Raw genomic sequence first — 103,554 nt, forward strand, 5'->3', positions numbered from 1 at the left:
GATAGGAGGACCACATCATCTGCGTAAAGCAAGGCGGAAATAAATCTGCCTGCCAACTTGAGGGTGTGTGAATTCACCACCACAAGATGATTGAATAGGAAGTTGATGTAAAAGTTAAAGAGGGAAGGGGCAAGTATACATCCCTGCTTAACTCCGTTGAACATTGGAATTGGGGCGGACAAGTGGCCAGCACGGTTACAACTTACCCTCAGATGCGTTTTATCATATAGACTCCTGATTAAAATTAATAACCGCCTGTCAATATTAGTTTCTTCAAGTTTTTTCCAGAGTCTATCCCTTGGGATCAAATCAAATGCAGACGTAAAGTCTATGAAGGCCGCATAAAGAGCACCACCAGGGGATGACATGTACTTTTCCAACAAATGGATTAAATACAGAAGCCCTTTTAGCAGCAATGCAGTATCTGTGGTCCTCCAGGCCACAGCTCCCATCATCCCTGATGCTTTATGCTGATTGAGGCTGATGGGAGGCTGAGTCCAAAAACATCTAGAAGGTGATAAGTTCCACATCCCTACCTTTTAGTCTGGTCCAGGTAAACCTAACTTCTCATGTACAGCTAGACTCCCTTGCTGACTGGGGCTGATGGGAGTTGTAGTCCAAAAAACATCTGGAGTGCACCATGTTGGCTATCCCTGGCTTTATGATTTGGCTGAGAGCAGGCCCTTTTCTCCACCAGCTGCCTAGATGAGCTGACTGATCCCTGCCCTCACTATATCACACACTTGTGGAGTACAGGTATCCTCCCCAGCCTCAGGGAAGCCCCCTCTCCCATCCTTGTATTAAATTGTTCGGACAAGTGGTAACTTTCCATTTACTGTCCCACCAGCCATAGGAAGGGGTCACCTCTGCTTAGAGTCAGCTTTGCTACAATCTTTCCTCTTATTTGCCCTGCTTGCTGTCTGTGGTACACTAGGACATTTGTGCTGATATGTGAGGGAGTTGTTGGGTGGAAGACTGTACTTTGTGGCAAGAAGTCCAGTGAAAAAGCTTAGATTTCTTCTAGCTCTTACACATTTTACAAGCAGCAATATTTCCAGGAATAGTGATCCGTTGGCTTCCTTATTTAACTACCTAGACCAGGATGATTCTTCCTTCTCACTGGATAGGATGGGTGCTCCTGAATTCATCTTGTCACTAGAGGCCCAAGTGACCTCAGTGGCTAGGAATGCCTTTTACCAGCTTAAGCTGGTAAGACAGTTATAGCCATTTCTGGACCAGGACAGTCTGACTGCTGTTGTCCAGGCACTGGTAATCTCCTGGCTGAATGACTCTAAAATGCTCTATGGCTCTCCTAGAGGTTGGTCCAAAGGCTGAAGCTAGTGCAAATCACGGTGGTTGAACTGCTCACTGGGGCAGAATATCACCAACATGTTATCCTGCTGCTGAAAGAATTGCACTGGCTGCCAGTTACCTACCGGGCTAAGTTCAAGGTGCTGGTTTGGGGATATATACAGGTTGGGACCAGGATACCTGAAAGATTGTCTCACCCATTACATACCCAGTCAATCACTGTGCTCTGCAGGTACCATCTTATCAGGAGGTCCATACTGCATAACATAGGAAGTGGACCTTTAGTGTTATGGCACCTACCCTTTGGAATTCTCTCTCCTTAAATATTAGACAGGTGCTGCCTCTCTTGTCTTTGTGGTGCCTACCGAAGTCCTTTCTCTTCCAACAAGCCAAGTAGAGCTCTTTTCCAGTCTGCATCTGTATTGGAATTGTTTTTAAGATTTTTTATTTTTTATCACCTGTTGTTTGCTGCCCTGGGCTCCTTTGGGAGGAAGGGTGGGGTATACATTTAATTCACTAATAGGCAAAAAGCTTGCAGTTTAAGAATGTACCTATTGCCAACAGATATTTCTATCAAACTTTAAAAGCAGGGAAATTGGGCAGCTATAGTGAATGCACCAGGGAAGCAGGGGACCTGACCTCCTCTCTGAGATATTGTACTGCCCTACACATTTGAAAAAATGCAAACACAATTTGGATTGGTCTTTCACAGTCTAATCTACTTTCTGTGTAGCTTGAAAGAATTTGAAAAAGTGCCTTGAATGGGTTTTTGCCTATTAGTGAATTTCTCTGCTTTTTAATTTCGGGGGTAAGAAATGGGATCCTGTGCAAGTTGCTGAGAATGGATTGATCATTTACATGCTTATTAAGTTCAATGGGATTTACTCCTCTGCAGTCATGTTTAGGACAGGTAAAACTGACCACAGGAGAAAAAGGAGGAGGGAGGGAAGAGGGAAGGGGGAGGGAGGGAAGGAGACAGGGCAGAGGGGAGATGGGGGATGGCAGCAGGCAGGAAGGGGAGGAGGGGACAGGTTTGATCATTTGCATGCTTATTGAGTTCAATGGGATTTACTCCCGTGCAATCATGCTTAGGATAGGAAACTAATCTGAGAGAGGGGTAGGGAGGTGAGGAAATTGGGTGGGTTGGCACTGGGGAGATGGTATGCCCCTTTCCTTTCCAAAAGGAAAACATTGTTAACAGTATCATTATTTCTGGGGGTTTCCTCCACCTTTTTATTCTACAGCAGGCACGTGTAGCCTCCCATAGCCACACTCACACCAGATATTCCACTTTAAACAGTCATGGCTTCCCCCAGTTTGTGAAGAGTGTTGAGAGCTGTTAGGAGATGCCCTGTTCCCCTTGTAGAACCACAATCACCAGAATTCTCTGTTATCACCATGCCCCACCTCTTGAGTCTCAGGCTTTGGTAGCCTGGAGACCTGGCTGACAAGCTTATCAGTGGCAGAGTCCCCAAAATGCTGAGTCACTGCAGCTGGCTTCTGTCATCCACTCTGCCTGTTCTAAATTGCTACATCATGTCTCACTTGTGCTACTGCTACCACCCACCAGTTTATAACTACAAGTCTATTTGTTCTGGTATTTTCTCAGCTGACTTGCCACCTCCAGGTCGTGCTGCTGCAGGCAGAGTTTTTCAGCCAACAAGCTACCCACTTCACCTCACTCACACTCCCTTTCACATAAGTTCTTATTTTCTAAAATAAAATGTTTAGGGTATCAGGCCTGTCTGGAAATGAATATTAGATTGGTCAGGGATGTTTGAGATTTCTTGGGGTGAGAGGCACTCTACACATGCTTAAAAGTAGCCTCTCCCTGTTACTTCTTCGCATTCTTCAGAGCCAAATTCTTCCACTGAAAATAGGCTCTGTGGTTCAACTCTGATGAGCCGCAGCTCTTGGCAGATCCTAACATGGCAGGGGATGCACTGCTATGTCTCAAGTGCAAAGATTTCTACTCTTCAGCACTGAAGCATTCTGCCAAGCTCCCTTCGTCAGTGCATGAACCAACAATTTCCAGTCAACAGATTCCAGTGTCAGCCCTAAATACTGTAATGGAATTGTACATTTTAAAAAAAGTATCAAAAAGTAATACAAAAAGTAAAGATAGCCATGTTGCCCCATAAGGGAAAAAAACCAAAATTACAGCAATACCTTTATTTGGACAACCAAAATATCACAAAATAGTGTGCAGGCTTCCAAGTTCTCCAGAATTCTTCATCGGGCTAAATGGTAAACTGGTTATTTGAATGTCTGCTACCTCCTCCCCATTCTGCCTTAAGACAGTGACCGGCTGCAGACAATATGAGTTCAACATCAGCCCAAACAAGGTTTTTTTTTGTTTTGTTTTTTTTTAAACGTGCCGCCTCTGTTTACAATCTAGCCTGCTGAAGAGTTCTGGAGAAACTTGAAAGCTTGCACACTATTTCGTATTAAATGGTACTTCTTTAGTCTAATTGGCTAGTTTTTAATCAGTCAAGAGATTCAATATACATTTTAGATGTATTTGCAGCTCCAAATATGCACATTAAAAACCGTTGTTTCCCATCCGTCTCGGCACATAGGGTATGTGGCAACAGTACGGTGGATCTTTAAAAAGTAATGGAATGAAGTGCAGACAGATGAGGCACTCGGCAGCAGGTCCAGAGAGAAAAGCTACAATCCGAGACGCAAGATAGTGCAGTCCTGTACTTGTCTACCCAGAAGTAAGCCCCACTGAGGTCAATGGGCCTCACTCCCCAGTAACTGTACGTATTGCAGCCTGAATTCAGAGATTTTCGGTCAGCATCGAATACACCAAAATCTGCAGAAAGTTTAAAGGGGTTTTGTCTAGACATCGGCAACATACGTGCGTGAATTCCTGCGTGTGTTTCGGTATACGAGTGTCTGTGGATTTCTGCTTGGGATCCGGAGTAGGCTCCGCGCGCATAAGCCCAAGCCCACTCCAGAGAGTTCCACCGGAGTTTCAACCAGCTGTTGTCTGTGGTTGCTTTTCCTTACCTCATCAGTTCAAAGTGCAAAGCTCTCTCATCACAATGGAGTCGCGCGTTCCATTGGCCGATGCCCCTGCCAATCCTCAGGGCTGAACTGGTTTTGCTAGCTAGTCGGAGCCTGCCGCCTTCTTCTTTGACAGCCGCAGGAGGGAGACTGGAGCGGCTGAAAGCATTGTGTCCAAAGCGAGCGGGGCTATACCAGTGGCCATGGTGCAATCCGGACGGAGCCTCCTCCAGTAGTGAGGTATGTCCTGCCTTTGGTGGGCCCTGCATGATGGGTGGGGAAGAGTAGTGGAACGTGCGGTTGTTTGTTTGTGTTTTGGAGCATCGTGTGTCTTTGCATAAAACAAAAGCCAGGAAGATTGGTCTTACGGTAGTAAAAGGGGGGGGGGGAGCCCGGCTCGGCTCGGCTCGGCTCGGCTCGGCTCGGCTCGGCTCCTCAAAGCCCCTGGCAGTATGAGGTGGTCCAGAAATACAGATCTCTTCCATTATCCTCGGGTACATTTATGGAATCTGGAACAGCCCTGAGATCCCTGGGCGAGGCAGAGACCGCCTTGCCAATCCATCAGCTGACATTGTAAATAGGCAGAAGTGTTTCGAAGTTGCTCTTGCTCTCCGCGCTACTGGTAATGTGATTTAAAATATAATTTCTTTACACTCACCCTGGCTTACCCCCATTAAAGCGTGGTGATGACACGCCTTTCCCCGCGTTCAAACCGTGCTTTTGTGTCAAGTGGCCCGCGGGGATTGTGCTTGTGTAGGTATGGACAAGAAGAAAGCGGGTGATTGCCACGCCGCATTAACTAACGCGGAGTACAAAAGATTATTTGGTGTGCACAGGGTTAAAGAAGCATCGGGGGAAGGAAGGAGGCTGTGGGTAGTGGCCCAACAGAGTCGCGGTCTCGTTTTAGGAATGTTTCTTCCTCCCACCTCACTCCGCTAGCCAGTCATTCCGAAGTGCCACCAGGAAAGGGGCGTTTGCAACCCGTTCGGTGCTGCTTGTACAGAATGCGTGTTCGCTGTTTTTTTCTTGCGGGCAGGAAAATTGGTGTTTCGTTCCTGGCCTAGATAGACTGGGGACAGGCGCTATTAGAACAGTCGAGAAGCTGAAACGCGATCGGTCCCCAGCGCCGGATGTTGTGTACGTTAATCCGATGGGACAACGCAAAACAAAAGGGAGATACGAGAGTCCAGTGCCCCGCTAGGGCGGAATAGGCATTTTCATCAGGAAACAACAATAAAAACTCCCATGCTTTTTAGGAGAGCTTGGAGAACGCGGCTGTTGTCGTCCGAACGCAGCAGGCTAGTACAAACAAATTGTAGGATTTTGCCAGTAGAATGGGATAAATAGAAGGGTGGAATGGAAGCTCCATAAAGTTTTTTAAAAACCGATCCCTATGATGAGTAAGGGCTAATTTACTAGGCCTGTCCTCTGCAGGGAATTAGCGATAGTTTTATCTGGTATGCCATAGTTACAACATAAATGTGAGTTTGGAGGGGCGGCGGGGAGGAAGAGAAGATTCCATTTTGTGCAACCTTCGAAGAAGTGACGAGATCTGGGGTGATAAACCATGCAAAATGGATTGAAAGGGGTTAGAAGATGGTCTTCCTTATGAGGGGAAAACGGCGCTGTATTAAAAACATGGTAGGCTGCTGAAGACTCCCCGATGTCACATACTTGGGCCTAGAAGCCTATTCCCCTGATCTCAGATCTGGGCGGGTGAGCACTCCATCCTTAGTATTGCATATTTCAGCGTGTTGGAAGTCGATTCTTGGCAGAGGGTGACCTCAAATTACGCCCATAACCAGCCAAAAAGTTCAGAGGGGCACTAAAAAAGTAGGGGGGATTTTTTTTTCTGTAATAAATGTAAATATTATTTGTAAAAAAAAATTGGGAGGGTGGAGAAAAAAATGGGGGGGGCAGGGGGCCTCAAATGGAATCACTCTACAAAACATTTTTTTGAGGGAGAGAGAATTAATGTGGAAATGAGGCTAGTGCATCAGTGTTAACAAGGGCATCTCTCTGCTTCTTTCCCAGAGGAGGAAAAACCTCTCCCTACTACAGAAGCCTTCTCTGCCTCTACTACTCCAGCAAAGCAGAGGTAAGGAATGGGCCCTAAAGAAAAGAGTTTGGCTAGCACCCTGCAGTGAAGGGACAGTCTGATATTTGGTTTGGGGGTTCCAATAAGGGGGCATCTCTCTCTCTCCCCCCCCCTCCAATCTCCACTTCAAATTTTGTTTGTGTTTCGGAGAAGCTGTTGACGGAAAAGTGGGTAACCGTAAAGCACATGGAGGTAGATATATTAACACACAAGACTGAAGAGCTAAAAGGAGTTGGTGCTAATGAGTATCCGCATTAAACAAAAAAGATGGAGAGAACGTTTTTGCATCCTAACTGCAAAGAGTGTGGAATTGTGTGTCCAGGATCAAGGGGTTGTGAATCCATTTCTTACATTTAATCACAGGAAGTAGTCCGCAAACTTCCCATTGTGCGTTAAATGCTGAAGCACAAGAGTCCCAACTGGCAAGTGTGGATCTGCAAGTCAGCAGGCAAGCTGGCTTTCGGAACTGGGCTGTAACAACACTGTTAGTTCGATAACCCACCTCAGTGGCTTTCCTGCCTTCCTGTTCTCACAGCAGCTATTTTTGCGCCTCTTGTAGCCTCCTAGTCTCTTAAAAATGTAATGGCTGCTAAACCGCTTAGTGCATAAAGAGACTTAATGAGGAAGGCCCAGGCCAGCAGTGTTCTTTTTGGTGCAGTGGGGCTGGGATCAGCTGAAGTGCTTGCTCAGTGCTATCTTTGCTTAGGAATGGTTCCCACTGGGCCCCCTGACTCCTAGGCTCCAAGGCAAGGATGGGGAACCTGCAAACTTCCAGATGTTGGACTCGACCAGCATGGCGAATGGGCAGGGATAATGGGAACTGGGAATCCAGCAGTATCTGGAGGGCCACAGATTACCCACCTCTGCTTGAAAGCCCTATTCCATATTGTGAACAGTGTGGTGCTGCTGCTTTGAAATGCAGCTTTGTGGGTGCATTGCCACATCCTGAGCCTTTTTGTTGTGAAGCAGCTCTTTACTTACTTAAGTCAGTTTCAACAACAGTAGGCCTTAGCTAGTTGTGGTTGGCATAACCCAAGCAGCTTCTTATATGCACATGGGCCCACATTTATTGTATTCTAAGCAGCACTCTTAACTGTGCACGTATGAATTTGGCCTTAGGTTCCAACCAACAGACAGAAAGGCCACTTGGAACTGTAGCTTGTTTGGGCCCCAGGCGGGCCAGGATTCCTGCACACTTGTAGTTTAGTAGGAGTTGTTTTAGAATTAGAGCAACACCCCTAGAACCTGATACAACCAAACAGGAGCCATTCAAAAGCCTTCTATTGTATGCTACCCTTTTCCATTGGTAGGGGTGGATGGATTTAGCAATAAAACTGTTTCAGAGGCTCCTGTAAAACTAGATGTCTCTGTGTGCATCCCCACTCGAAGGAAAGGTTTCCTAAGGAGAGACCGAGTGTCATCCAGTGCATAATCTGCTGCAAAGGTGTTTTTGTTGTTGGTTTCCATTTCAAAAGTAGCAGCACCATGCCATGGCAGTTATAGATCAGAGCTGGGAAATATGTGGACTGTTGTCTGCGGAAGTTGGGCTTCTGCGGTCAGAGAATAGGAGGGCCTTCCCTGCCACTGCATTATTCTCTGCACCTTCATAAGGCAATCAGTCCCTTTTAGCAACAACTTGGGACACTGTGATAGCTGTAAAGCTGAAGCTGTGCTACCCTATTGCTCATACCCAAGCAGACAGCAGTAGGAAGACACAACATGAGACTGGGACCTACCCGATTTATCCTTGTGTTAGCTTGGGCCCCATTTACAGATGAATGAGGAGTTCGGATTTTTGGATGGTAGTTTCACAAGATATGCTGAACATGTCCTTTACAGCAGAATCCTACAGCATGTTTACTTGGGAGTAACACAGTGGGTCTTACTTCTAGGTGACTGTATGTATAGGATTGTAGCTGCAGTCAATTTATTTGGAAGAGAGCCCCAGCGGGGCTTGCTCTGGATAGACTTGCATACGACTTTATTGTTACAGAGCAATCCTGTTTCTCAGGACTGTCACTGTGTTCAAAAGGGCTTACTCCCAGGAAGTGTGTCCGTAAGGTTGCAGATGTAATCACTTAACCTGGCACTTCTGAACGTTGCTGTGTTGAAGATGGTTGTTATAATGGCCCATAATGGTTATTTAAATTTAGATAATTTAAATTTCTTTGATTTAAAGAACTTTATTTTTTTTAAATAGAATTGCTTATGAAACACTACTTAGAGGGGGAAAAGCTACTCTTCATTTAAATGTATGCATAGCTAAATTTGTTTGGAGCAACTTTAGAAGGATAGTAAAAAAAATTGGTAGGGTGGTTAAAAAAAAGCAGTTTAGGCTACAACCCTAAAAGAAGTTACTAGGGGATAACTGTTATTGAACACAGTGGGACTTACTCCTGAGTTTGCACTTCATTTAAAACTGGCCAGCTTGCAAATGAAGCCCACAAAGAGCCTTTCAAATCAAATGCAAGGCTTAATTCACCGCTGAGCTTCTCTCAGGCTACTTTTCTTGTAAATGTGAAGAGGAAGATAAGAGGGGCATTTGGTATAAGGGTATGTATTCCGGGCAGTGTAGCTTTTACTTTTACTTTTCAAAGCAATTGAAGCAAGAACTGTTTTAATAAAAGCTTCCTGTAAAAATGCTCCCCATATATCAGCCTTTTCTTCCCACTGCATGAACTTAAATACCAGACTCTGCCCTACATGCTGACTCCTGGGGAATGAGCAAGGGGAACTGTTCCTGGGGGAATGGCTCTTACTTAAAGTGCAAAATGGGTGATGCTGAATTGTTCTCTCTTAAAAAACAAAAACAAGTTTGGTGGCCAGAAAATTAAAATTTAGTGAGTGATATATATGCCAATTAGGAATTGGCATAATTTAAATTAGTGGACTATGGCCATACTACCCTGAACACACCCGATCTCGTCTGATCTCGGAAGCTAAGCAGGGTCAGGCCTGGTTAGTACTTGGATGGGAGACTGTGTGGGAATACTGGGTGCCGTAGGCTTAGAGGAAGTCAATGGTAAACCACCTCTGAATGAAAACCCTATGAATATATATATAAAAAGATATATTGTAACTTTTGTAATTGACTTGAAGGCATATAACAACAACAACAAAATTAGCGGACATTTCTGTCTACAGCATCTTGTTGTAAGTACTATTGAAGGCAGTACATTTACATTTTTACTTGGGTTTTTAAATTTCTTTATAGCTAGGAGCTGAGTAAGTAGTTTGATAAAGGGGAAGAAAAGTTAAAGCAAATAATATTCTATTGAGAAAGGGCTGAGGACCATAGAGAAGAGGTTGGAGGGTTGGTATGGGAGTCTAGCCTTTAAACCACCTGAAATCCCACTCTGCTGACTTCAGTTTTCTAAGCTTTTATTGATATCTCTGTATGCTTGATCTCTTCATGCATGCAGAAAGACTTCAAGGTAGAAATCTGAAGAAAACACATTTTCCATGTTTTTTAAAAAATAATCCACAAAAACAAACAAGCTTTTTAAGTTGAGACCTTATCGCAGTCTGTGTCTGTGTTGGAATTGCTTTTTAATATGTTTTTAAACCTTTTTTCCTTTTTTTAAACAATATGTTTTTAACCTTTTTTTAAGGTGTCTTGAAAGCTTTTTAAAAAAATGTTTTTAAAGAAGTTTTGTTTTAATGTATTTTAAAGTCTGTTTTTATGATGTTTTAAAATGTTTTTAGTGTTTTTGTTTGCCACTCTGGGCTCCTGCTGGAAGGAAGGGCGGGATATAAATCAAATCAAATATAAATAAATAAATAAATAAATAATCAGACTTATGACAAATAGTATGGATCTGTTAATGGAACAACTGCAGTTCTTATGAGAGATGTAAAATTTCTGAAAATTTTGAAAATGGGAAGAAAAACCCATTTTTCACTTCAGGAAAAAAAGAACTGGCATTTTGGGGGAAATAAGCAACACTTAGGATTGCAGCCTCAAACGTGTATCTGCAGTATTTTGCACTCCTATACACATTTACCTGGGAGTAAGTCTCATTGAAACAATGGTTCTTATGTCTGAGTAGATATATGTAGGTTTGTGCTGTTAGTTTTGTAGCAGGATGCTCTGGTATAGTTAAAAGATTGGGGCTAGGTCAAAAGGACAGCCAGCCTAGGATAGTTGCTTCTTGTGCCTCCAAACTAGATCAAAAGTCACCAAAAGAAGACAAGCATAAGCAAAGAAGGCTCTGTGTGCTCTTATAGAAGATGGCAGCACCCTGCAGGTGCAGAAATGCGTCTTGGGTTGCATGCAACACTTGGAATTACATCACAGGAATTATCATTCTCTGTAGATTGTTTTACTTAAAAATCTTCACAGTACACAGTTTGAGTGTGTAAAACCTTAGGCATTCCACTCATTCCAAAGGAGAATATATTTTATGAGTTCCCACCACCCATATTCCAATATTTCCATGTTTTGTTGTTGGAAAAATTGAAAAAATCACAAGTGATTGAGGGAGGCAGGGAGGGGGGAAGTCATCCCCTAATTAATTTTTTACTCCTCCATACCCAGTGTTCTATAGCTATGCTATTAAACTTCCCCTCCCCCTCCCTCCCTCCCTCCCTCCCTCCCTTGAAATGATTGAATGTTACTTTGCATTGCAAGTACAACAGGCATATATCAGGATTTTTCATTTACCATGGCTTTCTCTATAATGTGTGAAAGCCATACCCTTCTCTTTTTTAATCATTGGCTATGCTATGGTATGATAGACCCTAATTTCTCACAGTGTGTGCAGACACTACAAGAAGAAAGTATTGTTTTCATGTGTCATGGGGAGCATCATGATATACATGATAAAAAATAGCTGTGAAACACCCAACTGCTGTAACATGTGAAGCCAATGTTGGAATGTGCCATTTTCAGGCCATTCCCAGAATTCCCATTTCCTGGCTTCCCAGTCTTCTACTGGACCAGCTGATGGCCACTCATGGGGTGGGGGTGAGAGTGTTGGCTTCATTGATCGTTCCTGTTTTCTAATACTTGAGTTACACACCCTTTCCTGCTACATTTGTACCAGTTGTTTCAAAAGACCCAGCAACTGCAGAGATCTTGGTTTGAGTGTATCAGTGGGTCCTTTTGGTGTGTTTCAGCAGGGCTCAGATTGATGCAGTAGGCCATTCTGTTTTGGTTTTGTACTGGCAATAAAAGGTAGATGGGAAGGCTGTTATGATTTGGATGGTGCTAGCTTGGGACTAACCATAAGAGGTGTGTGGTGCTAACCTTTATCTCCTACTCTAGCTTCCCAGCGTAGCACGATTGGGCACCATGGTGGATTACTATCAAGCGCTGGGGGTGCCTCGCAACGCCTCACCAGATGACATCAAAAAAGCGTAAGTTATGTTCCATCCATTGCTGACCGAGGCTGCCGGTAATGATTTCTTGAAGATTTTTATGTAACCTTATGCCTGATACGGTGGTTGAGTGGGTGTTGATGTGGACTTGGTGATATCTGGAAGCAATGGCATGGTGTACCTACCTATAGAATAGTGGGCAAAAGGGGGGGCATCTTGATTGAGATTGTGCCTCAAAAGAGTGCAGGGAATGCTGTGTTTCTTGGGGATGTAGGGTGGTTATGCAGGAGTTCAGTTGTATGGCCAACTTTGTCTTAGACTTGGATGTTGTATCTTGCCTGTATTTGTTCCTTGGTTACTTTCCTTTCTCCTTTCATCTTTCTCCTTCCATCACTCGAGCTCTTAGTTTTCTTGTGGAGAACCTGGTAGTTATTAGTTTGAATGCTAGTGCAAATGATCTGAGCTTCACTTGTAGCTCTTGGGACTGTTGTAATGCTGGTAATCAGTTGCAAAATACCCAGAATTCACTTTCCCTGCAACCTCTCAGTTGAGATCGGATTAAGATTATGTTTGTCTCTTGTAGTTTTTTCCCTGTTCACTTAAATGTTCACAAGCTCTCTGCTTGCAGGAGTATTTTAACATGTGTTGTTTGTTATGTGCCTTCAAGTCTATTACGACTCATGGTGACCCTATGAATCAGTGACCTCCAAGAGCATCAGTTGTGAACCACCCTGTTCAGATCTTGTAGGTTCAGGTCTGTGGCTTCCTTTATGGAATCAATCCATCCTTTGTTTGGCCTTCCTCTTTTTCTACTCCCTTCCGTTTTTCCAAGCATTATTATGTTTTCTAATGAATCAGGTCTTCTCATGATGTGTCCAAAGTATGATAACCTCAGTTTCATCATTTTAGCTTCTAGTGATAGTTCTGGTTTAATTTGTTCTAACACCCAGTTATTTGTCTTTTTTGCAGTCCATGGTATCCACAAAGCTCTCCTCCAACACCACATTTCAAATGAGTTTATTTTTCTCTTATCTGCTTTTTTCATTGTCCAACTTTCACATCCATATATAGAGATTGGGAATACCATGGTCTGAATGATCCTGACTTCAGTGTTCAGTGATACATCTTTGCATTTGAGGACCTTTTCTAGTTCTCTCATAGCTGCCCTCGCCAGTCCTAGCCTTCTTCTGACTTCTTGACTGTGCCAACGTATTGATAATCCTTGACAAGTTCAATGTCCTCATTGTCAACGTTAAAGTTACATAAATCTTCTGTTGTCATTACTTCAGTCTTTTTGACGTTCAGCTGTAGTCCTGCTTTTGTGCTTTCCTCTTTAACTTTCAACAGCATTCGTTTCAAATCATTATTGGTTTCTGCTAGTAGTATGGTATCATCTGCATATCTTAAATTATTGATATTTCTCCCTCCAATTTTCACACCTCCTTCATCTTGGTCCAATCCCGCTTTCCGTATGATATGTTCTGCGTACAGATTAAACAAATAGGGTGATAAGATACACCCCTGTCTCACACCTTTTCTGATTGGGAACCAATCAGTTTCTCCATATTCTGTCTTTACAGTAGCCTCTTGTCCAGAGTATAGGTTGCTCATCAGGACAATCAAATGCTGTGGCACCCCCAGGACAGGGTAAAAATCTATAAAATAAAAGGTGGCTTTAAATTCCTAAGGAAAAAGACTAACGTAAATAATTGATTTAAATCCAGTTTCCAAACTGTATTTTGGATAGTTTTCAAACCAGACCAAAGTGCATAGTGATTGGTTGGCATAACCATTAAAACATGCTCACACACTATTAAATAATGCCTTTATACTATCTTAGCGGTTGATCCAAAACCTTTGCTCATGCAGTTTGCATGCCTTTTGCACTGTGGTATTCAGATGGTGTGTGACAGTTGTGAACATTCAGATTTGATTTGATTCTTAAATAAGAGACTTACTAGAAATAACACTTCTTTTTTTTTTTTTCAATAATTTTTATTCAAATTTTCATAAAACATACAAGACAAAATCATAAAACATTCAAAGACAAAAAACAAAATCAAAAATAGTTAAACAAAAAAAAAAAATAAATAAAAATAAAAATAAAAATAAAAAATAAAGAGTAAAATATTGACTTCCCATTTGTCAAAGATCAGATCAGTTATAAGTCTATAATATATAACAATCCTGTCTCTTAAGTCATATTATAAAATCACTTTCCTCCAATAGTTATCTTACTTAATCATCAAATCTCATAAACATTACTTTATTCTTTCCACAAAAAGTCAAAGAGAGGTTTCAATTCTTTAAGAAATATATCTATCAATTTTTTTTTTCCAGATAAGCATATCGATTAACCCATCTCATTACTAATTATGATAATCTTATTGTCATAACCATAGTCAAAATAAACATTTCAATTAATCCATCACATCAGAATCTGTTAGGTTCAGTAATTTCAGTAGCCATTGTTCTATTATCCCTATTAGTTCCATTTTCCATCTTCCATCTTCAGTAGTCTTGTTAAGTCCAGTAATTTCAGTATCCAATCTTCCATTATCAGTATTCCATAATAATCTTGCTGTCAAAGCCATAGTCATATAGTAAGAGTCTGATGGGAATTACCTCTATCCCAAATATTTTCTTGCCATCCATTCTGAATAGGTTGCTGAAATACTGCTGTAAAATCATATCTCTGTTCTTTTTTTCAAAATACACTGGGTCATCTCTTGAAAGTTTTTCCATTGTCACATGGCTGCAGTTAATTCCATAGATTTCCTCTATATTGGGCTCCATCACATCATTCCAGTCCAGAAGATTATCCATGCCATTGATAACTTTATCTCTAGAATCTTCATTAATTTCTTCAGAGATAACATTGAGTTCCAAACAATAGATTTTATTTCTAAAGTCCATAGACTCCAAATCTTTTTCCTGTTCCACGTTTGTTCCAATCTCCGGGGTCTCCTCTCTCACAGGGACCCCTATTCCAGTCTCCAGGGTCTCCTCTCTCACAGGGACCCCTGTTCCAGTCTCCAGGGTCTCCTCTCTCACAAGGACCCCTATGTCTTTAATCTCCTGTGTCTCCAAACAATAGATTTTATTTCTAAAGTCCATAGACTCCAAATCTTTTTCCTGTTCCACGTTTGTTCCAATCTCCGGGGTCTCCTCTCTCACAGGGACCCCTTCCAGGGTCACCTCTCTCACAGGGACCCCTATATCTTTAATCTCCTGCGTCATTTTACTCAATTCAATTTTCAGCTCCTTACAACCCTGTCGCAGGTTTTGTTTCGTTATCTCAATCTCATCCATTATTTTCTGAAACATAGTTATTTCCAGATTCTCAGCCACTTTCTTAATTGCCATTTTAAAAGAAAAATATAGGAAAACCACTTCTTATTTCAGCAACAATTGGGTTAATACTCCAAACTTGGTGACATCACAGTATAAACAGAGCAGACAGCCTTATCTCTCCATAGTTAAGTAAACAAAATGCAGTTCCCAGGATCGAAACAATTAATGGCAGTCGTCAGAAAACAGATTCGTCAAAATAAAATAAAATAAAATAGACCAAAAAGAGAGTAGTCTCAAACAATATAATATTCTTCAAAATAAAAATCTGGAATAGAAATCCCTCTTCTGTGTATATCTTTAGAATGCAAATCCAGGACAGCTTTTTGCAACAAAAACAGAGATAAGCTATTAATTAGTGCGTAGCAGAGAGAAGTTATGGCTCTCCAGTGAGATGTCAAAAACCGATCAATCTGGCAAATCTCTTTTAAACAGCAACAATTTAAGTCAAGTAAAAGAAAAATATAGAAAGAAGGGTGCTTGCCTGTTAGTGCGTTCTCTCTTAGAAGATAAGGTGAACGTTCGCTTTATCAGATAGAGCTTGCTGTTGAAAATCCGTCCCACCTTCGTCGGCTGGACCTCGTCCCATAAATTAATGAGATCTGGTCGTCCCAACAAAAATAGGCTTTGAGGTTAATCTCTTCGTTTCTCCCTACCCGGGAGAAGTTTAATCAGTCAAAAAAAAAGAAAAAACTGACTGATATATCTGAATAAGCTTCTTTTGAGGCAGGAGCCCGTCTCAAAAGCAGGCACAGGCTAAGTCACCCTTCCCGGAAGTCTAGAAATAACACTTCTTAAAGAATTAAAACCTGATAGTTTGTGCAAAGTTATTTTTTATCCATTTTGCAAGAAGATAACCTAATGGTAAAGGGATAGGCTGTGTGCAGAACTACTTTTGTTTTTGAGAAGGGCGTGGAGTGATGTGCACTCCAGAGCTGGACAACTGAAGTGTAGAGGGCCAGCAAGGGTGGTGCCCTATTGCACAAGAATGAACAGAAGGGGGCTGTGCCATCCACTTAGTGCCATGCCTGGAGGTCTTTGTCACATTGCAGGATAATGAAAGCTATAGGATCAAAGAGCTTGTTAGCCAAAAATTCCCAATTAGTGCAGGTCGGATGTGCCCCAGGATAGCAGGTGCAGCACATCTGTAACAGGATAGGAGCATTTTAGAAACTCTTGTTACTCAACCTCCCCTGAACCAAGTTATCAGATGAGCAAATATCCAGACTTGCTGCCTACAAGAAACCCATAGAAGAATTTTTGTGAATCCTCTGTTTTGGAAGTGAAACAGTCTACTTGATTTTGAAAAGGTAAACGCTACATTAGGTTTGGCTTTTTCATATTTTTGTTTTCTTTTGTTCTCTGGTGGGAGTGAAATGCCCTCTGGTGGACAAGTGGTGGTAGAATAATGGTGGAGGACCACTTTCTGTTGAGCTGGAGCTTCCAGTATTGTGGCCATTGGCCACTATCGACTCCTGGGGGAAGAAGAAGAGTCTAATTTTATATAGAAGCGAATGAGGATCATGTACTTCCACATAAGTTAAAGCTCTCTCTTCCCACAGAATCAGAATTTCCTGTGGCTGCTAGAAAAAGTCCAAATGGAGAAGAGGCGTGCCTGGGGTGATGCACAGGCCAAAGTGAGAGAGAAAAGAGCTCTCTGCGAGTTTGGATCTCAGCAGGGCCTATAAAAATGTGCACCAGCCAAGCTGATGGTTATTGTGTCTTTAATGCTGTAACACAGGTACAGGAAGAAAGCCTTGCAGTGGCATCCGGATAAAAACCCAGATAACAAGGAGTGTGCTGAGCAGAAGTTCAAGGAGATAGCAGAAGCCTATGAAGTGCTGTCAGACAGTAAGTGTGTGGCCTTTTTACTCTCCTACCCACCTCCCTCAGTCTTTCTGGCCATTTTGGTTCATCCAGGGTCCTGGCCCTGTATGTGGGTCATTTCTGCAACCTGAGGAAATCTATTCCTTAAAAAAAGGAAGAAAGTGGCATCTTAGAGGTTGTTCACAGGTTTGTTTTAGGGCGGGAAGTGGAATCTCTGGCCCTCCAGATGTTGTTGAACTACAATTCCCATCATTCCTGATCACTGTCCATGCTGGCTATGGTTGATCGGACTTGGAGTCCAACAGCAGGATCCTCAGCCCTGGCTTAAGGGCTCAGTTATATGTTTTGGGAAGTGGAAATATCCACATATTATATAGGAACTCGCAGCTGGGAGCTAAAGTTGAAAATGCTCACTTAAGCCATTGGGAACAGTTGATTATTGGGACAAGTAAACTCAGGAAGATTGGGCTTCCTTTGAAATGAGAGCCTTTTAAGAGACTAAATGTCACCTGTGTTTGACTAACTATTATCTCAGCCCCTGTCTGTAACATGGTCCAAATGATACTAGCTGACTTCTCAGGGTTGTTGCATGTTTTACTGAAATAATGTGAGGATTTGTGGGCATGGACTTGGTAATGACTGGAGAGAATTTCCTAGCTTTGGCTAGACAAGATGAAGGGTCAGACTAGTTGATCTCAGTGGTATTCTCTGCCCCACAGTCCATGTGTATGGCAAATGTTCCTTCTATGCCAATCACAGACACTCTTGTCTGAGTCACACCTCTGCCACTAGGCAACTGTCTAACCCAGATGCTCTCTGTTTTCAGAGAGCAAGCGTGAAGTCTATGATCGATATGGCAAAGATGGGCTCATGGGTGCAGGTAAGCAGCTTGGTCAGGATTTGGGTTACTCCAGCAAATTTTATCTGGATGTTTCAAAAACTAGGATCAACTTAAAAGCAGAAATCTGCACTGCCCGGGAGCAAAGGAGAGTAGCAATAACATAGATGGCAACAGTGAGGTTCTGTGTCTTTCAGAAAGTGTGTAGGCCTTCTTCATCAGCTGCTTTTGCATTATTGTAGCAATGCAATGAACGACCTTCACAGAGCTGTTTCCAGGAGAAATTTGCAGGGCTGGGTGGATTCTTTGGAAGCAGAATGTTACTTTTTTTTTTTTTAATTAATTTTTATTCAAATTTTCAAAAACAAAAAACAACACAAAACAAAAACAATTATACAAAAAAAATAAAATGTTGACTTCCGATTTGTCGCAGATCAACCATAGGTCTACAATATATAACAATCCTGTCTCTAAAATTATATTACAAAATCACTTTCCTCCAGTAGTTATCTTAATTAATCATCAAATCTCATAAACATTACTTTATTCTTTCCACAAAAAGTCCAAAAGAGATTTCAATTCCTTGAGAGAGATATCTTTCAATTTTTCTCCAAATAAACATGTCGCTTAATCCATCTAATTCAAATCTGTTAGGTCCAGTAATTTCAATAGCCATTCCTCCATTATCTATATTAATTCCATCTTCAATAATCCTGTTAAATCCAGTAATTTCAGTAGCCATTCTTCCATTATCAGTATCCCATAATAATCTTGTTGTCATAGCCATAATCCAAATAAACATATCGATTAACCCATCTCGTCAAATCTATTAGGTCCAATAATTTCCATAACCATTCTTCCATTATCAATATTAATTCCATCTTCCATCTTCAATAGTCCTGTTAAATCCAGTGGTTTCAGTATCCACTCATCCATTATCAGTATCTCATGATGATCTTGCTGTCATAGCCATAGTCATATAACAAGAGTCTGATGGGAATTTCCCCCTTCACAAATATGTCCTTGCCATCAATTCTAAATATGTTGCTGAAATATTGTTGTAAAGTCACTTTTCTGCTCTTCTTTTTTACAAAATGCACTGGCTCATCTCTTAAGATTTTTTCTGTTGTCACATATTTGTAATTAATTCCATAGATTTTTTCTATGACAAGCTCCATCACATCATTCCAGTCAAGAAAATTATCCAAGACATTGATAACTTTATCACTAATATCTTCATTAGTTTCTTCAGAGACAACGTTGAATTCCAAACAGTAAACTTTATTTCTAGCATCCGTAAACTCCAGATCTTTTTCCAATTCCTCATTTGTTCCAGTCTCCATGGCTTGTATCTTCCCTTTAATTTTTCTTTTCTCATCTCTAATCCCATCAAAATCCTCTTTCACAGAATCCCCTATTTTTTTAAACTCCTGCATCATTTTGCTAAGTTCAATTTTCATCTCCTGTCTGCCCTGTCTCAGGGTTTGTTTCATTATCTCAATCTCACTCATTATTTTCTGAAACATAATTTCTTCCATGGTCTCAGTCACTTTCCTGGTTGTCATTCTTAAAACCACAAAAACAAAAAATTATTTCAGCCACAATTGGGTTAATGTTTCAGGCTTGCAGACATCAATACAGCCTGTCTTATCTCTTATATATTCAGGAAAACAAAACAAGTTTAGTTCCCAGCTTCAAACAGTTAGTGGCGTCGTGAGTAAGCAGATTCGTCAAAATGAAATAGACCAAAAAAAAAAAAATAGTTCCAGACATAATACTCCAAAGTTCATAAATCAAATTTGTTTATTTTTTTCCCTCCTCGAAATAAAAATCCCTCTTCCGTTAATATCTTTAGAATACACTTCCAGGCCCGCTTTTTGCAATAAAAACAAAGATAAGCTTTTTTCGATTTCTTTCCTCCTTAGTTTCGTGAGTGAAAGAGAAATTTTTTTAACTCACCCAGTTCTTTATAGCTGATTCATTGACAAATCTCTTTTTGGTGCAACAATTTAAACCAAGTAAAAAAAAAATGGAAAGAAGGATGCTTGCCTGTTAGTTCGTTTTTCTTTGAAGAAAAGATAAACGTGTCGCTTAATCAGCAAGACCTTTGATGGAAGTCCGTCCGGCATTCGCTGGCTGAACTTTCTCTCAAATTAATGAAATCCAGTCCCCCCAACAAAAACAGGCTTTTGTGGTTAATCTCACGTTTCTCCCTGACCGGGAGAAAATCTTAACCAGTCAAAAAAAAAAAAACATTCTGACTGATTAAAGCTGAAAATGCTTCTTCTGAGGCAAGAGCTTGTCTCAGAGGCAGCACAGGCGAATCACCCTTCCCGGAAGTCCGGAAGCAGAATATTACTGAAGCCATGGCTAGCTGGTCAGCTCAAAAATCAAAGTGGCTGTGGTGCAGCTAGTCCTTATATGGGCCAAAGAAAGGAGGATTCTGTGTTGTGCCCAAGAGCATGCTGGGTTCTGTGGGCCTTACCTTGCATGGCTTTTGGCCCATGAGCATGTGCTTGATTAAGCTATTGGCATAATCCTGCAGAAGCACTAAGGCCCAGCTGGCAGGCTGTGGGTTTGACAGGTCTTGACAGAAATGGTTTTGGTTATCCAAAACCTTAGCCTTGGGAAACAGTGAGTCTCTTTCTTATTCCTTCTGCGAGGAGGGTAAAAACGTTTACATCTGATCTCTGCTTTTTTTCCCCCACCCCAGGTGGGCCCAGTGGGTCAAGAGCACATCCAGGACCTGAATTCACCTTCACTTTCCGCAGTGCCCACGATGTCTTCCGGGATTTCTTTGGGGGTCGTGATCCTTTTGCTGACTTTTTTGGTACGTTGGCTTCAATTCTCACACAGGTTCCCTTTTATTTTGTAAACGGGGTGGCCTGTGGAGGGAGTGAAGGGGCTGTTCCAAGTCTCTTGACTTCATTACTGTGAGGACAGTCATTGACTCCCATCACTTCCCCCCTTTGACCGTTGGCCATGCTGGCTGGCTGGGTCTGATGGGAGGTGGAATCCAACATCATTTGGAGGAGCACAGAGCTTCCCAACCCCTAGTGTAACATCATCAGATGCCTCCCCCCTGCTCACAAACCATTCTCTGGGACTGCTGAATTCTGTCACATGCTGAAGTTGATCATTTGGGGTTTCAGGAGGGATGGGACCTGTTCAGCTGAGGACAGTAAAAGCTAAAAAGTTCAGTGGGAGGGGGTGGGGTTTTGGACAGTGAACAGTCTCTCCTTCTTAGATCAGTCCTGGATTACAAGAGACCAGATCCTTTCCAGGAGACAGGTTAGTCATGGGCAAAATGTTGCCACTGGCTTTAATACCGACCATGTGCTTATCCAGGGCCTCTGTGTGAGGGACGCGAATGCTCCCCTTTGCATGATGGAATTGGATCAACTTACTGGCTGCACTTCACGCCCACTGCTGGCAATAGGTGCTTTTTTGTAGCTCAGGAAATAGAGGCTCTGATGAGGCAATAAAATGTTGTCTTGCGTGGAAGGAAGCAGCAGCAATGTAGTGCAGATGGCTGAAAGTCCCTGATGGTAGCTGCAGCCCATGCATAACCTCCAACCCTGTTGCCAGTATCTCCTGCCCCTTTGTGGGGGCAAGGCACATGAACCAGAACTATGGACAGATAGTATGCCAGAAAACAAAGGGGTGACTATCTGCACGCTTTTGAGCACTCTTCAAGTACTTGAAAGGTTCTCACACAGAGAGGGCCGGGATCTCTTCTCGATCATCCCAAAGCGGAGGACATGGAATAAAGGGCTCAAGTTACAGGAAGCCAGATTTCGGCTGAACATCAGGAAAAACTTCCTAACTGTTAGAGCGGTACGACAATGGAATCAATTACATAGGGAGGCGGTGGACTCTCCAGCACTGGAGGCATTCAAGAGGCAGCTGGACAGCCACCTGTCGGGTATATTTTAATTTGGATTCCTGCATTTAGCAGGGGGTTGGACTCGATGGCCTTATAGGCCCCTTCCAACTCTACTATTCTATGAGGAGGAGTCTCTCTGCACAGAAAGATAGATGTTGATGATCTCTTCTCTTGATCTCTTTCTAGATGATCCATTTGCAGACCTTCGTGGACCTGCACCCCGACATCCTGGAGCAGGGCCATTCTTCTCACCCTTCCCAGCGTCACCGGGTAAGGAAAAACAGCTGGAAGGGTTTCCTTCCCACCCCAAGTCACTGTGGCCTCCACTCACCCTCCTTCATTCCAGTTCATATTGACACTGTTTCCTGCCATATGCAGTTGAGATTAGCAGCTCCAGTGTCAGTGGAGTAATGAATCTGCTCTGGGTTTTACTCCAAATGTTCAAGGAAAAGCACATGAAACCACCTCAAAAGTTCTGACTAAAACCCAGACTGGATTCACTGTCCCACTAACATCAGAGCCGCCAATTTCCACTGGCCATATGGTGGAATCTTCCTTTTGACAATGTGTTTTTCACAACGTGGCCTGGTGGTCCTTTTTACAGTGACTTCACAGTCTTTCTCCGTTTGTCCACCCTTGGAATCTGAAGGGAAGGTTTTGCTGTCCAGGGCCTCCTTTCCTTTTCTGGGTCATTCCATATATTTTTTTGTCATCTCAGTGCCAGGTGCACCCTTCCTTGCAAGTTATTCTGGTGCTCTCCCTGTTGCAGACTTCTTCTCCTCTTCGCTTGGTCCTGGTATGAATGCAGGAATGGGCTTCCGCTCTGTCTCCACCTCCACCAGGTTCATTAATGGCAGGCGCATAACTACCAAGAGGTAAGCATAGCTCAGCCTTTTAATCTGTTTGTTTTGTAGACCAACTGCCTTCTGGTCTTGTAGCACAGATTTTGGGCCCCCTTGGACAGCAATCAAGCCCATTATTCCCATGATCTCCTGGCCTTCTCCTGCTCATCTCTGCTGTTTTGTGTCTGTATAAGGCATGGATGGTGTGATAGCTGGTTCTCAACAACTCTGTGAAGCAAACTCAGGGATGCTCAAGCCTCCCATATGGCAAACAGGTTTATTCATTACCATTAGTCCAAAAACAAGCAAGTATAATCACAGGCATCTATAGGAAGAATTAGACCAAAGCACTTGTCTGATGAAATACTGTTCACCTGTGCTGACAAGCTGTTCATGCATCTTAAAGGGTTATTACACCACAGATGGGGACCTCTGGTCCATAGTCTGACCATGGACCATTTGGCCTTGGCATCTGGACTCCTAACACACTCTCTCTCCCCCCCCCCTCCCTCTCTCTCTCTCCCCCCCCTCCCTCTCTCTCCCCCCCCCCCCTCTCTCTCTCCCTCTCTCTCTCTCTCTGGAGACATGCCTTTATATTGATTCAGATCATTGGCCTATCTAGCCTAGTAATATCTGATGCTCTGCCTAGCTGTGCCTTTCAAGGGTTCAGGAGAGAAGTTTTTCCTGACCCTGACACCCAGTGTACTTTAATTGGGGGTGCCAGGCATTGACCCTGCGAGACTTCATACATGCAGAACTTGACTGGATCCTAAGCTATAGTCCTTCTCTAAAGATAGTGAGTGCCACTTGCCAGCTTCCAGGACCTTTGATCGAGGGCTGTACTGCCAACTTGCTGCTCTTTGTCTGCTCCTATGGCCTGTGTTCAGATGTTTGAATATTTGGAAGTCAGGGCCTCAGCACACAGGAGTGGGACAAGGGAAGGAAGAAGCAACACAGTCTGTCCCAGATTGGGCGTGCTTTCCTTCATGTGTGTGTGTGAGAGAGAGTTCTAGTTCCTGCTTGTTACTGGTTATCACCTCCAGCAGCAAACTGGGGAAATCTCATAGCTCCTAGTATTTGAGACTCTTCATCTGCTTGATCAAATGTTGCTGTTCAAGAGGGTTAGAAGTTTACTTGCGTTGTTACCCAAACCACAGGCCCTACGGTGATGAAGTGTTTTTAGAAATCTACCCAGTCACATGCACAGCAGTGCACATGGATTGCACAGGATGGTATCTCTCCCTGTTTCCCATTGCCCTACAGCCTAACTGAACAGGCTAGTGTGTGTAGAAGATGGATTTGTGAATCAGTGCTCCCTACTCTTCACTCCCCCCCCATCTAATGGAATGGTACCACCGTCACATGGCATTCTGGTGATATGGAAAGGTTTGCAGGCCCAGCGTGGTTGAACATTGCTTGGGCAGGTTGGGTATGAGTTTATGTGTATTCTCAGCCTTCATTAATTCAGTTCACTTTTTCTCTGTCCCCTGTTCTCCAGGATCATCGAAAATGGGCAGGAGAGGGTAGAAGTAGAAGAAAATGGGGAGCTGAAATCCATCCAGATTAATGGTGAGGGGCTACAGGGAGAGGGGTGTCCTGGGTTTCTTGATCAACATTTTCTCCATAGTCAGCAGTGCACAGCTTTCTCCAGCCAAGACCAGAAATTTGAGCTTTCCTGGCTGCCTTCTGCATGATCTCAACCTGTCTCCTGGGAGACAGGAGAGAGTAATAGACTCTTGTCCCCATGGAGTTGTTCTTGGAGTGCCTGTGACATTTAATCTGCAACTTGTGAAATGCTTTGTGAGAATGTGCCCTCCCCCATAAAGTGGTAGTAGGATGCCTGGCATACCAGCTTCCAAGACAAGATGTTCAAGGGATTGAAAAGGATCTCCCCAGTGGCGTCTTTCCAAACGGTGGCTGGGAGAAGGGGAGGCATTTTCAGACTTGTGGTGGAGCAGCCTAGAGGCGCAGAATAAGAGAGGAAGATGAAATCATATACACGGCTGGGAACTGAGGAATGTGGAAGAGTTGTGGGCGATTTTTACATGGGACTTGGTCTGTGGCTACACTCAAGATACCCATTTCCCCAGCCAAGTATGGTACCTGTTGGTGACAGGAAGCTGTCTAGGGCAGTCATCAGACCCAGGGCCCACTGTTCAGCCTAACAATACATTTGCAGATACTTTATTATTATTATAAAACTTTACCATATATTTCTGGGATGATAGTGTTACTGTTGCAACTCACTTCTAGGTCAAGCAGTAAACCAATAATAAGCTCTTACCAACTGAAGACTAGTAGTCCCAAGGCAGGAATCCCCAACCTTTTGGGGCCCAGGGACACTTTTGGAAATCTAAGAAACTGTTGTAGGTGCCACAGAGCATCCACTTCACAGAAGAAAATGTTCAACCAAAATAGTAGTCCCTTCAAAAAACCCACCCTGTGGTTTCAAAAACAAACAAAAAAAAAGCAGGCAATCCCCAATAATTGGAATCCTTATTCCAATAATGGAAAGGCAGGGAGCCTTGGTTGGGGCCTCAAGGGTGTGAGTGCGGTGTGGTGTGGTGCCCAAGGGCTCCATGTTGGAGGCTGCAGGTCTGGGGCGCTTGGCCTTTCTGGGTGGGGCCATAACTATAGGGGAATCTTCATGGAATTAAACGGGGGTACTGCAGGCAGGGCTTCCCAATTGTCTGTTCACCCCCTCCTCTTTCAGGTATTCCTGACGACATGGCCTTAGGCTTGGAGCTGAGCCGGCGGGAGCAGCAGGCCCTACAGAACCGCAAGCCAGCGCCTTCTCCCCCAGCGACAACCCCCCAGCGCCCACCTCCGAAGCGCCCATCCCCCAGCTCGTCCCCTGTGATCTTGTACACGGACAGTGACGAGGACGACGAGGACCTGCAGCTGGCGATGGCCTACAGCCTATCTGAGATGGAGGCCAAGGGCCAGCACAGAGCAGGTGCGAGAAGCCCCATGAAAAAACAGTCCCATGGAAAGACTCCACTGCCACAAGGGAGCCCTGCCGCAGACAGCCAGGCGGGTGGGCCGTCAAAAAGCCCCTCGGGGGCCATGGGGGGTAGCAGGCGGGTAAAGGGCAAAGGCAGGGACCCTTCCCCCAAGAAGAAGGATACACAATGCAACCTCCTGTGAGCCAGCCCAAGACTGGGTGTTTCATTGGTTGGTGCACTTGGGACCCTGGCCAATGGAGGAAGGATGGGTTGTTCCTTGAGGACTTCCTGCTGTGATGCATCACTAACAGAATGGCCCAAAGGCCCGCTCAGGCGAAAGAGTTGAGGCTGTGTCAAGTAAAGGGCAGGAGCACATTCTGTAACCGCGTGTGTGTAATTTTGGCATGGGAGAGGCATTTGCCCAGGCTGCTCCTGCACAACAGAGCCCCGGTACCTTAAGCTCGTTCAGGCTGTACTGCCTGCCTTGCTGTTTTATTGCATGGCTTGGCTGCATGTCCCTGCCGTTCCCCTGTACTGGCCAGATAGATTCACCATGGTGGGGTACGGGGCTGTGCTATTGGCTACTGCTGCTGGCTTGCTGTCACAGTTGAGCTCTGGGCACTGACGGAAGATAATGTGCTGCTTTTGCCCCAGGGTTTTGTATCAAGCTTGGTATCTTGGCAGAATTGGCCTCTTTTTATTGATTTATTTATTCTGTCCCAAATGATAGAATTTTATGTGCAGTTGAAGGCCATCCTGGACCTGCATCCTCTAAATTCACCCGGGATCAGACCTTAGATGGGTACCTTTTCTGCATGATCATTCTCGCCTGTCAGTTTTCTTCCCTGTTTGGCCCCAATATTGTGCCTTCATTCCCTAACTGCTACTGGCCGGGGGGGACAGGGACAAAACCTCCTTATGTGAAGGGCTGATGAGAACTTGAAACTGAAGTTCTGGACTGAAGATGGTGTCCATACTGTATACAATGGCTAGAAGCAGAGCTGGGTATTCATGGGACAAGATGTGAAAGAACACACAGCTCTGCGAGAGACTCTCTCTTTTGTTTACTTGGCAATACTGTCAGTTTTCAGCTTTTGTGGGGCATCCTAGGCATAAGGACTCACAAAGGCTCTATCTTAGGCCCCAACGGTCGGTTGCCTACCTTCCTGTGCAGAGCAAGGCAGGGAGGTACAGACCCAGGGAGTTCTTAACCCTGACCAACTCACATCTAGTGGTGTTGACCACAAAGGGTTCCAGTCCCGGCAACGTAATTAAAAGGCACTTTCTGTTGAGTGTGGGACTGGTGTAACTTCCCTATCTGCATCGAGTCCCTCCTGGGCCTGTTAGATAGGCCCAGGGACTGAGTGTGTGTGATACATACGTACAGAGCCAATGCCAGGCAGGCCGGGGCCCTTGGGCACCAGCCTGCCCCAGCACATGCACCACCTGCCTCTCCCTGAAGGGCCCCTCCTTAGGGTGGGTAGATAGCGCTCCTTTCCACGATGCATGGTGTGGATCATGGGAGGGAGCTCCCAGGCATTTCCCCCCACTGCCATGCAGGCCTGCAATGGCTGCCTACAACATGCTTCGCCTGCCTCTCTCTTGAGGTAAATGCTGGTCGCCTGGACTGGTGCCAGGCATGTTGGGGCCTGTTGCACTGTGGGTGCAAGCCTGCCATCAACCAAGATGGCAGCCAAGGTTTCCCTAAGGGCCTGATGCCTCTGCCACCATCTTGGTTGATGGGACACATGCATGCTACGTGCACACATGACCATGCCTGCCATCAACCAAGTTGGCGGTAGGGGCATCAGCCCCTTAAAGAAGCCTCCACTGCCATCTTGGTTGATGGTAGTCCTCCGTGCACAGTGCATGCTGCAGCAGGAGACAGGAGAGAGAGGTAGGTGGAGCAAGCTACCGGGCGGCCTGGAAGCTCTCTCCCTGCAATCTGTGGCAGGGGAGTGCTACTCTCCCGCCTTAACAAGGGCCCCTTCACGGGCCCCTGTGGGACGCGGGGGCCTCAGCCACGGCTCGACCTGGCTGCCCTTTGGCACCGGCCCTGCATGCATACAAACCTGTTTCTTTACCCCTGTGGCAGGCTCCTCCAGATGGTGCTGGACCACCACTCCCATTATCTCTGGCTGTTGGCCATGCTGGCTGGGGATGATGGAGGGCCACAGAGTTCCCCCTGCCTGTTCTACAGTGTACAAGGGCACGTCCTCTTTCCCTGGCCTAAATCCTGCTTGTTGGTGTCTTGCATCACTTGCTGGTACTGTAACCTCCTCATTTCCTCCTCACTCCTCCATCCCTTGGTAGGTTTTGCAGTCCTCTTATCTTCCTGTTCCCCTTGCCTAATCCCTGGTGGCAGGTCCTGGAAAAGGGTTTGTTGGATGCTCGATGTAGGAATGTAACTTGTTGGTGCCCTTTCTTTCTTTCTTTCTTTCTTTCTTTCTTTCTTTGCTGTTGCTGCCGCTGCCGCCGCCACTGCTTGTGTCCTCACCTGCCCATCCCTCCCTTCTGTGCTTCCCATGCCACAGACCCCGATGGACAGGCATATTCTGTCTGATGCCCCTCCATGCTGCCTCTCTGCAGGTAACCCTCAAGCATTCATTTTACCTGATCAGCAAAAAAAAAAATCACCGGGGTTGTCTTTTCATAGCAGGGCTGTGTATATTTCCTACGTTTCCTGCATTGTGCCCTACAAGGGTGCCCATTCTCTAAGGTGAGTTTCTGGCTGTTGGGGGTGGAGTCACATCCATGTGCCTTCACTCCATCCATTCTCTTTTGCTACCCTTTCCTGGGTCCCAAAATATCCAATTTATATGACAGATTGTCTTGTAGAGCCAGGATAAAAGTATTTTTGAGATACACTTAAATTCTTCTGAATATACTTAAACTGCAGTGTTAAGGGCTGAGGTTTGTTGGTTGTAGTATTTTAATTTGGGTTTGGCGGTACAGGATCCAGACAGCCCTGGCAATTTTGATTGTGGGGCTGGACCTGCCCCTTCCCTTCCTTTGTGTGCACATGCTGTCCTGAAGGCTTGCACTCCTCCATCCTGATAAACACCTGCACTGGGTACCTTTTGCAAGAGGGAGATGGGAGACAGACATAGTAATGCCCGGAGAGATCCACTCACAGCTGTATTGGCCAGGGGTATCCGATAATGTCTTGGGGTGATTCAGTGGGCAGGGTGAGGACATGGCTGCAGCATGCAATTGTGGCAAAGTGGAGCCCAGAAGCTGCTTCATCCTGAGTTCAAATTGCAGGGCTCTCCTTAATCCATAACATCGCTGAATTTCACCTGCAGTGTTTCAGGAAAGTCTGAAGGGTCATGACAACCACTGTGCTGGTTACACGGAATTGCATGCTGAGTGATGCCCAGATGGGAGGCCACTTGGAAAATGCGTTTAAGCCACTCTGACTTCCTTTTGGAGGATGAGTTGGTTATAAATAAATACATATGACTAGATGGGTGGGTTGCTTTGCCTCTGTGCACAACATGGGGCTCCACTTCTCCATAAGCACAACTCTGAACCAGTGTGTTTTAACCTTGGGTCCCTAGGTGGTGTTGGACTACAACTCCCATCATGCCTGGGCATTGACTCAGCTGGCTGGGAGTGATGGGAGTTGTAGTTCAGTATGTGAGGTCCCAGGGTTGAAGAACCCTGCTTCTAAAACCCATGTTCTCACTGTGCCTACTTTGTTGGATGAATCATTCACCACTTGTCTCTACGACACTACTTGCTGAAAGCAAATTACAGTAGTTAGGGGCCCTGTAGTTTTGTGTGTTTAACTCCCTAGATATATACAGTTTCTGGACATTTTGAAGCCGGGGTGGGGTGGGGGAGATGGAACGTGGGAGGAAATGGAAATAATGTAATACTTTTCTTATCAAACATAAACTTCTTACTCTCACAGTGTAAAATGCATCATTTATAACATAGTACATTTTATATGCTGTGTGGCATATTTATGGAATGTGCAGAACAATCCAGTGTATGCTTACTCAGAAGTAAGACCTACTCTGTTTAGTGGCACTTACTCCCAGGAGAGTACACATAGGATTGCAGCCTCAAAAGTAAAAATACCTTGGGCCTGACATCCTTATACACCATGAGTGCAAGTCCCACTAAACCCAACGGAATTATGTCTGAGTAATGCATAGAATTGTGATGTTTTGTAGTAATTTTGTGGTGAAGTTGTGTGAGGGGAGAGGTGAGGGGAGATGCACAATACTTGTTTCTAATGTTTCCAAACTAGATGACAGATTACCAGAAGAAGACGAGGAATAATTCACACACTCCTAGCAGCATCCACTAGATTAGGAATGACTGACCTTTGACCCTTTAGATGTTGCTGAACTGCAGCTACTATCATCCCTGTGACCATTGGCCATGCTGCCTAAGGCTGATGGGAATTGGGAGTCCAGCAACATCTGGAGGGCCTCAAGTTAGCTACTCCCTGCTCTGGGCCCAGAAATGCATCTTGGATCTGAGTGTTGTGTATGTCTATAGCAAGTGTGTGAACCTTTGGTTCTCCAGATGTTGGATTACACTTTCCATCATCCCTGGCCATTAGCCATCTTTCTTGGGGCTGATGGGAATTGCAAGTGTTCCATGCCTGGTCTACAGTACACATAGGAAGCTATGTGCTGTAGATTGTTTTACATTAAAAAATCTTCATACTGCAAATTTTGAGTAAAAATGTTTCTAGGAGGTTTTCTATCTTTGACAGTGCCCCAAATTTCTTTTTTTCTTTTGCCCGTTGGAAAAATGTTATTGGGAAAAACCTGCTTCTCCCCAGGCCTTCACGTCTGTTCCTTTTCCCTTTCCTTAGAGCAGCTTGCACCCGAGCCTTTGTGGAACACGTTTTCATATGATGTTTAATCCTGTTACTGGCTGGGGATGCTGGGTGGGTGGGAAGGCTGTTGTCCCTCCAGAGCAACTTGCTAGCAATGGCTCTACATGGCTATTCCTTATGTTGCATGCCGTGATGCACCCTTTCCTCAGCAAAGTTACTTCAATGAGAGTCGCTCTTTCCTGACCTTATTAGCCCTGAGTTTACAGTAGCTGTGCCTTGATGCTAAAGCCCCTCAACACCACTACCACCACTCCCTTTCAGTGTTGCAAGCAGAAACCAGAGGAGGGGATGCTCTTGGGTAGGGGAGCCAGTCCTCTGGGGAATGATGTAGCACACAGCTCAGGCTCTGCTTGTTGTCACACACTTTTCACTGCTGTCTGATTCACTTGGTGTCTGTTTTTCTCCCCTCCCTCCTGTTCTGTCTCCTTGCTTGTTTCCCCAGGTGTGTTCTGAGTCTGGAAGAGGGGAATTGCCTTTCTAGCATTCGGGCTTACAAGGCTACTCAAGCCTGGACTTCGCTTTCTGTTCCCTCCCTGAACCCTGCCTGGGGGGAAGTGATTAGCAGGCTCCGAGTGTGTTTTCTCCCTTATAGTTCTCTCTGCTGTGTGGCCTGTAGCACTCAGTAGCTCGTGAGGGCTGGGCTCAGTGCAGCCTGTTTTTTTTTAAAAAAAATGTACTAGTTGCTATGCTGTTGCTCTTGAGTTAACAAACACCTATTGGGGGAGTGAGTATCCTCCTCTTGCTGCTCAAAAGAGCCAAGGCTTCCCCTGCCTTTTGCTGGTGCCCTCTTCCATTGCAAGAGAGGAGCCTTGCTAAAAAAAAATGAGATGACCCTTTTTGCTGTGAGGCTGAGGAAGTTGTGAAAGACAGTGGTGCCATATGAGCTGTGATGGGTATGGAAAGTGAGAAGCCTCCCCTAACCATGGCTGTGTGCATGGTGGCCTTCAGATCCTCCTCAGCTTTGACAGGGACTCTTTGGGATACAGCACAGCAGCACTGTTCTTGTTTCTAAAGATGCCTGAGGGTGCCTGTGTTAAGGGGCAGAGACCAGGGAAGAACGGCTTCCAGTTCCATCTCCAGGGAAGTTCCATCTTTCTGTGCATAGAGGGCCTTATGCTGTATGGCAGCCTTTCTCAGCCTTTTAGTTGGGGGATCCCACTCCCCTTATACCTGACCATTGGCTATGCTGCCTGCGGGGGTGATGGGAATTGAAACGCAATGCCACTTCCAGAGCCAAGGTGGGGGAAGGCTGCTCTAGAGCCAAGGGCTATAAACCAAATTTCCCCCTCAGAGCAGCAGGGATGCCGCTCTTCTGGACCAGGCCTTGCAGAGAGAGAATGTGTGGGTGTGGTATCAACCTCTCAGGACAGAAGGGGCTGTTTCTCTCTCCACTTCCTCCTCCCAAGAAAATCCTCTTTCAGAAGGTAGCAGGGCTGGAGTTAACCAAAAAGAATAAAGCCTGCTCATTGTATCTTAAACTTGGGAGGGGGAGTGACCTCTTCTGTAATTCAAAGTGTTGGCCTGGCATAGAATGGGTGACATTGACAATAAACCTCTTTGCAATTAATGCTGTGTCAGACATTTCTTGGAAAGGGACAAGTTTGGAATGGTGTCACTGTTAATCGAGGACTTCAGCTTAGCTACCAACACTGGCATGAGCAACCTAAGAAGGGGAATAAATGGGTCCCCTCTCTTCTCCATCCCTTGCCAGTCTATGCTCTTCTGCTTCTTCATAGGAAGGAAGCTGTATTTCTCCATTAGCCACTGCTGAACACTCTCAGCATAGGGGCGGAAAGTGGGCCTGTGATTCCCCCCCCCAAGTAGTTTAAGACTGCAGTCTTCTGCGCACTTAGCTAGAAGTATGCCTCACTTGACTTGTATCTAGATAAACAAGGATAGGCTTGTGCTACACCACTATTTCTCCCTAAACTGATATCTGGGTGGAACCACCTTTTATGTATACTTTAAAAATAGTGTGAATAGCACGAATTAGACTCCATTTACGTTGTCTGCACTGCTTGGGAAAAGACTTGTCAAGTCAAGCCCTCTGTCCACCCCCTTCCACAGCAATTTCCAAGGTGTAGTAAGGTGACAATTACATTTTGACTATTGGAGTGAGTGTGAATCCAGCAGAAGCTGTCAGTTCCTCTACCAGCTGTAGAGTTGGTTAGAGAACATGGGACGAGGTCTTGAAAGGTCCCTACACGTAGGTTATGATACTGGTCTCCATGATCCAAGCAAACTTCTGCCATTGAGCCTGGACTCGCAAGGGCAAAAGCGTGCCGAGGAATGGGGTAATGCTGCCACATGCAGAAGCATGTTCAGGCAAGCAACACTTAAAAGGCCCCTACGGACCACTACCTTAAACATGAGGGAGTAGGGGCAGAGCTGACTCGTGCACTCCCATCTCTTTAAGCACACAGGAAGCTGCCTTATACAGAGTCGGCCCATCTAGCTCAGTATTGTTACACTGACTGGCAGTATTTCAGACCAGGGTGTCTGCCTCTCCTAGCTGGACATGGCAGGGATCAAACCTGGGACCTTCTGCATGCAAAGCAGCTGCTCTAACCCTGAGCTACAGCCCTTCCCGTCTACACACTTGCCAAACCTGTGAAAAAAGCAAGACATCTTGTTAGTATAGCTACCCCTTCAAAGAAAAAGCTCAGGGCAGATAATGGTATGTGCCCATAGGTTGGACAGTGCCTGGCACGACTTAAGACGCTTGGTCATAGCTTTCAGGGATCATAGTTCGAATAGCTAACCCCCCCTCACCCCACTTGGTTATATACCAGATGAGTAGGCTGGGCTGCAGCTGCACAAACGCGACACAAAAACTTTATTCACATCAAATACAAAATTAGATTCTCTAGAAATGTCTCTTGGTGCAAGTAACATATCATGGACAGAAAGGGGAAATAACAGTGGGGAGGAACAGGTGTAGGTCCATCTCCCCCAGAGGGGCACCCTTCCTCCCTTTTGGAAAGGGAGGGCAATACTGTGGCTAAGCTTGGCTGTAAATAAGAAGAGGGAGCAGTGATTTGGGTAGAAGCATTACTATGTTCTTTCTCCCCAAATGTGGCACAGATTCCGGCACCCTTTGAGACTATTTAGAAGAGAGGGGTGGTGAGATGGTTAAAGGAGACCAAAAATGGAAGGGAGATTAGAACTACACGGCTTCATAAGATGGACTTCAAAGTACTGCCTTGATGTGAATATTGCCCCTAGTTACGGCACAGGGATGAAGCAGCATTCTTTGCAGTTAAAGAGCACGCATGGACCCACAGGTGTCAAAAGTCCACACCCCTCATCTTTGTAGAAGCAGACCCATCTACAACAGTCATACAAAGCAGGTGCTCTGAAGGCAAGGGTTTTCCAATGAGCCTAAAAAGGTCCCTAGCTCTGTATTCAATTACAGCACCCATATTGCTCTTCGGCCCATCCAGCCATGTTTACTAGGCCACAGACTAGCCTCCAGGAGATGCTGAAGTAGAAAAGGACCCACTTCTCCTTAACAAAGGGCCAATGCCAGAGCAAAGGCAGTTAATACACCTTCCAGCTGTTGCTGGACTACAACTGACAATGCTAGCTGGGGCTCAAGGGAGGTGCAGTCCAGCAACACCTAATGGGCACAACTTTACCCCTGCTCTAGAAGAACACGGGCTGGATAAAACTAAACAGCATCATGAGGATAAAGAGGGCTGGGCAGGAATGTCAGGGACCGGTATTTCCACAGATAGCTTAAATGCAGCCACGCCCAGCAACATGGAAATGGACTTTGTGAAGGAAGAACATCTCAGGCAAGGACACGGTACAGCAGAGGGTCAAGTTGAGGAGTCACAAAGCTAGGGTATGCTGAGTAGGGGCATCATTGTGGCAGCGCCTTCAGGATGGCATTCACTTCCTCCGCCACAGCTGTCAGTGCAAACTCAAACTGGTCCTGGGGACATAGAGGCAGTTTCTTAAAAGTGGTATAGACACATAAATCAGGGTACCTGCATCCCTTACCTCATGATCCCAACCCCTGTCCCCTCCAACTTTGAAAGGGGAAGTAAATCTCCCTTTACTGCAGGTGTGGGGAACCTATGGCCCTTCAGGTGTTGCTGAACTCTAATTCACATCATCCTAGCCCTTGGTCATGCTTGCTGGGCTGATGGGAGGTGTGGATCAGCAACATCTGGGAGGGCCAAAGCTTTTTCCACCCCTGCTCTACAGCAAGAATAGGGAACATTTGGCCCACCAGCTGTTGGACTCCCACTCTGCAGGAGTGGAGAACCTCAGGGACAAGGGGCCCAAAGTGGCCCTCTGGGCCACACTCCCTCACTGGCCTTGCTTCACATCAAGTGTTTTTGTCTGGCTGGAATGTGTCCTTCCTCTGATAATGCTTCTTGTTTGCCTAGCTGGAGGGCAGAGAGAGGGGTGTGTGTATATACTGTACAAAGATACATTTTACATCCATTACTCCAGCTGCTTTTGCCACTGGCCCCTCCCACTACTGGCATTGGGCCAAAAAAAGGATTCCCCACTCCTGCTCTACAGCAATGTGGTTAAGGTTAGAAAACATGAGAGGCCTTCGTTTCAGCTCTCCCTTCCCCCTCCCTTCAGTCCTCACCCTGGTTCTAGATCTGAAGACCAAACCTAAGCAGCAACCCATCTGTTACTATGCTCTAAAGCACAATATCCAACCCTCAAAATAGGCAGGAAAAGAGAGGACTGTGATTGCTGGATTCAGCCTACATCTCTCTTCCTGCCTCTCCCCCTCCCCTCCTGGTAACCCAAAGCATTCTTATCCCATTCCTAAACCTGCCCTATAGTACTCAGGTTCTACCGCAAGTGTCTACCCACAGTAGATGCTTCAGGTTTGTCCACAAGGGGTGCACAGGGCAGGGGAAGCCAAGGTGGTGCCTCCCATCATCCCAGGCTATTGGCCCCATGGGCTGGGGCTGATGGGAGCTGGGAGTCAAGCAACATCTGCAGAGCATCACGTTGGCTCCCTCTGACATAAGAGTTATATCTCCCTGAGAAAGTATCAAAGTATACCTTCGTCTGCACCATGCCAGGCCGCTGATCTCTCACATGCTCCAGGGTGGCTGCAATATCGATCTCCTTCACACCTAGCATGGAGGAGGCAAGGTAAAATCAGAATTGACTGAAGGGAAAGATGTAGTGAACAGGAGAGACCCACACACCCCTAAGAAAATGGTGGTTGTGGAATGTGATGACTGTCAGGGTAAATGCTGAGGAGACGGGAGGGCGTAGTAGACAGAACGGTTGGAGGGGCAGGTCTCATGCACCTGTAGATGTGGGTCTCCTAAGAGGGCAGGCTGTGAGCATGGGATGGCCCTGCAGATGTGCCTTCCTCCCATGCCCTCTCACCTTTGGCCATTCGGTTCAGAACCATGTCGATGAGGATATACGTCCCAGTCCTTCCAGCACCATCACTGAAAAAGATAAAGAGCTGTTTGGCTCTTCCACTGAGAACACCACAGGGGCAACTCATTCATTCACTAAGATGGAAGAGAGTAGACCCCGAACCCCATGACCCCCTCAGAAGGGCCTATTGATCCAACAGTCTAACAACAGTTCTGTAAGCAAGAGAGATGTGGGATACTTTAGCTGGGTAAATCCCCCACCCAGCCCAGCAAAAGACATCATGCCTTCCTGTCTGTGCTGAAGGCAACCATTGTCTGTATCTCAGCAGGGTGGCATTTCCATGGCAATATCACAACCAATTAGATTCAGTCTCCCATCACACACACACACCTGTGCCAGGGCATTACCTGCAGTGTACAACGATTGGGCATGAGCGGCCCCGGTAGCACTTGTTCACCTTCCTGCTGGGACAAGGAGAGGTTGGGATCAGAGAACAGCCTTGCTTTGGGTCTCAAACTGATCTCTTAAGAGCTAGGGGGCAGCCCCACAGATTAAGGTCACTCTCTCATCCTACCTACACCCACCCACTCCATCCTACCTACCTGCACAGCCAAGGAGAATTAGGAATGGGCAAGAGGGTGACCCTCTGCAAGCTCTTGGCAGCATATTGCAGCAGCTCAGCACCAAGTAGGGCCAAAATATTTCACTTTCAGCCATCAGCTGCATATAGGCAGGAGGACATTGTGCGCATATGGAAGTTTGCAAGTCAGCTGGCAGACTTTCTCCTGTATGGCCCAGATGGAGCACATGGAATGTTTTCCAAAATGACCAAAGAATGTAAGAGTGCAGAAGTTCCTGGGAGGGATGGAGCCTAAAATGCTGCTTTGCAGGACAAATGCCCCCACTTTCAGCCCCTCTCCAAGTGTCTCCCAATAATCCCCAATGTGGATTTTTCAGATTTAATTTATCACATTGAATTCTCAATCCTCTTTAGATACCGAAAATGCTAAAAAAGTCAAACCACATACTAAATGATCCACTGTAGAGCAAAATATCATTCTCTTTAATTCCCCCCACCCCCAAGCCACCATCAAATAACCTGAGTATTACCTTCATGAGTGCATTGAACCAATCTGATTACTATAGGACAACATGGTAAAATGCAGTGAACATATGAGTGAGATTGCTTGCATTAACCTACATTATTTCTAACAAAACAATTTATTTCACATGTACACATCCATCACAAAACACGTGTCTTTTAAGTGAACTATTTTCTACTTCAGCAACATCAGAGTCTGCTATTTTGTTTTCAACTTATTTGGGGCCCTTTTTCACAGGATGCCAGAAGCTGCACATCTGATTCCACAATGGAAGTTATGCTGTCATAATCATTTCACGTCTATTGCTCTTTCATAGGTGAAGAAGCCTTGCTTTCCTGTTAACAGAATTAGATTCTTTGCTGGCAGGGAGAAAAATTATTTAGTTTTGACAAAGAGGAATTTCTTGCTCCCACAACATGGAATCACAGATCAGCCTATCAAATCATGTGAACAATGAGAAGGAATCTCTCAAATGAACCTAATATATGAAGATTATATTTTGGTTATTTGACAGCTGGACGTTTTGAGGGGACTGGATTAAAAAGGTAAGGAGGACATATATACTCTACAATGCATCGGTCAGGTAGTCTGACATTCTGGAGTGCACTGATATATATAGTTCCAAAAATCATGTATGGTATGCCAGGTTTTTTTGGGGGGAGGGGGAGACATCATATTGGAGATGTCTGCATGGCAATTTGCAAAACTTTCACCTGCAACATGCAGCTGATAGGTGGAAAAGAAATATTTTTGCAGTCGGTTCTTAGAGCAGGGACAGGAAACCTGTAAGCCTCCAGATGTTGCTGGACTCCAACTCCCATCAGCCCCAGCCATCATGGCCAATGATCAGGAATGATGGGAACTGTAGTCCAACAACATGAGCCATGGGTTCCCCATCCCTGCCTTACACTAACAGGGACAGAGCACTGTATGCCCCGCCTGCAAACTTATGGCAGTTTAACTGGCAGGCTATGGGCAAGAGACCCGCTCTGCATCACAGCGACACCACTTGCCCTTTATAGCCACATATGTTCATGGTGGCAGAGAGTCACGGGATCTTCATCACCCACAGGGAACAAGACCTAGAAGTCCAGGGCACCCCCTCTTGCTGTAAGGCACAGGCCCTCACAACTCCACTCACAACAGCCATGCATGGCTTCCTTGTTCTCCAGTGGAAATCTGTGTGTAAGAGACAGGAGCTAGTTTCAGGTCTCTCTTGCCCGGGTGGACGAGGGAGCGGGAAGGGAGGACAGAAGGTGGGGCACAACAGCAGCTGGGGCCCTGTCTTGTTCCATGCAGCTGGCACAGCGGCCAATGATCACTTTTGTGACTATGCAACTGGGCCAGGATTACTAGCTGCAAATCACAAAAATGACACTGGCGGCTGTGAAAGAAAAAAGAGAGAAGAAAGGAAGGAGGAGTGGTGGTGAAGGAGAGAGAAAGAGCATGGTGTAATGCCAGCAGAGAGGAAAGAGCTAAGCAAGCTCTGCAGTGCACTCCCCACAGAGCCTCACAGAGAAAGCAGCACCAACAGGACATAAGAACAGGGGCGAAAGGTAGAGCAGAGGGCAAACTAGGATCATTTCGTATTTTACCTTGCTTGGGTACACGTGTGCATTCCGCTCCAAAAGGCCACCAATTGGTGGGGAAAGCTCAGAAGGCAACTGGAACCATTGCATCCCAGGCCATAGGCATCAGGATCCTCCCCTCCCTACCATCTTCCAAGCCTGAAGCCACCACACAGCCCCACATCCACCACCAGCTAGATGTCAAGTCAGCAGGAGTCCCCTCGCCCAGGGAAGGTGAGTGAATGGAAAGGTGGGGGGAGGCTTTTTGGAGCACATGGGAGGGGCAAGACAGAGGGGCTAAAACAGGTTAGAAATAAATTTTGAAAGCAGGTTGTGTAAGATGCCAACAACTAGGCCAATCACTCCACAGATTCACTGTAAGAAAAAAAGGCTCCAATTTCTCAGCCTCCCTCTACTTGTTTACAAGATTTTCTCCTCTTTTTGCCCCATGTAATGTCTTTGTCCATTGGGCCTCATTTGAGCATGGAGGGGTGACCAGAAAACACCAACCACAGCTGAATTTGGGACCCTCACAAATGTTGCTGCCAGAAAACATGCAGAGTAATGATACATATTTGCATATTTAGCTTCATCTGCATGTCAGACCACATAAGAGTTTCTGATTGTGGAAACTGGATTGGGGGGCAGGGGTGCCATTTTCAGATCTCTGTAGGAGTTTGGGGGTCAAGATCCCCAGCAAAGTTAAAAGGCCCCATTCCCAGGACAGTGCAGAGAGGCAGCACATCTGTTGCAAGAAAATACTACTACATTTGTGATCTTGCAGGGACTTCCTCTTGTGCATTGCGTAAACACACACACCTCTAGTCACCAATTCCTTCTGCCACCCAAGCACTGAACATTGTATACCAAATCAAAAATATATTTCCCCACATCAGTACCTTCTGAAGTTACCTTTCTCCAAGGCTGATACTAGGACTGAACTAGGCTCGTAGCCAGCCTAAAAGTTTTTTTTTGGGGGGGGGGGCACCAAAAAAATCAGGCAGAAAAATTCTGCAATAAATGATTTATGTTTTGTAAAAAAAATTGGGGGGCATAAAAAAAATTAGGAGGTGCCCCTACCCCCCCAGCTATGGGTCTGAACTGAACAGCAAGGAGTTCTTCATCTGTGTTAACCATCAGCACCAGCCCACACACTTCACTCTGACCCACACACATAATGCAGTACAGTACAAAACTGTGGGGTTTGCTTCCAGGGAACCCCTCAGCATTGCTGCCTCTGCAGCCAGAACCGGATGAGCTACAGAGCAAAATCCCAAGGGCACTCTGTTTTCCAACCATTACGGGGACTCCCAGCATGATGGCTGTCCCAGAACATTCTTTACGGCATGAAGTTAACACCATCACTCTAGCTGCTGGCAGCGAAGAGAAAGCCATGCCATGGGTTTCAGTGCAGTACACTTTTGGGTGAGACCTCTGACTTGCAAGACTGGAATGATGCTGTTAATTGGCTTTGGAAGCATAAACAGCTGCTAAAGAGGCCTTTGATGTTCGCTTTACATCCTCTGAGATGCAAGGAAAATACGGTGCTTTGAAACAAAATGAGCATTGCCAACTGTATTGCAAGAAGTGGGGAGGGAGAGAAAAAGAGTCATTGCACATTATGAAGTTCCAAAATTATCACTGACTATATTTCCACTGATCTAAATTGGGTCCTGCCTGTGGTACTCATTCTGAGGGGATGACAGGTTAATCCCCTCTTTTTCCTTCTAAAAAGACATAGCTTCTCCACCTAGGTGCTCCCTCCATTATAGAGGCTGCTTCAAATGGCTGCATGATGTGCATGTCATGGATCCTCTCTTTCCATGTTATCTGATTCTTCTTCCCTTTTCTCTGAAGGGCTCATAACACCGACCCTGGGGACCTTCCTCTCTGGCCATATTTTGTCATAGGGTGGAATAGCCAGGAAGGGTTGGAAGCCCTTTACTCAAGTTCTGCCACAGATACCATGTGCCAGAGCTCACCCCTCCCCCTGCCCACACATCTCATCCTAGCTGAACACCGGGGAGGGAGGGGGGCAAAATCCCACACCTGCGGAAGTCAAGGAGAGGTCGTGTGGTGGTGGGGATGCCCTCTGCAGGCCAGCTCAGGAAGTGAAACTGTGTCAGAGTTCGTGTCTCCTGAGACTGGACATTCTTCAGGTAGAAGCTGCGCACCAGGAAATCCTCACACCAGATGTGTTCAGAGACAAGGTTCACCTGTATGAAGATAACATGGAGGGTGGTTGGGGGGGGGAGAAATAGGACATTCACTGCCAGCCTCCATCCTTCACATAGCAAAGCCCATGCCATCTACAGATAACACCAACCAGGCCCCAGCACCCTTTGCCATTCCCCCCAGATTGAACCAGGAACCTTCTGCATGCAGAGCAGATGCTCTTCCACTGAGCTACAGTCCTTTCCTAGCTCCCGCTTGACCAGATCTGGCTCACAAGGGGACAGTGATGCCCTTTTCATGCAGCCCTACCCCCAAGCTGTGTGACTGGGTTGATCACAGCCACGTTGGGAAGCACTTTATGGAAAAAGATGTTGACTCTGTGGGAAAGTCTTATGAGATCTGCCCTGCCCACATGGATGCCCCATTCACATGCAACTCCCCCCCCCCGATCTAACTGGGAGCACATCACAGAAAACCATCTTCCATGGGGCCATTTCCTCCTCCTACAGCAAACCCTTCCCTGAGCCTAGATAACGAACAGAAACCAGCTCCTTGAATTGCTGCTTTGCAGAGTTAAGGCACTGGCCAGCCCTGATCAAATTCTGAACTGTTTTGCACAATTTTGCAACTCCAAGTGATGTGATCGCCCCAAAATAGTTCTGCAAGGGCTGTCTGGTTGAAACACTCTCTGGGCCAGCAGCCCTGAGAGGAACAGCCTGTAAATCCTGATAAGACCCAAAGGAGCTGGTTGTGAAGACCATATGCATGGGGAATGAGCAGGACAAGCCAGGGTGAACATAACTACTACAGGGTCAAACAGAGTCCCGCTAGCCCAACAATGCAGTGTCCTCCAGGTGTTCCTGGACTCTCCCCCATCATCCTTAACCAATGGCCACACTGGCTGGGAATGATGAGAGTCGGAGTCCGACAACATCTAAAAGTCATCACATGGGCTACTCTTGTTCTAGCCACTTGCAAAATGGCAGCAGATTTGCTGTAGTTGACTGAGCAGAAAAAAAGCATCCTGGTTCAATCCCCAGCATCTCCAGGTAGGGCTGGGACAGAACTCTGTCTGAGGCCCGGAAGAGCCACCGCTACTCAGTGTAGGCAGTACTGTACTAAAGGGACCAACGGTCTGACTCTGTATAAGGCAGCTTCCTATCTTCCTAGCTGTCCATCCCCATCTTTAAATAAAACGAGTGGCAAATCAGGATTCCCTTTTCTTGTATGTATCACATAAACAGGAAATCGCAGCAAGTTCAGGGATGGTTATCACAAAGCAACTGTGTATGAGGCCCGTGGGCAATTGCTTGCCAGGCTCACCTCATAGATGTGGTAGAGTGAAGAGCCCTCATCGGGCCAGTAGCGGTCACACTGCTTGACTCCATCCTCCACTAGAGGGCTCAGCATTACAATGACTGTGCAGCCATTCTCCCACACCATCTATGCACAAATAACAGACATTAAACCACAGTTCCCAGCACTTTCTTCTCTAGACTGGAAAAAAGGCAGAGTCCATATCAAGTAGTAAGGGACAGGTATAGGGAGAGAGAATGTGCCCAGGTTTTATGTTCTTATATTCTTATAAGACTAGAAAAAAGCCATGGAGAATAAGGCTATCAATGGCCACTAGCCACAATGGCTATGCTCTACCTCCACTGTCAGAGGCAGTATACCTCTGAATACCAGTCACTGGGAATCACAAGCGAGAAGAGCCCTGTTGCGCTCAGTTTCTCCTTGCAGGCTTCCCATAAGCATCTAGTTGGCCACTGTGAGAACAGGAGACTGCGCTAGACGGCCCATTGGCCTGATCCAACAAGACTCTTCTTACGCTCTTATAGGGCAAGTCAGAGATCAAAACAATCTAGCACACTGGAGGCAACAGGTTGTCCCTCTCTTTCCGCTCCAGACTGGGCCCTACTTCTACGCGTTCCAGGCAGGATGTAAACCAATTTGGCCTGAAAGCTTCCTCAGGGCTATGTGTATTCCATGCCACTTCATAAAACCTGATACCTCCTCAGGCACAGAATTTAGCAGGCTGGAAATCTCAGTTTCAGTTTAAAAGCAAAGGAAAAGGAGAAGTTTCATTCCCTCATGACAGCAGAGGTAAATTTGGAAACCAACAGATCACAGTCTGGCAAAATTCAGAATTTGGAGAGGACCTAAGGAGGACATTTAGCAACTGTGCTTTAGTGGTGTACACATCTTTCCCACCCATTGCTAGCAAAAGTAAAATAAAGTTACCCAAACGGCAAAATTAATTGTGCAAGAATAAGCCAGTATTCAGGAGCTTTGCCAATTCATGTAATTGCCATATCTCAGTAGAGTATGCACAGTTTCATCCGTGTCCAGAACTGAAGGTTTCTTTACAGCAGGGATGAGCAATCTGGGAGCCCTTAGAGGACGTGGAGGCAATTAATAGCCAGTAGGGCAAGGATGGATAACATGTGGCCTTACAGATGTTGTAGGACTACAGCTGGCTGGGGCTGTTAGGAGCTTGGGTCTTTTCTTCTATTTTCTTTGTTATGGTTTATCCTGCTCAGTTAATAGCTCTGTTTGAATTTTCTTTGTTGCATTCATGTGCACCCAGATTAAGTTCCTGAACGTTTGTTAGGGTTCATTTTTCATTATGTTCATTTTGGCTGTCCTTTCCTTATTAATTTTAGCATTTGGCCAGCATCGTGCAGAGTGTTGTTTTGTTTACTTTGAGCAGATATATGTATGTAATTCTTTTCATGTTTTTGAATTTACTTTGTAATTGATTTTAATGGTGTTTATATATATATATACTTTTGCAGATTGCTCTTGACAAAGGGTTGTGCCAACACCTGAAATGCGTTGGACTGCAATAAACATTTCTCATTTTTTTACTCTCTGCTGTCTGCTGGTTCGGCACCTTGAGGGTCTCCCTCTGGCTGGCGTGTCCAACATCTAAAAGGCTACAGGTTCCCCCTACAGGCTATTCATTGCCTCCACTTTCTCCAAGGGCTCTGTATAGATTGCTATTGCTGTCAAGGCCAAAGCTTGCAGAACTAGGGTCAGCTTTCTCACGTAGTGCAGGAGTAGGGCCCTCGCATGCTACATGCCTCTCTGCTGCCACGCCACCCTTCGGCAAGCTCTTCCCTGATTAGGCTACCATATGCCATGGGTGCCTCACCTGCCAGAAGTCAGCGATGGTGTGAGACAGTGGCCCCTGCGTGGCAATGTATGCTGGCATCCGTGGATCATGGTCAATCTGCAAAGGAAAGAGTCTGTCATATGCTTCTTGGAGGCAGGAGGCAAGGCAGAGCTAGGGGTAAAAGGCAGTAAGGGCAAGGGGCAGGACTCCACGCAAGTGCCTGCTGAGGATCTGCTATGTTGGTTACAGTCTGCCTTAACTTTGCTCACTGAGATCATCTTGGCTACAGATCTTCTTGCAGGACTGTCATGAAGCTTAGTGATACCCCGGATAATTAGAAATATGATCTACTCCTATAAATTGTTGTTGCCTAGGCTTATGAATCCGCAAACAGCAAAACAGGCGGATCAACCCACTCGCCCAAATATTTATCCTCCAGATTGGAGTCACTGGGGGAGGGGGCTTGGGGAGAGAAGAGAACCATTAAAACCAGTCATTCTCAAGGATACACTATTGCACTGTCTTGTTGTAGTTCAATCATACACACTGCTATTCTTTTAAGTATCTCTGATTGAAGGTAGAAAAAGAGAGGCACAAGACTTTCTCTAGAGGGATTCCACACAGTCTGAAAGGGGAGAATTTAGGTTAGTGGAAGAATAGTTGTCCAATTCCAACACTGGGAAGTGCAGGACTGGATGCCAAGAAAGTGAAAAAGTGTACCTGATTCTGGAAGGCACCCAGTTTGGCAGCATTGGGAAGGCACATCCAGAAAAACAAGCCTCTTGAACTCAACGGAAGAGCCCATGGCTAGGGTAGGGTGGCCTGTTTTTTCATTTATGATTTGTCTATTCCATTTTAGTGAAGGACCCCAGAGTGGGGGTGGAGGTTGAGAGTGTCACTTACAACTGAGCTATGGTTGACAGGGCTGGGAGGGAGGTAGAGCAAAACGTCTCTCACAATGGGGCAGAGAGACGGATTCAGCGGGCTCAAGGATGCAGTGAAGTGTGCGAATCTGTCTGTCACTCACGATAGGGCTGGCATTGATGAAGTCACTTCGGGATGGATTACTCTCTGCTTTCAGCTTGATGCAGGCATGATCATCTGGTAACAGCATAAAAGAGCAAGGAGTCAATGTAACAGGACCCAATGGAACAGGCGGAAACCCTGGAAGTACTCTGGGCCTCAGCCCTGTTGAGACTGGAGTTCTCAGAAACATGAGCCATTGCTAAGGATGGGTGAATCCATCAAATTTCGTTTTCTCATTTTTCCAGTCTTAAGTTCAGTTCTCCACATCAATTTGCTTATTTTTTAAGTCCTCATGAAAATTCATTAGCATTTTCATGTGAATTTCTCCTAATAAGTACACATTTTTGTATACAATTTTCCCTAACATAATGCATTCTGGTGTGTTATTTTCAGCAATGTGTATTTTTTATGCACCCTTTATCCTAATATATGCATTTTTGCACACATTGCTTGCAAAATTTGGGAAAGTATGAATTTGAAAGGATGGTTGTGTCTTGGTTTACCTCTTTGCAGGGGTGGGGAACCTTTGGTCCTCCAGATGCTGCTGAAGTACATCTCCCATCTACCCCAGCCAGCATGGCCAATAGTCAAGGGTGATGGAAGCTGTAGTCCAACAACATCTGGAGGGCCAAAGGTTCCCCACCCTGATGTATTGTTTCAGAAAGTGCAGGTAAACTTGCCTTTAAATGGGAACAGGAATACTAGGAAGAAACCATTATGTGCTGACCATGCACAGGGTTGTTATGTACTCACAGGGCACATAATCCGGGTTGCGGTTTTTCTTGACGTTTGCTTCACGCTGGGCAACATCACAGGTATTAGGCTCTGCCTGGTATGCACACAGTGCTTGCCACTCCTTGGCTAACCTATCGCGGTTGCGCAGGTGGTCCTCCATGTATGTCTATAGAGGGGAACAGTGCAGTTATCACCTCTTGAACAGGCCCATTCCCAAGAGCATATCTGCACATACTTACCCAATACCTACAAGCTTACTCAGACATGTAACTTTAAACATGCAATTTTATTATATGTAATTGTTTCAAGTTAGTGATTTTATTTATATTACGATAATTTGTTTTAAATGTTTGATTTTATTGGAATTTTAAATTAATATTAAACCACTTAACAGGTTTTTGATGATTAAAGTGGTATATAAATCTTGTCAAATACATAAATAAATAGACCAGCAGTAGTCAAAGTGGTGCCTTCTGGATGTTTTGGACTCCAACTCCCATCAGCCCCACTCAGCGTGGCCAATGGCCAGGGATGCTGGGGGTTGAACACATCTGGAGGGCACCAAATTGGCTATCACTGGAAAAAAAGAGACTGCCAATATCGGTATGTCAAGATCGGTGGGGAGTAAAAGACAGCAGGGGACACTGCTGCTGCCGACTGGCACAGGTCCCGTGAGGCTTGATTAGCGCACCCTCATCGCTTTACCTCCCATCATTTTGCCCACACGGAACAACTGTAGGTCTAACACAGGGATGGGGACCATGTGCCCCTCCTGATATTGTTGAACTCTAACTCCCATCAGCCCCAGCCAGCATGGCCAATGGCCAGGGATGGTGAGAGTCATCACCCAACATCATCTTGGATTCTCTGTCACTAGTCTATAGCGTCTCTGGTTGTTGAAAAGCCATTATCTGGCAAGCTTACACCTGTACCTCAACACACACACACACATACACAGGGTGCAGCCAAGCCTCACCAGAATCATGTGCCCGGTAGAGATGTCCATGTTGGATTGCACAGGCTCCTCACACCAGGATGGTGTGCTGCTATGAGAGCTGGGGCTGGCCTGGGGTGCATCGCTGAACTGTGAGGAGACACTGCTGACCCGGGAGTTCTCAGCAGGAGCCGGGGGTGGGGGAGCTTCTGCACGGCCAAACAGCGACTTGGCAGCCATGTGCTGCCGACAGAGCTCCTGTGGGAAAGACACAGCTGCAGCAGCTACTGCACACCAGCCTCTAAAGGTTTGCCAGAGGAAGGGCAGCCCTCACAGGGCAAACATCAGGGCTGAGCTTGCCAGAAGCAGCCCCCCCCTGAAAAAACCCAAACCCGTGCACTCAAAAGCTGCTATAAATAACTACATACATAGAGCAACAAAAAACATGGAGTGACTCATTCTAGCCAGCCAGAAGCTATCACCCAGTTCTCCAAGGAAGCAACTGGAAGCTAGAAACCAGCATTTGGAAGTTTTCTGGAGGGCAATGGGACTGAAACAGAGGTAGCCAATATGGTGCCCTCCAGACGTTGCTGGACTCAGTGGTGATTGATACCCACTGGTACTGGCGGGGCAGAAGGTGGGGGGCCAACAGCAGGCAGAGCCAATGGCTAATGGTAGTCTTGCCCCTGTCCTCCTCCCTGCTACAAGGGCAACCCTGAGACAAAAGAGGAGGGAGCCGACAGCCGGGAACACCCCTGGGCTGGTTGCAAGTAAGAAGACAGACAGGCGGGGGCTGACTGAGAGGAGACTGAGGTTGGTGAAGCACTGCCCCATTTCCCTGAATGGACCAGCCTCCAATGGTTGGGCTACAACTCCCATCAGCCCCAGCCAGCAAGGCCATGCAAGTTGTAGCCCAACAACAGCTGGAGCGCAACATGTTAGTACTCCTGGACTAGAGTAAAGAGAGGCAGATAGCTAGAAGAGGAACACGGAGACAATCAGTCACAACAGGGAAAATCTGAGGCAGCAGAGCAGAGCCCTTGCTGCAAAGCCTCTCGAAGGCCAGAACTGTGAAGCCTTGTGGCTCCCTGAAGTTTGGTAAACTGGCCCAAATCCACATCTCCTTGCTGTGCATGTATGTTCCTGGCATACATAGCAGTAGCAGAAGATTGCCTCGCTCCCCACCCCCCAGTACCTGGTATTCAAAGCTGCTGTCAGCTGCTCCCTCAGGCCCCAGCCCAGCCAGCCGCTCCTTCTCGCGTTGCTTGGCATGCTGGCGCAGGCAGAAGACCACCGCAGCAGCAATCACAATGCCAGCCACGCAGGCCAGTAAGACAAAGGTGAGGAGCACGGAGCGGAAGGTATCGCCAAAGTGTGTCGGGTGTGGGTATGTCGCAGCCTCATTGCGCTGTGGGGGAAGACAGGAATCAGAACAACAGAGCTTTGAGGGGGAAAGGAAGGGGCTCCTGGGATGCGCGTAAGCTGATGAGAAAGTCAAAATCAGTACACATATTAGCTTCTGCTCCCATCATCTTTGTATCATGGAAACCAATAAAAATTGCTGCTGCCCCCTTGAGGAAAACAAGTTCTAATTTCCTTGTGCTTTGCCCTGCTCCATTGCTAAAACCCCAACAGTCCCCACTGAACTCTCATTCCCTACATTATATAACCTGCAGCCAGAACATTTCCTCCCACCCTGACAGGGGCTGCGCACTGGAAGCAGAGCAAATTGTTGTGCAGTCTCTCCAGGTCTCCAGGTGCCAGCACATTCCCTGCCCCAGGGCTGGGGAACCTGGGGACCCGCAAGATGCTACTGGATTACAGCTCCTTGCATCCCCAACTACTGCCCATGCTGGGTGGGGCTGATGGGAGTTGAAGTCCAACAACGTCTGGAAGGCCACACCTCTGCATTACCCATATGCATACGTTTGCAACTGGCTAGGAGGTGATACCTGACTAGTGATTCAGGATCCTCCAAGCCCCCCTTCTCGACCTATGCCCAGCTCTATTCAGGCTTTCAATCTCCTCGCCTATAAACAAACATGCAAGGGAAAGTGGGGTCATGGTGCCAGGCTCCACCCCATCATCTCCACAGTTTACAGCAAAGTCTGAAAGCTAAGATCTAAAGCAGGGAGCCTCTTCGACTCGCACAGACCCCCTGTAAGGATTTAGAGCCCTGCACACAGTAGTGTAGTGGCAAATTCAGAAGTGCAGGGTCCCTTCCTGTTAGTCACAGCCATGCCCCCCCCTTTTGCTACTGGGTTAAAAATAAGATCCTTGTTAATGCCTTCTCCCACAACAACAGATGTCTCTAGGAGCCAATCAGGAAGCTTCACAAGTAGGAGGAGCCTCCCCAACTTAGACCTTACATGCGTGAAGGGCTCTGAATTGTGTAGATGTGATGTGCCAGAGACGCTTGGCAGCTCAACCCCGCTTCTCCTCACACAGAAACACAGGAAGCTGCTTTATACCAAGTCAGACCATTGGTCCATCTAGCTCAGTACAGTCCACACTGACTGGCAGCAGCCCTCCAGGGTTTCAGGCAGGAGCCTCTCCCAGCGCTACCTGGAGATTGACCCTGGGACCTTCAGCATGCAAGGCAGACACTCTGCCACAGAGTGATGGCCCTTCCCCCCATGCTTGCTTGCAGGCAAGAGCAAATGCCCAAAGAAGGCAATGCCATAAAACCCTGAGCCAATCCCATCCAGCTTTACCTGTCCCACACCTGTCTGTAGGATCTTCACTCCCACTTCCGTCTCCAGCTGTGGTTTCATCAGTGCTAGATGGGAAAAGGGGATCAAAAAAGGAGAGAGGAATCTACATGGGACACGCAGAGCAACAACTGTCAAAGGGTGAAAGCAGATGACTGAGTGACCGCAAAGGTTTTTGACTGGCCAGGGGAGAGTGTGCTAATCCACTATTTCTGGATCAGTGAAGTGCTGTATGATTGACTTCTTTACTTGGTTTACAAAAGGCGAGTGACTTCACTTATATGTGCCTATTGTACCTCAGGAAGGAAACTGACAGGGAAGTCTGCTCATGGAGATTAACTGGGCAGAGGGATGGATGGATGGTCGAACAAGAGAGCTTTCATCAAGTTAGGAGGGAGGGCAATGCTGTAGGGTAGGTGTGGGGAACCTGTGGTCCTCCTGATGTGGCTGGACTACATCATCTCTGACTATTGACCATGCTGACTGGGGACAGTGGGATTTGGGGTCCAGCAACATCCGGAGCATTACTCACCCCTATTGCAGGGCATCGCATTTCTAGCTGATAAGAACTACTAGAGCCCTGCTTGATCCAGGATGGGGAAATGGGTCTGTAACCAGATGCATTCTCATACAACGCAATTGCCAACTCAGTCAACTTACCAGCCCTGTTGGCCACATCACCCAGTGACAGGTTTTGGTGGTTTTGACGGATGCGGAAGGTGAGAGCTGGGCCCACAACACTGCAGGGTAAGAGGCTTGAGGTTACAAGGGCCCTGCTTTTACTCTAGTGAGATATATAACCAACAAGTGTGCCCTTCTCTGCCCATTCATGCTGGTTGCCTCTGTTGTTCTGAGTATTACCAAGTGTGACAATGTTGTTTAACCCTCTGATCTCATGATATCCCCATTCATTTACTAATCAGACGTTGATTACAAAACAAAGAGCACCTGTGCTTTGTCTCAGGGCAAGAAGCAATACCACAGTCATGATGCTGGCTACACAGAAGGCTCGGGCCTAGTTCCAAATTCAGTTCAAGCACACAACAACTGGAGAAAGCAAAGGAAAGACAGTGTGGCCAAGATGCCCTCCAGTACCTTGCACATGTAAATAAAGGTTGTTTATTCAGGATAAGAGATATGAACCAAGAGCTTCCAAGGCTAACTTGGACAACTCTATCTACACCATCAGGCACTTTGTGACCGTCATACAGCTGTGGGAACTTGCCAGGACAGGATACATCCACTACTTAAAAGGCATTGTGGAGATCCCTAAAGACCCCTCCAAACTTGGGAAATGAATCTTCCTGGGGATAAGCCCTTAGAAATCCCTCCATCGTGTCTCACCAGGCTTCTCCCCTTCTTGAGGCACCAGAGACAACATATTCCAACTCCTTATGAATCCCCATCTCTCTGTTAAGCCCCAACAGCACTCGCCTGATGTTGATGAAGCTGGCAGTAGACAAGTGCACATGCTCAGCCAGGATCTCCAGGAGCCGGATGCCAGCAGCAAGACCCAATGGCCTGCAGGTGGCAGAGACAGAGGAGGTCAAGAGCAAATGGGAAAAGCATGTGTGGGAGACACCACATTGGGTGGCAGAGAGCAGGTGGACAACACCTTCCTCACATTGATATACAACTAGCAAATACAAAAACCTCCTGTCGCCCACCCTGGAAACACATTAGCAGTTTGGCCAATCAGAAGCTGAACCTGCTCTCAAAAGGACCCCAGCCAGGATAACCCAACAAGCCAAACAAGATGGCAGCCATGTGTTTGGATTCAAGCCCAGATTTGCCCAAGGACCACAGCAAGAAACCATCAGATTTGAGGGACCAGGAAAGAAGAAGAACATTCCTTATATTTCCTCAGCTAAAGTTCATCTTCATCACAGCATCACTCCCCCAGCTTCCAAACCCCACTCACATTATATCACTCCTCCCCATTTTCTTGTTTTTTCCCATCCTCTCCATCTTTATATATTTAATACACTTTGCAGGTACATTTATAGGTATTTTCTTGCTATATGTGGTACCGATTACTGGTACTGCATAGCTCAGGGGTGGAGATCCTGTGCCCCTCGAGATGCTGTTGGACTACAGCCCCCTATCATCCCTGGCCACCATCCCTGGTGGCCGGGGATGATGGGAGCTGGGGTCCAATCACATCTGGACGGCCACAGGTTCTCCATCCCTGGCATACCTGATATTGACTACCTGTATTGTGGGCCAAAACACACGTGGTCCAATGTGAATCTTGATCTTATACCTATGTTAGAGAAGCACATCCATTTTTATCTCCCCCACCGCATCTATCCTTATCTCGCAAACGTTAAGGGACACATCTTGCTCCCCAATGACCTCGCCCATATTTTCTTGGCCCCCTCCCCTTTTCCCATGTCTCTCCCACTCTCTCACTTCTGGTCGGTGACAATGTAGCCATATTCCTCAGCAGCCAGCGCCGTCCCTGTCTGCTCCTCGTCCCTGCCAGGTCCCCCTAACGCTGTGTGGCTCTTCTTCACCACCACCTGCCTCTTGGGGCCAGTTGTGTCCCCCTCACCAATGCGCAGGGGCTCAGGTTGTTCTGGGGAAGCCGTTATCATGACTGGTTTGGCCTTGGTTGGGCCAAGCGTCTCCCCCTGTGCCTGCACCTGCCCCTCTGTGGGCACAGCACTAACATAGCTCTCTGGAGAGGGTGGCGGCTCCAGCTCCTCCCCGTGCTGCATTTCAGCTTCCGTCACCTGAGGAGAAAGAGGCACGTCACTCACCAGCACTCCAGCAACCCCAACCTGCAATCACCAGCTCTCAGGGATCCCTCCCACCCTCTACTCCAACCACTCCCCAACCTTGCCCTGGACCTGTTCTTTATCAGCCTCAGGCTAGCTAGTTCTGCCCTCAAGTCTTGGAAATGTGACAGCCCACACATCTGATCTTCTCCCTGCCGCAGGATGTCCATCTAGATTTTTTTGGGGGAGGATTGTACCATGGGAGCTAAAACAGGTTAAGCACAGGCTGAGTCTGCTCCTCAGAGCACGATGTTGGTTCGTCAGCCAACACATCCCACCCTGGCACCTTTCACCCCCTGCAACCTGGTGGGAAAGGGCATCTCAATGTTCTTAAGAGGGCCTTAGGAACTCTGGGCCAGAGACTGTCCCACACACCTAGAAGGAGCTGCCTTACCCGTTTAGATTCTGCAGTCTCTGGTCCAAGCCCACCAGCTGGGGAGAAATTCAGAAAAGAGGGGTGTTGAAATTGTGAGATGAGCGATCTGAAATGTCCACGCCTGCCTAGAAATTGGCCTTCCCCTATGGAGTGTCCCCAGATGTGCAGGAGGGGATGGGTTAAAAGAAAAGTATTCTGCACAGCCTCAAGTACACTCACTCCTTCGTTACTGTTTCATAGGCTCAATGGCTAAGCACCGATACAGAAAAACGGGTTCCAGACTGAGCTCCTAATCAGATTTATCGCTAGACTGTGTGAAGCAGGATAAGGATTGGCACAGTTACAGCACAGACCATCCCATATCAATAAGGAATGTGGTCCAGAGGCTGTTCAATTTCATCCCCAGACACACACAACCCTCCTTTCTTTCCTCCTCTCCTTCCGCTACAGTTGACTCATCACTCCATCTTCTTATACCAACCTTACCTGGACTCCGAAGGAGCCGGAGAAGACCCACGAGGGAGCTGAGATGCTGGGGAGTAAGGTCCTGCGGTCTGATCCCATAGCTGGCAAGCACTGCTGTAAGCCTCTCTATTGCTCTATCTGTGGGAAGAAAGGTGGGGGAAAGAGGAAGATGTTGCTACTGCATCCCAACAATCACCAGGACTTCCAGATTGAGACAGGAAGCTACAACAGGGGCAGAGATCCTGTGGCCTACATATGCCATTGGACTACAACTCTCATTATATCTGACCATTGGTCAAGGCCGCCTGGGGCTAACAGTATCCATAGGGTCACAGGTTTCCCGCTGCTAAGCCTCAAGGCGCTTGAGGAACCTTAGTGAAACACAGGTAGGGAAGAGGTTCACCTGGCTCTGTCAGGGCTGCCTGGGGCTCCCCTCCATCTTCAGAGCTGTCGCCGTAGTCCTGAAGGGGGCCATCTGTCCTGAAATTGTGCTTGTGCTGAGCCATGGTTCTGGATTTCCCTGCCTGCTCTTGTGTCAGGTACAGCGCTCCCAGGTCTTGGAAAAGTTGGCCTCCATCCAGTCCCTGCTGCCCCCTATAGGAAGGAGCAGTGCTGGCACCAAACATGGCCTTGGCAACAGCAGCTCGGTCCAGGAGAACAGGATGCTCAGAGTTGTGAGTGTTAGTGTTGTCCCGGAAGGTGCCATCTGGGTAGCTGAACTGAAAAGAGGAGAACAGAGAAGGCGAGCCCAGGGCAGCAAGGTCAGAGGGCAGCAAACACATAGATTTTTCAGAGCATTAAATCTAAAATTAAAATTGCATTTTAGGTGGATATACATTAAAGTTTGAGATCTGGATCTAAAAAGTGCAGACATGTAAGCTATATTTAACTTTTCATAGCGAAATATTTATATGAAGAGAGAAATACTGTGAACTTCTGTTAGGCTTTATGTGCAAGAGGAACTATGTAGCTCAGTGGAAGAGCCAATGCCTTGCATACATAAGGTTCCGGGCTCAATCCCTGATGTCTGCATTAAAGGGAAGGACCTCCGGTAGTAGCCAGTCACAGCAGACTCTGCTGAGCTGAATGGTCCAATCAGTGGCCTGAGGTGATACAAGACAGCTTCATATGCCTTTGTAGAAAAAGCTGTAGCATTTTTTTTAAAGATGGAGCTATTTTAAATGGATAACCAAGAGGCTACTTAAAAGGAAATATACAGAAAAATGCATTTGTTGGTTGGGTCTAGGCCACGAGGTGCTCTGTATGCATCCTTACTGAAGACACACCTGGTGATGCAGGTGAGAGGATAGGAATGGCTCCTTGTAACCTAGCTCAGGTTGAGAGGCCAAGAGCAGCTCCAGGTACCTCTGCAGGAGGGTTGAAGGGAGAGGGGGCTGGTGACCCATCTGGAGGGGGGCAGGCTCTGCTGGCAAAGAGGATCTCCTGTGAGACAGGTGGCTAGGTGGGAACCTGCAAAGAGAACAATCCAAGGCAGTATAGTGTGTTGCCATCTGCAGCTTGGCATCAAAAAACTTGCATATCCCAGTCCAACAAGAGTTGTTTTCTCTATGCTTGAATATCATCCCAGCCAGAGCTCCGATCCAATTCTCTGTAGGCAAGTTTTCCCACCCCAGCACAGTTAACTGTTTTTGCTTCAGTGGCCACTACTTGGACAGCCTGTGAACAATATCATGGGGACATTCCAGCCCATAGTACATTGCCTCTGTTGATTTTTAAGTCCTGCCATTTCCAGCTCTCATCCTGGCATTTTGTGAACTGATCTCCCCATTGATTTGCAGCCTTAGCACTTGGCTGTCTAGAGCCCTTGCCTTCCAAGCAGCTGCATACAGAAAGAATGGGGAAAGCGCCATGAAGAATCAAAACAGAGGTTCTATACAGATGTGGAGATAAAATTTTGCCTTACCACACATTCAAAGGCGGTTCTTACATTCAGGTGTATATTTAGAGACACCTAGTTCTTAAAAGAACTTGCACATTTTTCAGACCCCTGAAGGAGCATTCCACTCCAAAACACGTAAAGCTAAAATGAAGTCTTGTGCCAGTGAGCACCAGAGCCTGACCTCCTCTTTGTCTTGATTCAAACCAGCTGCAATAACTTCCTTTCCTTTGAATGTGGATGTCTGGCTCTTGGGTGAGAGGAGCATAGGCTGGACCTGCGCTTGAGTTTTCGCTTCTTAAAAGTGGCCATATTGGATGACAGATGGAGATGGATCGCTGTTAGCTAGGAGGCAAGCAAGTCTCCATTTACTCTCCAAGAGCCCCCCTCCCAATTCTGGCCAGCAGGTATTGGCTAAAAGCTAATGGCAGCAACTCCAGTGAAAGCTCATATGCCAAACAAACTTCCCCCCCTACCTGTCCTCAGCCACAGACTCCCACAGAGGTGGAAGGTGAAGTCTGGGGATGCGCTCCATCTCATGAGAGATAACGTGCTGTGTAAGGTCATCCTGCCACGATAAACCTGCCATGAGGGTGGAGAGCTAAGTCAGAGCATGCTCACAATAGCCAAGCATTGAATCCGTGCATATCCTCTATTCTGTGAGAGTGAGCTGCACTCCAAAGTATGACCAGCCACTCAGACCAAATATTTTAACAAGGCATTTCCCCAAAACATAGCAACAGGGATTTACCAGAAACCAGTAGCAAAAACAAAGCCCTCCCACTCCAGATGTCCTTTTCATTGTGCATTCATGATGATTTGTGCTCATCATGGTACCAGAGCAGCTATACTTGATTCCATTTTCAATGCTGTTTGCACCTGGGAAAGTTTTGGGGCAACTTTGTTTCCAATCAGTGCATGTCATGTAATCTCCTGCTGAAGTTCTGTAACTTTTTATACCAAAAATGTTCCAATTTATTTTTTATTCCCCTTTTGTTGCACTATAGTGCAAGAGTGCCCCTCCAGGCAGCAGCTATGTGCTGGAGAACCGCCACAGAACTAATAAAGCAGATTAATGTGTGGATGATCCAGTATAAATCCACCACTAATGCATTACTGTTATCTCAATAACATGTTGCAGAATGCACCCACAAAAAACTCCAGCCTGGAGTAGGATGTGCCCCATTATAGAATGCATCTGGTACATGGAAGAAAAAAAAGACTGCCAAGCAATGTTGCCAAGCCTACAGGAAGGACACAGAGTGCTCTTAATCTCCTCTCCTGTTTTGTGCAGAGCTGGCTCAGTTTCCCCATTTGGCATTCATTCCTCCTCTTTAAGAGTGGACACTCACCTTGTGCCATAAGGTGCCGGAGCACATCCTGCAGATGCTGGAGCACAGAGGCTGTAACCTGGAAGTAGGGCTTCTCTCGCAGGGAACTTTCCTGGCACTGACCAAACAATCCATCTGCAAGTATAGCATGACTACAAGATAGACGGCCAAGCAACTCAGGGGAGGGGGCAAGACACAGGGAGGAGAGGAGAAGGGTGACAGAATAATGCACAGCGAGGCAAGCAGGAGGGTGATTAGGAGGCACAGCTTAAGCGGGACTTCAGTGCAGGATGCGACTATACCAAAAGTAGAAAACAGTTTGAACAAATTGCAAAAGTGCACATCTTAAGGAAGTTAAGTATATAAAAGCTCAAGGCTGAAATATTATGTACATTTTCCTGGGAGCAAACTCAGTGGGTTTTAGTCCCAAGCAAACATGGATAAGATTGCACAATGAGACAAGGAAAGGGTAATAATGTCATCTTGCAGAGGTAAGCAAACTGTCACTCCTTCCCCCATCCCATCTAGATGCCCCAAATGGACCAGCATTAGTTACACTGCTGTATCAAGGAGCACTTTGAGGACATATGCCAGCATGGAAAGAGGCAAACTCTTCCTTCGTTCTAAGGGCAGAAAGGCTTCCAGGTCAGATCCTGCTGCACACTATGACCTTTCCCTCCCTGACAACAAACCCAGAAAGTCTACTTTAACATATTGTTAATATTAATTAGTCATTTCTCCCCGCCCAAATGAAATTCAAAGCAACTTACAAACATAGTGAGGAAAACAAGCTTACAGCCCTTCCCAGCAACAAGTAGATGATGCTTTTCCTCGCTATGGTGTTAATGTCCCTAATATCCACCCACACATTCACCCCAAGCTTATTTACCTTGCACACAGACCTCTTGTTGGGAGCACAGTCTCCTGTCAAATAAGCAGCCTAGTAAAAGAGAGACAGGGATATGTCAAGAGTTTCTCAGACAGATGGATAGAAAATTCATGGAAGAGATGGTCCAAGTTGACTGATGTTCCACTTGGCTATCGAGATAATACTTTTAGCAGTGTAGGTCTCAGAATACTAAAAGGATTCAAAAACATATTAAAATGTTTCAGGTAAATAAGACTCCCCATTTCTTTCTACTTTTGGGACATCAGATTTGGGTGTGAGACTCAAGTACGAACTCCTAACTTTAACACTGAACTACATGGCTAAAGATCATGAAGGGGCAGCCAAGGCACTTCTGCAAACTCTCTTAGTTGCAGCAGCAATAATTCAGACCCAACAGTGGGAAGTCACATCAACTCTGACAATTATGGAATGGTTAGTCAACATGCTAAATATTGTAGGAATCACCAAGTTAACAGTTAACACAGGCAGAAGGAGTGGTCTCTGCATTCTCAATAGATTGTAAAGAGAAATGGACTTCATTTATCTCCTAATGGAAACTTTATATAGTAAGGAGTAAGGAGGAACATGGGTGATGCCACCCTAATTTCAGTGATCACGGGTAGAACGTATAGCCATGGGGAGGTGGTGAACTACCATAGAAGATGATGGCAAGGCTATCTATGCCTTGTTCCTCGCTCCCACTCCTCTCATGGATGGGTTCCTCATTGTTCATCTGCTGTGTCCTGTGTGTGTTGTTGTTTAACGCCAGACTGGTACACAGTAAGACCACACTCATCTATGATTTGATCGTGGATAACGGTGCTGATTAGGGGATAGGGCAGGGCACACCTTCAACTTGGTTTTTGCTCCAGATGGAGGAAGGGATGGTCTGGAGATAGCGAGGGTGGATGTCATCCCATTGTCATGGTCAGACCACTTCCTGGTGAAGTTTAGACTTATGGCTCTGATCCTTCCCTGCAGGGGTGGTGGACAGATTAAGATGGCCCGCCCCTGGAGACTAATGAAATCCACAGGATTTCTGAATGCCCTGGGGGAGTTCCCAGTAGATAGAGCAGGTGACCCTGTTGAAGCCCTTGTCATGCTGTGGAACAGTGAGGCACGTTGGGCTCTTGCCCAAGAGCCCTCTCCAGCATTGTGGAGCCCGATCTGCACCTTGATACACCAGTGAGCTAAGGGCAATGAAACAGGCTGGATGACGGCTAGAGAGCAAGTGGTGAAAGACATGCTGTGAGGCTGATTGGGCATGAGTAAAACATCATAACCGTGTCTACTGTGTGGCGGTGAGGGTGGTGAAGAAGCCCCACTTCTCTGCCATCCTCACATCCAGAGGAGCTTTTCTGTATTGTCAGGGGTCTGTTGACATCATCTCCAGGAAACAGACTTTTAGACCCTTTGGAGGCCCACTGTGAACTGTTTGCAAGGCACTTTGAGGGTAAAGTTGCTCATCTCCATAGCAATCTTGATGCCCCATCCACATCTACTGTAGTCCCCAGTGCAATGTCTGCTGCAACTTCTTGGGAAAGGTTTCAGTTGATGTGGCCTGATGACAGAGAAGTGCTTGAGATGATGCGGCCAGCAATGTGTCCTCTTAACCCTGGCCCTTCTTGACTTATTAAAGTTTGCTGAGAGGGTTTGACTGAGTGGATCCAGGGTGTGGTCAATGCATTGTTGCAGGAGGGAGTGGTTCCAGCCACCCTGAAAGGGGTGGTGATCCAAGCGCTCCTGAAAAAGCCCACCCTGGACCCATTGGTTTGCTACAACTACCTCCCAGTTTTAAATACCCCTTTCTTAGGGAAGGTGATTGAGAGGGTTGTGGCACAGCAATTGCAAGTACTCTTGGATGTACAGATTATCTTGACCTATTCCAGTCTGGGTTCAGGCTTGGTTATGGGACTGAATCAGCTTTGGTCGCCTTGATGGATGACCTTTATTGGGAGAAGGACATGGGGAGTGCAACCCTGTTAATCTTACTTGATCTCTCAGTGGCTTTTGATACCATTGACCATGGTATCCTTCTGGGAAGACTTGGTGAGATGGGTATCGGAGGCACTGTTTCACAGTGATTCCAATCCTATCTCCAGGGTTGTTTTCAGAGAATAGCATTGGGTGATTGTTTTTCGGCCCCCTGAAGTTGTGCTGTGGGGTGCTGCAGGGTACCATCTTGTCTCCCATGCTGTTTGACATCTATATGAAGCCCTTGGGAGAGGTCATCAGGAGATTTGGGGTGAGGTGTCAGCAGTATGCTGATGAGACCCAGCTCTATTTCTCTGTAACATCTGAATTGGGAGAGGCTGTGCAAGTCCTGCTGAAAGAATTGCACTGGCTGCCCATTACCTGCCAGGCCAAGTTCAAGGTTCTAGTTTTGGTGTACAAAGCCCTATACAGCTTGCGGCCAGGATACCTGAAAGACCGTCTTACCCTTTATATACCCTGTGAATCACTGCACTCTGCGAGGGTCTCCTGCAGATAGCATCTTATGAGGTCCATTCTGCACAACATAGGAAACAGACCTTTAGTGTAGTGGCACCTACTATTTGGAATTCCCTCCCCTTAACAGATGCTACTGGAGATCGTTGATTCATAGGGTTGCCATAAGTTGTAATCAACTTGAAGGCACATAACACACATAATATTAGACAGGTACCTACTGAAGACCTTCCTCTTTTAAGTCTTTTATGTTGAGACCTTATCCCAGTCTGTGTCTGTGTTGGAACTGATTTTTTAATGTTTTTAAACCTTTAAAAATGTTTTTAAACCTGTTTAAAAGATGTTTTACAAGCTTTTAAAATGTTTTTAAAGATGTTTTGTTTTAATATATTTTAAAGTCTGTTCTTATGATGTTTTGAAGTGTTTTTAGTGCTTTTGTTTGCCCCCCTGGGCTCCTGCTGGGAGGAAGGGTGGGATATAAATCAAACAGAGAGAGAGAGAGAGAGAGAGAGAGAGATTATTTATTTATTACATTTATATACCGCCCCATAGCCAAAGCTCTCTGGGTAGTTTACAGCAATTAAAAACAAAAACAAATATACAAATTTTAAAACACAAAAAACTTAAAAACACAAATTTTAAAAAAATAAAAATTTAAAAACACATATATAGAAAAGGAGGCTTTTTGACCTCTCTATCTGGTGCTTGGGACTCTCCCAAGATCATGCCTTCTGTCCAGTCCTTATCAACACTCCCAGATCAACTTCCCCAACTGCTTTTGCCTGGCTGAAACATGCCCTTTAACCATGATAATGCCTCTTGCTTGCCTGGGTGAAAAATGAAGCCTCTAAATTTTGCTTGGCTGGAATGTAGCTGACTGTACAAAAGTTAGAGTCAAACTGTTGCTCCACCCACATTTTGCCTCTGGTCCCACCCACCCTGTTATTCAGCCCTCAAAGAGTTGCCCATGAGGTAATGTGGCCCTCAGAATGGAAAAGATTCCCTACCCCTGCTGTAAAAGTTTAATATAAACTTTAAAAAAATGTATTATATAATCTTTGATAGCCATCTTTGCACCCTGGTCCAAGTTGCGCCACGGCAAGTGCTCCTATCATCACCTCAACCTTGTTTTACTATTGATGCACAATTAGGAAATGGTTCATATTTAATTGGATGTGGGTTAAACAAGTACACAAAAGAACTATTACAGAAAAGGAAAAGGAAAGTGTGAAAGTGACAGATTGCCCATTAAAAAAAAAGTTAAAGAAAAGCACACAATTATCAGCCCAGAAACTCCAAATGACCTAGCAATTGATCAAGAAGTAATATATAAAAGGCTTTTCAGTTACAAAAAACCTTATTTCCTTAGAAAGCTGATCCTGGAGACAAGAGACTGATGGAAGAATTAACTGAACTAATTAAAGCACTGAAAAATTGACAGATTTTAGAATTTCTTTTGGGGGGGTTGAACAAAGTAAATGACATTCCATCTATTAACAGCCATTAATGAGACACTGAAATACAAAGAGAGACTTTGAATAATGAGGCAAAAACTAAAGCAATTTAAAAAAAATAAATAAACGTAACAGATATAGTGGAGCTATCCTGCTACTGAACTAGGATACAGATGCATTTACAAATGAACTTCAGCAAGCAGATTATTTTCAAAGTCCTCAAGTTTATGAATAGAGATCAGACACAACCCAGCTTGGGGCTTGGCAGTCAACTAGAGGGTTGTGGGGGAATCCTCCTAAGTAGAGGAGATGGGAAACTTCTGTAAATTTCCTTAAGTTAACTTATAAATCCCATTGGCTGGCTTGGGTCTTAATTGCATAGCAACTTGAACTTTCCCTGCCCTCCAAACTAGCCAGCAAGCAGAACTCCATATCTCATAGAAGCTTTAATTTGACCTGCAGTTGCAGTCTTTTTTTCTTTTTTGCAAAATAACAACAACAATAATCCATAAACTGGGAAGAGGAAACTTGGCATACCCTTCCTCCAGTCTCTCTAGCTGGCCATCCTAAAAGCACATCATAGCGTGGTTTCCTTTTATTTCCACAACCAGCCACCCCACAGCAACATTGTTGTGGATCAATCAAGGGGTTGGCCAAGAGCACATAACTCAGGTTTTCCACCACCCTTGTTTTTGAAGTGACATAGTGGACAAGATTTTTTAACCTTTATTATAGTCCTAAACACCAGTTTTTGAACACAGCCTGTATTGACTTTTATATAAGGGGGGGTAGTTTAGTTTAAATCACTAACAGCAATAAGCACTCACCTAATTTCACCCAGGGTTCTATATCCAATCCAAAAATAATGCTCACTTCAAGGACAATTCAAGAATACACAGCAAGAGTCACCATGACTGAATAGGAAGCAATTAATTAGCCGTTTTATAAAAGGGGGAAGAGGATAATGTGAACAGGCTGATGCTTTTTTTTAAGAAAAAAAAAAGGTTGTCACAAATGATAACTGAAAAACAGAAGGACAGAAAATGCTGGAATGCAACATTTTGATAGTGACGTCATATGGATTCCTTTCTCAATACTGACTGAATGAGGGATGCCCATTCCAGACTCAACAGCTAGCATGGAAACAATTGAAACTTGGCAACAATACTTGGTTATCAAGGAAAAGTCAGACACAAGCCGGCTGAAAGGAGCTAGCCATGGTGCTGAAACAATCCTTGCCACAACTGAGACGGAAATTAAGTCCACTTGAAAAGGAGATACAGATTCCCTATTTCCAAAGATGTTAGGATGGCTTAGCAAATCTGGGGCAACTCTAGCTTCTTAGCTGGACCTTATCACTGATCTTTGCAAACAAATAAAGGCACAGAAACTGGCAAAATAACTGTGCAAACAAGGTTTCTATCAAAAATCTCAGTTTGGGGGGAGAATAAAATGAGTTGTCAAACTGGTTGAGGGTGTGTGTTGGGAGATTATCTTTGTAGAGGCCAAAGCAGCATGAAAACCAGCACTCTTGCCATTGCTGTGCTCCTTTGTCCTTGGTTGCATTTGCCTTTTGCCTCTTCCCTCCACCCCCATCATCTCCATGGTGGCACAGTTTTGCTAACATGTAGAAGATCACTTGTTAATAGTGACCAATAGAGAGAAGTGGAAGGAAGTATATAAATTAAGGAAGCTCCCAAAGGGTCAGTTCATATTTTATGGAGCAGAAGCCTGCCATGTGTATACTTGTGTCTTCAGCAAATACCATGATTCATGCAAGCGAGACCAGTTATGTGCCACAGAGCTTAAATCAGACACCACACCCTCCCCAATATCTATCACCTGTTTACAAACAAGCATGCTTCCTGTTACGACATTCATCATGGCAAATACTAGCATATAAAGCAGTAGACATGTTTGCTGTGAAAGTCAATCCTGAGAAACTCCTAGGTGTAGCACTGGCTGTCTGTAATATGTGGAGGAGAGAATGTTATATGGCATAACTCACCCATCCAATATGGATTCAGATATTGCCAGACTATATCAGTAACCCAAAGCCTACAATCTACCCAGCAAAGCTAGGCTTGATACTGGCAAGTCACTTAGGACTATCCCTCCCATACTTTTAAGGATTTGTTATTCTGTCTTTTTTAATCAAAAAGTTGGGTTTTTTCCAGTTATTGCCTTAAAAACCCTGAGACACTCTTCCCTTGAAAGGTCGCTTGGGCTATTTGCCTTCCGGTGACTTGTGAAGACTTCCTTGTTTCAGAAGGCACTTGAGGGTGGATTTTGTTTTTTAAAGCAAGAACAATTACTGCTTGCATTTTGTCAGTTTCTGTATTGAAGATCTTGCTGCTGTTTTTAGTTATAGTTTTACTGTTAGATTTACGTACATGTGTCTTCTAAAATTTTATGAGCTGCCTTGAGTGTGTTAGTTAAAGTAGAAAGGCAGAATAAACACATATTTTTAAAGAAATATACAAGGTGGCTAACAAGGACAAAATGAAAGATACTCAAATAAAACCAATTAAAATAACATTTACAAGATACTGAACCAACAATGAATAAGATCAAATTAGACAAGGAGAACAGCCAAAAGGAGGAGATAACTCCAGGGAGGACTGAATGCTGTCTGAGAAGTAGCCTTTGCTCAACATTGAAAAAACAGCAAGGAGGCAGCAGAATGGGTCCTCTCCCTGGCAGGATGCTAGATAAGTATGTTGAAGTCTATGACAAAGGCAGTTAAGTCTTGTTTGTTTATTTATTTATTAAGTACTTTTCTATCACTTTTCTGGTCAAAAAGCTCTCAAAGTGGTACACATAAAAATTCATCTTAAAAAAAGTTTTAACAACTCCTTCAAAGTAGTAATAAAAAGCAGCAACAGTTAAAGTTATAGCTTCAAAATACAGGTCAGCATTATTACCCAATTAAAAATGGATTTGAATAGCCAAACTTAAAAAAACAATTAAACATTGTCATCATCATTAATTAAATTTATACCCTGCCCTTCCTCCTAGAAGGAGCCCAGGGTGGCAGTGAGGGAACCAAAATGCACCTCCTGCGGGAGGGAGTTCCACCTAGATGGGGCCACCACTAAACAGGGACCTGACTCTTGCATCCACCAACCGGACAGGCAGTTCATACAGGTGAATCTGCAAGCAGGGCCTCTGCAGCCAATCTTAATGCCTACACAGGTAAATATATAGGTTTCATCAGTACTTGGTCTCAATAATTCAAACCTTCTTAAAAGGAGAACAGCTAGTCAAGAGACTCAAATCTCTCCAAAACACTTGAGAGTTGTTTAAAACCACAATAATAGAAGCTCAGCTAGAATGACCACAGAAAGGTCAGATCAAGAAAGGTACTGCAAAGGCCAAGAGGATGCCTGAATGGTTAACAAGAGTAAAAAAACCTATTAGAAGTAATTTGGGGAGCACATTGCTAAAAACATAAAGACCACCACCAACAAAAATATTTAAATATATTAGCAGCAGAAGATCACCTAGGGAAGCACCTGGACCTTTGGATGACAAAAGAGTCAAAGGTGTGCTAAAGGAGAATAATGAGATTGCAGAGAAGCTGAATTAATTCTTTGCATCTATCTTCATAGCAGAAGATATACAGCAGATCCTTGTGCCTAATTTGTGAACTAATTTTCAAAGGGAGTCTGAGAATTAGAGATGACCTTTTCAGCCTTATTGACAAAATAAAAACTGACAAAGATGGCATCCACCCAAGAGTTCTTAAAAAACTCAAATGTGAAATTCCTGATTTTCTAAAAAAAAAAAAGTAACTTGTCCATAAGATCATCCTCCATATCTGAGGACTGGAAAGTGGCCAATGTAATACCAGTTTTTAAAAAGGAATCAATCTAGGGGAGAACCTGGAAGTTACAGGCTGATTAGCTTCATGTCTGTTCCAGGAAAACTGGTAGAAAGTACTGTTAAAGACAGAAATAACAAGCATATAAAAAAACAAGCCTTGCTGAAGCAGAACCAGCATGGCTTTTCCATGAGTGGTTTTTTTTTTGAGTATCAACAAACATATAGAAGTGATCCAGTTGACACACTATACTTAAGATTTCCAAAACGCATTTGACAAAGTACCTCATCAAAGCCTTCAGAGCAAGCTGAGCAGTCATGGAATAAGAAACACTAGAAAGTGATGTGAATACCATTTGTTCTGCTTTTGTTATGTTAAAAGGGGCAAAGGGGAAGACTGAACTGCTAGGGGACTGTGGGGGGTGAGAAGGAAACTGCTATTGCTATTAAGCTGCCATCGGCATCATGGGAGGTTCCCCTAAAATGCAGACAGCAGTTTCACCAGCATCCAGACCTTGACATAGAGATAGCTAATTAAACCTCCCCCCTCCCCACATGGCTCCTCAGCAGTTTAGGCTTCCCCTCAGCTACTATTTACAGACCAAGCCATGCACATAAATTGCATCCACACAATTAAGGTAGAGCAAGGGTTCTCAAACCATGGTCTGTGGACCACTTGTGATCCGGGAGCTGCATCCAGGTGGTTCGTAGCATGTCTGTGGATTTGTGGTTGAAGACGGAGACAGCACATTTTATTGCTTTGTTTAGTTCGTGTATTTTATTATATTGCAATTTGAATTCTATGGAATTCAAATTGTAATACAATAAAATACAATACGTAAGAAATAATGGAAGCAGTAAAAATACAATTGAAATACAATTGAAAAATCATACAGCATCTGAAATATGAAATGGACTGCCTTCAAGTCGATTCCGACTTATGAGCGACCCTATGAAGAGGGTTTTCATGGTAAGCGGTATTCAGAGGGAGTTTACCATTGCCTCCCTCTGAGGCTGAGAGGCAGTGACTGTCCCAAGATCGCCCAGTGAGCTTCATGGCTGTGTGGGGATTCGAACCCTGGTCTCACAGGAAGTAGTCCAACACTCTAACCACTACACCACACACCATACAGCACAGCATAATACAACTGCCACAACAATAAGAAAAAATATTAAGAGGTCCACCAAGACTCTCAGGAATTTTAAAGTGGTCCATGGGGGGAAAACATCTGAGAACTACTAAAGTAAAGTCTAGCTTGTCCCTAACAAGTATTGGAGAGGCAGGCTTTCCCTGCCTCAGGATTTTCTCGCTCCCTGGAACTGTGTGCATCAATTTTAATTTCTTATTATAAGCCACCTTGTGAGGGCTTGCCCTAAAAGATGGGATAGAAACAACTAAAATAAAAATAATAAACTGCCCCAGCAGGGGCCACCTCACAATTTGAGAGCCTGGGGGTAACCTATTCCCATTCAGATTATAAACTACTGGAGTGGTTCTGAAAATGACAAGCAATGCAGATCTACATGATTTACTTCTAGGCTTTTCTCCCCAGATCTCCTATCAAGAGATAATCGGAGCATCTATGAATTACACAAAGAAGTCTGTGGAACTGTGACAGATTGTTTGGTATTCTTGATGTTCCAGCGCATCAAAACTACCACAGGTTAATGCCTGATAGTAACAGTTATCAGGACTGGACAGAAATCTAAGGGTGTGTGTGTGTCATCTAATTCAAAGGAAGTAATTAGAATTTATACAGATGGGGGATGTGGGCAAACAATATCCAGCTCTGGCAAACACCTGGTGCAGAACCAAGGCTACCTCGAGGAAATCATGGTCCTTGAAAGTGGGTTTGAAGTCCATAGAAACAGACACAAATATAGATATGTCATTTGTGGCTTTCACCCCTGTTCATTTATAACACCATGAAACGTAGAGGAAAATAGTCAAGTCTACAGAGTACCAGGGCACAAAAATAGTAGGTCTCTTCTCACGTCAGCCACAGCCACACTGAATATCACAGCTGTCCAATTGGTGCGGTGAGTCAGAGTAGGCCACGGCAACACACTTGCGTTGCACTACCACTGACGTCTTTGTCAGAGTGAGTCAGAGGCCTCCAGAGGAATGGAATTCTGCAGCCAAGCATAGCAAGGATGTCTCTGGCTGTCAGCACACCTGTCCAATTCTAGCTACACATTCAGCAGACGGTCCAAGGTGCACCTTCCAACTTGAGGCTTAAGCAAAAATCTCAGAAGATGCTGGTTAGGTCCCAATCTCTACAAATGACAGTTCATTAGAATCCCTCCAAACCACTAAGATGCTGGGCAGCATTGCTCCCCACAAAGTACTGGGGGGGAGAGAGCACACACTATTGGACTAGGCAGAGGCCCTAATCAACTGGAGAAGTCCCTCTTATAAAGTTGGCAAGAGAGGAAGAATTCTCTCTTTTTGCCCTGCCTTTCCAATTTATCCCCATTATTAACTAATAAAGAAATGCAATGACAGGTTTTCCAAGCAATCTCTAAGTTTCATGGTTTTACCCTCTCATCTGCCCAAGACTTCCTTTTAACCTGCTAGCTTTAGCAGTGCAATCTATCCACTCTTTCCTTTTGGGATCCTACATTCCTGAAGACCGCACAAATGAGATAGCAGAGGAAACACGGCATCCTTTTGGTATCCCCAAAGGTCCACAGAGAATATCCCTGACTTCAGGAGGCCATGCTCAAGCCTCCCACTGAGAAGGGCTATGCCTTGGGCCTGGGAACATAGGAAGCTGCCTTATACTGAGCAAAATCATTGGACTATCCAGTTCAGTATTGTCTACACTGACTGGCAGCAGCTCTCCAAGGTTTCAGGAAAAAAAAATCTCCGAACCCAACCTGGAGTTACTGGGGATTAATCCTGCAACCTTCTGCATGCAAATCAGATACTACAACTCTTCCCCTATGGTAGCTCACATACAACTGGGGAAAAAAACTGGTACAAGTTTTCAGCTAGTGGCTCCTCCTTCATGCCAATGGTTTTAAAAATAATAATAAGTACCTTAGAGTTATTTGGCCATGCTTGCCTCATGGTGTTTTTTGCAGGGAAGGCTACTTAGCCCTTGATATTTTTGCAGGGAAGGCATGGGCTAATAGCTTCAGGAAAAGTAACCTGAAATGTTGGATGGGGTGGGGAAGATGGACAAGAAGAGCAGTCTGATCTTTCCATCAATCTAGAAGAAGAGGGTAGAATGGCTGCACTTTCCCCATTTGGAGTGTGTCCTCTGTGCATATACATGTGTGTGTGCACACGTGCGTGTGTGCATGAGAGAGCCATTTCATGATAGATTACTTGATCATTATTTCCCAGTTCTAAAATCCAGAGTCAGAGAAGAACCTTGCAAATGGTTGAAGATGGGCCACTCATCTGTGGAACAGTGAGAGCTGGTGAGGTGCAAGCACTGTGGTTTACAACGCCCTCCGCCTTCCTCAGACTAACTGGAGCCTTCAAAAAGTCAGACCAAAATATTTATACATTGCAAGGCTTCAAGGTTCTCAGGGCATGAACTGCTGCCTCATTCCTTTGCTGTTGCCTAAGCATTTTCCTCAAATGCTTGCAAGCTAGGTCAGCAAAGGGCCTGCAGAAGACTTTCAGGGAATCTCCTGGTATCATGCAGCAAGATTCCTTTTCCAAATCCACACACTCCAAACAGATTGAGAAACTTCAAAATATTTTTTTTAAGCCCAGCTTTTGTGCAAGACACATATAGAAGTCAATGAGACCAGAGCAACAACATGATGGAAGACAGGCCAAGAGTCTGGTCTTAAAATAAGTTTATAACAAACCCACATATTGTACACACAAAATATAGGCCTAGCTCACAGAGTTATTTTTAGAATGCATTTCATTAAACCTTAATGTATTTTTAATGCTACATTAAAAATGCTCGCTCTCTCCCCCCCCCCCCTTTAATATCACTGCAGATGCTGCACTGGCAACAGGATTTGGCTTCTAGTCAAAATGTGGAAGGCCATGAGAAATTCAGTGCTCACAAATGTTTGATCAAGCTGCAGTTGCCTTTCCCCAGCATAGAGCACTTGGTGTTCAATTCCCAGCAGGTAATAAAGAGAGAGAGGAAACAATTTCCCCATTTTAGGATTCTCATAGGGGCTGAAAGGTGTTTTGTAAAGTGAATAGGGGTGAAATATGCCCATGAAATGTATCCTGAGTTTTGGCCAGGAAAGAGTTCTGGCTGCTGCAGCTCAATGTATGAATATTCCAGGATAACGATGATTCATTGAGGCAGTGAACACAACCAAATAGTCACCAGCAGATAAGCTTCAAAACAGTTTTGCAAAAATAATCTTCCATTCATCTCCTCTTTCTGATCTTGGGTTGATGCAGTCTAGTTATCTAACTTTTCGGTGTTATCAAATCTGGTCAGTGTCACTTTAAGATAAACCGAGTTTTAGGATCATTGCTGATACTGCATCGAAGATGGGGGGTTGTTAAGAAGACACTTTAGAAATGAAGGTTTGATGACCATCAATGAAAAGGGAGAAGGAATTAGGAAGAAACAAATAGTTGCTGGATGTCTCCAAGATTAGGTGCCTCCAGTAGTAGCCAAAGCAATAATTCCCATATTTGGCCTCACCTCTGTGCAGCTACATTTCCATGGCTCCACAGACCAACATCCTTTTTTCTTCTCCTCAGCTACTGCACTGTTTTGCAATTAGGGTGACAGAATGTCAAATCTAGCTTGGGTGGCACTGCCTCAAATTCTTTAACACATATGGCAATACAAAATGGAGTCAGTCATATAAATGAGGTGTTATTGTTTTGCTGCGTGTATACAGAGGGTCACTTATCAAATGATAGTTTACCACTACATGTATGTACTCATTTGGTAAGCTGGTTGTCTATTTTCCTGCTACGTGATGAGAAGACTCATGCCATTCCCCCATCCTTCCTTCTCTGGATTTCAAATGAGGTGCAGAAGTATGCAAGATTTTCCTCACTAGTTGGCACAACAATATAGGTGACCAATTTACCAAGTGGTTGCATGCACATCATGGTAACTGGCCGTTGGTGTTTACCCATTGTTTTATGTCAGGAGCAGAGAACCTGCGATATCCCAAATGTTGTGGGACTCCAATTCTAATCAGCCCCAGCCACATGGCTAATGGTTAGAATGTTGGAGTTGGAGTCCAACATGGACTCCCAAACCAGGACTGGAGTCCAACATCATCTGGAGACCCACAGATTCCCCACCCCTGCTATATAAGATGAGTTGTGCTAATAAGGTCCAGAATATAAACTGTGTCTGCTACCTTAATCCATGACAATATGAGTGTTGACATGAGTTTTTTCAGCAGGGAAGAAAGCTACAGATCTACCATACTCACTCCAACACATTATTGTAGGTTGCCAAAAATCATCCCATCCACTGAGACCACACTAGACTTTTAACTTATAGTGGGAGCTTTGATTGAATAGAAAGCATCAATATTTCTGCCTTCAGGCCTTCCACATCTACAAACTAACCAGGCAGTAACTCTGGAGAATTTACTAAAGGGAGGAAATCTCTCTAGTCTTACCCCCACCCTAACCTATACTCATTACTGCTTAATCTAGTCTTGGCCTGCTTTTCTCCACAGCCAGCTCCTGGGTGGTGGTGATGGAAGAAATCACAGGTCAATTTTGAAATGCAAAAAGCCAGCAAAGCATCCACACTAACACTCCTGTCATGCTTGGGGCTAGTGACTAGACTTGTGCACTTTGCCCTCTACGTTCATGGGTACAGTGGGAGGGATATTTTCCCATTTCAGCAGTTCCACAGACACACCCCAACCACCACATAGTATCTGATGCAACTCCCTGGCCTACAGGCCAGCAAACTGATCAAAGGATTCTGTCCTCAGCACCTAGAACCTATATTAGGGGGAAAGCATCCAGGCAACCTTTCTAGGTCAAATGCAAGAACAGAGCAGGAGCAATTAATGATGGCATCACTTCCCTCCTTGAACATGTAATGCACAGTTAGCAGCTTCACATGCTAAGTTTCTCCCAAAACTGACAAGGGCCAACCTTGCCCTAAAAAGAAGAGGCTCCTGATAAAAGAGGGCCTGCCAAAGAGGGCAGGTCAGGAGTCAGCATCCACAAGCTCCAAAAACCTCCACACGCATTTATTGCTCCAGCGGTTTTAGAAGTGGCTGTTGCTGTGCATCCAACCTATTCAGCCAGTCAGTTGAGTGCCACTGAAGTACTCAGCCGAGATGCAGATTTACCCAAATTTGAGAGCTGCGAGGCAAAAAGAGACTTGCCTGCGCCATTTCCTGCTGCAGCCTCATTAAAAAAATAGAGTGGATTTATTTTGCAAATAAGGAACTTCCAAGGAGGAGGCAGAAATCAATAATCAGACACAAAGAGGGTACCAAACTACACTGCCTCAGTACTTCTACAGTACTAGATTTGGGGGGGGGAAGAGAGAACTCTGCTATTTCCTAGAAGGAATTCCTCTCAGCATCCCAGCTTTCTTCAGCAGAGAGAGAAAGGCAGCCCTAAAGGGGGCACAGCTGATGTTGCAACAGGCAGCTGGGTCAGGCTGGAAAAGGGGAGGGGGTAAAGAAGAAAAGCCCAGCGGGCGAGCAGGGAGAGAATGACGTCAGTGACTGAACTGAGGAGGAAAACACGGGGGGGAGGGAGAAAGAGATAAGAGAGATCTACCCGGAATCTAACAGAGAAAGGGGAGAGAGAGACGGCGCTAGCCAAGACTGACAACGCTGTGACGTGCACATGACAGGCTGCCACGCAAAATGGTGACAATCTCCCTTTGGCGGGGGCTGAAGCCGCACTAGGGAAAAGGAGAAAACCTCATCCCAAAGGAGAATGGGGTGCGTGTGGACAGATAAAAACACATACACAGCAGTGCGAGGAAGAGGGGAGAACGGGGCCGGGCGGGGGAGGGACCACCACCCCGGACCTAAAGCGCGAGGGAAAATAAGCAGTTATTCTGGAGGCTTGCGCGGCAAAACAAGATGGGTAAGGGGGATGGGGATGGGGAAGCAGCCTCGGGCTCAGGCCCTGGTGAGGAGATGCTCCGCTCCATGTTTCCTGCAGAACTGAGGCAGCAGGACCTACCGATGTCTTACATGGGCTTTAACAACAAGGGATCCCCGCTTGCCTCCGCCTCCCAGTGGGAAACAGCAACCTGCGGAAGGGTAACGGTGCCGGGATTTGCCTTCCCGTGCCACCACCTTTTTGCCAAGACAGCGACCGCCCCCTCCTCAAATCCCCACCATATTTAAGACTCAAAACCCAACCCTTATCCCCGAGCTGGAACAGACTCTTTTCCAATCCCCAGAGGAAGGGGGGGAGTTTTATTTTGGGGAGGGAAAGAGAGAAAGGACACCAGGAGCGTGGGAGGTCCAGTGTGCACGAAAAGTAGGAAGAGCAGCTACAGCCTGCCATATGGAAGCGAAGGCTCTACCCGTGATCTCTCCCGGCGGGGGCAGAGGGAAGGAAGGAGCCACTTGACCGGGCAGTCGCACCGCTACCTTAAGGCCCCACCGTTCACCCCGTCCACTCCAGCTCTGAGCATCTCAAGCCAAGGCTCGCCTTCACCCTTCCAGCATCTGAAGACCTACTCTTCTGGACGTCCTCCCTCCCTCGTTTCTGCCAGCCAGTCAATCTGCCTGCCCGCATCCTCATCCCCAGATGATCTCACCGTGTAGCACTTGCAGTGGGCGATCCCCAGCAGCCCCGGCCCCAAGGAACGGCGGCGGCGGCAGCAGCAGCAAGAGAAGGAAACAGCCAAGCGCCCGGAGCAGACTCCGCCACCGCCCCATGCCGGCCGGCGCCCCCGCTCACAGCCCAGGCAGCCGCCGCCTGCACGGCCGCTGCACCATCCTTAACCCAACAGTCAGCGCCCCCTCCAGATCGACACTAGGACACACACCTCCCCTCCAACTAACCAATCTCAACGAACATGCAAAACACACTCCTGCGACTGAATAACCTATCACAACACAGAAAAAGGACACGCCTTTATAGGAAAAGCCAACCACAAAAACTCAGGCCACACCCTTTTAAAAAATTACGCCTCCATATTACACGACAGGCCACACCCCTCTCCCTCATAATATACCGACCGCATTCCCAAATCCATGTTACGCCTCTGACCAATTGTACTAACTCGAGAATGTTAGGTTGGCACACCCCTTACTACTGATGCTTCAGAGATTACACCAATCACTACGTTAGTGAGGTGGTTGAATCACACCTCCTGCAGCCAAGCGCATCCAAGGTCTGGGATTTGGCCACATTCCACTGAAACCTCCACCACGATCTCTCCAAGAACACAGCAACCAAAAATAGCCCTATGACATGACAATTTATAAATCTACAATCTCTCTAGATACACTCGGCAACACCCACCTTCTGTGAACTTCCTGTGTTCTTGTACAAGATAAAAAAAAGGGCTTTCCTATAGGTCCAACATTCCTGCTCAAAAGGCATAACGCAGGGAACTCAGCAAAGCAGCATTATGGCATCCCTCTTTCACGTGATTCTCATGCTTGCATATCAGACTCGTGCATATCCTTGAGCTGCCAGATTGATTATACAGAACCAGCCTCCCCTTTGGTAGCCAGAAGTTAGATTGGGACCTATTGTTAGACCCCTAAGTGATTTGCAGTAGATCAGCAAGGATTTCTGGCTTCCAAACGTTTAACAATAGCATCTTGGAATAACCAGGAAGGGTGGGTGTGGATTTGAAAGCTCCATTCAGTGGTAATAAAACAAATTCCTTGGCTCGGAATTCTTCAGTTCTAAATTATATGGCTTCCGCACCTGGCTTGGGTTAGCAGTTTGAGTAAGATAACAAAGTTCCACAAGCTACCCCTGTGCTAGAGCACCATTTCCCACTGGGCAGCATCCAGTAATAGATGCAACACAATCCTTGGAAACACCATCCTGAGTTGTAGCCTCACCCTCATTTCTCCCTTGTACCAAAAAGTACAAATGAATTACCAACATTGCTGTTAAGCAGAAAACCAGAAATATTCTCAGAAGGGTGAAGTGCACACAAACACACAGGGAGAAAGGGACAACCAAAATGATCAGGCTACTGGGCCTATTTATTGGGGGGGGGGGAGCAAGAAGGGACATGTTTGAAACTTCGCAAATTATGCAGGATATAGAGAAAAGTGCTGGGACAGGTTTTTCTCCCATTCTCAGTAGAACTCAGAGTTAACCAATGAAATTGGATGGGACATTCAGCAGAACAAATGAAAGTGCTCCTTCACATAATGCATGCAATTCATTTCCGTAAGACGTGGAGATGGCCGCAACCTTGGACATCTTTAAGAAATTAGCCTTATCCTCCATGAATGACTACTTGCCATGATAACTATATACAATCTTCTAGGATCAGAGACACCCTAAACTATTATTGGAGCAGCTGTCAATGCAGGAGGGCTATTGTTGTTATGTGCTGCCTGTGGGCTTCCCATAGGCATCTGGTTGGCCAGTGTGAGCAACAGGATGTTGGACTAGACAGGCCTTCATTCTGTTCCTGCTGGACTCTGGCTTCTAGTGGGCTACACAATAATATGAAACAGTTTTTGCTAAAATGACCAGTAGTAAAGTGGCTAAACAAGACTATTTACAGCTTTCAGACCACCACCAATAGAAATGGGTGGCTCTCCTATTTTGTTGCACAGCTGGCTTCTTTCTCTCCCCTCAGAACCAGGCATTGTTTTAAGTCATTGTAGGAGAATCCATGTAGGAAACAAGTAGAGCGCTTCCTCTCAAAAATAGGATGTTAAGGATGTGCACTTGAGAGATTCAAAGTCAGTTATCCCACACTGCTCCCCTCTTAAAAGAGTTCCAATATAACAGTGAGGAAGGTCCAATGCACTCACCAAATGTACTAAGCCAGTGCAATAGTCCAGCATGTCTGCTGTACCAAGGGCTAGCTTCAAAGGCTATTGCGAGCTTTCAATACTATGCAGGACACCCTAAAACCAAAGGATGCAAGTTTAGGCTCTTGTGACAACCATAGGCAAATTCATGTATGATCCCTTGGCCATGTTCCACAACAGCAACCTTCATAGGTTAATTTAGTGATGAAAGGGCAGAGGGAAGTGCTGTAAGTTAATTTCAGCTGGTACAACCTGTCTTGCACAATGCAGGAGTAAAGCTGTTCCCTATTCCTTTTCCAACTCTCTATTCCTTTCTATAGAACTATTACTTTCCTCACATTGAAAAACAAACTCTGCTAACCTGAACAGAGGTGGGGAGAAGGAGGGAAGCATTGAACAAGATGGCACTTTTATAGGTCCTTACAACTCAATTACAGTTGGAAGAACTACATGTTTCACAATCTACTAGACTATACAGCTATCACTACAGACTATCGAGACAGCTATTCAGTCTAGAAAAGGGACATGAAAATGGGAGCTAGGTATACATCGTAAAAAGTATGACATTTTGCACAAACAGAAATGCTTGCTTTTGCCTTAGAAGACAAAGAGCACACTGTTTGGTCAACCAGCAGATAAAAAGACAGAATTCCATCCTTGTCCAGCAGATGCCACTGCCACTTTTGGTAGCAGAGTCCTGCGTGGGTACTTTCCCCATTGGGAAAAGCTGCCTTCCACTTAAAGCAGGGATGAGGAACCTCAGGCCTGGGGGCTAAATGCAGCCCTCCAAGCCTCCCTATCTGGCCTTTCGGACTCTTCCCAAGCCACACCCTCTTTCCCCAGGCCACACTCCTAAACAGACCGGCTCTTTTCTGGGTGGAACACATCCTTGAACTGTGATAATGCCTCATTTGCCCCGATGGAGGATAAGAGAGATGTGGGTGGATGTAGAAACCTTTTACTTTTACTGGGCAAAGGTTAAGGATCACACCTGTTGTTCCACACACTTTTGCCTCCCACCACTGGTGTGCCTATCAGTGAATGCAGCCCTCTGGCTGAAAAGGTTTCCCTCTCCCAACATGGAGGGTGACACTACAGCCAGTTTCTGATGCTATTCAATTCTGATAGAACGTCTGAAGGAGAAACTAAGGGGATGTTAGACAACTGGTACAAGACTGGAGCAAGGTGACAAGGCTGCCAACAAGAGTATGGGGGCGGTGTGGTGTGTGTGGCAACTCTTTTCTATTTCCTCTCCCCTTTAATTAATTACTACACCACTGTTGAGATTAGAGAGCTAAAACTATAGGCTCTGCCCATATTGTATCTTTAGACCAGACTCTATCTTTGGTCACCATTTTAGATTATAACTGTCAATCCCCCACACCGTTAAGGGCTGGGAAAATATTTCAAGTGACCAGGCCTGTATAAGGGCTGAGGGTTCTTCCAGACTGTTACTATTTTGGGATGGGATTCAATTATATACTGGCAAATTCAGGTTGCTAAGTTATAGTTAATTGGCAGGTCTGATTTCCTGCAATAAAGTGATCGGGAAATGCACTGGAAAGTGTGGGGTTGTTTTGATGTAATGCCATCTAACCTCTCCGCAAACAAATCCAGATGAATGCTCAAAAACAGGTCATCTTGAAATGGCCTGAGGAAAAAAAGTATACAGTCACTGGTATGTAGGCAGCGAGGTTACTGGACATTCCATCCCATCCAATATGCAGAGAAATGTTTTTGTGTTTTTTTATATCATCATTGTGTATAGAAAATGGTGCTGAAAGTGTATTCCCACAAACCTAAACTAAAGGATGAGATCTTGCATACATGTCTGTGTATATATGCCCCTCACATATTGCTTGTTTGGCAGCCAACACCTTGCACTGACATTTTGAGAAAAGTACTTCACCACGGGGTGGTAGCTAATTTAGAGCCCAACCAGTAAGCGAGCAGAGGATGTGGGAGTAGCATGAGAAATTAAAAGTATGCATCATTTGGCATTTCATCTATAATTTCCGTGCCCACTTAAAGCATTAAGATGACTGTAGATCGGCCTTTATAACACTTCATTATCTTGAACAAAGTTTTCTACGAACTGCAGAGGAGAGAGGGCAAGTTGTTCTTTGGCAAAGGTTCTCTGGATCAGGTCCCACTGTTGTACGCAGGCCTCAGGTGCCAGGTTTGTTTCTGAGTACGGCTGAAGAGAGGGGAGGGGGAATGTAACCATTCAGAAGCACTCAGTCAGCCAGCCCCTGTACAACAACATATGCTTTAATTGCTATCCAGCCTGGGAGTTGGGGAGGGTAGCCTCTTCCTGCATTTGCGATGCCCTTCAGTTGCTGAGCAGTCCCTGATCCAACACTGGAAACAGCTCAAAGAAGGCCTGGGAAGGAGGGGAGGGGGGAAAAAAAGGAGGAGTCAGGTTAGAAGTGGGGCGGAGGAGAAAGAACAGCCCTCTCGAGGGGGGAAAAGCAGGGCAGCTGTCGAGCACAAACATGATGGCATCACCATAGCAGCAAGAGAATGATGAGGCACAATGTTGCCACAGAAACCAATCACCGGCTCGAGGCCTCCATCGTTGCCATGGTAACATACAGACAAGATTACAAGGAAAAGATAGAGAGTGGGAGGCAGCAGGGCACAACCTGCAACCCAGGGACAGGGAGGAATATGGCCTATTCCTGTCTACCAAGCTCTTCTCACATTTTACACTCCCCCCTAAACCCCCTTACATAGCTTTCCCTCTGGCCTTGTCTGGTGTCCTTTGTTCCTGACCCCCCTCCCAATCTGACAAAGGTCCATTACAAGGTAGCTGGCTCATGAAGGGAATCTTCCTCTCTGCATTCTAATAAATAACACCACCACCCATGCCACACTTTCTCAGCCTACCCTACTTCACAGGGTTGTTGTGAGGATAACATGGGTGAGATGGTGGTGAGAGAACTATACACAATCCCTTGAAGGAAAGATGATATAAATGCAATACATCAATACAAATGTTCCCCTCCCAAAACACACATCTGCCAGAGCTGCTACCCACCCTGAATAGAGTGATGGACTGCAGGACCCCTGAGGTGCAGCACATCTCACGAATGGAGTGCATGGCCAGCTGCGGACATCCCATGTCCAGAACGCGCAAGCCAAGGTGGGAGGCCAGGATGGGCCCAATGGTTGAGCCACAGGGAGAGTCATTCCGAACCATTAATTCCTGCAATAGACATGAGATTATCAAGCAGCTAATTTGGCATTAGTATTACTAGAAGAAAAACAAAAACACCTTTAAGTGTTGGGCCTGGCAATTAACAGGGGGTGACTCTTTATGGATCTGCTGAGTGGAGATTATGGGAGTGGAGAGCTTTGTGAACAAGGCCTTAGGCACTGGTCAGCTGAACCCCAGCATCAACCGACAGCCATGGGTCTGGAAGTGCTGTTAATACTCAAATTATCTAAATTCACTAATAGGCAAAAAACCTTGCGGTTTAAGAACATACCTATAGCCCATAGATATTTCTATCAAACTTTAAAAAGCAGGGAAATTGGGCAGCTATAGTGAATGCACCAGGGGAGCAGGAGACCTGACCTCCTCTCTGAGATATTGGACTGCCCTACAAAGTTGTCAAAATGCAAACACCATTTGGGTTGGTCTTTCACAGTCCAATCCATTTGCTGTGTAGCTTGGAAGAATTTGGTAACATGTGCCTCTGAGCACATGGTGAGTAGTGGCAACACCTGCCATCTCCAAAGATGGAGAACTATATTTTTGTATGTTTGTTGGTGTACTTCTTACTGTGCTTCTTTCCTGTGTTACTAATGTTTCTACAGAGAATCTAAACCAGAAAATTTTATTCCCCTCATTATTCATCCTAGAAATCTGTGTCAAATTTATTTTCATTAATTTCAAAGCCTTTTTATTGGTCAGTGTCATATGATGGTGAAGACAGCCTTTTGTGTTTCAAATTGGAGGTTATGTTCTATTTCTATTTTGGGTGCATTAACAGTTGAATCTGAAACTGCAGTTTGACGTAAAATCAGACTGATTACAATATGTTGCTACTTCAGCTGTTGGAAAAAAGAGGATGCATGTTTTCAGCTTGCTATGTTTAAACCACTTCAGTTAAGGCAAGGTGGGCACGGTCAACTAAAAACATAGAGCACACCTAGAATTTTGCTAGAATATATTTCACCTCCTGTTTTATCTTGTGCAAATTGAGACACTTCTGTGGTCCACTGGAGACTATTCTGCAGAAGTCAGTGCCATTATTCCACAACTATGTTTGAAGTTTTTTTAGTGTAAATTTTGCAAAGTGTTGCTGTACTTCACATATAAAAGCAAAAGAAAATGATTTCCTATAGGAAACTTCACTAAAATTGCAAAGTAATCAGACATATTTAAAGTGACCATCTGAACTATATCAACTGTCTTAATAATGTTGCTTCCTCCCTGCTAAAACAAGATCAGCACAGCATGTCTTCTTTCTATTATTTGGGCTGATTGCAGGTGTTGCCACCACTCACCATATGCTCAGAGGCACGTTACCAAATTCTTCCAAGCTACACAGCAAGTGGATTGGACTGTGAAAGACCAACCCAAATGGTGTTTGCATTTTGACAACTTTGTAGGGCAGTCCAATATCTCGGAGAGGAGGTCAGGTCTCCTGCTCCCCTGGTGCATTCACTACAGCTGCCCAATTTCCCTGCTTTTTAAAGTTTGATAGAAATATCTATGGGCTACGGGTATGTTCTTAAACCGCAAGGTTTTTTGCCTATTAGTGAATTTCCATGCTTTTTAATCCAGGAGGTAAGAAATGGGATCCTGTACAAGTTCGCTGAGAATGGATTGATCATTTGCATGCTTATTGAGTTCAGTGGGATTTACTCCCCTGCAATCATGCTTAGGATAGGTGAAACTGACCACAAGGGATGGGGAAGGGAGGAGGAGGAGGAGGGACGGGAGGAAAGGCAGAGGGGAGGACTGGGATGGGAGCAGGCAAAAGGGGGAGGGGAGGACAGATGTGATCATTTGCATGTTTATTGAGTTCAGTGCGATTTACTCCTGTGCATTCATGCTTAGGATAGGTAAAACTGACCGGGGGAGGAGGGACGGAGGGCTGAAGTGGGCAGGGGAGGAGGAAGAGGGGAGGGGAGGAGGAAGGGAGAGGAAAGGGGAAAGAGGGGAAAGGTACATCTGATCATTTGCATGATTACTGAGTTCAACCGGATTTACTCCTATGCAATCATGATAAGGATAGGTAAAACTGACCATGGGGGAGGAGGAGAGGGGAAGGAGCATATTGGAGGGGGGCGAAGGAAGGGAGGGCAAGTTTGATCATTTGCATGCTTATAGAGTTCAATGGTACAATGTATTTACTTCCGTGCAATCATGTTTAAGATAGGTAAAACTGACCATGGGGAGGAAGAAGGGGAAGGGGAGGAGGGGGAAGAGGAAGGAGGGGATTGGATGGGGAGGGGATAGGAGGGAGGAGAAGGGAGGGTGGGTGTGGTCATTTGCATACTTTTTGAGTTCAATGGGATTTATTTCTGTGCAATCATGTTTGAAAATGGAAATGGACTGCCTTCAAGTCCCTATGGCAACCCTTTGATAGGGTTTTCATGGTAAATGGTATTCATATGTGGTTTTACCATTGCCTTCCTCTGAGGCTGAGAGGCAGTGACTGGCCCAAGGTCACCCAGTGAATGAATGAATGAAACTTTATTTTTACACCGCCCTTTTTCCAAACTGGAACTCAGGGCAGCTTACAATATACAATTAAGATACAATCAAACTATACGCAACCTTAAAACCATGAAACAGGCACTTAAAATACTAAAAAACAATTTAAAATAATACAAATAACAGCATAAAACAATAAATAATGGATGTGTGGGGATTCGAACCCTGGTCTCCCAGGTCATAGTCCACCACCTTAACCACTACACCACACCTTAACCACTGCACCAGGTCATGGATTACCCAGAATTCCAGCTTGTTGTTTTCCCCATTACAATGTTGCAAGAACACCTGCACTTGGCTGACTTTCTCTTCTCCTAAAGATATAGGATCAGTCTCAGGCCCTGAACCTGGCAACCCTACCTCCCACCCAAATGTAAAACAAAGCTGTCCCTGGCCACATCCACACCAGGCCTCTATTACACTTTAGACAATCATGGCTTCTCTCAAAGAATCCTGGGAAGTGTAGTTAGTGAAGCGTGCTGAGAGTTGCTAGGAGACGCCTTGTTTCTCTCACAGACCTTCAATCAGAGAGGCTGGCTGTTTGTATACACTGGGGCGTCTATGTAACTGCTATAACCATTATGCAAGGCTGCCTTATTGCTTTTAATATGTATAAGTGCCTTTAGGAGGTTAAGATTTAATAGTTAAGCTTCTGTAGCTTTCGACACCTGCCAGAGACTTAGCTTTTTAGAGATTAGGTCACAGAACAGTCAAGGACACCCAGCTGGGCCTTATCTATGCGAAGCTAGTACGCTGGGAGATGGTCCCTTTGATATAGCTGTTAACAAACCGTGGCAATGGGCTGGGGAGACAGGGTGCCAAGGAGAGGTCAAGATAGCTTCACATAGCAGCATGAGGTCCATGCACATGCAATAGCTAATGAATTATATGCCCTGGACACCTAGTACAGACCCTTTCTCAGTAGACCAGATAACCCATCAAATGTCTTGACAGCTCAGATAAGAGGATGGTGATACTTCAAAGCAGTGAGAGAGCAGCTGTAGCCTATTAGGCATAGGGTAGCTTTGATTCTTAGGTTGATATCACATAATCAATCATGTATTCTGTCAAAATGATGTAAGATAGCAGCTAACAATGTGTTCCGTCACCACTGTTGCCTTCTATAAAAGGTGCCAGTGTCGTTAGCTCGGGGTTCAGACCTTAACGCCTCTCTGCGGGAGACCTTGGGCCTGTTCCACTGGGTAGGCATGCCTGTCATGGCCCAGTTCAGCGCTCAGACTGCAAGTGTCCATACAGGGACCTCGCAGCCTGTTCCATTTATTGGGCATGCCTGTGTGCTTGTTAAATTACTCAGTAAAGTCTCCCTGTAAGTAAACTCTTGAATCTGTCTCATTGATTCCTTGGTATTGAACTTAAAACTTAAGCAAACCCACAGCTGGGGCTAAAACACTGTTAAACCATTCTCTCAGGGGAATAGGAGTCTCCTCTCAGCACCCTTCATAAACTACACTTCTCAGGATTCTTTTAGGGAAGCCATGACTGTCTCAAGCGAAATCAAGTCTGGAGTGGATGTGGCCCCGATTAGCCAAGCCCAGCAGCTGTGAGGCTTTTATAACACTGACAATCGGTTCTTACTGAGCATGCCCCGCGTTATCATTGGCTTTAAGCCAGAATTTCTTAAATTAATTAAAAATCAGCCAGGCATTCTTTTAACTTTTAAACTGCAGAAGATGAAGGTCAAAGTGTGGGGCAAGGTCAGTATTAAGAGTACAGGTACTCTGTGAACATGGCTGCTTTTTAATGAATTTCAACAGATTATGAGAACTCAGAGAAAAAAGTCCAAAAGGGCTCTGGGTCCCCCCCCCTCTTTTTAGACTTTGAACTCTCTATTCTCTCTGACTGTTTTGTGTATCACCATGAAAATTGAGAGGGTTGTTAAGCAAGCATTTCTGAGTACAGGACTGTAAGTTTGGTAAGGTTTTATTTTGAAATGAGCTTATGGGAAGCATCAGAATGGCATGGGGGGTATTTTCAATTTAACATTGCGGAATGTGAAAAATCCACGCTGGCTATAGTATACAGCCACTCTTGTGGCTGTATAATACCTAAGACAAAATGATCAGGCCAGGGATTGGAGAGAAAAGGAACAAAAGCTGTCTTCAAATAAGGGATGAGTCCTCCACACAGCATTAAATCCTGAAGTCCCATAATTTCTGATGTCATCCCCCATAGCAGATAGGGCAACTTGCCTCAATGGTCACTGGCTATGAAATCTACAGTGCACGGGCATAGCGTAATACTTGTCTTCTCCTTTATGTATTTACCTACATAAGCAACCCATTAGCACACAAACTTGCCCTTTCATGGCCGTGATCTTCAAGAGCAAGAGAAGGGCTTGGTGCAGTTTTTCAGATGGCGGAACAATGCTTACCTGCAGGGGGATGTCCACACGGCTGGCAATTTCTCGGATCAGTGCCTCAGTGATAGCAGTAGAGGCATAGCGTTGGTTGCTGTTCACTTTGATTGTCGGGCCCTATGTAGGAAACCAATCCACTCAAAAAAGAAGAAAGGGATACCAAGGAAGATACTTACATGAAAATCAGGAGATGTGGTCAGTACATCACAACAGAAGGTTCTGCTCCCCAAAAACGTGAGCCAGAAGAAAGGATATGGGGAAGCCAAAGGGAAGCACTGGAAAGCAGACGCCTACCCAACAGCAATTTTGTCCCAGAATAATGCAGTAGTTCAATGGGCATCTGTACCCCCACAGATGTGCTGTATTGTTCCCTAGGCACGATTGCTACAGGAGTAGGCCTGTGCCTTCCTTTTTGCTTTCACACACTATTCTTCCCTCTGTTCTGGCTTGTGGGATCAAGAGATGAGAGTCTCCAGCCCACAGAATTGAACCAGTGCCTGCCACCAGATCTCCAAAGTCCTAGAACAATACCCCCACCCCACATGAATTCAAAGATAATTTATTCCTCCTATTTAGGTTATTTAGGCTGTGAGTACTATTCCTTATGTAACCAAAACTAGCACCATCCCAACACGAAATATCAGTGACTCAGGCAAACCTCCAAAGTTTGCAAAAGTACTAAAATGTTTAGGGGGGAAAACCTAAAGGGGGGGAACCAACAGCCCAATGAGATCTGGGCATGTTCAGTGGCTACAGAATGCTGGGGGAGGGAGAAAGAGATGGAATGAAGCAATCTAGGAAAAAATGGCATGGTTGGCTGGCTGAACCCAGAACAGGAACAGTGCAGACTGCAACAATTTGTTGCAGTTTCCACTTATAAGATATAATTTATAACTATTGTGAAATCTATGGAAAGGACAGATCCATCTTCCCATAAATGGGAAGCATGGGCAGTTAGACAAATTGTGCATGCTTTTCTTGAGCTCTCCTCTTCTGTCTTCCCATCCGGGGACTAGACATGTTTGATAGTAAGATGTGATTTCCAACAGTTGAGTAACCTTTAGCATACTTCTCAATATCTAGGCCAGGTGTGGGGAGCCTCTGGCCCTCCAGATGTTGATGAACTACAATTCCCATAATTTCTGGCCATTGGCCATTGATGGGAGTACAGTTAAGGAACATCTGAAATAACAAAGGTTCCCCACACGCATCTAGGCCACTGGAAAAAAGCAAAATCCCCCCAAAAGCATATCTGAGAGCTCATTCTCACACAAATCTTTGCTTCTGAATGTATTACAAAACAAGCATATCATCTAGCTAGGGACACACGTTCAGCTCTAAAATAACCTCAGTTGCAGGCACAAACTTTGCCAACCCACAGATTCACTTGCACTTAGTGGGCTGCTCTCATACTGCTTGCTGAGAGTCTGCCTTAGCTTTCAACTTTTTACTGTTGCCATGTAGTCCCAGTCACCTACCTTATGGAACTCAGGACGGTGGTTCTTATCATGCTTGTCCCTGCAAAAGTGAGCATCAAATTAGACCCTGCCAAGTGCCCACAACTCCTAGAAATATGCACCTGAATTTCACAGAACTGGAAATAATGAGGAAAGAGGTGATGTCATTTCAATGCCTAGAAGTGATTTCAGAAACAAGAAGCAGTTTTGGTGTGGGGTGGAGTGGCAATTCTGATACGTCAGTGAGGGTGCCTGTGCGCAGATTCATGTGCAAAGGTCTTTCATTAGAATGGACAGTTGGTCTGTGGAAGAGCAGAGTGCTTCAGTGATGAGGTGAGCTCTCTTGGGTTCAGTACACCAGTGAGAGGAGGAGAGAGACCATCTTGACAGTGATGCTGGGAGCCATGTCTAGCCTAAGGGCACAATTTGTCAGTGGGCATATTCAGGGTTGGGTACATCATCTGCAACAAATACAATCCAAGCTCAGAAGATGGAAGAGCACCATCTGACTTTTTGTGACTTCCACCATATGCTGCCTTCAAAGTTGCCAGACTGTTTTCTATGAGCATGAAGCTTGGGGAAGGAAAGATTATTTGGTATAGAGTGCCAGGCACAGGCACTGACTCAAAATGCAGCTGTCCTGAGGGTGGCTGCTGAAGAGTCAGCAACCCTTTGTAGCAGGAGTAGCTAACCTATAACTTTCCATATGTTGTGGGACTACAACTCCCATCATCCCTGATCACTGGCCAAGTTGGCTGGGATTGATGGGAGTTTTAGTCCAACAAGAGCTGGAAGGCCATAGGTTAGCCACCCCTGGTTTGGATGGACCCGAGGCCCAGGAACTCTGCTCAGTTGCTTAGGGAGTCTTACCTGCTAGTTATAATTGAGGGGGAGCTGTCAAGTCACTTGACTTGTAATTTGCAGGTTAGCCTAAACTGATAAGATGTTTCTGATTTATCTTTTTCAGGTCTGAGAGACAGTAAGGTTGAGTCAGACAGCTTGCATTAGCATCCTGCAGTTTTATTATTCTGTCAAACAGTTGATTTTATACAATAATGAGGATTAGATTATTATTTTTTTTAAAAAGGAAAACAGATTCTTTGAAAGCAGAATTCAACAGCAGACACCAAGTACTTGCTAAACCCTTATGCATTTCTTCATGCTGGGCAGAGCAACATACTCACGGATAATTGGGGTGCACAGCGTGGGCCATGTCAGCACTGATCATGCAGGATTTTGGTATGGCTTCCTCAAATGCCGTCAAGTTCTGGGGTGAAGCCGAGATGCGCCGAAGAACAAGTTCAGTGAGGAGCGATGCGGCCCCTTGTGCACTTTCTGAACCAACCTGCCAGGTAAGTTGTCAATAAAGAAGCCATTGAGTCTTTTTAACCCCAACAGAATTCCATCTCCTATCCCAGCTTAGAGTGTTGGACTAGGACCCAGACACCAGGGTTCAATTTCCCATTCAGCCATGAAGCTCACTGAGTGACCCTGGGCCAGTCGCTGCCTCTCAGCCTTGCCAATTTCGCAGGGTTGTGGCGAGGATAAAATGGAGATGAGGGAGAACCATGTATGCCACCTTGAGTTCCTCTAGAAAGGTTATGTTGCTGCCCCGTAAATTCGTAACACATTTCCTTTCATTAACCCATTAGATGTAGCCCCTCCCAATAATTATATTCATCTAACACTCAGGATGGTGCCTTCCACTTTCACAGGAACAAAGGAAGCTGCCTTATATGAAGTCAGACCATTGGTCCATCTAGCTCAGTACTGTCTATAATGACTAGCAGCAGGTCTTCAGGATTTAGGGCAGGGGTCTCCCTCAGCCCTACCTGGAGGTGCCGGGGATTGAACCTGACACCTTCTGCATGCAAAGCAAATGCTCTGCCACTGAGCTATGGACCTTTGCCAATCTACAAATGTCTCTTACTGACCTCCTCATTGTCATAAAGTGCAACCAGGCGTACATTCGGCTCTTGGGCAAGAGCTCCAGGCCCTTCACTAGATTCAATCAGAGCCTGTAGAAAGATATAAGGGGACAGGGTCAGCCAACAGGATAAGCAGTGCCCTGGTACTCTCAGAAATATTTGCTGCTGATCGACGCATCACTGGCTTGTGAGCTGATATCTTAGAGTGGTGCCAGGTTCTGTAAAGGCTGAATTCCAATGCCTTGATGCCCAGTTTCTCCCACACCACACAACCCACTTTCCGCATCAGTTCTAGAATGGACTGACATCTCCCAGAGATGCCAGGACGAAGACTAGGCCAGTGCCACAGAATCCAGAACATCCAGGAAAAGCAGGGGGGGGGGGGAGAACCCCGGCAAATGCAACCATCACAAAGCTAAGCTGGAGTTTGGCACACTTGAAACGCTGGCTGTAGGCTGAAGAGCTGGACTGACTCTCCAGGAATAGGAGGGAAAACCCACGATCTAAGGCAAGGATGGGCAACCGGTGCACCTCCAGATGTTGTTGGACCCCAACTCCTATCAGGCCCAGCCTGTGTGGCCAATGGTCCTCCTCCCTGACCTAACAGAGTGGTGAGGAGGAAACCGCAGGTGTGTCTACAGCCGTATCACCACGTGCAAGCAAGGCCCCAGAACATTTAACAACAAATAACTCTAATAATTTGTATCCTGCTCTTCTACTGAAAGTACCCAGACAACAGCATGCAACATACTCATAAAATCTTTAATACAAAAATCAGTACAAATGCAAATACAACCAACAATGTCTATGAGCAACAAAATACAACCAACACTTCAAAGCGGAGGCAAAACAGAACCCTAGGGATGTTGTACATTCAAACTTGCAACACTAAAACCAAGTGTTCCACATTCTTCATTCTTGGCAGCGCAGGAAAGCCTACTTATGGCTCCTGGCTAAGTGTCCCCAAAAATATCAGAAACGGTGTACAAGCCCAGGGACTATGAGGTTTTGGATTCCATCCTGCTATCCTGAGCCTCTAGAACTACAGCAAATTGAATGACTCCTTTGAGCTCAGCTCTTAAACTGCCCTCCTATGCCAGAAATGCATAGTATACTGGGGGTTACATGTCATAAAGGCAGGCAAGTGATACATTTAATAATTTCACAGCTTCTGCTATAGTGCTGCAGTTTTGGGGGAAAAGCCGCACCTCTCAATATTCTCCTTTTGACAGTACTTTTATAAAAGCCACAACACCTGTAATGGGGTGGTTCACATGCAACATCAAGCCATCTGATGTTATACGAAACAAGCAATGCTCTTGGATGCTCCTGCCTCTCTCCCTATCTCCCCTTGCACACATTGTATTAAATCAGTTTATTTCCACTTTCACATAAACCAGTTTCCCATTTCATCTGGGCTGAAATGCTTGTGATTTTGCATAATCCCTGCAAGGCATGGAATGTTTTTCTGTCTGTTGTCCCACACACAAAAAAGTCTCCCAAAGTCATATATGTGTATAGAGCCATTATCCTGCTAATATGGTGATAGTTTCACCATGTAAAAGTAGTTAGATAGATCACCCCACCTTTTGGATATGGGAATAATGGATGATTGTAGCACATGGCAAAAATGGGAGACAATGGAAAGGGGTTAGAAGTGACCTCTTTGTTCATTTTCTAGACGATTTATGGGAGAAACAGCATTATTTTGAAGGAGAGAGCATATTAGAGGATGGCTGTTTCCATGGCACTGACAGATCACAGAAGAGCATGAGGCTGTGAGCACACTTGTTACCTACAGCAAAGTGTTTCCATTGGCCATACCTGGAGTGGGAATCGGTTGATCTGCAAATCAGTTGCAAAATCTCTTTGAAGCTGAATTTTTTTAAAAAAACACTCAAGCTGATCCCACCAAGTTTTTCAGTAAAAAGGGGCAGGGTCTGATGAGCACCATGTGCTCCTGTTTTCAGAAAAGAGAGATGGAACTGGCAGAACAGTAAGTGTATCTCTACCCTTAATCTCTGTCCCCACCCAAAGTACTCACCTGCAGAGCACAGTAGCAGCTGTGGAGGTTGTCCAGACGAGGGGAAAATATGAACTCATTGAAGGCGCCACCTAGTGCCTGGAAGAGGATTCACCAAAAGGAAAAATCATGAGCTGGGATGCTCCTGCTCTTTCTGCTCCGTTCCCAGCTTCAGTCAGTCTCTCACACTCACACAGCATGCCTGGGACAGCTGGAATCTTTCCCCAGGAGCAGAATGAGTAGCTAGAATAAGCATCTCTCTCTCTCTCTCTGGATCTCTCTTAAGGGATCATCCGCTAAGGCAGGGATATTGGACTCCAGCTCCCATCATCCCTGATTACCAACCATGCTGGGTGGGGCTGATGGGAGTTGCAGTCCAGCAACATCTGAAGGGCCACAGGGTCCCCATCCCTGTGCTAAGGAAACTTGAATGGAGCTAGGAAATAATGTCACTTGTCCAACCACATGACTCTTGAAAAGGTTGCCCACTGCCAGCACTCCCTGCCCCATGATTTATTTTTTTTAAGGAAAAGTCACTCACTGGAGGCTGTGTGTCCATCAGACACAGCTCCATCTCCACCACCTGCTCAGGTTTCACCTTCAGCTGGGAGCAGAGAAGGGACAGCAGAGCTGGAGGGTGACGAGTCTGCCAGAAAGAAAGTTGAAAGAAATGAGCTGACAAAAGAGACGTTGCACCTGGAAAGCTGCAGATTCTCCCTAGTTTTCTACTGGATCCCTCCAGCTGATTTAACCCCCTCTTACCTGGAGAGATGAGGTGCAAGCCGCCTCTGTCTTGGATGTCTTTTTTCCCAGTGCCTCCTGGACTTCTGTGGCCAGAATTGGGACCCTGGGAAAGGCATATTGGCTGTTTATTATCGTTGTTCCTGGAAAATCCTGGGCTCAAGAAGTAATTACAACCTATGGAGCCATGATGGCACAACAGAACAAAGGCCTTCCAAGGAAGCCTCAGGGAGAAACCCTGACCCTCAATCCTTAAATATTCTTCACTTTTTTTTCTCAGGGAGCACTGCCTCCCAGTGTCAGCAAGTTCCCTGCTGTTATATGTGGGGCATGGTTCTGGCACCCAATAGCCCAGTAATGGGAAACCTATGGCCCTCTAGATCAGTGGTGGGGAACTGGATCCAGCCAGTGGGCTGTATCCTTATGTCCCCCATGGGCTAGGTTTGACAATTGCCTAGTGTAACAATGTCAGATGACCCATTTTTATCCTGTGTGGCACATGGAGCTTTGAAGCCTCAACAATCAGCTGACTGGCAGGGTTTCAAAACACCAACAATCAGCTGATTGTTAGGCTTGCAAAGAGCCATGCAGGGTGCTACACACAAGGCTTTGCAGGTGCCACCAACCTCTTTCTGACCCAGCTGTATCGTTGCCTGACCCACAACTGACACCACACATCAGGTGTAGGACAGGTGGGTATGGCTTGGCCAAAATGCCCTGGCCGGCCTAATTAAGCCTGTGTGCTAGAGACTCCCCACCTATGCTCTATGTCACCGCTTTTCAACTTTGAGTCCCCAGATATTGTTGGATTACAACTCCCATTATCCTTGGCTATTGACTAAGTTGGCTGGGATTGATGTGAGTTGAGATCTGACAACAGCTGGGAAGCCAAGGTTGAAGAACACTGCTCTAGATGTTGTTGGACTACAACTCCATTCATCCCTGTCCATTTGACATGCTGTCTGAGGCTGATGGGAACTGGAGTGCCATAGGATCCCCACCTCTGCAACAGCCAAAGGGGAACCCAGGCAGCTTGATAGAGCTCATATCTGTCACTGCCAACTTCCCAGAGTCCGAGGAAAACTCCTTTGTTTTTGGCCACTATTTTTCTAAGGGGAGATATTCTGCAGATGTGCTTTCTTCCACCACTGTGATAGGAGAAGCCACCCGACAGACCATTTTCTGCCATTCAGCTTTCAAAAGGAAAAAAAAGGAGAAAGGAACCTATTTCAAAGTTAATTCAAAGTTGACAACCTTTAAAGCCAAAGTTAGAGAAGATTTACTTTAAAATCAAGTTTTAATATCAACTGCCTTCTTAAATAAAAAACCACCATTTATCATAATAAAAATGGAACTCAGCATTGAAACTAAATATCAAAAGCCCTACAGTCACAGAAGGGCAGTCAGACAAACACCATACTGTAAATGCCAGCCTAAATAATAATAAAGTGTAAACCTATAAGAGCTGAGAGAGGGGCTTAGGCAGGCTTCTCTGAAGAGGGATTCCCTCAAGATTCCCAAACATTCAGAGTTACGGGCCCAAGCCTGTGGAAGTCCCTCCCCACTGAGATTAGACAGGCAATCTCCTTGCTAAACTTCAGGCATGTGAAAAACATGTTCTTATTTCAGCGGGCATTTTAAGGCAGTCTTGTTTTTATGATGAATTATAATTGTTATCTGTATGGTTAGTTTTTTAAAAAAAACATTTTATGTTCATTGCTTAGAAATTGTCAATATCAAACAGTATAAATATCTGAATAAATAAAATCCTAAATAAAGATGGGGTGCCAGAATGGAGTAAGCGCTCCTCCAAGTCCCAGCCAGTCTGATATGACTAACAGGATCCAGGGCTCAAAGGACAGAGGAGGATAGCATCAATGTAGGTACGTAGGAAGCTGCCTTAAAGTCAGGACACTGGCCCATCTAGCTTCAGTACTGTTTACACAGACTGGCAGCAGCTCTCCAGCATTTCAGGCAGGGGACATTTCCAGCCCTACTTGGAGACGCAGGGGATTGAACCTGGCACCTTCTGCAAGCAAAGCAGATGTTCTACCACTGAGCTATGACCCTTTGCCATCACCCAAGGTAAAGAAAGTTACAGCTGAAAGCCAACAGACAGACCACCCCCAGTAGTGATTTAATCTAAATCTGGCTGGGCCCTGCCATAGGGACTGGCTCTTGACTCCACCCCCCATCATAGGGTATATGATCTCACAGGTGCTGCTCTGTGTTTGGTCCAAAGCTCTCATTCACACTGCGCTGGAGATGGATGGCCAGATGTGGGATGCGGAGAATGGGCTGCTCCACTCTCACCAGCTGCTGCTCCAGCCGCCCTGTGGACAAGTCCTGAAATAGAAATCAGTGTAGCATGTGGGTAATTTTGCCACATTCTTCAAATGGCATAATGGGGAGGGGAGCAGGGGAGAATAATCGTATTACTGAAAGCTAAAGGCTTTAGCTTATACCTGCCTTATACCAAATCAGACCGTTGGTCCATCTAGATCAGTACTGTCTACACTGACTGGCAGCAACCCTCCAGGATTTCAGGCAAGGGTCTTTACTAGCCCTACGCGGAGATGCCTGGGATTGGACCTGGGACCTTCTGCATGCAAACCAGATGCTCTACAACTGAGCTACGGCCCTTCCCTCTTTGGCCATTCGAGCAAAGAGAGCTCAGTTGAATGATTCAGCAAAAGTGGCTGAGAAATGAAGAAAGATCAGAGAGTAAAACCAGACAGATCTTCCAACTTTGCTTTGGGTGTGGGGAAGGCTTTTTGATTGGAGCAGCAGTGCCACTTGGAGGGGGTTATCTCTGCCCCTCCCATGGTTTCAACAATAATGGTGATTAGCCCCATTGGGGGGGGGAAGGAGGGTTTAATGCTACCACTATGCTGCTGCTCAGACTGGAGCTCTCCCCCCTCCTTTAAAGTTGTGCTTAACAGTCAGGAGCTCCATTTCAGCCCCAAGCGTCTGTTTTCAAGCAAACTGGAAAGCAAATTGAGAATTTGTTCTCAAAAGGTGCCAGCTAAGGGCATTTATTACAGCTCAGTGCATTTCAGAACATGGGTGCCTTCTTCAGGAGCAATCTTAACCTTTTTTTTTCCAGTCAATGCTGTGTCACATTAACTCACAAAAATTGAAAATTTCGGTTAATCATGATTTGCACAATCAATTCTATGTATCGTTGGCTTATTGATAGCATGGTTTCCTGTAACACAACACTCTGCTCCTAGGAGGTGGCACATCGATTCATGCTTTGAAATGCGCTGCATAGAGCAGTGGCTCTCTGCCAAGATGTAAATGCAGACAGTTTGGAGGAACGTTCACATTCCATTTTGGTGAAAGTATCACTGTAACTAAGTACCTTTCCATTCCCCCTTCTCTAATCCACCACGGAATCCACAGATCATGCTCCTAGGCTTGCAGAATCCTTGTCTCCACTTTGTTTAATGTGGTTTATTCTCAGGTTGCAATTCTCTACATACCTACCTACATGTTGCAGAATATAACAAACTCAAGCATCTAGTTTTCATCAGAACATTCATTTCTTAGCCACTTTTGGTTTCAGTTCTATTCAAACAAGTAGTCAGTTTGGGTTTTGCATCATGGAGATTTATGGCTTACATGCAAAACACTGCATTGCACACTTTGAACTAGACTCCAATCCTGTTCAAATGTAGCTAGGCAACCAGGTCCACTGAGCACACTCATGTTTATTGGGACTGAAAGCACTGATCAGGTAATTCATTAAACAGAAGATGAAAAGTGCTGCTTTTAAATAATGTTTTTATGGGCTCTGTCCTCAGTGAGGGATATTCACCGTGAGTACCTCTGTTGTATCTCTCACCCTCAAAGCAATGATTGTTCCACATGATAAAACACTTCAGTTCACTTCATTAAGTATCCTCAGAATATATCAATTCATGTTAGCATTTCATCCTTAACCAAGAGTTTAAAAAGATCATCAACTAAATATTTCAGTTTAACAGCATATAATAAAAAAAACCCCAAAACAAAAAGGCAACAACTGAGTTAAGAGCCATCAAGAGTCTGCACTTGCATTGTCTCATGGAATCTAAGTTATTTCCCATACCCAACCCAGGCAATGGTGGAGAAGAAGTAGTCACATTCAACTGCTCCCCATGTGATCCCAGGGCTCTGTTTCTGGAGTGGCATCAAAAGGAGTCATTCTGCAGGACAGGAATGGGAACCTCTGGCCCTCCAGATGTTGTTGGACTCCCAAACTCCCATCATTCCCACCAATGTATCCAACGGTCAGGCATGATGAAAGTTGGGAGTTCAACATCATCTGAAGGCCCCAAGGTCCCCATCTCTGCTGCAGTGGCTCCCATGCTGAGGAGAAAAAAAAGAATAGGCTTTAATGCAGGGGTGGGGAGCCTCAAGACTGGGGGCCAAATGCAGACCACCAGGCTTCTCTATTTGGCCCTCAGAACTCTTTCCTTCTAAGCAACACCCCTCCTACTTCAGTCTCTCCTTCAGGGTGTGTAGGAACTAGCCTACTATACAAAGGTGACACTTACATTAGTTGCTTTGCTCACTTTTTGACCTTGGCCCTATCCACCACTGGTGTGTAGCCCCTGGAAGGTTGCCGAGAAGGGAATGTGGCCCTTGGAATGAAAATGTTCCCCCTCCCCACCATCCTAATGTGACATGCCTGCAGTATTTAAGAGAGCTTTGGCTATGGGGCGGTATATAAGTACAATAAATAAATAAATATAAATAAATAAAATGGGAAGTCTCTTCCAGCTATAAAAGTCTAAGTTTTTTTGAATTATTTGCAACTGTAACAGAAGAAACAAAAACACAACAAATCAAACAACTATTTTAAAAATCCACTGCCCGCTGACACGGGCAAGAATATTCTATCAATCTAGTTTTAAATGTATATATTAATATAAGCAATCCAAATAGGTGTCTAAATGAAATTGATTATTATGAGCCATATGTTCAGACATAGAAAGAGTAGTGTGATCTTCAAGCCACTAGCTCACAAATGGTGGATGTTAAAAGTCTAAGAATTTGAGAACTTTTAAAGCCACATAATCCCACAGCCCAGTGTCTCAGGCAGAACTAACCTTGACAATGACTCTTCCCGCAACAGAGAGGTCGCGGTCAAACCAGGTGTTCCAGATGCCACCTCCATATGTCTCGACAGCCACCTGGACTGTACCCTCCTGGCTACGCTTTGAGCAGCGCTTCACCTGGATGACACACAAGCACAGAGTCCATACTGTGTTAGCCGCCCAAGGAACTGACCCTACCAAGAGGAGAGCCATCATTATTGCCATAGAGTGACTGATGGCTTTGATTTTTTTGCATTATACCTATATACTATCCACCCAAGTAGTTTGTATTCCATTTTCATTTATTTCATTTGTTGTTTTTTCTTTGTGGACTTATTGATATGCATCTTTTAACAAAGCCCAACAAATATGTCTTAAAACACACACAAGAGTGGAAAAGAGGAGATTCAAAGAACAGGTATCAATGTACAAGTGGGAGCCCTCCTAACTACTGTCAGAAGAGGGAAGCAAATCTACAACGCTGAAGATCACAGGCACGAGGAGCAGCTGAAGACATATTTTAGGGATGGGGAACCTGTGGCCCTTCAGATGTTACGGGATGCCAAGTCCTTTCAGCCCCAGCCAGCACAGCCAATAGTCAGTGATGTTGGGACTTGCCACGTTGGGTAGTTATCAGGGGACAAGACCATTCATAGGAAGTCAGTCAGGGTGGGAAGAGATGATACAAGAGTCTGAGACAATGGAGGGATGCAGAAAGGAAAGAATGCTCAAGAGCCCACAGGGGCATGCTGGGTGGTAGTGAGGAAGCGCAGAGTGGGGAACTGCTTACCCGAAGACATGGACTGTCTGTGTGGGCTCCAATCACACTGAAGCCATTGCCTGGCTCGTACTGTCCACCAACAGCAAAGGCAATCACTGTCGAGAAGTTTCTGGTCACAAAATACTAGTGTTGGGGGAAAAGCAGAGAAGGGGTGGGAGACATGAGCGTTTTCTTCAGTCCCTTAGATGGCATGCCTGGCAGAGGCCTCCTCACTATTCACTTTTCTCTCTCTGTCTCCCCTCCCACCCACCCCGATTCCCAAAGAAACAATAACTGTAGATCAGTAACACAGACAGTAGGTAAGGCAGAAGCCACTCTCTTTCCACACCTTTCGGTCAGGCTGGATATCCCAGTGTTCAGTTTCCTTCAACTCCTGGAAACCAGCCTGAAGCAGGCGGCTCCTGCATTCAGCAACAACTACAGGAGAGAAAAAACAGACAAAGCAATCACAAAGGGGATATGGACACACAGAGCTGACTAAATGTAAGCGGCATGCTACAGAGCAGGCTTCAAAGAGCTATTTGGCTCCCCTGAACAGGAAGTATATTTATGGGACTACTGTATTGCTCTTCATTTGGGGCTGCCCTTGAAGACCATGCTAAAGCTTTAGGTGACACAGAATGCTGCACCCAGAATTCTGAATAGGGCCCGAGTGTTGGGCTCATGTGATCCTCTTTATCGAGCCAGCTACACTGGCAGCCAGTTCATTCCCAAGTACAATTCAACATGCTGGTTATTATCTGTAAAGCCCTTTGTGGCTTAGGACCATATTTCTTCAGGTACAGCCTCCTCCCATATTACTTTGTCCTTCCACCAAGGTCAGCTGATATAAACTGTTTTGCTGTGTTCCTTTGCCTTCTGAGGTATGGTTGGTGGCAAGATGCACCACAAGGGCTTTTCCTGTGGCAGTCTCTATATGTAGAATTTGCTGTCCCACGAGTTTAGATTGCAGAGCCTTCACTGCATAGCTTCCATCATACGAAGAAGCATCTCTTTACTCCCACCTTATGGTGAAGCATGCATAAGAAATCCAGTAAAATATTAATATTAATAATAGATTAGCTCTTTCTTTATTCATGCTTTGCCAGCAGCTCACAACTTCTCTTTTCCAGCAAGTCTTTGATTCTGTTACTGTGTAGGCTTTTTTAAATATGCTGGCTTCAATTCTCTGGTTTCTTTTTTGCTGCTTTAGGTTTGGATCATGTATTGGTTTATTATTAGGTTTGTTTTTCTCTTGTATTTGAATTATCTTGTTGCATTTTCTGCTTTGCGAACGTTTAGGCCTTAAAGACTGAGATACAGCTATCAAGATAAATAATGAAATCCTCTTTGGGCACACAGGAATACATCCTTTGCCCCCCCCCCAAATTGCATGATTCAGCTCCAACTGTACTCACCTTCCTATCAAGACTCTTGAACTCAGTTTGAGAGTCACATCATATTGTTATGATCCTGACATGGTTATCTTACACAGGATGGGGAATCTTTTCATCTCATGGGGCACATTTCCTGCTGGGCCACCTTCTGAGGGCCACATGCCAGTGGTGGGTGGGACCCAAAGGAAAAAGTGGGCATAACAAAGTAAATGTTACTTTTTCACACTAGGTTAGTTTGCACACACCCCTACCTCTATCCTCCATCCAGACAAGCAAAGCAGGGTCAGTGAGGGTTGTGGCCCAGTGAGAGTCTCAAGGATCAGGTAGAGAGATTTGGGGCCCAGGCCTGAGGTTTCCTACTCCCTGCCCTAGGAATGGCAACAAGCACAGCTCCAACCCCAAGACTTTTATGTCCCCCAACCTCTGCAGAGGGCCCCTCTATTACCAGACCTTCACCGAAATCATTAGGATTTGCTGCTGCATTGAGGGGCTAGCCAGCTGATCACAGCACAGAGCAAACAAGCGGCGTATTAAGGAACGCAAGATAGCGACTTGAGAAAGGGAGAGGCTAGACAGATCCAAAGAGGGAATACAGGAAAAATACAAAATGCATTGTGTGAACGTCTCATTGGCACAGAGCCCAAGCACTTATCCTGGACCCATTTTTGAAAGAATTTAATAAACAAGGCTCTTCCACTAGAAACATCCCTTGGGACTTCTCAGTGCAAGGATCAGAGTTAGGAGTGAAACTCTAACAAAGTTAGAACTGAGCTTGTACTTCTGCCCACCAAGCATCTGACACAGTGGAGAAGAAGATATACCATCCTCTAATTTTAAGTCTATTTAGAAATGTCCTAGTGTGCCTCCCTAAATCCAGAAAAACCTGTATGAGCTTTCACAAGTTAGATGAAATCAAGGCAGATTATTCAAAGAATACCACATTATTTGCTTACCTTGACTTAAAGATAAGACAAGGAACATACAGTAATACCTCGCATTAATGTACTCAATGGGACCAGAGCGAGTACGTAAACCAAAAATGTCCTTAAAGTGAAGCACTACCTTTTAAAACTTTTTTTACCTCTCCTTCATGAGGAGCCTCAAAGCCCCGCGCTAAAGCCTCTGTTGCTGCGCTGCCGCGCCTCCCAGCTGATTTGCAGTGGCGCGATCACGTCTATTTCCACCCCCACGCGCTAAAGCCTCTGCTGCTGCGCTGCATTTCTGGAGAAATACAGGCATATGGAGCGTGTACGTTATAGCGAGGCAATGGTAAGTGAAGCGACGTTAAGCGAGGTATGCCTGTATTGCATGCCTTAACATTCTGCAGAAAATGATAAAGGCTTATGAAGAAGAAAAAATGAAGTGGGGTGAAAAGAATTCTAGTCCTCCACCACCAAACAGTTCAACAAAAGACAATATAATTATCTAAAGCATTTATATACTGCCCTATTTAGAATTTTAGGAAGTGTACAAACAACTGTATTGCACTACAAATACGAGAATATGACAAATAAAAAATCCTTAGAAGCTACTAAAGTTACGACTTCCGGGAAGGGTGACTTAGCCTGTGCCTGCTTTTGAGACGGGCTCCTGCCTCAAAAGAAGCTTATTCAGATATATCAGTCAGATTTTTTTTTTTTTTGACTGATTAAACTTCTCCCGGGTAGGGAGAAACGAAGAGATTAACCTCAAAGCCTATTTTTGTTGGGACGACCAGATCTCATTAATTTATGGGACGAGGTCCAGCCGATGAAGGTGGGACGGATTTTTAACAACAAGCTCTATCTGATAAAGCGAACGTTCATCTTATCTTCTAAGAGAGAACGCACTAACAGGCAAGCACCCTTCTTTCTATATTTTTCTTTTACTTGACTTAAATTGTTGCTGTTTAAAAGAGATTTGCCAGATTGATCGGTTTTTGACATCTCACTGGGGAGCCATAACTTCTCTCTGCTACTCACTAATTAATAGCTTATCTCTGTTTTTGTTGCAAAAAGCTGTCCTGGATTTGCATTCTAAAGATATACACAGAAGAGGGATTTCTATTCCAGATTTTTATTTTGAAGAATATTATATTGTCTGAGACTACTCTCTTTTTGGTCTATTTTATTTTGACGAATCTGTTTCCTGACGACCGCCATTAATTGTTTCGATCCTGGGAACTGCATTTTGTTTACTTAAGCATGGAGAGATAAGGCTGTCTGCTCTGTTTATACTGTGATGTCACCAAGTTTGGAGTATTAACCCAATTGTTGCTGAAATAAGAAGTGGTTTTCCTATATTTTTCTTTTAAAATGGCAATTAAGAAAGTGGCTGAGAATCTGGAAATAACTATGTTTCAGAAAATAATGGATGAGATTGAGATAACGAAACAAAACCTGCGACAGGGTTGTAAGGAGCTGAAAATTGAATTGAGTAAAATGAAGCAGGAGATTAAAGATATAGGGGTCCCTGTGAGAGAGGTGACCCTGGAAGGGGTCCCTGTGAGAGAGGAGACCCCGGAGATTGGAACAAACGTGGAACAGGAAAAAGATTTGGAGTCTATGGACTTTAGAAACAAAATCTATTGTTTGGAGACACAGGAGATTAAAGACATAGGGGTCCTTGTGAGAGAGGAGACCCTGGAGACTGGAACAGGGGTCCCTGTGAGAGAGGAGACCCTGGAGACTGGAACAGGGGTCCCTGTGAGAGAGGAGATCCCGGAGATTGGAACAAACGTGGAACAGGAACAAGATTTGGAGTCTATGGACTTTAGAAATAAAATCTATTGTTTGGAACTCAATGTTATCTCTGAAGAAATTAATGAAGATTCTAGAGATAAAGTTATCAATGGCATGGATAATCTTCTGGACTGGAATGATGTGATGGAGCCCAATATAGAGAAAATCTATGGAATTAACTGCAGCCATGTGACAATGGAAAAACTTTCAAGAGATGACCCAGTGTATTTTGAAAAAAAGAACAGAGATATGATTTTACAGCAGTATTTCAGCAACCTATTCAGAATGGATGGCAAGAAAATATTTGGGATAGAGGTAATTCCCATCAGACTCTTACTATATGACTATGGCTTTGACAGCAAGATTATTATGGAATACTGATAATGGAAGATTGGATACTGAAATTACTGGACTTAACAAGACTACTGAAGATGGAAGATGGAAAATGGAACTAATAGGGATAATAGAATAATGGCTACTGAAATTACTGAACCTAACAGATTCTGATGTGATGGATTAATTGAAATGTTTATTTTGACTATGGTTATGACAATAAGATTATCATTATTAGTAATGAGATGGATTAATCGATATGCTTATCTGGAAAAAAAAATTGATAGATATATTTCTTAAAGAATTGAAACCTCTCTTTGACTTTTTGTGGAAAGAATAAAGTAATGTTTATGAGATTTGATGATTAAGTAAGATAACTACTGGAGGAAAGTGATTTTATAATATGACTTAAGAGACAGGATTGTTATATATTATAGACTTATAACTGATTTGATCTTTGACAAATGGGAAGTCAATATTTTACTCTTTATTTTTTATTTTTCTTTTTTTTTTTCTTTTTTTTTTTTTGTTTAACTATTTTTGATTTTGTTTTTTGTCTTTGAATGTTTTATGATTTCGTCTTGTATGTTTTATGAAAATCTGAATAAAAATTATTGAAAAAAAAAAAAGAAGCTACTAAAGTTACAAGTTAAAAATGGCCAGGTGAATAAGAGTGTTTTTGCCAAACAGACGCAGCATAGGCACCAGGTAAGGTGATTTAGAAAGGGCACTCGGGGGGGGTGGAGTGCTGAGAAACCCAGTCATTGGGTAGAGACGCACTTGCAGTTTTGCTGGCTTCAAGTGCTCCTCCACTTCCGTTTTCTGAACCCGGGGACACAGCAGGCCAGGCAAACACCACCCCTTTTTGCTCCACAACCTCAGAAGCTGCAGCTCCAGCTTGCTTTATCTTGAAGTTAGCTTCACACAGACTTCAAAACAGATTGGCCATCAACTCCATTGACACTCCAGGTGCATCTAATGAAAACGCTTTGCTGCAGGCTCAGGCAGACATAGTGATTGGTCCAACGCTTTGCTGTGGGTGGTCCTAATCAGCAGTGGGGAAGGGAGATGTGTCCAGACTTTGGCAGAGTTGTTTCAAAATGCAGCCAGGGAAAACAGTCTGGGGTGCTTCTGAAGCAACTAGTGTGTCAGAAGCCATCCTGTTGCTAAACAACAAACAGCAGAATATCTTAGGGCAGGGAGAGGGAACCTCAGATCCAGGGGCCAAATGCAGCCTTCTGGGCCTTTTCAACAGGACCTCAGGACTCTTCCCAGTCCACAACCGCTATCCCAAACTACATCCCTCAACGGCTCGGCTCTGCACCCTCCTCAAGTGATTTTGCCTGGCTGGAATGTGTCCTTGAACTGTGGTAATCCCTCTTGCTTGCCTGGATGGAGGATAAGAGAGATGTATGCGGCCGCATTGAGAAACCCCTAACTTTATTTACTGTACAAAAGTCAGCCACACCTGTTGCTCCACCAGGCTTTGCCTCTGGCCCCACCCACCACAGACATGTTGCTCCCAGAAGGCTGCCGGTGTGGGAACGCGGCACTCAGGCTTAGAGCACGGGCAGATTGGTAAGGGAAGAGGCACTCCTCCAGGTATTTAGATCTTAAGCCATTTTGAGCTTCAACAGGTAGCAGCACTTGAAACAGTTAATACAGTTGTCCGGATCGCAGTTGAAGCAAGAAACTGGCATGCTAAACATCAGCAAGGGGGAGGAAGGGGGGAAAGCACAGAAATAGTTTGGGAGGAATGTTGTATGGATTGGAGATTTATAGGAATAAGTGAGTTAAAAAATGGTGTCAATGCTGGAAAGAACAAGTGCGGAAGTAGCGTCAGTGGGACAGACTTCCAGTTAAACACACATCAGGTTCCTTAAAGCACTGTCGAGCTTTTCTTGTACTATTTGTGTACACATATGAACATTGTCAACGCAGGCTAGAAAGCAGAGAAGAGTTGTTTTTAAAAAATCAAGCGTGCATAGTTTTAAAAAAATAATAAAGCATGAGCAAGGAAAAAAATTTTCACACACGGGTGGGGAACCTGTGGCCCTCCAGATGCTGCTAAACTACCGATTATTGGCCATGCTGGCTGGGGCTGACGCAAGTTGGGAGTCCAACAACATCTGGGGGCTGCAGGCTCCCCAGCCCTGTTTTTGAAGAGTTCTAAGACAATGGTTCCCAATTTCTCCCATGGTCCACTTGAAAATTGCTGAGGGTGTTGGTGGACCACTTAATGAGCTGTAGCAATTCTAATGTGCTGTGCTGGATGAATTCTTCTATAGAATTCAAATGGTAATACAATAAAAGTCAATATTAAGAAATAAAAAGAAACAATAAAATACCATTAAAAACAATATTAATATTTAATATGATGGAGGTGCCATTTCCCACCTTCAGCCACACGTCCATAGACATGCCACAGACCACCTGAATGAAGCTCACAGTTTGGGAACCCCTGTTCTAGGACATGGCCTGAAGGCATACGATTTGGCAACCTCGCTAGAACTACACGTTTAGGTTTGATCAGTGCCTAGATAGGAGTCCACTCTGTCTATGTCTCCTTAAGTTCCATGATGGCAGAAAGGCACAATACTAAAATATACTTTCCGTGCCATGTGCGACAAAGCGCAGGCGCAGCTGACAGTCAGCGGAGTCTAAGGAAGGCAGCAGAGCTAGGGACCCAGCGCCTTCAGAGAGGCCTCGATTCAAACTACCTATTGACAGAACAGGGAGCCACAACAACTACTTCCCTGGCGGCGCGAAGCCCAGGGTCGCCGCTCTCGTCTCCCTCTTACCATGATAAGGGGAGGGACTCCGGTGTACAAACTTCAGCAGCTCCTGCGCCGCCGCCTGCACCGCTTGCTTAGAACTTGCCTAGGAAAGAAAAAGAACAAGTCATGCCGGGAAGAAGAAGCGTCTGCCCCACCGGAACAGCCCAGCTTCGTCGTCTCTGCGCAAACAGGGATCGCCAGCCAAAGACGAGGCCGCTTCCCGGAGACCCTCCGCGTCCGCGCTTCTGCCATTTCCCCCAGCAAACCGATCTGATGCTCCCAGGGGGGAGATCTTCGCCCAGGTTTACAGTACCTGCATGGTTCACCCGCCAACCGTACGAAACAAGCGCCGCTTCTCCTTTGCAAAGATCGAAGCTGGCCCCACCTCGAACCGCTCAGCCTGCTGGGCACTTGAGAGGGGAAACTGGCCCGGAGACCCCTGCAGGCGGGTCTCGGTAGGACTGAGGATGATTTCTCAGGCCAATGAACATAAGAACATAAGGAGAGCCTGCTGGATCAGACCAGTAGCCCATCTAGTCCAGCATCCTGTGGGACTAGATGCCTATGGAAAGCCCTCAAACGTGACCTGAGCACAAGAGCACTCTCTCCTGGTTGGCCACTGTGAGAACAGGATGCTGGACTAGATGGGCCACTGGCCTGATCCAGCAGACTCTTCTTATGTTCTTATGTTCTCCTCCTGCGGTTTCCAACAACTGTATCATAACTGTCTGTATCCACAGAGGTCAGTGTAACATACACCACCAAAAATGCAGGTGTAACTAAAATTCCCTCCGTGGCGCAGAGTGGTAAGTGGCTGCAGCCGAAGCTCTGCTCACGGCCGGAGTTCAATTCCAACGGAAAGAGGAAGTCGAATCTCCGGTAAAAGGGGTCGAGGTCCACTCAGCTTTCCATCCATCCGTGGTCGGTAAAATGAGTACCCGGCATATGCTGGGGGGGTAAAGAAAGGCTGGGGAAGGAACTGGCAATCCCACCCCATATATATGGTCTGCCTAGTAAACGTCGCAAGACGTCACCCTAAGAGTCAGAGACGACTTGCACTACAAGTGCGGGGACACCTTTACCTTTTTAACTAAAATTCACCCCATAGTGTATTTGCCTGATGGAAGGGCAGAAAATGGAAGTTTACACTCTCTCTTTCCCTCTCTCACCCCAGCCAAACCTGGCCTTGCCACTATGGCCAGGAGCAATTAGGAGGCAGCTTAACTTACACAAGTTACACTAGCTCTGCCTGTAAAGTAAATAAATAACAAAATCTTCAGTCAGATTGAATGTAATTGTAAAAACTGTATCCTGGTCAAAATGCTCATTTCCATTACAAATGCCTCTTCCTTAGCTTTAAGAAGGGTTAGGTGTTCACTTAAATAGGGGAAGAGAGGCTCAAAGATGATTTAAGATTCAGTAATTAAAAAAACTATATTTGACTTTCAGGCTGAAAATGCAGCAACAACAAGCCCCAGACCCCAATTTATGAGTGAAATCTGCTTGATATCATTAATGTTAGATATCTGTGTTAGGAATCCCAAGGTGAGGTACTTGTTATGGTTCTAGGAAGAGAAATGTTAGCAATGTGTTTAAATTCTTCTGAATATTATGGAGACATGCTGCTTTATGCAAAGTGTTCCCTCTTTTGCCAATCAGCAGAGCGTGCCCTAAGAGTGCATGATATGCAACCAGCATGCTATAGCCCAATGCCATGCCATCCCAGTCTTCCTGACTGGAGTTTATATATAGGTGTGGGTGTGCTGTGATTGGCTGCAGAGTTCCACCATATCCTGCACTCCATCATGGCAAGATGGCTGAGGGGGTCACC

At 45.4% G+C, this 103,554-nt stretch overlaps 3 protein-coding genes and 1 non-coding gene across 8 annotated transcripts; 2 read left to right on the forward strand and 2 right to left on the reverse strand.

The window, feature by feature from the left end:
• Positions 1-4,365: 4,365 nt before the first annotated feature.
• On the forward strand, positions 4,366-31,854 carry LOC133376719 (dnaJ homolog subfamily B member 6-like). 4 transcript variants are annotated; one of them, XM_061609394.1, is made up of 12 exons: positions 4,366-4,563; positions 6,358-6,421; positions 11,688-11,779; positions 16,833-16,942; positions 17,745-17,798; positions 20,470-20,586; positions 21,829-21,912; positions 22,361-22,517; positions 23,983-24,053; positions 25,198-25,440; positions 27,964-28,018; positions 30,730-31,854. In XM_061609394.1, the coding sequence occupies exons 3-11, from the start codon at positions 11,715-11,717 to the stop codon at positions 27,990-27,992; spliced, it is 930 nt and encodes a 309-aa protein (XP_061465378.1). In that variant the 5' UTR covers positions 4,366-4,563; positions 6,358-6,421; positions 11,688-11,714; the 3' UTR covers positions 27,993-28,018; positions 30,730-31,854. The 4 variants fall into 4 exon arrangements, with proteins under 4 accessions (XP_061465378.1, XP_061465375.1, XP_061465376.1 ...); XM_061609391.1 differs by lacking the exon at positions 4,366-4,563 and adding an exon at positions 5,281-5,621; XM_061609393.1 differs by lacking the exon at positions 4,366-4,563 and adding an exon at positions 5,288-5,621 and having other exon boundaries at positions 22,412-22,517.
• On the forward strand, positions 9,310-9,428 carry LOC133378558 (5S ribosomal RNA). The gene has a single exon (XR_009761047.1). It is a non-coding gene; the product is annotated as a 5S ribosomal RNA (ribosomal RNA).
• A 1,249-nt stretch (positions 31,855-33,103) lies between the features above and the next one.
• Positions 33,104-72,468, reverse strand: PTPRN (protein tyrosine phosphatase receptor type N). Of its 2 annotated transcripts, XM_061609395.1 has the most exons (23): positions 72,199-72,468; positions 56,766-56,816; positions 55,898-56,011; positions 55,022-55,127; positions 53,935-54,118; positions 53,052-53,367; positions 52,670-52,786; positions 52,202-52,239; positions 51,440-51,762; positions 50,462-50,548; positions 49,688-49,767; positions 49,031-49,095; positions 47,512-47,724; positions 46,359-46,574; positions 45,401-45,548; positions 44,649-44,722; positions 43,661-43,738; positions 41,827-41,946; positions 40,378-40,544; positions 36,065-36,118; positions 35,661-35,725; positions 35,325-35,398; positions 33,104-34,224 (listed from the first exon to the last, which is right to left on the reverse strand). In XM_061609395.1, the coding sequence occupies exons 1-23, from the start codon at positions 72,317-72,319 to the stop codon at positions 34,153-34,155; spliced, it is 2,883 nt and encodes a 960-aa protein (XP_061465379.1). In that variant the 5' UTR covers positions 72,320-72,468; the 3' UTR covers positions 33,104-34,152. The 2 variants fall into 2 exon arrangements, with proteins under 2 accessions (XP_061465379.1, XP_061465380.1); XM_061609396.1 differs by lacking the exon at positions 50,462-50,548.
• Positions 72,469-76,648: 4,180 nt separating this feature from the next.
• On the reverse strand, positions 76,649-102,155 carry DNPEP (aspartyl aminopeptidase). The gene is made up of 15 exons (XM_061609397.1): positions 102,037-102,155; positions 101,748-101,826; positions 94,846-94,934; positions 94,527-94,640; positions 93,749-93,874; positions 90,868-90,998; positions 88,674-88,758; positions 88,453-88,557; positions 87,933-88,010; positions 85,895-85,978; positions 85,145-85,305; positions 83,982-84,021; positions 82,519-82,620; positions 77,436-77,603; positions 76,649-76,778 (listed from the first exon to the last, which is right to left on the reverse strand). The coding sequence occupies exons 1-15, from the start codon at positions 102,040-102,042 to the stop codon at positions 76,728-76,730; spliced, it is 1,419 nt and encodes a 472-aa protein (XP_061465381.1). The 5' UTR covers positions 102,043-102,155; the 3' UTR covers positions 76,649-76,727.
• Between the last annotated feature and the right edge of the window lie 1,399 nt (positions 102,156-103,554).

Source organism: Rhineura floridana, chromosome 2 (genome assembly GCF_030035675.1).
Source record: "Rhineura floridana isolate rRhiFlo1 chromosome 2, rRhiFlo1.hap2, whole genome shotgun sequence".
Lineage (NCBI taxonomy): Eukaryota > Metazoa > Chordata > Lepidosauria > Squamata > Rhineuridae > Rhineura > Rhineura floridana.

What these genes read in the sequence shown, in the direction of transcription:
- LOC133376719 (XM_061609391.1), top strand. Translation starts at nt 5,569, where the DNA reads ATGCTTTTTAGGAGAGCTTGGAGAACGCGGCTGTTGTCGTCCGAACGC. An exon ending in CCAGATGACATCAAAAAAGC is followed by an intron (nt 11,780 to 16,832) that starts GTAAGTTATGTT and finishes GCTGTAACACAG; the next exon opens with GTACAGGAAGAAAGCCTTGC. An exon ending in AGATGGGCTCATGGGTGCAG is followed by an intron (nt 17,799 to 20,469) that starts GTAAGCAGCTTG and finishes CCCCCACCCCAG; the next exon opens with GTGGGCCCAGTGGGTCAAGA.
- PTPRN (XM_061609395.1), bottom strand. Translation starts at nt 72,319, where the DNA reads ATGGGGCGGTGGCGGAGTCTGCTCCGGGCGCTTGGCTGTTTCCTTCTC. An exon ending in GAGTCTGTGGCTGAGGACAG is followed by an intron (nt 54,119 to 55,021) that starts GTAGGGGGGGAA and finishes TTCTCTTTGCAG; the next exon opens with GTTCCCACCTAGCCACCTGT. An exon ending in CTACCGGGCACATGATTCTG is followed by an intron (nt 45,549 to 46,358) that starts GTGAGGCTTGGC and finishes TCCCCTCTATAG; the next exon opens with ACATACATGGAGGACCACCT.
- DNPEP (XM_061609397.1), bottom strand. An exon ending in CTTGCACCTCATCTCTCCAG is followed by an intron (nt 88,558 to 88,673) that starts GTAAGAGGGGGT and finishes TCTTTCTGGCAG; the next exon opens with ACTCGTCACCCTCCAGCTCT. An exon ending in GTGTGGACATCCCCCTGCAG is followed by an intron (nt 77,604 to 82,518) that starts GTAAGCATTGTT and finishes TGTCTATTGCAG; the next exon opens with GAATTAATGGTTCGGAATGA.